This window comes from Poecile atricapillus, chromosome Z, assembly GCF_030490865.1.
Source record: "Poecile atricapillus isolate bPoeAtr1 chromosome Z, bPoeAtr1.hap1, whole genome shotgun sequence".
Lineage (NCBI taxonomy): Eukaryota > Metazoa > Chordata > Aves > Passeriformes > Paridae > Poecile > Poecile atricapillus.
This window is the reverse complement of record NC_081289.1, coordinates 98,060,971-98,166,980: the sequence shown is the minus strand read 5'-3', so window position 1 is coordinate 98,166,980 and position 106,010 is coordinate 98,060,971. Positions and strand designations below refer to the sequence as shown.

The window sequence follows — 106,010 nt, the reverse complement described above, 5'->3', positions numbered from 1 at the left end:
GTGCAAGTAGTCGGGGTGCAGCTGCAGTGGGAGCTGCACGTTGATCCCTGGATAGCAGGAGCAAGAACAGGCTAGGAACTGGCATTGACCCAGCGAAGGGTGCAGGACCCTGTGGCCCAGCCAGGTGAGCAGACACTGAGAAACACAACAGGAGCCAGTGACTCAGCTGGAAGACCCCAGACTTTCACACGCTTAGATAATGAGGGTACAAAAGCCCAGGGTTTGCTTTGCTCAGGGTCCCTCCTTGGACACACCAGCTTCAGCTGTTATTTTGTCACCAAATGATTAAACCATTGTAAGAATTCAGTATTCTGAGACTTTGTCTTGGGAAACCTGGGGTCCAGCCCATAAGGAAACCTAGTCTGACTGGGTGAGAGTGGGGTGTGTAGGGAGTCAAACAGGGCACCACTCAGCTCACTGGAGCCACCCACTGTGAAGTGACCTCCGTTCCAGCTCACGTGGTCTGAGTGTGCCTGCCAGAGCGATTCCTGGATGGTCAGACAGGAAATTTTGTTTAACAATTAGGTAAACTAAAAAGTATCTGATTCAAGGAAAATAATTGTATACATAGTAAGGAGAAGTTGCATGTAAGGAATGCAAATATTTTGAAAGTCTTGGTGAGGTCCTGGAGAGCAGTGGCTAGGAGACATGCTAACCACTGGTAGTTGGCGTGAAACAAGATCAGTGATGTTTTGTTTTTACCTGAAGAAAGCTTAGGCTAAGAGCAAACTGAGTTACTTGCTAGCTTTGCAAGTCTCAGGTGAGTGAAAATGGAAGTGCTTAGCTCTACTTGTAAAGAAAATGCCCCTGATGTCTCACCTGGATATTTGTGGGTTGGATTCCTGCACGTGGACCTGTGCTGACAGATCCTCCTGCCTACGTACACTGTCCAGCTGGAACTATCAGATCAGAAGAAATCAGTGGGAAGGACCCCAAGATCTAGCAAACAAAATACATTGAGTAGGTTTTTGGTTTATTTTTTTAACTAAATATGGAAATTCTGGCTTTGGCATACCTGCTGATTTCATTTAACTGATTTCACCAGAACAGTTAAGACTTCTCAGGACCTACTATTCTCTGCAGTGACACCTCTAAATAGCCTGTAATCTACAACATACAGTACTTCTGAGTTATTGCTCAAAATCTCTTCCAGGTTGGCCTGTTTTCTGTTCAGCATATATACCACATGGAGTAATTCACTTGCACTAAGTTCTTCTTTTAGAATTGTATTGGTTTTTAGAATATATTATTTGTTTTACAGAATGGTTAACATGGAAATGGACATTAATACATAATACTGTTTTCAAACCTTTGGCCAGAGAGTTTTGAGTTTGGCAGAACACAGTTAAGTTTGTAGTTTGGCTCTTGGCTCTTGAAGGTGGAAGCCCATGTTTCTACATGACACCACAGAACAGTAGATGACTCTGACAGTCTGAAAAGCCAGAAAAATTCTAAAACCTCTTAGAGTTTTTAATATTTCATTATTTGATAGAAGTTTTTATTTTAGTATATGTTTAATTAATAGTAATAAAAGCATTTCAAACATGTTCCTCTTTGTGGGATTAAGTCCTGTAATGCTTCTTTGGGTCACTTCCTTTAAAAAGAAAATTTTAAAATTTTGCTTTTATTGTTGTTGTTTCTAACAGAACAGACTTGCAAGGCCCATGTATATCACTAAGTTTTGAATCATGAATAAAACCCTCTATACCTAGTTACCAAAGCAATTGCTGCAAAATCTGATTGACCTAAAATCTCTTGACAAAAAGCAAACACTAGTGAAAATAACAGGTCAGCAACAGAAATGGGAAATCCATACATCAGGTCTGATTTTTCCCAGTGAATATCTGCAAGGTTTGTACTTTCTGTTCTGTAGGGAGTGAAGGCCATTGAGGTTGACAGTAGAAGGGAAGATTCTGTATCCCAAAAAGAGTGGCAGAAATGCTTCAGCCTCTACTGGTTCTTTGTAAGGACACAGAGACTATCACGGGATTGGAAGACAGGCTGTTCATTCAATGGTTTATGGCAATGCTGTCTGAATGTTATTGCTGGTGTTTCCACCATTTCCATTTGAGCATTTGAGTATTCTTCTCACTGTGGCTGAGTTTACAACAATGTGTCTTATTTAGCACATGACCAAAAATGTGTGGGTTTACCTTTCTTCCAAGACTGTCGGAAGATGGGAACTATGCTAGACCCACTGTTTGTAAGGAAGATGTTTACTGAAATGGCTTCTCAGGTTTAGGATCAGACTGCAAGGATATCCAACAGTTTTCTTGGACAATCATGCATTGTGCTAAATCAGGATTTAAAAAAAAATATTTTCTGTTTTTGCAGTGAAGATGGACACAAATAGGAATAACAGTGCCTTTCATGTTGCAGTCACATGCATCCTTGAGTGCTTTTAGGGTTTTTCATTAAATTATTAAACAACAGATGGGGAACTATATGTCAGTCCTTTGTCCGTTCTGTCTTAATGAAATCCATGTCCAAGAAGCTTAGTCTAACATCAGATTCCTTCTGGAGTGTTCTTTGAGTTTATTCACCAATGTCCTGGAAGTCCAGGGAGCACATCATATTTGTTCAATTCCTATCTGACTTCACTATTGTGTCTGTCAACATATTTCACTCTTTCTGATCCTATCAAGAAGTTACAAAAGCTTTGAATTCCCAAGAGATAGCTTTCAGCTTATTATAGCAAATAAAGCCCTAACATACAGCAGCAGACTTCAGTGTTGTAGCAATCTTCCATGCAGGCTCAGCTGATCATTGAAGTTGCAGCAATAACAGGATTGCTGCAATCACAGGATTGCTGCAATCAGTCTCAAACTGGGCTAGGATAGGTCTGACAGGGAGGCAATAAATTTGAGCTGTCAGCCTAGATGACCCAGAGCTTTGGAGCTGTCATCAAAAAGAAGTGTCTGCCTGCATGCTCTCTGTAGGATAATGAAAAGGCCTGATGAGATTTGCTCTGGAGTGCTGTCCCCATAAGCAGCACCTAAGGGTACATCATTTAACGTACTATGTTCTACAGAACAAATGAATTTATATATTCAAATGAGTTCACCACCCAGTAAAAGTGTTCCTGACTCCAGGAAGCCATCTGTGAATGAACTAAAGAACTGGTGAGATGGTAGCTTGCAGGTTATGGTCTACAGCTTGTCCTGAGTACAGGAAAATACGTTTGGTGGCTCATGAAGGAGTTCATGCTAAGATTTCAGTGCTAGTCATGACTGTTTCAAGCTGTTCAAATTGTCAGTGTGCAACAGAAATACTAGTCTAAAACAGAGTCTGAGAAGCTCACAGAAGACTTCTAAGTGAGGGCATACTGCATTGTCCCTCTTTAATTAGATGATTGTGCATCCTCTGAAGGGAATTCTGTGGTCGGCATATTTTAATAACTTGCTTGTGGTTTCAGCACTAGTTTGATTAATTGTCTTTCTTTAAATGAGTCTTCAGAAAATTGCAGTAACATTTATTAAACTTCGGTTTCAGCAGAAAACAAAGATTCGAGTTCTGCCATCTACTGGTTAAACGGGGTTTAGCGGAGGCTCGCTGTCACTCCTACCGGTGAGAGGGCATTGACTTGGGAGTTCAGATCCTCTACTTAATCCCGAGTAGAAACTCACACAAGTGTACTGTCATGGAATAGTACTGCTTTCTTGCAGAATAAAAGCTTTTGTTAGACTGTGCCACAGGTACTGAAGAAAAGGGACTTGAGGATGGGACTGTGTACCCAAAATGAAAGAATAAATTGTCTGAGACAAGTGAAACTTCACTGTCAGCACTGTGCCTTCAGCACCAGACTGCGTAATGCTTTTGGAGAATTTCTCCCAAAGTAGGTAATCTGTGATCAGTTTATAGTTATTGTATGGAGAATGAGAAAGAAAAACTGTTTTCACCGTAGAAGTGGAAGGATTGTTCTTGTCCCTTTCGAGAGTAATGATATAACTTGCAGCAAATACAGAAGCCTTTACTGACGACTAGTGTGTTTCCCTGCATAGCCAGAATGGTGTAGAGGACTTTAACCCAGACTAGATACCTGTGAATGCTCATCTGAAAATGACCCATATTCAAAATTTAAACTTTTGATGTATAGGCAATGTACAACACCCTTGCACACAGTAAGCCTGAACTTATGTTGTTCATATTCGTGTAGCAGTTGCACCAACACTCCCTAACTGAGCTCAGGACTCTGACAGAACATGTTACTCATCTGATACAACAGGATGAAGTGGAGAGTAAACTAATCCAGAAAGTTGGTAGGAGAAACAAACTCTGGAGCTCAAGAAATTTACCATCTAGCATGTGGCTAGTCTAAGATAGCTGTTTTCACTTTGTTGCTGTACCTGCCTAAAGAACTTGCACATGCAGTTACTAACCCTTATGTAAGAGACAGCTGTTTCCTACTACATGCTTGCTGCATGCCTTTGGTGACATAGCAGCCTTGGACATTCACTGTAGCACTACTCTTTCATTCCCTGTACTGCCTAGTAATTGCTTGTAGTTGCTGTGACATCTAGAACTATGTTAAAAACAACTGACACATTATAGAAAGCAATGGAAAACACACTTTTTGAAAAGAGGTACACATTTTATGCTGCCTATACATACACATTTTTCTCAAAGAGAATTAAAGATGCACAAAAGAGCAGTAGGAATACCATTGCTGTGCTCTAATGGTAGACTGTTTTTCTGTATTTTACTAATTTTACTTATTTTTACTTATTTGTAATTTTACTTATTGTTACTTACTGAACACGAGTGACTGTTCTAAACTACTTTTCAGTGAAAAATTGGATACTGCGTATTTTTCCCAAGATGTTTATAGTAGTACTTTGCTTTTGGATTCCTCAGTTTTCCCACAACAAATTAACATGCTGAATAAAATCAGCACTTGCAGTTTAAGACTATTCCACTTAGTTGTTTCAAAGGCTTCCTGAACAGATCATCAGGTCACCTATGATATGGCACAGTCAGGATGGATGTTTCCCTGACGTATTTTCCTGCCTCTGAGGGCTGAGAGCAATTCATCATGACAGATATACCCTGACTACTAGCCAAACAGAGAGCACAGAGCTAAATTACAACTCATGAAAGCTGTCTTTTTTGCCTGTTTGCAAGTAGTTCAATTCTTTGCACACAAACACAGAATAAAGGGATAACAGCAAAAAAGACAGAGGTTGGTGAGCTTTTTTACCCCATTTCTACACACAAAATCTAGATGCCAGGAGAGTGGGAAATCATCTACTACTTCTCTGTGTGCAAATAGTACCTCTATTGTTAATCTCTCTTCAGTGAACAGACTGCCTCATTTACCAGAGACCTTAATGAAAAGCTGTGATTGTGCCAAGGGAAAGCTACCCAGTGGAATCCCCTATGAAATGTTAACTTGAGTGTTACCAGGCCCTCAGTTCTTCATTTCCATCAGTGAAATCTTGCCACATAAATGTAAAACCTTACAAAAGAAAGGCCCTGTAAAATCATGGTTCAGGCCTTGTTACTTGTTACTAGCTAGCAACTAGCCTGATAAGTTCCCATGAAAGACATCTTGAGAATGAAAAGTTCGTCAACATAACAAACTGTTCTTGGGGAGAAAAACAAGTGCACCTGTAGTAATAAAGGATCTGTTCCATGGGAATCAGTAGAAAAAGCCTGTAAACACTGTTAGAGAGAAAAGTTTTGACTGACATGTACACTCATTACCAACCAGCGAATTGAGGTCCTAACCAACTGGAATTAAACACTGTGCCTTCTGATAACCATATAAATATAAGCTGTGTGCAACAAAGATTGGGCTATGATGGAGGAAGAAACAAGTGCCATTTTCCTTCTATAAATTCTCACTCACCTTTTTCATTCCTATTGCACTTCAACACTCCAGTGCTTAGAATTCCATGGTGTCAGTAGTCTGTGGTGGGAATCTGCATGATACATGACTATTCTGTCCTGTGACTAGCCTGTAGGTGGGTCCCTGGATTTGGATAGCTTTCAGCTTCTCTCCAGACCCATCACAGGTGCTGGAGGTGTTGGTGCCTGTTTCCATATTGTAATGCATAGGTGCAGGATTGCTGTTAACATAGTGGTAGGCCCATTTTTAAGCTGGATGCTCATTTCTTTTGGCTCATGGGGAATTTAAGAACATTCTTTGTGCAATAATAAGGGTCACATTTCCTTCCCTGGCTGACCCCCTGAAATGTCACAATGTTGCCTAAGTGATCGGCTGCCCTGCACGCCTTTAAAACTTCTATCAGTGTCTGCCTGCTGGTCCCGTTTGGTTATGTACAGAGCACACAAGCAAGTTTTTAATTGTTTTACTTGCAGCAGGGGTTGGAAAACTCAACTTCTTTCTGAAATCTTGAACTGAGTTACATATTGTAAAGTTTCATCTGTGTGACAAGGTGATAAAATAAGTCAAGAGTGCTGCTGGGAGAATGTGTAGGAATGCTGCTTTAATACCAAACTTGGATCTAAATTTAAGGTCACCCCTGTTCTGAGCTTCAGCGTCCTCTGCTATTCAACATTTTTCAATGAAGTAAACATCTACAAAACCAGTGCTTTCAGCACCATTCACATGAATTATCTTTCCTTTAATCAAACATGCACTGCACTCAACAGAATCCATTTTAGTTACAAGCTGTAATAGAACAGACGAAGGAAATGTGGTGGCAACCAGGGGTAGTAAATGGGGATTTATCACATAACTGACCAGTTTTTGTTTTTCACAGATGGAGATTCACTGCTGCCTCTCCTTCTGTTTTCCTTATTCTGGAATGCAGAAGCTCCAAGTCAGCACTTTCCTGGTCAGGGGGGGTTTACTTCTGTTCAGCTGTACCAGAGGAGAGCAGTGATCTGCTGGTGAGGGGCAGCTGGCTTTAGCACAGCATTCCCATTACAGCAGATGCACAAAACAACTGCTGAAGACTGTGCTGGGGCCAGCACCATAGAATGTCCCTTAGCACCAGCCCAGATGCTGCTCCAAGAAAATATGGGGAGCCCTGGAGGTGTAGGGCTACATGGAGGGCCAGGTACCTCTTCCTAGGGTGATACTGTGGAGGTTGAGGTCTGGCTGAGGTGCAGGACTCAGGTACAGAGCTTACAGGTGCAGAAGCTATGGGACAAGGCAGCGCACCACATAGCAACAGGGAGGATGAACAGGAAGGCAACAGGATCCCTTCAAGGAGGTGCCTGTGCAGAGGTAAGTGCTGGAGCCCTCTGCAGCAGTGATGGGTGCAGGACCCTGGCTGAGCGAACAGCAGTTTGGTTCAGGCATCACTGCCAGTCAGCCGTGCTGTACACACCCAGAACACTGTGCCAGGCCATTGACTTCTCAGGAACCAAGGTTCCTAGGCCACAACTTATCAGGACCTAACAGAACCATCCTGAGCAGGACTAGCCAAAACTAAAACTGCTGTGGTTGTACTGCACCAAGGCAGGTTAACTACAAATCAACCACATTACACTATAGACATCTGTAGCCCCACCTTGAGGCCATTGAGCTCTCCTGTACAGCAGTGGACTGTAGTTTTTAAATTACATTACTATTTAATTATCATTCAATAATTGTTTAATTATAATTTCATAATGAGTTAATCATCAACAAACCCCTGTAACTCCACAGTGATGTCTTATTTTAGGAATTTATCTGCAACAGCTGCTCAAGAGGTAGGACAGTTAAAAGGCTATGCAGGACTCTGTTGTAGGCTTGGATTAATAAGGTGGGAAGGTTGAGACTCCCAAGGTGGAAATGTTGGGAGCTTGTGACTCCAGGCAATAGGAGAATGACTCCTTTTGGTTATGTAGGTATGAACTGAAGGTACTCAGGTGCTATACTTTGAAAACAGATAAACAGAAACCACCTTGGTCAGGAAAGACATCGGAGTCCGCACAAGGACAGAGCAAGTCATGGTGGCTGGAGACTTTACTTTTGCTGATCTCTCTGTCTCAGAAAGTTTTTTGTTTGCGAAACCCCTGGGCCTTTGATCTGGGGTGCTTTTGTCAAGCCCTCAGACCATGACCTCCCATCATCCATGTGGGCACCAGTGACACAGCCAGAGGAGAATCTCATGCATGAGCACATCACTCTTGAGTCTGGCACACGTGGTATTTCGTATTGCTGGTGAAGGAGTAGATCTATCCTGTAGGCCAACAGGTTCTGTCAGGCATAAAAATAAATAATGTTACATATTTAACATATACACATATATTAAGAAATGGTGGTTTATATACTGGGTTTCTGATACATCACTAGAGTGTAGAATCAAAAATTACAATGTGGTTTTAACAAGACCTGGACATTTTCTTTTCAGAGTGCACAATTCTTAGTAAACCTTAACTATGATCTGTTATTCCATATGTGTCTGTTTCTGCATATTTTGCATCTCAGAATGCATTAATTAAGCTACTCTGTTAATAAGAATTGCTTTCATGTTCCCTAGGTCCAGAGACAAAACCAATGAATGACCAAAGAAGTTAAACTAGCAATCCTTTACAATAAATAAATAAATCAAACCCTACCTGGTTTTTTGGTTGATTGGTTGGCGTTTTTCTCAAAGAGAAGTGATTAACTCTGACCAAATCCCTTATGTACTTTGTCAGGAAGCTATTTGTTCTAAAACTTAAGAGCTGGAAATAAGCTATTAAATTTTAAAATTGGCATATTTGAAAATAACTTGCCTGTCATATCATCATATTTGCCAGCTGGCTGGGCCTAAATTTTCAGCCCCTTGCCTTTGCTATGTTGTTATAGTTTTCTTTATTTTCGGCTCTGATATGGCTTATTGTTTACTAAGTCTCAGTTTTGTTAGCAGAACTAGAGAAACTCCTGGGATAGTAAGAAGTGTAAATGCTAAAAGAAAATATGAAATCCATGGTTATGTCTGCTTGTGATAAATGTATCTACTTTTTTATTAAACACATACTAATGTTGACTATAATGATTTTGGTGAAATAAAGGTGTATTACTTGATGGGATTCCCGGAAGGCTTTTTTTCCCACAATAGATGGATGTATTTGAACTGAAGGATTTTCTTCTCTTTTATGTCTCTGTACCTATGTGAAAAGTGTGCATATATTTGATATATAAACATCAATATGTAATTTTGCTTAGATTATGAAGGCTAATGTGTTCCTAATTATAACCTTTATCTGAAAAAGTATAGTCTATTAATCTGGCTAAGCAAAGAAACAATTAAAAAGTTGAAAGACATACCATATCTTACTGCATAACTTGGACCCGACCCAGAATTTTCTCTTGGCTTTCCACAGCAGGGCTTTTGCTTCTCTGACTCAGGGGCAGCTTATGCTTTTAACTAACAAGTCAGCACTTGATTTATTTCTAGTGTGATTAGAACAGTTGTTTTAAAGATTTTTATTTTTTTTTAGGAAGTAGCTATAGAGCTATTATGAAGCAAAAAAAACAGAAAAGAAAAAAACCCCACCACAAGTACATGCTAGGTACATACCTTTTTTTTTTTTTTTTACTGTGGGCATAACAAATTGAATTTCTCTTTTGTTTTCCATTGCAAGACATGGAGTGCACCAACATGATCTAACAGTTTTGCTGTCTCTTCAGCTGTGAGATTTTGGGAAAAAAATAAAGATACCCTATTTAAATGAACATTAGGATTTACTTTTGATTCAGGTATCACCAACTTGGAGAGGTGAAAAAAACTGCACATGTGAAACCTCTCTTGCCTAAGAAGGTGATACTTCATAAGCCACTTCCTTTCATGAGCCAGAACAGCATTATCCCTCATTTTCCAAATATTGATGTGCTGGTTTAAACCAAATGAAACCAATTCCCCTGTAGCTCTTCTTCCCTTCTGGTTGCCAACAGGAGGGCACACTCAAAGTAACTCCTGTGTTTTAAATTCTTGCTTCTTAGAAGTCATAATTTATTTTAAACTTTCCTTTTCAGCCTCCACATACGGTTTATGTCATTCCTCTCTTCCAATTCCTTGTGGTAATGAAGGAAATCCAGAAAACAGAAGTCAACAATAAAGAAGATTCCAGTAATCTAGAAAGGCTTTTGCTTATGGCTCTATGGGATAGGTACCATTGGATTACACACTTTCACACTTCACCAACATGTAAAGAACACACTTTGTAGAAATAGAAATTTAACAAGATTATCTGGCATTTGGGAAGTTAATGACTCTGACTCCCATCCTGTGAGTGGATGGATGAAATTGTTTGTAGCTCTCTGAGAAACCAGGAAATAGGAAGGCCAGGACAGTCCAGTAAAAAATAGCACAGCTCCATCTGCTTTTCACCCACTACTTCCCTATTTGTACAGTCCTATTAAATCCTCTCTAGATCCCACCTGGACCTGACAGTTTTTTTGAAGCTTGCTTACAAATTAATTGCTTCATGAAAGAATTTAGTAACTGAATTTCATCATACTCTGTGTCAAGAAAGCTCTGGTGTGATTAACTGCATTCCTTAAAGGATAAAATCATTATGTGATATTGACACCACATCAAACTTATTTAATCTTGTACATAGATTTGGGATGATGTACCAGAACTTTCATTTCTCAGTTACATCAAAGGCTTTCTATCTGTCACATTATGTTTTCTCCCTAGATATAAAGAGTACAAGGAAGTTACAAAAGGTTCAGAAGGTCCAAGGTGCAAAGCTTGCTCCATTTACTGAATACACCTCCACCAAGACAAAAAACTTGTAAAAATGACAGTTTTCCAAAATGCCTGCCCTGGAGTTGCATAACTTGAGTTTAATGTGGTTATAGAATCCAAAGTGACACAAAAGGTTTATCAGGAAAAAAGAAGTATATTTTCTTTTCAGAGGCTTTAAATTTTTTTCCTAATCTTGTCTTACTAATCTTGTCAAAACAAAGACAACAGATGCTCAAAGAATTTTGTTTGTTTTCATCTGAGGCACTTCTTCATTAAAAAGATATGAAGGTATACCTAAGAAGTGGTAGTTTTATCCTGTTTGCTTCATCTTTCAGTTACCAGCCTGTCAAGCCACAACTCTGCATGAGAAAAAAAACCCACTTCTAATGAGTTATCACAACTGTGAATATGACAGCTCCACACAGGTGAAATGTGGATGGTTTGCCTTCAACTGCTGCCATACTCCGTGGCTGCTGGCAGTAGATATTTTAGCAAACTTGGCTGAAGACAACCATTGCATGTTTTAAGTTGTTTGGTTGTTTAGGTTGCATGGTTATACATGTTGCTTAGAGATAACATGGGAAGCTAAAGCACAAAAAGTTTAGTTCTTGTCCCTGTGTTGTAGCTTATAAATTTCTATCCGGAGAGTCAGTTGTTAAAAAATAGCCAAAATTTCACTTCATTTACATCTCAACTATAAAAACTACCATTCTACAGTCTTCTATCAAATAAACCCTGTAACACCTGCCCCAGTAAGTGATTCCGTAGTGTATGTAATTATTTGTTAATAATTATAACAATTAATTATATAATTAATAATTTATTTATTGCTATGTATTATTTATAATATATATAACAATTCATAAAATATATAAACAATATAATATTATATATAACATGTAAAGTACATAATATAATATATATTAATTATAATATATATGATATATTATATTATTAATTGAATAATTATTAATAAGAATTGAATTCATTTTCACCTTTTATAAAAAGATTAATTGATTACTTTCTCAGGCTTTTGAAACAATCAGATTCAGATATGATTATAAGGTAGTTTTCTAGATTGTAGGAAAGATTAGTTCACATGAGTTTCAGCTTTCCAAATCTTGGGCCTCTGACTCTTAAGAGGGGCAGAACTGTTAGATCAATACAAAAGAAACACATTTCAAGAGGACAGGCTATGTTGAAAAGAAAGGTAGAACAGGTTAATGGAACTTCACTTAACCTGCTCCTCTGCTTGACTGCTTTTAGGGTAAAGAGGTTTCTCCCCAAATCCAGTCTGAACACCTAGTTTGAAGTTCTGCCCTTTGTCTCTTGTCCTCATACTCCTGTAGAGGACCTTGGTCCATCTTCTTTAAAAACTCTGTGTCAGTACTATGGAGATGCTATGAGATCTTCTGGAAACTGTCTCTTCAGCACAAGATAAGTGCACCAATCCCTAACCACTCTCATGGTTCTCCACCAAATTTGCTCCAGCAGTTTGTCATGCATATCTTCCTTTATGGAGGTCAAAACTGAATACAACAGTCTAATATTGCAGTCCTAAGGAGATGGTAATAATCCCTTCTTTCAGCTGACTAGCCGTGCTTCTGGACAGCACGGGATGCTGTTGATCTTGTTGCCAGTGTGCACAGCTGGCTCCTTGAAAACCAAGACACTCAAGACCTTTTCTATGGTGCTATCCTGCTGTCTGTCTGTTCATTTGGAGGTCAAAGAAGGTGTGATCCCTGATAGACAATGCTGGCAACAACGGTTGAGGAGAAAGATGAGGTACTCAACAACTTTTGCCGTAGTCTTCAATGGTAACACGTGGTAGCCAGGCTGGGTCTGTCGTTCTGACCTGGGATGCCACAACTTTCCCAGAGAGAGCAGTCCCACAAAAGATGGCCTTCAGGGGGTCTACCAATCCCTGGCCACTGGGTAACCTCAGCAAGGGGCAGCCTGTGGCTGCAAGTGATTTCAGCTCAATGATTTCAGCTCTGCTTGCTAGGTTATCCTGGGCTGCTGATCTATCTATTTGATATCTATCAAATATAGAGAGACAGGAGCATTGTGTGGCAACTCCACAGAGACAGCCTTTATTGTCCAGCAGCTCTGCAAAGGATAGCAAGGGATGGCAGCTCCCTACTGAACTGGCCAGAAGCTGGGGTTTTTATGGGGGAAAGCTAGGGTGGTACCAGGGGGAAACCAATGGGCTACTAAAGATCAACACAGTCACCAAAGCATGGTGGGATAGCTCATCATAAGAGAGGATGGTCCCATCTAAGGGGTATCTCTCAAGGAGAGGGTTCAGATAAGCTTATGACAGCTCCCTCAGGGCACATTCCTCCAAGGAAAAGCCTTGGAAGGCTCATCTGCCTCCACAGTAGCTCTTCCTCCCCCACCTCTCAAGTGGATGAGCAGCAGGATGGGATGGGGGAGCAAAGTCTCTCTCACTCTGAGTAACAATCGGGTTCTTGGCCACCTGAAAAACCTGAACATGCTTAGAGTCTATGGGAGCCTATGAGATGCATCCTAGAGTCCTGAGGGAACCAGTTGATATAGCTGCCAAACCACTCTCCACGACATTTGAAAAGTCATGGCTGTCAGGTGAAGTCCCAGGTGACTGGAAAAGGGAAAACCTTGTATCTGTCTCTAAAGGGTAGAAAGGAGGACCCCTGGAACAACTGACCTGTGAGGATCACCGCTGTGCCTGGGAAGATCATGGAACAGATCCTGCTGGAAGCTGTGCTAAGGCACATGGAGGACAGGGATGTGACTTGGGACAGCCAGCATGGCTTTACCAAGGGCAAGTCCTGCCTGACCAACCTGCAGGCCTTCTGTGACGGAGTGACTCCACTAGTGGACAAGGGAAGGGTAGCAGATGTCATTTATCATGGTCCTCCACAACATCCTTCTCTCTACATTGGGGAGAAATTGATTTGATGGGTGAACTGTTACATGGATAAGAAATCAGTGGCATTCAGAGGGTACTGGTCAACAAATCTGAGTTCCAGTGGACATCAGTGATCAATGGTATCCATCAGGGGTCTGTATTGGAACCACTGTTATTTTATAGATGAAGTGCACCCCCATCAAATTTGCAGATGATCCCAAGCTGAGTGGTGCAGCTGGCATTCCTGAAGAGCAGGATGCCAACCAGAAGCACCTGTACAAGCTAGAGAAGAGGCCCAAGGGAATCTCATGAGGTTTAACAAGATCAAGTTCAAGGTGCTGCACCTGGGTCAGGACATCCCCCAGCATCATCAGCACAGGCTGGGCCTGAGCAGATGGAGAGCAGCCCTGTGAGAAGGCCCTGGGGGTGCTGCTGGGTGAGAGGCTGGACATGACCCAGCCAGGGGCACTCCCAGCCCAGAGAGCCAAACGTGTCCTGGGCTGCACCCAAAACAGCGTGGGCAGCAGGGGAGGGAGGGGATTCTGCCCCTCTGCTCTGGTGAGAGCCCACCTGGAACCCTGCATCCAGCTCTGGGGTCCCAGCACAGGAAGGACACAGAACTGCTGGAGTGAGTCCAGAGGAAGGACACCAAGAGGATTAGAGGGAGCATCTCTTCCACAAAGAAAGGTGGAAAGAATTGGGTTTATCCAGCCTGGAGAAGACAAGGCACCTCATTGTAGCCTTCCACTACCAGAGGGGAGCTTACAAGACAGCTGGAGAGGGACGTCTTAAAGTGCCTCCCCAAGGACTTTAAGAATAAAAAAAGGTGTGTGTTGGCAAAAAAAGGAGGAGAAGCTTCAAACTGAAAGGGATTAGATTTAGATTGTATATTATGAAAAAATTATACTCTGTGAGGGTGATAAGGCACTGGAAAAAGTCACCCAGAGATGCTGGGGGTGCCCCAGCCCTGGATGCATTCATGGTCAGGCTGGATGGGACTTTGAGCAAATTGATCTAATGAAAGGTGTTCCTGCACACGGCAGAAGAGTTAGATGATCTTTAAGGTTCCTTCCAACCCAAACCAACTCTTTGATTCTGTGATATGATTAATTTCTCCTGTCTGTCCAGGTCCTGTAGATGGCAGTGTAATGACTGCCTTCTCAGCTTTGTGTCATGTGTGAACTTGACATCACAGCACTGCTCTCTGTCACCTCATGATCTTCATAAACATGCTCAATCTCCCAGGAGAGACCTCTGTAATATTCCTCCCATTATGGGTGTCCAGGCAGAGTTCAAGTATGACCCATTAACCCCGACCTGCTGAGCTCAACCATTCAACCAGTTTTTTACTCATCTAATTGTCCACCCATGCGGAAACATAATGTTCTGCTTTGGATACAAGAATATTGTGGGACACCAAGTCATAAACCTTGCTGAAGTCAAGGTTATATTAGTGCTCTCTCCTACACAGATCTACACATCTGTCATGAAAAGCAATTAAGTAGGTCGGGCACCTCTGAACACTGTCAAATCTAATATTGGCTGTTCCTCTCTGTCTTCTTCCCCATGAGCCCAGAAATCTGTTCCAAGAGACCTTGTGCTAGGATTTTTAGGAAGACTAAGGCAAGGCTGAATTTGTGGACGATGGGAACTATCATTATGTGCTTTGGCTGATCAACTTCAGCAGCCACACATCTTCAAACAAAGGGGTTTCACGCTGCTTCCCTCTCCCCTATCCTCCTGCATATCTGGGACTTAATACAGCTCTGTAGTATCTTAGATAAGTTCTCGAAATCATGTTTGTAGAAGCAATTAGAAGTATTTCAAAGTTCACGTATGCAATTACTCACTCTTTCTCCCACCATAAAAAGTCATATTATACTTTGTTTGGTCTCTTAATTATTTCTACTGCTTTTCCTCCAGAAGGTCAAATCCTTCTGATCAAAACTACTTTCATATTCCCAACACAGAAAGGAGACATAAAGTAAGAGTAGTAGAAACTAGAAGACGCTAAGAAATTTTAGAACGTTATTGTTGGTCTACATTACAAGGATTTATTACACAAGGGGTTTATTACACCAGCTTATTCCACCCTTCACCAAAATACAGATAAATAGGAGCCAGGAAGAAAAATTTTAACTACCATTTCTTATTTCTCATTGTTTAATGGAGGTACATGGATGTTGTTTTGAACAGCCCAGTGGAGATTCTCAATACAAAGCTGAGATCAAGGACACAGGCAAGTTGAGATCCAGACAGCATACATCTACATACAGAAAATCCAAAGTGATAGCCTCCTTTCTTGTCCCATCCATAATATTTTAGCCAACCGAGTAAGTCAAATAAAAAGAGGTATTCCAGGGACTAGCAACATAGAAACATCCACGTGTGTAAACATTTTCCAAACTAGCAGCAAGAACGTTAAGTGAACAAAGGACAAAACCCCGCTGTGTTATAGAGGAGGGAGACTTGACAGAACCCCTTATCTCATGAAGTCAGAGATGTTGAGTGTAGAACTCAAAACCTATGGCAAATCATTTTCTTCTGGCAATGCATCATCACAAAACTTCCTGAGGTGGAGCTTTGTGCGCTCTAAAACGGTATGATGATGGGATAGCAAAACCTTGCAGATTAATGTCATGGCAAGAAACTGGAGGTCTTGCCTCTGAGTCCAGAGAAGGGCAACGAGGATGGCGAAGGGGCTGGAGCACAAGTCTTACGAGGAGAGGCCGAGGGAGCTGGGGTTGTTCAGCCTGGAGAAAAGGAGGCTCAGGGGTGACATTATCACTCTCGACAGCTCCCTGAGAGGACCTTGCAGCCACGAGGTGGGTGCGGGGGGAGTCTCTTCTCCGAGGCACAGGAGAGAGAACATATTCTCCAGCAGCGCCACGGGAGGTTTAGGATGGACGCTAGGAGGAGTTTCTCCACAGAACACACGGTCAGACACCGGGGCCGGGCAGGCGGCGGAGCCGGAGCCGCCAGAGCGGCCTCAGGACAGGCCGGGCGCGGCGCTGAGGGCGTGGCCGGCAGGGGGCAGCGCGCGCCTCCCGCCGCCTCCGCCGGGCACCGCCCCCGCCCGCCCCCGCCACCGCCCCGGGGCGGAAGCGCGGGCGGGCGAGCGGCGGCCGGCGCGGAGCGCGCGGAGGGGCGCCCGGCGGGAATGGCGGACGGGGCGCGCTCGCTGCGCGGCGGCGGCGGCGGCGGCGGCAGCCCGGCCTCCAGCCCGGTGCTGGGCGGGCGGGGCCGCGGCGCGGCAGGGGGGAGCAGCCCGCCGGGCCACGCGTTCCGCAGGGTGACCCTGACCAAACCCACCTTCTGCCACTACTGCACCGACTTCATCTGGGGGCTGGCCGGCTACCAGTGCGAGGGTAAGGGGCTGCCGGCGCGGCGGCGGCGGGACCTGCCGGGGACGCGTCCGGGGCGAGGTGGGAGGGGGCGGGAAAATTGCCTAAACCCATTGCTCATAAAAACTCTATTCATAATTAGTATCAACAAACTATAGTACTAAAATCTCATTTTAAAATCGAGCGTAAAATCGCAATACTAAAGCACAATGCTGAAATACAGTAATAAAAATAGTGCATTCCATCACAAAAAGAAGTGTCTAATGGTAGTAATCAAAATTCTAGTAATATTACAGTAATAACAGTCGTAAATTGCAAAAATCAAGTCTGAAAACAACAGCAGTGCTGAAAATTCTTCTATTGAAAATTGCAGGAATAAATTCTAATAATAATAGTTCCTAACAAAAATAATGTAAAACTGGAGATGTGTCACTGCTCGCTCCTGTGTGGTGACACCGGTATGTGCTGTGATCCAGCAGTGTCCCAGCCCATCCTGAGGCAGACACACTGTGAGCTGCCAAGCATGCCAGCAGCTCACCGTGTGTCCTCCCAGAGGACCCCTTACCTGCTGAAATGCCTGATCCCATGGAGAATCTGAGACCTGTGTGGAATTTGAACCTTTTAAACCTTGGCTCACACCAGGAAGGGGAGAAGAAGGTTTCCTTGCTGGCCTATGCGTCAGCTGAGGTTCTTGGAAGGGACAAAAATTATAACTTGTTCTGATGCAGCAAAATCCAGTGGTGTAATGGCAAAAAGAGTGGATCTCTGTGTCCCTTTTTAGAGGAAAACAAACACACCATCACCAACAACAAAAAACCCAAACAAAACAGCACAAAACATCAGCATATGCAGTCCAGCTGGCTTGGGTTGCAGCTCCCAGGCCAGGTCCAAAGAATCAGGTTGTACACGAGCCTCTTTGTTTGGGTGGGTGTCAAACAAGGCTGCAGGTGTAGAACAACTACCCTGCAATTCTTGAAATAGGTTCTGCCTGTTGCCATTGTCAGGGGTAAAGAGAGTGCAGGATTAAGTTAGGTGAAAGCCATGTTCCCATGTGGTGCAAAGCAGGTCTTGCAAAGATGGTTTTGTATTTGCTTGAAAGTTTTCTTAGAGAAGTGTCATTCTGTCTGTGTAGCATAATGTCACTACTTAACCAAATAAGCAAAAAAGATAATTTCTTTCATTGTGAAAATGCACAAAGCCAATCTTGTATGGTCTCTTCTATCACTGACTTAAAAAGTGGCAAATTTTTTGAGTCATAAGACTGGGCATTCAGGTGCCAGTTTGCCAGTTAAAGAACTGAGTAGTTTTGGTAATGCTAACAGGTAATGCTAGCAAAATGTGAAAGGACCAGGATGGTTCACTTTTTTTTTTCCCCCAATCAAATATAACATACTTAGATGTAGTGCGATGCTGCAAGTTGCATTTAGGATTTTTTCCTAGTTTTCCACTGCAGTTCTGGAACTGTACTTCCCCTTTGGCTTTTCCAGCAGAATTCTGGACAAGCATCCTTTGCACCGCTGCCTAATGACCATGTGCTGATGAGGTACTTCCAAGCTGCATGCTTAAAATACCTCTTTTAAAATTACATCTGAAATCTCCACCCTAAACAAGTCAATTTTGTGAGGGTTAAAAGTGAGGAAATGCTCTCATTAGCTCTAACATTCTCTGCTCAGAGTGTGCAGGGAAACTCTGTAATGGCACCCGGCACTTCAGTGTCTCCACTAGGTGAAGGATAAGAATTATTTTTTTGTTTGTTTGCTTGTTTGTTTTTGTTTGGTTTTTTGTCCTTTCGTCGGTTTTCAACCAGCTATGCTTAGAGTCATGTTTGTCTTTCCAAAAACTTACTGCTAAACAACAAATCTCAAAACCACCTGATTGGTCATTTGCTCATCTGTCTGTTGTTTTCAAATTCCAAGTTATTTAATAAATGCTAATATGATTTCTTAAACAGTATTTTAAGTACATTCCATGTAATAGTTAACTCCTTGTCATATTTTCCTTAACTACTGGAGTTTGATCATTGCACTTTAGAAAGTGGTAGAAGGAGTGCCAGGCTGTTAAAACAAAAAAGTAACCCACCCAGCAATTAGAGAAGGAAACACTTGCTGTACACTTGAAAAACATAGTAGATAATTGCTACCTCCTTTTTCTTCTCTGCAGAGAGTCTAAATTTGCAGGTGTAATTGCAGCTATCTTTGGACTCCATTTGATAAACCACCTACAGGCTTCAACATGAAGCCATCAAGGGGCCTTTTTCTAAGTGGATTTGCAGTGGTTGCTCTTCCAGATCTATAGATTCAGATGTTCAGTCTCCTGATGCTGTTTGTGTTGACGTTCCCTGAGGCTGGTTATTACCAAAAAAAAGCTTCCAGTCTTTGAAGGGAACCAAGCATGCTCATGGTGTGACTCCATCAGTTATTGAAAAGAAAGAAATTTTAAAAAAAAGAAACAAACTTAAAAAGCCCACCTCTTATCTGTCATTTGTTTGAGTAGTTGTATGGCCTAAATGGCCTGGATTTGTGTTTTAGTTGGGATTGACCTTTAGACGCTTGGAGAATGGCATCTTCTATGTGTGAATGATGAAGTTTGTGGAGTTTTTCCATAAACTTACCAACTACTCAGTAGATTGGCATGTATCTGTGTGGTTTACATAGCTCTGTAACAAAAGTACAAGAAAACAGAACGAATTCTCAAAACATTTCTGACAGTGGAGGCCAAGATGGTCCTTAGGTTTTCTCTGTGAATTCCAAAAAGTACACGGAAGAGGTGCTCTGATGCTTCCCATACAAGGCACAAAGTGTCCTGCGTCTAATCTGATTGTTTAAAAATAAGACACAGTTTCCCACTCCAGTTCAGGGCCACACCACTGGCCACCAGCACTTTGTATGGGATTGAAGGTACTCCAGGGGACAATTGCAGCTCTTTTGCTTAGATTAGCAAGGTAGTTTTACAAATGAAATTTTATAGGGAATGCGGTGGTCTTCCTATGTGGAATGGGTGTCCAGCTGGGTCTGAAGATGTCACAGAATATATTAAGTATCTGTGCACATATTTTTTGTGGTATCAGTCAACCAGGCTTGCATCTGCGGTTTGTTCACATGTCCTCCCTGCCCTGACAAATCTGTTTTCTGTAAACCTCTTGTAAAGAACTGTTTTTCTTACCACTTTGCTGTTTGTAGCTATGACTTCCTTTGATAAGTACACACTTATCAAAGTGTGTATGTGTGACAGAATAAGTGAATCTAGAGTTGTAGCATGAACACTGCTCTCTTATATTGCTCTTGCTTTCCTAAGCATGGTCATTTCAGGTTTGAGTGGGTTTAAATTTCCTCAGGCTTGGTAAAGAAGAAGTAGTATAAATGACTGAGGTTTCATGTATGTGTGCTTGCATCTTAAAAATGAAAAATACTAGATATAAGAAGTCTGTGTAAGAAGTGTAAAGAGAGCTCTTACTGGTAGTTCACAGAAAAACCAATTTCATACACTAAAAGGTAGCTAGCAGATATTTTATAATGGAGTTTGGAATTAGTTTTAGCGACCCATAAATAAATTTCTTTTCACTGTGCTTTTGTTTTACATAAAAGAAAAAAAAAATGTTGGAAGCATTGTGGATCTGTACATTTTGGAGGCTACAAATATTTCCAGTTCTATAAAGCTTTCTAATGTAAAGTAATTTGGGTTTATTTTAGCCAAAGATAAAATACAGGGGATTTAAGTAATAAGCAAGTTTGATTGGAAATTTAGAATCGTTTAACCATTTTAGGTTTGTTTAATCTATATATTTCATTACCATATTTATGGGAAACTGTATTCATGGACTTCTTGATATGTATTTGAGCAGATAGGGCACCTGTCTTGATATGAAGGCTCTAAGTCAGTATTTTGGGAAACAACATCTTTGTTGTCTGTTTTTGGTTTCAGGGGGAGGAATTGAGGGGTTTTTGGAGGGGTTTAAATTTATTTTTTTTTTTGTCTTCTGAGCAGAACCTCCAAACTTATTCCAAGATGTATAAAGCTTTGTTTCTCTTAATCTGATTTAGATGTTGGCTGAAAACACCACAGCTTTTCCAGAATAAAATGTAAACGGTGGATCTGAGTTATATTTATGCCATAAATCTCAGATTTGGCAAGACAGTCAGAAAGCTGCTGTGATTTATACGGGCATGTCCCAGATAAGGACAAGCCATGCTGTTCCTTGTTGATTTAGGAGAGCCTGGAGATGTTCCGACAGCATTTGCATCAGTCTTCAGATGCATATTTTGGACAGATTTTCTATGCAGTATGTTAAATTTAAAGGCTGTTCTAAGAAAATAGAGTCAGAGATAAGGGAGGTGTGTTAAAGCTGGGAGTTTGTTGAGATATGGAAGTAGTAGCAGGGAATAAGGGGACAAGAGGCAATCTCCTTGGATTCCCATAATTTCTTTTTCTGTTGTTGAGACAGACATGTGAAACATCCTTGACCCTACAGGTCTCATTCAGATCTGTTTTGAAGGAAGTGAGTGATATATGAGATTCCCCCAAGAGCCTTAATGCTTACAGTTCAAAAGGAAAAACATATTCTTCCTTCTCGTGATGAGCTTCGCTTGCTTTTGGTGCATTTTGAACTAAAAATAAAAGCTGCAAGAAGGTAAAACCACAACACAATATTTCTTCTAGCCTCCAATCAGTTTGCATTTCCAAGACTTTTCTGCCTTTATTCTTCAGTGGTTTTCTTGTCTGTGGTGGGGCCATTCTGTGCAACAATAAGATGTTTGGTGCTGAGATATTTGAGTGAATGTGACTTTGCTGCATTTAAAACTTAGATGGAGCAAACAAGGACTGTCAAAAAAGGAAAAAATCCCCCCCCCCCCCCCCCAAAAAATTCCAGAAAATAAAACCTTACAGAGAAACTTGGCTCAGCTCCGCTGATATACATGTTGAGAAAAATGTTTGGAGCATTGACTGACACATTGAAAAATGCAATTTACTGGTCTGGCTTTGAAGGATAATTCATTTTGTACTGAAGAGAATTCATGCTTTTCTTTTCCCTGCCTCCTTCTGACAGTGCCTCAGAGGAAAATATCGCTGTCACCATCAGTGATGCAGAGAAAAGGACAGGGTGCTTTGTGAGAATGCAAACAGCTTTTGTAGCTGGAAGCTATAGTTTGTGTTGATAGCATTAGCCCAAATTTCAGTTCAGAAATTCAATTAAGTAGTAAATAACTTACTGCAGAAAAGTGCTAAAGCCTGTAATCCAATACCAAGCCTTGCACAGCACTTTCATATATCATCTGTGTTACTACCTCAGTCTGACTCGTTGAGCAGTGACAAAAGCACTAAGGAAGGTGCTCATCAACCCATCATGGTGTGAAGTGTCTGTGGCTGGTGCTCTGCAGGTTCTCTTTCTAGATGATCATTTATCAAATGTGCCTTAGACATAATATGTTCAGGTGTTTCTCAGCCATCTTTGAGAGCAGTACGCAGGGCTTCTTTTAATCTTGCACAAAATTTTTCAGGCTTCCTCTGGTAAGTTTCCCACAGACCATAGCTCTTGCAGTCCTGTGATAAGGGTGTAAAAAAGATTTTTTTCTTTCTTGCAGTTGTGTGGGAGATAAATGCCTGGCTAGCTATTTCTTTGTAGTAAACAAAGGACAGTAAACTCTAAGGCTTTCCCTATAAAACTGGGCCTTTTAACAGCATTTTGTTTAAAATTAGTGCAGCATTTCAGTCAGAAGTGACCTCAGTACTTAATGGGTAGAGAAGCACCTGCCCGTTTAGATTTTAAGTGATGTGCATTTATGTGCATTTGCTGGGTGCTAATGCAGTTCCTGCTTCAGGTTTGCTTTCTTTTTGGAAACCAATACATTTTGATAATACTTCCCCTTGCTCTAGAGATGGCATGCATTCCTTCCTTATAGATGTGGAAATCTGTATTGGTGGTTTGCAGTGCACATCTCTGTGTGATTACTCAGTCCTCCGTCAGTTTAGTGCTCAGCAATTTTTTTCTGGTGGTGATGTTAGTTGTATTTTGATGTTTCCCTGACAACGTTAGTTAATATCCTGGGTTTTGCATGGGAAATAACCCCATTAAGCAATCACTTTCCATTGACAATTGCTTTACTGCAGGGACCAGGCTAAGTTCAATGGGCATTAATTTGTAAGCTGTAATTCTAACTCAAGGTGGGGCCTCTTACATTTACTGCCAGGGGGAATGGCTGAAAAGTTTTCATTCTCCCCTGGTCAGTTTGTAACAAGTATTTCTGTTAATTCCACCCACCACACCACCCATGGTGCCTTCGCCGGTCTGTTTGCTCCTTTTTTGATTACATGCTATTTATAACTTGTCTATAATATTGCTTTGCTTCTTAGTATTCCATAGAAAGCCAGTTCTCTTCCTGATTTTGCAGCACCCTTCTCAGGTGGCAGCTCAGAATTTTCATTGAACCATGCTGTCCCTGGATGACCTTTACTTTTTCATTATGTCACTTGTTTCTTGCAGAGGTGTTTCTGACTCTCAATTTCATTAGCTCAATCTGACTTCCTTCTGGAATACTTGTTGCTCCATTAGATCCACCCTGAGCTGGCTCTTGAAAGTACCTTTGGTGAAACTGCTTTTGCAAGACTTACAGAAATCAGGTGACTAAGTTACTTGAATATGTTTAATTTGACTCAGCTCCAGTGGGGAAAGAGCGGATTGTGTGTATGGTATATAACATATACCATATGTATATATGTTTAATCCTTTCTAAAGGATTAAACAATACATGCTGATCAGCTCCTGTTCTTTTTGTGTTTTTCCTCTCCAGCATTTTTATTTAATGGTAACTTTCAGTTTGCTAGAAGTCTGTTAGAAACACTCCTAAGCAGAGAGCAAAACCTAATGTGTGTATACCACAGTGTGTGTGATAATGAACACATTGAAGCACAGTTTTTACTCTACTAAGTGTGCTACTTCTTCCCTGTTGTTGCCTACTATTGTCTCAGTTGTGGAAGTTTCTTATTCAGTAGAGTCCAGTCAACCCCTCATTTCACTTCCTGTTCTCATTTAAGTATATTTTATTTGCTTGGCTCTGGAAGAATGGGGGTGAGAGAGTGTGTATATTCATACATCTATATTCACGTATATTTATGTGACTTTGTTTTTTTCTTTCCTGTTTAAAATTGAGTATCAGTGATTTCCTTGGAAATATGTTTAGGATTATTAATATGATGTGCTGGTATCACCTGCTTGGCTTCTTTTAAAATACCAGTTGTATGATAAAATTGTCATGGCACTTACTATTGTAAAAATAACATTAAGATCTAAAACAGTTAACAGAATAAACAGTGCTGTATTTGACCACTATTTAGTCCATCCCTGGAACTTTTACATACACAATACTGCTAGAAACATTCTGAATATTTACCTAAACAGATTTTCTCGTAAGAGATTATTGAATTATTGTATAATTTGAACTTCAGGGGTTAAAATACGAGCATTGTATTGTTCTGCAGGGTAGTATTAGGTTATGGTAGGTAGGTAATACCACATCTAGTTTAAGTGTAAGAATGCACAGAAAAAATCTCAGTTCCTCATTGCTTTTCTTTCTGCTTGGCAGATTGTGTCACTTTTAGTGTCTTGGTTTGTCATGCTGTAATTCAGGAAATAAGTCTTTCCTTTTTGTGCAGTACTTTCTCTGCAGAGTGTGAAAATGCTAACTGGTACACCTTGTTAACCAGTGAACATAAGAAGTCATCCACTAGCCAGTTCCTTAAGTGGTTCAAGCAAAAATACTTCCTCAGTGCTGAAACCATTATGTTGGGATCTCTGTCTGACATCATCATAAATACAAAGAAGTTGGTAAGATTTCTCTAAGCATGAAGATGGCATGGGGGAAGGCTCTGAACATAAAGTGAAAAACTGATCATGTTTGCGACTGTGGATGCTTTCTTTCAGAATAAAAAAGGCTTTTTGTGATATGGCAGATTTTTAGAATCTAGTTAGGATAGCAGAGTGAGTGTAAATCATTGCACATACAAATTTGCATAGGAAACTGATTAGGACTAGTAGTCCTGGAATGTATCTGCTATAAAAAGAATCCCTTAGAATATAAAACAAATGTGTGGGTTGAGCAACAACCTAGGGGAAACTGCTTTTTCACGTTCAGCCTCTTCTCAAAACAGTATTGATAGAGAGTACTGGAAAAGCTGATTTTAAAAATTTTGGGTATTCACAAATATTCACACAACTTTCAAGACACTTTTGCAAATTGTTGCCCAGATTTTGGGTGGATGCTGTGGGATGTTCTGGTGGCATGGTACAGCACTGAAACAGTTGTGCCTGGCAGGTGTGCACGTGAGCTGTGAGCATGCTGTCTGTCCTCACTGCTGACAGTTGTCATTGGTAGTAATAGCAGGCCTTCCAACGAGGAGTCACAATCCCTTTGTCCTAGGAGGGGCTGAAAATGGTGTTACTGTAGCTTGCAATGATGTTGGATGCTCCAACTCTCTGGATGCTGGGTGGACTTAATTCTTTAAACCGAAGATGCTGACTGAGAAACCAAACGCGTGATCCAAGATGAGGAGGTATGAAAGAAGAGATACAGCCTTAAACAAAAAGAATTTAAAAGATTCCTGTTTCAATTTCTGTGCAATTTCTGAAATCAAGTACAGACTAATATACTCATATTTTCTCATGTGAAGAAGTTAACTAACAGCAGCTGGGACTATTAGGCCTTGGTTGCCAAATCCTTTTTTTTAAAATGAGCTAAAGCAGAAGGTTAAAATACTATCATGTTACAAATAATCTTCAAAACAGCCAAATATCATTGTGTCCATTTTGGTTTTGACCTCTGTTATTCTGTTCCTATTATATTTTCTTTGCTCCTGTTTGGCAAATGCCTAGAGATTTCTTGATGCTATTATATTTTTCATTCAAGCACTTTTTCTTCAGGTGAACCAAATACATTGTTTAAAAGTAAATCTGTAAGATAATGGAGGTATATTATATTTCTTTGGTTTTGCTTTCTGACTTTTACTTTTGCTCAGTGTAACTTTTTTCTTAAATATGATGTCCTGGGAAACTTTAGGAACCTTTCAGTATGTGTTGATAATTCATGTGCATAAATTAATAGCTGATTATGCTACATAGTAAATTAAGATCAAGAGCTACAAGAATTTTGTCTGATAAATTGAAAAGGCCACACCATACAACACTAAACTGAGGTGAATATATGAGCCTTGATATAATTTGGTCCCTCTTTGGGAAATATTTATAGCTTTTCAGGGGTAGATTTTGAATTTTAGTGTTTATGAACAGAGTTATTTTATCTTGGAAGTTCTGGTGTACTCACCAGTGGTATATCTAACTTCCACTGCAGGCTTCGGATCTCCAGATAGATCTCCTATGAATTTTGAATGATTTTAGACATTTGAAAGAAACTGTTGCTTTAATTCAGGATAACTATAGTCTTTGATCTCATCAATGACTCAGGCCTAAATGGTGGAACTAAAATCTTCACACTTTCTTAAAAGGAATCTTTCCAAAATGCTTAAAGTGTATAAGATTAAGAATCAGGATTTTAAAAAAAAAACAACATGGAGATCAGCACTTTCAGTTTGCTTTTTGGAAATAGTGCTTTGTGAGTGTTTTGTTTTCCTGATTCACCACTGTGTGAATCGTTTGCCTTTCGTTTCCTGACCCTGTCAATAGCTTTGTAGTAACCACACAGGGGAAAATACTGAATGTAGTTACCCAGTTGGCACAGGATTCTGTTTCTTTGCTTTTCGCTTTTTCTTCCCCTCTATTCTTTCTCGGTCTGAGTTTTTTTCACTTCAGTCCTATAGTTTTATGTACTTCTAAGTGTGATGCAACTTGGAAATTAAGCCCTATAGGAATGACAAGTAAAGGTTACCACAGCAGCTCTAGCGTATCTTGTTTTTTTCCTTGTTTTGTGTTGCTAGGAAATGTTGAGATACCTTAGATAATCCAGAGATTACCCAAATTAAAAATGGAAGAAAATTTATTATGGGGTTAGGTAGATCAATAATGAGACCAATGTTTTGATTTTATCCAGATTTTCTTGAAAAATTGTAACTGTGCTGTGGAGATATGTGGGTGTTACTGTAGCTAAGCTTAGCAGTGATTTTTCTTCTAGTATCTTCAGGATTTTGTGTTATATATTTATGTTCTGTGTTCAGTTTTTAAGAGGCAGAAAAGGGATTGCAAACCTCCTGTCTGGTTATATCACTGAATGGAAAAGACTGGGTTTATGTGAAATACTGCCTGGCTCTCCTTGGTCCAGTCAACATCTTAAGTGCATTTTGGAGGGAATTCTCAGTTTCCTCCACTGCTAAGAGCACAGAGCCAGCTCACTAAGTCCCTGTGTGCATGGATACATGTGGGATTTATTCTGTGTGTCACTGGTGATATGCCACATAGGTGTAGAACTAGTGTATCTTACAGCTGGTCTGTAGCCGGTACTGTTGAGAATGTCTCCAAGTCTTTGGGTATGGTGAGTGTCCAGGCAACTGTGTCAATATCACATTTTGCTGCCAGAATTCCATCACAGTTTATGAAGTCCTACTCTGCATTATGTTCAGCTAAGATCCACCCTGTTTAAGTGTAACTCAAATTCTTCTTTTTCAAAGCTGGAAGATGTGCTACTGTTATTTTCCTTTTATGTGTGTGGAGGCATTTCGGTGTAGGTATGTCTGATGTAGCAGAAGAGTTGACAGGACTGTTTTTTCATAGGAGACATCTGTATTGTTATTGAGGAGGATGATACTGACATGGCAGTGCGTGGATTTATTTGTGCTGTACTGGATAATGAGTGATAGTGGTGCAGGAGGCCACATGTGTGAGGGCTGGAACCTTGCAGTGTTCATGCAGGGTGCCTAGGCATGATCACCTCATGAAGTCAGCAAATGTAAGGGCAAGGTGCTGCAACTGGTTAGGGGCAATCCCAGACATGAGTACAGACTGGGAGAAATCAACTGACTGCATCCTTGTGGTGAGGGACTTGAGTTGTCATGGTTGAAAAGCTGGGCTCAAGCTGGTGATGCCAGAACCAAGCCCATCCTGGACTGCACCCAAAGCAGTGTGGCCAGCAGGTCAAGGTAGGTGATTCTGTTCCTTCACTCTGCCCCTGTGGGACTCCACCTGGAACACTGCATCCAGCTTGGGATCCTCACAAGAAAGACATGGACCTCTTAAGGTGTGTCCAGAGGAAGGTCATGGAGATGATTGCAGGGATGGAGTGCCTCTGCAATAAAGACAGACTGAGAGCTCATGTTGTTCAGGCTGGAGAACAGAAAGCTTTCAGTAGCTTAAGAGGAGGTTATTAAAAGGAAGAAGAAGGACTTTTTATATGGGCAGATAGTGACAGGAGGAGAGACAGTGATTTTAAACTGAGATCATCTTTAGATTTGATGTTAGGAAGAATTTCTTTGCCCAGAGGCTGGAAGACGTGGCCCAGAGAAACTGTGAATGCCTCATTCCTGAAGATGTTCCAGGCCAGGTTAAATGGTTTGCTGAGCAACCTGGTGTGGCAAATGGCAGGATGAGTTGAAACTACGTGATCTTCAAAGTCCCTTTCAGCACTAACCATTCTATGATTCTGCAATGAAGTTTTTGTTGCAAGAATGCTTGCAGTAAATGTAAAATTATTTTAGTGCATTTTCCTTTAAATTGAGGGCTGGGTCAGTTTTCCTTGTAATTTTCTGTTCTGAATGCTGTAAGCTATAGCTCTTTGTTGTGACCAGTAGCTGTAAGTCAGCTGGACAGTGCTGATAAACAATTGACAAAGTTTCCCTTTGTAAGGCATCACTCTGAAAACAGTGACTTGAAGAAACAGCTGCAGGGAGGTAAGCATTTATGACTGGTCTGCATGCTCTGCAGTAGGTGGTTCTGTAGCTGGATTTTCCTTGTTCTTCTGGTTTTAACCATTTCATGTTTCTCTGCCCCTCCTGTCCAATTTCATTTACACATGCTGTCAAGCTGGAGCATCTCTGCTCCAGCCCCCGGGGTTCAGTTGATTTCATGGGCAGTCTGCAGCAAAAGGCATAAGAGGCGCCAACTTAAGACAGAGCCCGGAGAAATTTCTGATTTCTAAATGGTCTTCAAGAGGCTTTTAGTAGTATTTGATACTTGATTTTCTTACCGCCATGGCATCTTGCGGAAGCTATGAGTTGTGTGTCATTGGAGAACCTTCTTTGAAGGTTTTTAGGATCTATAGCCTTTCACTGCGTGTGCAGGGAGTGATCAGAAGTTTTTCTGTCAGCCTTCAGACTGGCTTGGCCCCTTCTAGCTGTGTGAAGGCTGCAGTCTGGAAAACCTAGGAAAAAGGCACAACTGTGTTACATGGTCTTGCATCTGGCTTGTGCGAGCAACCTTCGTCCTTTCATCCGTACAAAAGAGCTGCTTGACTGCTTAATTGTTTGCCCTCAGACAGATTTCTGTGGTTCAGAGACAATTTCTTTTTGGACTTCTGCCTTCAGCATCCTCGAAGACGGCTGATAGCCCGTATGATTGGGACCCTGCTGGGAGAAGAGTCACAGCCAGTCATCTATTGCTGTTACATTGTTGGTGGCAAAAACTGTGTCCCTCTCGGATCCCTGTGCAACTTCACATTGTTAGTGGGAGGCCTCTTCCTGTGAAGGATCTCTTTTTTTGGAATTGTCAGGAGATGAGTTGCTGAATTCCCTGATGTTGTAGCCCTCATGGGGACTTTTTTTTTTCCATTAGTGGACCAGTGCCTTGTCCTATGTCACTGTCCTGTCTTTGGCCTAATCTTCAAGAAAAGAGAAGGTGTTTGTGCTTTCTGGGTGTGAGCGCAAGCTTGAAACTAGTCATCTTCCATCTCTCTGAAGAAGAAAACACTCTTAATATTGTGGACCTGTTCAGTAACTAAAACTGCTTGCCTCTGAAATTCTCTGTTCACCCTAATTACGGTGGCAGGAAGTCTGACTCAGCTGTCTTTCAAGAGGAAAAAAAGTAAAGTCTATGCAGAACTCACCTTTCTCACAAAGTTTCACTGAACAGAATCACAGAATAGTTTGGGTTGGAAGTGCCTTTAAGGATTGTCTAGCCCAACACCCTGCTCCCACACATCCTGTGCAATAAGCAGGGACATTCTCAACTTGATCAGATTGCTCAAAGCCGTCTTCTTGACCTTGAATGTTCCCAGGGATGGGGCATATACCAACTCTCTGGACAACCTGTGCCAGTGTTTCACCATCCCTATCATACCAAATTCCTTCCTTATATCCAGTTCAAATCAACCCTCTTGTAGTTTAAAAGTATTACTTCTTGTCCTATTCCAATGGGCTTCCTGTCTTCCTTGTATGCCCCATTTAAGTATTAAAAAGCTGCACTAAGGTCTCCCTGTAGCCTTCACTCTCCAGGCTGAACAATCTCAAGTCTGCTCCGGCCTGATAATTTCTGTGGCCCTTCTGTAAAACCTGTTCAAATGTATCCATTATTTCTGTGCTGAGGATCTCATAGCTGGGTGGAATGTTCTAGGCAGTGTCTCATGAGATCAGAATAAAGGTGCAGAATCACCTCCTTGGACCTGCTGGCCATGCTTTCTTAGCTTTTCATCCACCAAGATCCCCAAGTGCTTCTCAGCAGGGCTGCTCTCTTTCTGTTCACACCTCAACCTGTATTCAGCTGGGCTGTATCCTTACTGGCCATACTGTACAGAGTGGAAAGAGCAGCAGAGTAAGTGGAGTGGATAGACCCCTCTTCTGTGTATAGACACAGATAGGGTGTCTAGATTTTCTGATGGCTGTGGTTATCACTTACAAAAGCCTCTTGACTAGCTGCTTTTGCTGCTGTGGTATAACTTCTCTGTGTGATTATTTTCTCCTAGGAGTGCAAAGGCTTGGTGGGACTGAGCACGCAGCATAGGTGCCTTTGTCTCCAACTGTTGGTGCTCTGGTTTTTCCTGCTTAGCAGGATCTAGGAAACTTGCACTGGGTAGAGTCAGGAGATGGGAGGACAGAGAGAGTTCTGTTTTGGCAGGTGGAGTTTCTTTAGTTCATTTGCCAGTATTCGTTTTACAGTACCAGGAGGATGGAGAAACAAGACATCTTGTTGTAGGTTTCAGAATATTTACAGCCTAAGGGATGAGAGAGTGAGAAGTGCTTAGGTAGCCCAGGTGCTTTGTGAGGCTGCTACAATTCAAGCAAACTTACTATAACCAAATGATTGACCATTCATCACTGAATTTATCTGACTGTTTTCTTAAGCGTGTAAGTAGCTTTTCTAAGTAGCTTGTCCTGTTTGCACTTGTCTTTTTTGTTGTTTTCTATCAGCATATCTGAAATACAAATGAATAGGAATTCAGATGTGCTGCCTTGAAGTTACAGAGCTCAGATGCTACAAAAACATTTATTTGGAGTATCTGTACCTATAAAGAGAAAGTGTTCTCATGCAGATCATTCTGGAAATATAGTGCAAGGCAACTCACATTGTCTGGAGGCAAACTGCATTTTTATCAGACTGGGTATATGCTGGTACCTCCACTTAAAGCAGAAGCAGGTATGACTGGTTAGTTGACAAGACCAGGGAATCCTGAGAGAAAAGAGCTGTCAAATACAAGTGATGTATAAGGATACTCAGTAGGTATCTGGAAAACCTTAACAGGGTTTTCATTTCCTTTGGATTTTCTGAGGAAGAGTATTTACAGTGTGGTTTCATTGAACTTAAAGACAAGCAAAATCCTGAAGTTTCTCACCACAGAGAGAAAGAACAGTCTTTTTAATGCTTGACTGCTTAAAGATTTCAGAGATTTTTCCATTCCTCTCTCACCATTGTTTGAAATGTTCTGGGAAGACCAAAGCTTTTAGTGACAGCTTTCCTGGTGACATTTAGCAAGCATTGCACAACAGACTTCTAAACTTAAACTAGGCTGTGTTTTTGTCTGAAGGAGCACACCAATATTGCATACAGGTCTTTGCATGTTTCTGCTGAATTGGGAAATAAGCTGGTGAAGTCCCAGCATTCCTTTAAGTGAATAGTCACAGTATTCAGACTGGCCTGTGGTCACAGTTGTAAACGAAAAAGCTAAATGCGTCTGTGTTGGCAAGCTGCTACAATGGAAAAGTAGCTCAAAGCTGTGTAACAAATGTAAAAGTTGAGTCCCACAAACTTCCAGTAAAATGAAAGTGTTGCTTTTAAGTTACTCATGAAAATAGTGACTTCTCCACTAGCTTGAATGATCCTGTCTCGATAAGCAGTCTGGTAAGTGTTTTTGATATGATTTAAGAACACTGTGATAGAAAAAATAAAAGTATTTTTCTCCAGTCTGTAACTAATTAGCCTGTGGGCATTTTCTGAAACCTATTGTCTTTTTACTGTCAATGGACCTCTTCAGTGAACGCAAAGACAGTCCTGCTGAACAAAATAAGCCTGCTTGCACACCAAGGACAACTTCAGAAAGGAGTGATAAAGCCCCTGAAAGAGAGAGGCAGATTAAACCTGTATTTTGGCTTCTGTTGTGTCAGGCATATGCTATGGAAGAGCAGGCAGAGCAGAGGAAATAACCTACTTAGTTTTGACCAAAATAAAACTTTGTTTTGAAAGCATTAGATTGACTTCGGCTGAATTGTCTTGGTGCTGATATGCCCTTTAAGTCCCACTGATTCATTGTTTGGAAAGTAGAGGCTGTTATTGTTGTCTTGCATAACAGCTTTGAAGCTTTGGTTTACTCCCTGGCATTGCTAGATTTCTTGTTTGTTTTCCTCTGTCCGTCTACAAGCACTTGTCCTTCCTCCTTCTGTCTTTTAGGCATGCTGCAGTAGCTGTGCCTCCTGCAGTGGCCATCTTAGCCTTTGTGTGCATGGGGGACTTATTATTAACTAATCTGGGCAGGCTGATTCTTCCATGTTCAGCACCTGTGTACCCATCTTCCTTACCCCTGCACTCGCCAACAGCTTCTTTATGTAAGCCAGTGCTGCAATTTCATGACTACGAGTCCTGGCAGAGCCAAGGTGGAAGCTATGACATCTCTGTGAACACTGGCAAACAAATTGGGAATTTTGAAAGCCCTTCTAGGTTCTGGAGTAAAGCAGTTTGGTTTGGTGATCCACCAGAAGGCAAAGGATTCTACTGTTTTTTCAGGGTAACCCTGGGGATCTTAGCTGGACTTGAACAAGTATTTACATCTTCTTCCTGAATAAGAGGGACAATAAAAGAACATCTTGTTTTCTCATATGCTAGCAGTGATTGACAGTGCTTTTAAAAAAAGCTGTTTTTTTCAGTTGCTGAGCACTATCTTGTTTTGTTTGAGGTTTTGTTTTTTCAGTGAGGGGAGGGGTGAGAATAGTTACTTGAAAGACTATAGTGTAGGCAAATTCAAATACTTCCTCTTGTTCTAGATTGTTGAATGCCTTATATAAGTTGGTGACATAAGGAACAAAGATTTGTATAACTGCATCTGTTAAAGAGAAATATTTATATTGCTAGAAGTACTAATGACTGTCTATTCAAAGCACTAAGCTTTACAGAAAGCCTGGTAATGTTTTAAGGTCTTAGTTTTACCCTTAATTAAGTATTTCATTGTGATAAAAACAAGACGTATGCTACATGATCAAATTTATAATCTGGTATAAATGGACTTGAAGTTAAAAATCTTTGGCTTTGGTAAATTGTTATGCTTTAGCAAACTAAAAGTAGTTGTGCTGTTTTTTGGCATGTGAGAATCTGACCCTAACTCTTCAGACTGTGTAGTCAGATGTAGTTGTAGTGCGCTCTTAACAGTAATGCCCTCTTTACTGGAGCTACTGAAAATGAAAATTACTGGAAGTATTGAAAAGGAATTTAATAGTTTCTGCTGGAATGAATTACTCCTCTGGAGTAAATGGTAGGAGCCATTATTCTCTCTGTAGTACCTGTTGCATTTAAAGCATAGCCATGCTTGCTATAAAGCACAAGGCATGAAACTGCACTGCACATTCTTCTGCCCTGAGGAAACTGCTGCCAGACTTAATTTGTTGCAGAGGTTGCTGCTCTGTTGCACTAGGCAAGTGTGGTAAGGTAAAAAATGCCTATGCTATAACCTTCCCAAGGGGTCCACTGAATCCCAACAGTTCTTTGGGAAACAAAAACTAAATCCTGCTCTTGGTGCTTGTCACTCTGGAGTTTGCAGCCGTGACACAGTTGGCTCTTGGAACTATCCTAGCAATGCAGGATCTGGCCAAAGCTACCACAAGGTACATGTCCTTTTGCCACCTGTAGGAAGCTGGACTTCTCGTGTGCAGCTTCTGGACTTCTCGTGTACCCTTTTGCGGCAATTAGAGTTTGGGGCAGTTGTGGCTTGCTGCAGTCTCATTATAGCTAAGTCTGGAAATGTGTGGTGGGAAGTGTTAAGGGGCATGGTCCTGTCTTTTCAGAGACCTGTCAGTCTTTGATTAGCAGAAAATGCTGCTTCTTGCAGCTGCTGGGACTTGTTCAGATGAAAAAATAAGGATGTGACTACAGATGAGTTTCATTTGATGTGTGAAATACAGTAAAAGATTGAAGGTTGTCATGTGAAAAAGGAGGATAGAGATCCCTGAAGTGTAGAAGTTTACTTGTGACTACAGAGACACACTTCAAAGTAGGAGTTAAGTTACACTTTAGATACCTGATGCGGACTTTGTCTATGTTTCTCCATCCTTTGCTTCGTATTTTTTTTAAAATAACCTTTTTAAGATGATGTATTTAGATAATCTGTAACACTTGCAGACACCTGTTGTTGAAAAAAAAACCCACATTTTTCAATATTTAATCTGGTAAAAACTTTATTTCATCCTATAAAATATTAATGTGCTTAGGAAGATATAAACAACATTCCCCTGGCCACCCAAGTCTAGTGCCAGAGTCAGTTGGTAACCATAACCACAGCCTTTTCTTAGCCATGCTTTTCTGAGCATCTTAGTAGAAGACAGATATAAACAAAGATATCATACATGGAACTGAAGTTGGCATTCACAGTGTGTGAAATGCTAAAACAAAAACACACTGACTGCGTTTCTGGGTCTGGGTGTCCGATAAAAGTGATAGAGGGAAGCAATGAACTCAGCCAAGGCTGCACATGGATTTGTGGCAGTGCGGGGGATTGTGTTACACAACTCTTCCATTAGCAGTCCACAACCTCCTCTACAAAGGCCAGTAGTGAGTTGAGAGCTCACGCTGACACCAGCTGCTGAGGATTACAAGAGCGTATTTCAGTCTATCATTTTATTGCTTGGGGTGGTTGAATGTAGAGTGGTGGTTATGAAGGGGAGGAAAAGCTCTCTTACAAGCTGCTGAGTCTTTAGTCCGCTTTTACAGATTGGCAGGAAAGGATCCTGGAGCTGTAATGGTGTATCCAGGGAAATATGTGCCCGTCATGTGATTGCCAAAAAAAGGCAACTTGACAGCTAGGCATTATTAGGAAAAGACTGAGGAGGAGTAGCACAAAAGCCACCTATGTGCCACAGTATGAAATCAGCGAGCTGGTTCTTTCTGTGCATTGGCTAAGCTGCTGTTGAGTCTATTGGCGTCTGATGCAGCATTAGACCTTGAACATGACATTTTCCTTTCTCTATTTTATTTTAGTCCCATTGTAATTCTTTCATGTAATCTATGTACATTTATAGGGCTTTTTATAGAGGACTGTAGAGATTTTCCGTTTATGTAATACTCCTACATATATCAGGCCATCCGTTCTAGTAAACTTTCCAAGACAGGGACTTCTTCCAAGTCTTGCATTTAACAAGATGCCTCAGAGAATTACTGCACTTTATTTAGTTGTATTTATATTCACATTTATAAGCTGGGTAGGTTCTTCAATGCATTGCACTTAAATTTTTCCAGAAATGAAAAATATATTGTGCTCTGATATCTGGAAAAAAAGAATTCTGAGTTTCTAAGCCGTTTGAGACTGATTTAATGTTTTATTTCAAAAACAAGAATAAGCCCTTCAGTCAACTAGGTGATTCAGAAATCTGTAACCTTTGTTAAAAGATTAGAAGAAACTTGGCAGGCACTTCCTGGGAGTTGGTGGAAGCGAGCAGAATGCAAGCAAGTTACGGCAGTCACGAATAGTGCCAAGCGAAATAAAATTATTATTTGCCAAGTTGTCCAGGCAATACTGAGGAGCTGTGGTACTGTCACTTTGTGAGAACGTGACAGGTTCCCTTGTGGTGGCTCTGTGACAGGCTGTGCCAGTTGGCCAAAGCAGTATGTTGTGTCCTGTGAGTTACTGGAGTTTGCTGTGTGCCAGCGTGCACAGGGAGCGCTCGGCTGCAGGAACTCCGCTCTATCCTCCTGTGCAGCAGCTGTCTATTTTTGGGAGTCCTGGATGTAACTGGTGGCCATGATAATGTTGGTGGCTCCGCTGTGAGTGGCACAGTACCAGCTGCAAAACCCAAGCGTGGTGGCACCCTGCAGTGAGGATGGCGGATTGTTGCAAGAAGCAGATTGTATGACTGCTTGTAGTACTGGAGCATAAAAACCTCAGGCACAGGGGCAGGGGGTGACTGGCAGGAAAACAACCCAGACAACGGAGGGTTGGAGAAAGAACTGCAAGTCACTTTGCAGGTGCTTTTGTTAAGCTCAAAACGGGTGCTCTCTCTGAGTAGATCCACACTAAGTCTTGTTTTGAACTGATCACCCTTCCAGGACAGTATCAAATAAATTTTGTTCTTGTGGTGATACTCCTTTACCTTCTGTGGAGAGCAGTTTGATAGTTCTACTTATAAATATGTTTATCAAATGCAAACTTAGACTTCAGTGTTCAAGATAAAAGAAAAAAATTAAATTAAACCTAACATGTTAAAATACAAATATTAATTTCATGCCAAAACTGAATTATGGTGAGTATTTTACCAAAGAGGAAACGTAAGTAATTTTTGACACCATCTAGACATTTTCTCAGGGCTGAGTCGTCTTTTCAAAAGAGGGAGAAGATTATGTGTTATATCTGATATTTCGTGAGCAATTCTCACCCAGCCACCATTTGCATGGGACACCAATACATAGCTAGAGTCCCTACAGGGCATAATTCACTGGTTTCTTCTTCCTGCTTTTGGATTCTGCTTTGAAGCCTGTCTTGAGGACAGAGAGAAAAATGTTTGTGTGGAAAAAGTGTGACATATTGGAGGGTATAAATAGACATCCTTTTTCTAGGAAGTGCTACACATATTATGAATTACAGTGATTCCCAGCTTTTATGTCCTGCCTTGCTGGGGAGGCCTGGAGAAAGATTTCTGTTTCTTTTCAAGTGTATGTTGGAGAGCTTCTGGCTGTACGTACCGTGAGTTGCCATATGTACACATGACCTTTATCTTTGTTAAAACACCAAGTCAAACAGAATGTGGTAGGAAAAGTGGCTTGGAAGTGATGGGCAGAGCCTGCTGTAAAGACAGATAACGTGCTCCATGTGGACAGGGAGCAGCACTGTGATGCCCAGTGGCCAAATGGCTTCTTGTTGAGCATTAGCAATACCTAATTTTTCACAAAAAAGGAGTAATTTATTATTGAATAGCAGAAAGCCTCAAGGTAAACTTGTCAAATATGGTTGGTGCTGTATGTCTGTCCAGTGGCTTGGAGAGACTACATAAAGCCCCCTAAACTTTTAAGCAAATGTTTTGTACAGTGTCTGAAAGCTGCAACTGAAATTGCTTTCTTTTTACTTAGACAACCCATAGATGTGTCTGCTTGTAGCTCATCACTGAGTTTGTATGGATGAGGAAATCTTCATCCTTTAAAGAGATCAGCCTGTCCTCTTCCTTTAAATGCTTTTTCCTTAGAATTTTGCATTTCGTCTACTGAGACTTCACAGAGAGTGTCTTCTGGCTTGTTTTTCTTAATGAAATGTCATCCCTTAAAATCCACAAACCCTCTCCTAAGTCAGAACTTAAGACTTAAGCCTCTCTGAGACTATTGATATGAATGTTGGATTTTGCCACCTCTCCCCTTTCCTTCCTGCCCCCATCAGTAATACTGTTAATGCTTCAGTTTGCTGCCATTTTAGGTTTATTTCTTTCTGTGTGGAATGTGCAAAATAAAAACAAAATGGTGACTTGTAGGAGTAATTTCATCCCCAGGAATGTGACAAGCAGAGGAGGAGTTGTGTGAGTAGCTCCTGAAAAACGTGTGAAAATCTTTCGCTGAAAATGTTACCTTCCGTGTTTGGGCATTGCTTATCTCCTACTGTTTGTCTCCTGATATTCCTTACTTTGATTATTTGCAAATGCTTCGATTTTCTGGCTGACATTTCAGGAAAAGAATTCTTTTCTGTGTTGTCTTCTGTATGCACTCAAACAATTAAAACTTTTATGTACCTTCCTATTTTGCTCCTTGTCTGAAACATTCATCCACTGTCTTTTCTGGGAGAGGAGATGCATCTTTCCTCTGCCTGGACGATGACTTTGCTTTCTTTGGTCTCCTCTGCGCTGATAGGCTGTGTGCTCCTCCCCACCATAGAGATCACCTCCAAATCTGTTAAGCAACTACATTTGCAGCTGCAAGAATCCACTTTATCACCCTTTCTTTGACTGTTTCCTTCCCTAATCTGCCCTATTTGTTTGGAAACAGTCATAAATCTTAGAGGTGCATGTAACATTTCATAGCACACAGCAGAAGATTCAGTTCTGCTCCTTCCCACTTTATTTCATCAGTGCAGTAATCATTCCAGGTTCAGCTATGGATGACAACACATTTGAACAAAATGGCTTAGAGTGCTTCCTTTTCTGACTTACAGATTAATGAAAAAGAAAACTTGCCTACTGCTCATATTAAGATGAGTGCTGAAAGGAAAGGTGGCATCCTTTTTGTGCTACCAAAAGGAAAACTTACTTTGCATGGGCTAGCAATAAGCCATTTAGAGAAGTGGACCTGGATTTTAATGCTTCAGTTGGCATGGAAGAAGCAGTGTTGTGATTAAAATTAAAAGTCAATGAGCTGGAGAAAGGGGTGCTTTTGGTGGCACTAGTGCATACGGTCAGTGGCAACAATGGACTGCAGATGGGAAGTTTGAAGCACTTGGGATGTTGTCAGATACTTGGGAAATTTAGGAAGTGATACACTGTGCTTATGAAAAGCAGGGACGGGAAAACCCCCTGTGTACAGCAACAGCCACTGCTGGCAAGTGATCTTTGGCACTGGGAGAGGTCTGAGCTTCCACTCAAGAGGTCAGGACCTGAGCACCTGTACAAGGCTTCAAGCTTGAACTGGTGGAGAGTAATTCTGAAAGAAGGAGAACTCTAAATCCATAGCTGCATGGCTTATTAGTTCCTAATTAATCAGAAGTGGTGGGAATGAAATAAAGAATCCCTACAGCTTAATGTAATGCAAATTCATGGTAAGAAGCTGTGAAAAGTATCCCCTCCATGAGAAATGATTTTTTAAAACACTGTCATGCTTTAAAGCATGCTTTGTAGAGCTTAGATGGAATTATAAACCTCTAATAAAAGAAATAGTAACTCTAGACTTTCAAAGCTGCCTATAATTGGCAACCTTGAATTTTGTCTCCTTTGTCCATTACACTCAGCTTGTAACAGTACTTTGTCTTTTCACATTTATGTCACATGCACTAGCTTGTAGAATAATTCACTTGCAAACATGTCGTTCTGCTTTAGCTATAGAAAAGAGCTGTTTTGGACTGTTTGAAACTTTTTTTGAAACGTAAGAACTCACTTTGATGCTCATGGAGAGAGTTTGGGAGGACATGACTTGCAGTAGGCTTGTACTGTTCTGGGATAAGCTCTCCTTTCTTTTCCATTCCCAGCATCTTTATAGTACTTGGAGTTCATGTACTGCTCAGGGTGTGACAGTTGTGTACATTCTCAAACCTAGGGGATAGCAAACATGTTTAAAAAGATGTATTCCTAATTGTATTTGACTCCATTTTTTGTTTTGTTTGTTTGTGTTTCTTAAAATCCCTTGCTTGTGAGGAGTTGCTCACAGTTCTTGTTGTATTTCCACAGTTTGCAACTTCATGTCTCATGAAAAGTGCCTCAAGAATATCAAGATACCATGCTCATGTATTGCTCCCAGCCTTGTAAGGGTGAGTAAAGAGACACCGGCTTGTCTCTTTCTTGGGGTAACACCACATATTTATCACTAATGAACATGATGCTGTATAGCAGTAGTTTTTTTCATATCATAATGCAAAAATTGTATTAGTCATCACTGAAGCTTTTATAGCTGCTCACAGGCAAAGCCACACTTCCTTTGAAAAGTCTGCTATCAGCAGCTGTAGGTAGCCTGTCTTTGAAGACCAGTTATTTGCATTCTTTATATGTTACCAGATGTTCTTACTGTGTGTCATTACCTGGAAGTCTTGCAATGTTGGAGGGAATGACTGATGAAAGCTGCACCATGTGTCATAAAGATGAACTGTATATATCACAAATTTTTTTACAGCTATTACATATTAAGCTTCTGTGCCTAGTGAAGGAGCTGTGTTTGTCTTCTGTTGATTGCTGCATCTTAGGAATCTTTGTGTTTATTGTGTCTAGAGAATAAAATTGTTGCATTGTAAGTATAGGATTTGAAAGGCAAAAAAAGAGGGCAGGACTTAAATTCATTATAGTTGTTCAAAATTGATTTTGGTAAGTAACAAAGTACTTGCTTTCGGATGGCTTGTGACCTCCCCACAAGACTTCATGTGTAAGAGGTTGATTCAAAGGGTGTGAAACATGAATCAACATTACAGAAGATAACAGGAAGCAACTAAGGTATTAAGAAGCTAAACTGAAGAGAAGCAGTGTGTAATCCATTTGGCAAAGGATGACACAAGAGAAATGAAAGGGGGGAAGGACTTGAGAAATTTGCTAGAGAAGTAGTAAAACGCTACAAATACCTTAAGGAGCCATAGGCAAAAGTTGAATGAGACATGGCTGTGAAATCAGTCATGTTCATTACAGATCTTGCTGACTCAAAGCACATTTATGGCAGTCTGTTGTGTAGACCTATGAAGCTGATTCCCTTCTTCGTGTTGTAAACCATTTTACAAGTTTGTTTTCATTGTGGAAGCATTTGTAGGGGGTAAGATGAAGTTTGAAAACAATTTTTGTTACAGGGATTGGAGAGATAGAAATTACCCATTTGTTTTTCTTCAATATGCTTTATCTAGGTGATAAAGCTGCTACTTTTTCTCTTTTTTTTTGCTTTTCCTCTTTCCTTACATTCCTTTAATCTTGAGGGGCTTCAAAAAGGCATCTGATACATAAAAATTTTCCAGTGAAACAGTAAACACCACTGCTGTAAATCTTAGAACCTATGGTAAAGGGACATGCAGGTAATGAGAAATGCTTTTACTAAGAATTAGCATCTTCTGCTGTTTCAATATGCTCACAGTCATTGTAGCAAAAGGAATTGTGAACCAGATGATATAGGTATCCAAGGGCCTTTAGGGAGATGGCAAAAAACTAACTGGAAAACAGTAATTTAATTCAGAATGTGGGTGTTGTAAACATTTATGACTGCTTCTTTTGTGGATTTGCTCTAAATTTAATTCATTGTTCAAAACAGTATTTGTTCTTTTGCTTTTATATGGTAAAAATCCTCCATTTAAACTTACTAATGTTCCCATTTGCATCAGTTGTAGACGTCAGTGTAGTTTTTTCTCTCTTGTCAGTCCCTGTAATCTGTCTGCCCCAAAACATAATTTTTATCTTGTGATTTATCTGTAAACAATAAACACAAATTGTACTGCACAGTGAGGATAGTTATTTGATGGTGGTGTCAGTGTTTGAAACTGTTTGCAGTTCAGCGTTGCTGTGTTTAACTGCAAAGAGTTTTCTGTGTTTTCTGTCCTGAGTTGTAATGATTTTATTTTGAAAACTCTGGATTGTACTGTTCGTTCTGGACAGTTGTGTCCTCCTTGACGTGGTCATCCAAGTTGCATTAATCCTGATCAGCTGTACAAGTGAAGTCTGCCATATGGGAGATGTCATTTTGCATGCAGGCCCTGTCAAAGTAAATACCAGACTTGGCATTTGCGTAAAAAATATAACAGAGTGAAAAACAAATGGCAGCCATTTATACAATTTGTGGAAAGTTTATTTTCTTAATCTCTCCTTTCAGATTATTTATTTATCAAAAGGTCTGACGTAGGAGGGAACACTGGCAGGATTTTTTTCTGATAGTTCTTTCAGCTATGTCAATATTCAGTGTATTACAGAAATGAGACTTTTTTATTTTACTTGTCTGGGTTTCATCTAGAGGAGATGGCAATTGCTAAAGCTCATCAGAATGTGTGTCTTTTGATACTAAGTCAACCCATCAGAGAATAATTTTTCAGCAGATGTTTGGTGGAAACTTTTATTCCTGACAGTAGGATTTCCTTCCCAGGGTCAAGTAAAAGCCTACAGAGTCACAAGCATGCCACAACTGCATCCAGCCTCAGAACATTCTTGATTAATTCATTCTTAAGGCTGACCTATCAATTTTTTTCTCTGTTGTAAATCACTACCACCTGCATTTAGTATTGGATCCAGGTCATGATGTTTCTAAACAAGCCTTCATGGATCAGTCTTCTGAAAAGTTTGCAGGGCATACCGTTTGTTCCAATGGTAAGGTCTCAGCAACTTTTTCAAATTTAAACTCTCTATTTCCTACATAAGTATTCACCTTCTTTGCAGTGCATGTTTTTAAAAAAAAAAAGGGAGGAAGGGAGGACAAAAAATAATCCACACCCAAACACTAACACAAAACAAAATAACAGTAAAAACAAAACCTTTTTGGGGGTGAAATGTGAAGTTTTGTTTTCCATTTTTAGGTTGGAATTGAAGCTGTATTACAGCTTCTTAGAAGTCTGTATATTTTCTATATAGCTGTTCTTGGAAAACTAAATTGAAATGAGACCACATGAAGAATACTTTAGTGATGTTCAGCATTTGCTATGCTTATTTTGTACTTGTTGCTGTGTTGGTGCCTTTCTCTAATGGTTTCTAAACATTTTCATTTTAATAAGGTTTTAAAGTCTGCTCACAGGACTTTGTTGTGTGCTGTTCTTAAACAAGGTTGTGTAGAATGGAAAAATGCTAGTTTAGGTTATCAGCTTCTGAATCTTTTTTGTGCTAAAAATAAAACTTTCCTTTGTAAAGAAAGCTGCTGCATTCATGGGCTGGGGTAAGGAATGGGAAGGCTGTAGTGCTTGCAGGGGTCTCTGCTCTTGTCCTTGTCTGCTGACCTGAGTTTCTCCCTCTGGTTGCTGGATTCAGCTGTGTGGAGTGTGTTTATTTGGGTCAGTGGCGACAATCTGAAAGTAGAAGATCTTTCTGGGAGGGCCCATAGCAATGGGATGAGGGGTAATGGTTTTAAACTAAAAGGGGATGCATTCTGAGTAGAATTTTACAGTAAGGGTGGCGAAATACTTTCACATGTTGCTCAGAGAAGTGGTAGATGCCCCATCCCTGGAAGTCCTCAAGACTAGGTTGGACAGGGCTCTGAGCAACCTGATCTAGTTGAAGATGTCCCTGCTCACTCATGGGAGTTCAGACCAGATGACCTTTAAAGGTTCATTTCCGTTCTCTGACTCCGTGATTTTACCAGGGCCTTTGCTGGGTCACACTGACCATCTTCTGTCAAGAAGGTCTCTCTCCAGTTCTCCAGCTCTTGACCCATGCTTATGTTGCTTCAGCAAAGCAGTTGCTTGGAGACAATCACATGGCATATATTTGGAATCCAAATGAGGGTCAAAACTGCTTGCTGGTAATCTTGGCACTGCACTGAAGTTTTCTCCCTTTTCTCCCTGAAGTGGAACCTCAGTTTAAGGGAAGGAAGGGCTAGCTCCTCCAAGTTCGTAAGCTCAGGAGAGTTTATTATGCTCTCTTGAAACTTGATCTGAATACCCAGATTAGCTCTGCAGCTGTATCAGTGACCCTTCAGTTTAAGAAGCATTATGGGACGTCACTGTGTTTGTTTTAATTCTTAATTTTTGTCTTGATAAAAGGACATGGACATTGATTTCCTCTGTAGCAATAAAAGCAAGGAGTGACTTTTGTATATAATTTTTTCTTTACAGTGCAAAAATTACTAGGCCAAGCAACTCTTAATTGCAGTGGAAAGCTTTTACACAACTATTACTTTTGAGTAGAAGCATCATATAATTCTGGTTTGAAATAGTATGGTATGTATTATGCACTGCACAGGGTCCTTGAGACCTTGAAGCATATGAGGCCAAATGTCCTGTCACAGGGATCTGTAGGATGAGGAAAAATGATCCTGAATATAGTGAGATAGCATATAGATGTGTGCATCATTCCCTTGCATTAGCCCCAATTAAAATTTTGATAATTAAGTATTTGATTTTGTCTCCTCTGACCTATTATATGTTGAGACACCATTTCACTTTGTATTCTTACTTCATTTCAGAACTGCCATATGGAATGCATACTTATATTCCCTTTAAACACCAGCCAATAAATCAAGTGCTTAGAGCAAGAATGTCAGTTTGGACACAGGTGACAAGTAGTTGATATGCATTATCCCTAAAAAATGAAAGAAATGGAGGGCATTTCAGAGCACACAGTGTATTCAAGTTGCAGAAATATTTTGCTACTATATAAGAGGTTTCATACAAATCAAAGTGTTATCTGGGATTACTGAGTAATAAGGAAGTAATTGAAAAGATGTCAGTAAGGGCAAAAATTGAATGACAAAGTTGTTAGCTTCTCTCAGAGAGAGAATAGTCTAGGCCTGGACAGAACAGTCATGGGGTGTAGCAAGGTGTGTTCACCATATCTACCTCCCTAGAGCAGAGGTTTATGGTGTTGGAGTGAGCATTAGAAACTTTAGGTAGGGAAGTGCTTCTACACTTAAACATCCATACATGTTTTTATTTCAGAAACACCATTTTAATTTTTATCAGCATATTTGTTTTGGCCTTATGTTGAGAGCAGTCTTTGACATTGCCCCATGTGACTGCCCTTATGGGTGTAAAGATGGTTGCTTCTAGGATGCTTTTGCTTATCCTTAAAATGCAAGTGTTTTTGATTTGCAAGCTAGTGATCTTAAGTTAAATACCTTTTCCTCAACCTTTGGAGGCTGTTGTTGAGAGTCTTAGTTCTTTCTCTGTACCTTTTCCTACTTGAAAGCTGTTCAGCCCCACACTATTTAAAGTCCTGTCACTCTGGTTTCTTAGTCTCTCCAGTATTTTTTACAGAGTCATGCCAAGTGCAAGTCACCCTGCTGTGATGGAAAAGGAGATGCATTGGCAAAATATCTAGACATAGGCCTAGGAAAAGTTTTTAGTAGGTAGTTCCTTTTTAAGACTGCCCAAGACAGCAGCTGTCACACTGGCATTTGGTGTATCTATATTTCTCTCATTGCCCTTTACACCTGGAAGTCTTTTCCTCATGATTCAAGATGAAGCTTTCTTCTGCCAGAGATGGTAGAAATGGAGCTGCTGCTGGGTGAAAAACAGGCCTTCCTAGAGCTGTATTTTTCCCCCTGCTGAAGCATCCTGAAGGCTGCAGACCAGTAAGGCAGCCTGGCCTGACGATCAGAGGGTCTGGAGGGTAGATGGGCCACTCCGCACAAAGTACATCCACCTTAGTGGAAGAGTACTTGAATTTATGATATACTGTTGGTCACATGCTTTATATCCTGTGACATTTGAGGATGAGGAACAATTTTAAAAGGCACTATCAAAAGAAAGCAAGTCTATCCTTTGTTTTTCTTCAAAAGTGTGGATTTTAAAAGGATTTTACTGCCATTCTTTTTGGTTACTGCAGAGCTGTTGTGCACTTCCACAGATTGCACGGAAGGAGTTAGAATCTAAGTGTTGGGTTTCTATAGGATCAAATTTTATTACAGGCTGATAGGAACATTTACAAATATGTATTACATTCTCTAATGCCTTGCATTCCTTAACAGATGGCAGGAAATAGAGCAGGAACTAGGAGTATCTTGTCCCTGGGTGCAGAGTCATCCTGGAGATCATGCTGAAGTGTTACCATTATACTTTTCGTTGATATGCTTCTGATCAATATTTTAAGGGCACTTAGATGTCATTTAATGATATTACTAGAAGAAATTTTCTGTATTTTTCTGTGGAAATCGATTTTGTGGTTTTCATAAGGTAATTTAGGTAGATGGATTGGAAAAGCAGTTTTAAACTCTCATAAATTATTAACATATTCTGTTAGTCACCTTAAGCTTCTGTAGTTTGCTGTACTTGCAGAGGTGGATATAAACTAGGCAATAACATGTTCTGTATTCTTTCATAATGTCTCACTGGCTTTCTAGCCTGAGTTTTAACTATTTTTTATTAATATATATATTAGGTGTTTGGAACTTGTTCAGCAACCAAAATGTGTTGGAAGAAACATTATGTAATTGATGTGTTCGTTACGTTGTATTTGCTCTTTTATCTTTTCTCTTTTTCCATCTTACTCCCACCCATTTTCCATTATATCCATATATATTATATGCTTTTATATCAATCATCTTCCAAAGCATGTTAGGAAGACCACTCAGGATAAACAAAGTTTCTTTGGCCTGATTTGTAAGAAAGAATTTAAAGAAACTTTTTTTTCCCTTTTCCCCTTCTCCACCCTGCCTTAACATTTAAATCAGCGAGTTGTTCCCTTCTCTTTGCCAATGACTTGAGACTTCAGACAATTGTCACCATGGTCTGAACAGCTGAAGAATTTAGGCTTGTTCTCCTTCCAGATAACTACAGTCAGCCCCTGAGTAAGTTCACCTTCTGTCAAAGCCCTTTCTCACAATTTTTTCCCAAAATAAACACTGTTTTTCACATGTTTTTTTCAGCAGGACCTCCCTGCGACAATAATGAACAACCTGCATTTCTAAGCTAGGCTTAAGATAAAATAGCCAGACTTATGGCCAGAAGAAGAGTTCCCTGTGTTTCAAATAGGGGTTAAATGCTCGTGCTGCATGTCCTAAGCAGTTTGTTCACCACCTCAGAGCTAAATGTGTCTGATTCCAGGGGGAATTCTTCTCCCTTGGGTGGCTGTATGGTGCTTGAGGCTGTGGTAGGAGTAGGGCACTTAAAGATGACACTAGAAACCTGAAGACAGGTTGGGAACTGCAGAAAAAGATTTCTTCTTGCCTGAAGAAATCCCACTAGGGCTTTCCAGTACTCCTCACAGTTGCAGTGTCTGTGTCGGGTTGTGCTCACACAGCCGTTTCTTACCAACTTTCTGCACATGAATTCATTGTGCAGAATGAATTTTGCGCAAGTGGCCTTCTCCCAGCAAACTTGTTTTTTTGGAGCAGCTAGAGTGAGAAGACAGCTCTGGCACTTTATCTCCACAATAACTGAGCCCAGGTAATTTGTGTGTCACTGTACAGAGAGGTTTGTTTCTTCTCTTGAAGAAGTAGCAGGGTGGGCAGGGATTAGGAGCCTTAAATATAACCTGGGATAGTTTGATTAAAGCTTATTAGGCTTTCCAGGATAATTTCCACCCCCCCACCAAGGATATATATTTTTGTAAACATGTATTATATGACTAGATTATTCTGATTTTTTTTAAAAAAAATATGTAGGGCAGCTATGAACTTCATGTCAGAGATGGAGAACTGCAGAGAATGAAATTTCAGTTTGGGCTGGTGGGAGTAGGATATGGACCCAAAAAGAGTGCTTTAGCTGTATTTTTAAATCCCCAGCTTGTACGCAATGTTAAAACTTCAAGCTTTTGGAGGCAATGCTGTTATATATCCTACTGGAGATACTGATATGAAGTTTGTGGGTTGCCTGTCAGCCCAGCTTGGTGGGGAGCCTGTGATCTGAATGGGCAGTTTCCTGGTCAGTCAGGGACCAAGGATTCCTCTGGACAATACGGTCTGCTGGGGCAGTAAGCTGGTGACTCTATTTCAGTGGTCAGCTGCTGTGTACTATGCTATTCATGTTTGGTAATGCAAGCATATTTCATACCACTCTGTCCTCTTTTGTCTCCCAAAGCTTAATTCTGAGGAGCTCTGGAGGAACCACATGTTGCGCATTTGGGGGTTACAGATTTTTTTTTTATTAAACTTCCAGCATTTTTTTATCCTTGTGTTGCATCCCACAAAACTTTATCTCACTTCTTTTGTTGTTCATGCTTGAATTAATGATTGTTTGATGTAACTGTCCCCATACTTTCTGAGGCAGAAAATTCTTATGGGAATTGAATTTCTATAACTGGAAGCAACTCCGTGGGTCATCAAGTTCTGTGTTCACAGTGTGTGTCAGATTTGCTGCTAATAGTTCTCAGGAAAGCCTCAATATACAAGGAGAAAAATTCAAATCCTGATGAATAACCTTCAAGGATTTTTTACCAGTGTATCTGAGAGGAAAAAGTGCTATCTGTGATTACATATATCTGAAGTCACTACTTCCAAAGTTTTACTGGGAATGATTAATTTAATTTGAAACCTAAGTAATAATTTGTCAGCTTTTACCAGAAGTACAACCACAACATAAATTTGATGTGTTCATTAGACCAAGAAGGGTATGTGAAATGCATAATACCTAAATAATAAATACCTAAATAATGGCAAACTTTTATGGAATACTTTTGGATTCTAGGACTTGAAACATGCAGTTATATTCCTTCCTTCTAATGCAAATGTCACTTTAGCACAGCTGTGCATCTTGTAGGAGGAGCAGCCTCTAGAACAGGTATGAAGCTTAAGTGTGTTTCTTATTCTTTACTTTGCTTCTTTTCATTTGTTGTTCCTTTGGTACTAACACTTCCCATCTTCATTATTAATCACTAACCAAGAGGAAAACAATTTAAGCTAAGCAAATAAGAAACACATTTGCCAAAACTGTTGGTACAGACAGCTCTTGCAAGAGAAAGTCATCGTGTATAATTTTCAACCTACAGTCAAGAGAAACCTTGGTCTGGAGGTACCTCAGGAGCTCGATCTCTGCACCATTCCATTTGAAGCTTTGGATAAAGCAGGGGGAACCAGCCATTCCCTTTGTCCTGATCAGCCAGTGCCCAGGCTGTATTTGGAGAGGAAGTGAAAGGCATGTGGAGAGCACTGAACTGTGGCAGCACTGAGATGTTAAAAGTTGTCTTGTGTATGTCTTTAGGATATTTTGTTCACCTGTGCAGTAATTATTCTTGAATTGTCCTTGATTCAATAAAAAATGCTTAGCAGATAAACTGCAGTTACAGGTAGGTCCCAAAGGAAGCCTTTGGATTCAAGTTGCTGTGAATCTTCAAGAAGCTAATCAGCACTTAAAAATATATACAATACATATTAATTCCCAAAAATTTAAAAACCAGGTATATTAAAGTATTTAAAATATTTACATTAATATATTTAAAATATACTTCTAAGTATGATTATTTTTTAAAGGATGCTTCATCTGTCCATTTATTCTTGTGCTTAGTCAAGTTTACATTGTATATACTGCCCTGTTGTTGCAAGATAAAGCAGCTTCTATGAATTTTAACTGACACTTTGAAAGTTGAAATTGATGATATCTTATGCCTTCTTTGCTGGCAGGTTCCAGTTGCACACTGTTTTGGGCCTCCAGGACATTACAAAAGGAAGTTTTGCACTGTGTGCAGGAAGTCCCTAGAGTCACCTGCCTTTCGATGTGAAGGTAACTTAAACCCTACTTGTAGGGCCATCTGTGTGTCACCCAGTAACCTACAGTTTCACTGCATGCCTCGAGTGCTTGACAGATTTTTGGTTTGTTTACTATCCATTCATTGGTCATGGGAAGGTGTACTTCAAACTAAAGAATAACAAACCAATCACCTTGGAGAAAGTGCAAACTTTGTCAAACCTGTATGCTTTGTTCATCTTTCCTCCAATTTGCTTTGAGCAAGTCTGTGGTGGTGTGCAATGTATCCCTGCCTGAGATGGGCAAAGAATGAGGAGCAATTATGGTGAAAGAAAGACTCGTCCTGTTGCGGTAATTTATTTCTGTTTCCAGGGGAAACATTTGATTCAGAGAATCATCAGGTATTCATATTTCTAGAAAAGAATGTAGAATTTCCTGTGTTACTAGTCTCAGATGTCTGTTACTTGTAATGAGGATAAGGTACCTTCAATGGAAAGATATTTGAAAATATTATTTGTCAAAATAGTACTGCTCTGAGTGTTTTGACATGGATTCTCTGAAAAAACAGTAATTAAAGAAATCACTCAAATACCAGTGATTTTTTATTTGAGATACATGTTGGCATGAGTACCTGACTGATTTTGATGTAGGACAGCTCTTCAATTCTCCCTTGACCTAAATGTCTATTGATTGTTCAGTTGAGTTGTGAGGTTAAATAGAATTTACTGTTTTATAGGAATATTACATCTGAACTGTTTAAAAAAAAAAAAGTCTGATGAATGAAGAACCAATTCTTCAAGGAATTTTGTTGCTTCCAAAATTTATGCTAAAATAAGTTTTGCTAAAGATAATATTTTACTGAATATGGTTTTTCTATGTGTAGGGGAAGCAATCCTCTTTGATCAGGGCATTTTAGACTTAGAATGGTGCAGTATTTCTGTTCCTGCTTTTGTCTGTTGAGTTGCATAATGGAGGCGAAATGTTCTGAGTAGTGGGAATATGTCACTTAGTATAGTCACCATGTGACCAGGAAGGTTTGGTAGGACCAAACATTTGGTAGGACCAATCATTTTCTACTGATCTAGGAAATAAGACTCAGAAGCTATGTGCTGTGAGATAGACATAAAAATTTGAAAATAAAATAATTACCACTAGTTATGCCCTCTTAACTATTGCAAATAGCTTGAGTTTAGTGATCCAATTTAGTTGAAGCTTTCTAAATTTTTCTCTCTTACTCTCTTAATTCTACTGCATTTGCATTGTATCCATTTGCTGTGGTTTAACCCCAGCCTGCAGCCAAGCACCGCACACAGCCACTCAGTCCCTGTCCCACCAGTGGGATCAGGGAGAGAACCGGAAGGGTAAAACCTAGAGAACTCATGGGTTGAGATAAAGACAGCATAAGGTGCAAAGCAAAACCCACCCACACACAAAGCAGAGAAAAACAAAGTCATTCCCTGCTTCCCATGAGCAGGCAGGTGTTTCACATCTCCAGGATAGCAGGGCCCCCTCACGCCTCACAGTGACTTGGGAAGACAAGTCCATCAATCCAAATATCCCCTCCTTCCTCCTTCCTGCTTCTTGCACGCAGCTTGAAATAGTGAGCAGGATGTCAGATGGTCTGGAATATTCCTTTGGCCAGTTTGGGTCACCTGCCCTGGCTGTTACTTCTGTCAACCTCCCCCAACTTCCTCCCCAGCGTGGCAGTACAAAAAGTAGAAAATGTCTTGGCTCTGTTTAAGCCCTGCTCAAGAATAACTAAAATATCCCTGTATTATCAATCCTGTGTACAACACAAACCCAAAACACAGCTCCGTTCTAGCCACGGTGAAGAAAATTAACTGTACCCCAGCCAAAACCATCACACAAGTGTAAAGGAATATTTTTTTCAGATATTTCTATTTAAGTGTTTGTGAACATGAAATACATGAAATTACATGTAGTAATTAGGTATTACAGATGCACAGAATTTTTTTTATGCTTCATTGAAGGTTCTGAATTGTTTTCCTCTCATGGCTTTGACAGTTTTACTATTTTGGGTAGTGTGACTTGTTTGGTAGCCCTTTTTCTGAATACTAGTAAGTCTACAACTTGTTTGCTAATTTTTTTAAATGTATTTTAAAAAGGGGGGAAGCTGAAGTTTATAAAGTGCACGGGATTCTGCCTTTTTTCTTCAAAAATGCTTGTGGAATTTGTTTAAGAAGTCTAATGTTTTAAGCTGTAGAACTTTGGTATCTGGGTGGAGATATTGAACTTTCTTCCGATTTTTTAAATTTATTTATAATAGTTTAATACTTAGTTCAATACCACAAATCTAGTCTTGTTTATGGTGTTCATGTCTGGTACTAAATTTAAGAACTTTTCCTGGACTCTCTACCATAATTAAGATAAAAAAGAGGGTTAGGATGGGAAATTATGTCAATCATTTTCTAAACAAATTATTGACATAATTAAATGTACTTGTAAAATAATTTAAATCATTTGTTTTGCACTGTTTATATCCTAAAATAGAATAAACTTTCTTGAAAGGAAATAAAAGGTTTCACACACATAAATGCTGTCAGGGACCTGTTCTCAGAAATGAGGATGTATGTGTATTAATCCATGGTGAAATAAATACATATTTCATTGGTAAAAATGACAATAGATTGACTCCAAATTCTGCTGACAGTTACTGATTGCTTTGGATAGCTATTTTTACTACCAGATTTCACTGGTGTCAGTTGAACCTGGACTCATGATGGTGAGAGTTGCTCTTCCTTTTATTTCCAAGAAAAAGGGGATGAAAAGTAAATAAAATAAATTGGAATAATCCAAACATTTTTTTGGTGCTGAAGTTTCTTATTAAGCAAGCAGCAGCAGATTTACTGGAGAATGAGGCAGTTAACATTTTAAGGCTTTTCTCTCAAGTTCATGTGTCTGAAATTAATCAGGTTGGGTTTTTTGGCAATCATAAGTAACTTTCATAACTAGCTTGAAACAGAAGATCATTATTCTGTTATGAGTTAAATAATTATGCAGCTCATGGAATGGCTGATAAAGATGATCATTCTTTTTGTAGGACCTCTAATTTGATCTTAACATTCAAAAATATCCTCTTTCCTACACTGGGTTAGTCATCTTAAGGGATTAACTCCTGTGACACTCCTGCCATTTATGTGAACCGATTCTGAGCTAGGTTTGGTGCTAGAAGCAGCAGATGTGAATTAAAGCAAGGGTAAAACACATTCTGTGTTCTCACAAAGTATAGCAAGGGGCTGTGCATGCCTGTGTTGGCAAAATTAACAAAAAAACCCCCAATGCTTCTTTAAATTCCTTGAAGCTGTAAATTCGTTTATGGGCACTTTTCACATTAGCAAGAGTATGACTCAAAGCATCTAGTTTGCCTATTTAGTTGAATTGCCAGAACTGCAAAATATTCCTGTTATGTCTGTTAACAGGGAGACATGTGAGTGGAGGATTCTACAATGTGACTGTGCCACAGCTGAGAGAAGTTCTTGAGTGCAGTAAAGACATTCAGCATGGGGAGCTGTGTGTGTGTTTGTGGTTGACTTAGTCATGAGTCTTTACTTTGGTGTGATGGTAGATTATGTCTTCTGTGAGGTTAGAATAACACAATGTTAATTCTGCTCTGGAAGAGTCCAAAGAGATTTCAAATTGGGTATTATTTTCTATGTAAATTAATAAGGTTGTTTTCAAGATACTTTCAGATAATGTGCTAACATGTGCAGTTACTACCTTCCAATCTTCAGGTTACAGTTCTCATATTTTTATTATATGCTTGGAGAAATAACCTGTTTGACCAGAACTGAAAAAGTATTTGAAAAATTTGATGCTTGTCTCATGCTTTCATTTACTTGATGAAAAGTCAGATGCCTTCCCAGAGCAATACAAGTATTTACAAAACAGCTACAGAAGGATCTTTTTCATCCATCTCTGTCTCTGAGGGCCACAGAGAACCCTCCTAACACTTGACATGATAAAGCTGGGTAGTGAGATCTATTAGTTATTGGCTGGGAGGTGGGGGGGGGGGTGGTTGTAACTCATCCCTTGTAGGGATGAAACTGCAGCTTCTTTTCTTTCATGTCTGGTATTTCAAGTCAGCTTTTAAATAATGAAGGTATTTTAAAACCAAAACTTGCCTAAAGTTTTACGTGCTTCACTAAAACTTCTTCCACCTACAGTACCTACAATATCTGGGAAGGCAGTGTTAACCTTACTTAGGAGAGTGCTCTGGGAAAATGGTTTCCTTTTTTTTTGACAATGAAGTAGTGATTTACCTTATATAAGGTGATTGACTCAAAGTAACCTTCAGGCACAGGTATGTTGGAGTAAGCAGCAGTTCCTGTGAAACTGAGACAAAACTGAGCAGTTCTACACATTTAACTTGATGAAATTGGAAGAAATATGACAAGTGCTGCTTGTGAGCAAAATTAGCTTAGCCTTTCCTGTTTATTTGGTTGCATCTTTTTAACACGGAGGAAGTGGGGGAACACACAAAACAATGCTGGTAAATGTCTTTATTGTCTATCTTTGCTGAATGTAAAGAGCACGGAGAGTGTGAAAAGGGTAGTGGAGGACTATTGAAGGGAGGGAGGAAGGAGATGCAGAAAAACCCTGGGATTTCCAGCCTAAAGAAGTTTTCTTGTTTTTGTGCTTTTAGTTTGTGAGCTACATGTGCACACAGACTGTATCCTGTTTGCTTGCAGTGACTGCCGGCAGTGTCACCAGGATGGGCACCTGGACCATGTAAGTGCAGATGCCTCTGCAGGGGAAGGTGGTTGTGCATTTTGTGATCTAGAGAAGGAGCCATCTTGGTCTTGAGTTTCACGTGCTACCAGTTATCAAAGCTGGTTGCTTTTTGGCAGACAAAGGACATACATGACTTCAGAATATACTACAAAGAGTGAGATGAATTTAAATGCTGATATATTCATGATGCTTTTGAACTCTTACTGAAAAGCCTGTGGAATATGTGCAACCTCCAAATTAAGAATTTAAAAAAAAAATAATCAAGCATCCTATATAAAAGTTTGCTTTGTAAAAGCTGGCTTGGAACTCTTTTTTTTTTTTTTTTTTTTTTTTTTCTGTATGTTGAGCTGTTGGCTGCCTTGTATCCCTGGCAAACATTCTCTTATCCTCATGCTTCCTGCAGTCTGACTAAGGCAAGACTGCCTATTTTCTTATCTTCTCACAGTACAGTAGATACAGAATACTGATATCATAGGATGTTTTTTAAAAGGATTTTGTTTTAGTGGGCTGTGAAAGAAAACCACTGTAATAAATTTTTTGGTAGTTTGATAAATTTTCTTCTTTTAGTAAAATGTAAGATTGTTAAAAATTCATATTTATCTTAAGAAAAACTTAATGCCCTAGTCTCTGTTGGTATTTTCTTAGAGCTATTTGAATTAAATAAAAAGTTGTATTGAAGATGCATCTGTATCTGATTCATGTAATGCTAAGTCATGATGTGTTCCCTCAGGATACTTACCACCATCACTGGAGGGAGGGAAACCTTTCTTCAGGTGCTCGTTGCGAAATTTGCAAAAAAACCTGTGGATCTTCTGAGGTGCTCTCTGGCATGAGATGTGAATGGTGTGGCATCATGGTATGTTGTGCTGCTGCATGTATTTGTGGGAACCACATAGATGTGGGCATGTGCTTCTTTGAACAATTGATATAAACATAATTTATTCACACACTGTGTAAATATATATTTTGTATACACTTTGTAAATACACTTTATCTTATTGAAAAATATATATAGTTATGTGTTAGGTGGGAAATTTGATTTTTTAAATCCTCCTCATAGTCACTTTAATGAGCAACTCCTAATGTCACAGTGAAACTTTGTGTAAATCCAGTGGAATTTAACTGGGCCTAATCAATTATAGATCTGTGGTTAGAAGCCTGCAGTCACTTTCTGTGTGAAATCAAAATTTCTTTCAGATCGTGAATTCTGCAAGGTTAAAGACTTATCATTCTAATATGTTTTCTCTTATTTCAGTATAGAATAGGTCTTAACCTGTGTGGTTGGGGTTTTTTTAAGCTGTCAATATCAGTTTCTGTGTTTTTCCATTCATATGACACGTGTTTATTTCCTGTGCAAGCTGATGGTACCCTTCAATAATTCTTCTGGAAACCACAGCTTTTCACACACTGACAAACAGTGTGCAGTGCAGATAACAATTAGTCCATCCACTTAATGCCACCTCATATTACAATATGATGGAAGTGAAAGTAGTACCAGATGAGGTGCACCTTTTCCATTTCCCCCATAGAGTGGAAGACCAGAGACTTTAAAATTCTCCATAATTCTTCATACATTTAAAAATGTAGCTGCATAAAAACCTTTTGCTTTTAATAGAAGAGGTTTGTGATCCTTCCAAGTTTCATGACATATAAAGACTCCCCATTATTGGCAATACAAAACCCAAATTAAACAAATAAAAATATGGGGTGAAAAATGAGCCATTATTTAATGATTGTGATTACAAAAGGTCTGTATAATCCCTAACCTCAGTTACACTATTTCAGTCATATTTTGTTAGAAATAAATTTACTTTCTATGTGTATCACAAGTTCTTAACTGATGCTGTTGTTTATAGGCTCATGCTGCTTGCTATGTAATTGTCACACCAGAATGTACCTTTGGAAGATTAAGGAATATGATTCTTCCTCCAAGTTGTGTTCAATTGTTTTCTCGCAACTTCAGCAAGTTGCATTGTTTTCGAATATCGGAAAATCTGCAAACAGAATCAGGTAAAAATTTCAAAGTTGAATGCAACTAGTTGATGAGCATATTTAACCTAATGTCATAATTCAATTAAGTATATCATTGCTAATTTTTACAGGGTTTTGTGGCAATGCTATAATTTCTTGCTATTTCTGGGACAGGTTAGGGATTTTTTTAATAGACACAGTGCAAAATGCAGGAACTTCTGTTTACTGGTGCTAGGCAATTTGTACACTATTCTTGAAACAAAGAAAGTGAAAATCTAAAATCAGAAAATTTGTGGTGTTAGTGTTATCATTGCTGGAAACACTTCCTTCTTATATCATGTGTACAGATACTTTTATTTGTCTCTTGGATTAAGCTCCTGTCCTTTTGAAGATTCCTGTGCTGAGGCATTATCGTGTGTCTAGGCAGGGTAATGTTCTGCTGCCATCTAGAGTGAATGTTTGTTTAACAGCTGTTTAGGAAGAAAAATTTTTTTTTTAACCTGAGGTACACCAAAGTATTTTTTAATTTACATTTTGATTATTATGCACCTGTAAAACCTTTCTTTTGGTGCTTGAATGGAATAGGAAAGGAAATGAAAGGTAGCAAAACACAGCTCATGAAAGTTAAATATTTGCAACTGCTCATTTCTCAACCTGGCAGATTGCTCTTGAACTTTCTGCTCTAAAGTCATGTTTGGTTTTGGTGAGGAGAGCTGATCATGAGCAAGACCCCTGTGTTCTGTGTGCAGAAGCTGTAGCAGTAGTCCTGCTACTGCATGAACTGCGTGATCCAAGGTCCACATAACCCAGACACACTCTAGTGACCTGTCAAAGGAGGTCTTAGGTTGCTTTTGTGGGTTGGGTTTTTTTCAGTGAGTGTGTTTTCTTTTTCAGTGAATTTGCTTGCTAGTGGTCAAAGATGTAGTATAGCACCCACTTGAAAATCATGGAGTGCCTAATGCTTCCAACAAAAGTACAGAAGAAAAGTTACAAAAGAACTAATCAAAATAAAGAGTGGATGAGCTTGATTTTGCTGCAAGGCTCACCGTGAACTTTGATTCAGGTCTATTGTTAGGTATTTCACAAGTGTCCAAAGGGTTTAATTGAAGATAAAGTTGTATTATTATAACTAAGAGAAGTTAATCACAAACCTTTAAAACAGAGTCTTTGGTTTGACTTTTCTGATGTTAACTATGTTTTTCTCTTCAACAGTGGTGTGTTCTTTAAATATGTCAGACTTTCTCTTTTTTTATTTTTAAATTAACTCTTAATTAAAATTAAACATAGAGTACTTTAAGTGAAAGAATCCAAGGTTTTAGCTGCACCTTCTAGTTTCTTCCTTCAATATTTTAAGAGATTAAAGAAAATATTTTCTATTTCAGGACTTACTCTGCACGCTAAGTGTGTTAGTTCATGTTACACATAGTTGAGCTTTTTAAAGAATGCCTTTTTTGCATTTCTTTAATGGAAAATTTTGTCTGGTGCTTTGAATTGAGAGAATGCAGCCATTAGCTTGTGGTCAGAAGTAGATACATATGAATGGAGAAATATTCACTAACTTAATTTGGACCATTTCCAGTGCTTTATTGTGACATGAAGGGGGAAAAAAAAATCGAATAAAACTCACCTAGTTTGGAAAGCCAGAATACATTTTCATAGTCCTTAGCCTGCATGTCACAGAGGTATAATATAGCAACAACCTGAAAAATCTGATTTCTAATGCAGGTTCTCTTTTCTGTGGCCTATGAGAATTTCTGCCCCTTGGTCTCGGCTCCTCATCATCCAATTGGCAGCATCCTCCCAGGATGGGAGGCTGCTGATACCCAGGGGAGTAGGGGCCAAGCCATGGGGATCCTCCCCTTTCCTTCTTTGCACATCTGTGCAATTGACATCTTTCTTTTTTTCACACATCTGTGGCTCTGCACAAGGCATGGTGAGTAATATTTGTGGTGCAGCACCTGCCTTGTACTCCACTGTGCATAAAGTGTTTTGTTCTGTGTTACCATAGCTGACAGTGCCTTTTAGCACCTTGGTTTAGCACCTACATGCTGAATGTTCAGGTGCTAGTCTGGTGTCTCCACATGTCTTCTTTTACACCATCCACCACGGCCTGTTGAGCCTTGCTTCAAGACCTGTTGCTGGATGTTTGCCAATCTCAGTCGTCTGCTGAAGATCAGGTGTCTTCAGGTCACCGCCAAAAGCACCAGATACCATCGCTGTATGCTCTTTTTCTTTGCTCAAATTCTTCCTCAAAGACAAAGCCAAGAATTGTCGTGAGCTAATTTTCACATCAGCCTCTGCTGAGGAAACTCAGTGCTCTAGCCTTTTAGTCCTTCTTGTTACCCATGTTCACAGAACAGACCTTCATTTTCTAACAAAACCCCACTAGCTCCTGGCGTGTGCTGAAAGTTACCAAGATGTGTTGTGACTCCAGCAGCTCCCTGATACTCTCTTAGGATGTATTTGATGCCCCTCTGACAACAAAGCAACTCAGGATGACTGCCCCAGGAGCTGCTGCTGCTTTTCCAAGGGAAAGGTATAGACTCTGGATGGCAGATCTTGTTAAAGATTGTGTGCATGTTAGGGATCTCTTAGGGGAGCAAAGAACTCCTTTGTTGGAAGATAATTAGCACTTCTGTGTGATGGCAGGCTCAGTAAGAAGTCCTCCTGGCATGGCATGCATGGAGGGTGCTCCTCTGTTGCCACAGCTGACAAAGGACATGGCTCATAAGATTGTGGAAAGACCAGTCTGAGGTACCAAAGAAGTGTTGGCAGTTCCTGGATGGGTTGACTGCTGCAGGCATAGCTCTTCCCAAGCTGGTGCTTGGGAAGTGCCAGATGACTTGTCCCATGCAGTGAAGGAGCACAGCCATCATCATGGACCTACTGGGGACCATTTGTCCGAAGTGGCTTTTGCCACAGTGTAAATGCTAAGCTTCGTCACCAATGTTCAGCAAACATCTCTGTGCTGAAGGAGACTTCTTTTAAACTCTTGAGGTACCAGGACATGCAATGGTAGAGCAGTGTGGAGCCCCTTCCTCCAAATAACAAATTTCAAAGAAGTCATTGAACTTCACTGGAATGGTTTCAAGATGCTATTGGTGTAGATTTCCCTACTATTCAGACTGAAGGAGAGAGTGTAATAAAAGAAGTCAGCTTCTTTTCATCCAAACGGAGAAAGAAGAGGGTTGGGACCACTCAGGAGCGGTCATTTCCTATAGTTGTATTTACCACTTCATTTTTTTTTAAAAAAAACTTAATTATCTGGAGTGAAATTTAAGAAGGCATTCAGCTTTCTCTTATTTCAGGTTGTTTCAAGACCATACTGTCTAAATTTCCCTCCAGTTTGAAACTTGATGTTTGTCTGTCAGCTATAACAGGGAAAATATCTCAACACTCTTCATTATTTTACAAGCCAGAACTCAGAAGCGTTACTGTTGGTCTTTCTTGTAGACACTTGAAGCATTACCCAAATATTCAATGAGTTACCTGGTGTCAAGTTTAGGACTACTGCCTAGTACCCTTCTCGACATGCAATGATTCCACTTCTTGGAAGGTGTACTCTTGCTTTAGGATTTTTACTTCCTCAGTACCTCTTTTGCTCTGAGGATTTGCCTTTACTTGTTCTATTTTGTATTTTCTTTCTTGTTTTGTGCTTTGATTTTTTGCTTTCTCCCTCAGTGGCAAAGCGTAGTTTTTACAAAAACTTATATTTTTGGGAGCTTTGCCTGCATCCCAATCAAGACTGGGATTTTCAGTGGGTGTGAGTGTGAATACCATTATTTGATGAGTGCTTGCATTGCACTCTACAGCTACCCTCAAAGCAGGAAAATTGATCATGTTTGGATTTGCGCTGGTCTTGTATGGCCCCGAGTGTCAGGAATGAGATCACAGTGAGGATCTTCTTCACAGAAGCAACTGCAAAATGTTCACAGCATTTATTTTAATCTTTTTTTAATATGTATGGTTTTGCAAGGGTGCATTATTTTCTGACACGTTAACTTCTAGCTTTAGTGAGAGTGATGAGCCTAATGTCAAAGTCCTCTTCTGGAGAGCAGCAATTTCTTTCTCTTTGGGTGTCAATAACTTTGTTTTTCAGTTGTGGAAATTACTTCTATAACACCATTATTTCTGACTGGAAGGCTGAATTGATTTGGTAATTTAAAACTTAATGGAGACCATCTTCTGTGACAGTCAAACATCATGACTTCAGAAAAGAATGAAATGCAGTAGTTGCAATACTAAAACTAGTAGTGTAAGGATCTTATGTATGCCTTCACTGTAGCTACATGACAATGCAGATTTGGTTTTTTTAATGCTGTTTTAAATGCTGATAAATTATTATCATAAAATAGGTAAAAAAGAAAGTGTGCTTTTCTGACTGGTTCCTTTTGTGTAAGCTTGTTTGATGGAAACTGTTCTTAAATGACAAACACCTTCTCCCCTCTATTCAAGTTAACAAAAATCCTTTCTTAAAATGTCTCTCCTTTTACAGATGAGGATGATGATGTTGATGGGTCAACACAAGGGTCAACAAAAGATATCCAAATTTCAACCGATTCAAGTAAGCAAAATTTTAGTAAGGGATGAATGGTCACCCATTTCTTTATTCATATAATAATCTTTATTCATATAATCTTAAATTGTATTGCCTTATGACAAAATATTAAATTGTTATTTTTCCAATGTTAGGTTTTAATTTTAGGTCCAGAGTTTTGGTCCAACACATTTATCCAGGGCCTTACAAATATGTCCTTGGTATTTTCCATTGGTAGGTTGGCATAAGTGGCAATCTGTTCATTACCTCGACAAACAGGTTATTTCTCTCAACTCAATAGTTGAAGAAAAAACCATGGTGTTAATAACCCATAGATAAGCAACAAATTTAAAGGGCAGACAGCAATGTCTTTTCAGAGCATTTTGCTTCCAAGTTCGCTGGATCCAAATTTTGCTGAGGACGTCAGGTGAATGTGGTTTGGTTTTTGACTTGGGCATGTTGCAGTAAGCAGGATTGAGCTGGACTGGCTGCTTTTTATGTAGTTAAATTTTTAAGGTTTGTAATAACCAAATTCTTGCTTTTTAGAAGATGAGGTAAAACTTCAATTTAAGAGCTTCCCACCCCTATATCCATATTAATAAGTAGAACAACATGGTACATGCTACCTAATGTAGCTGCATGGATTGTTGTGAAAAAGGACATTTCAAATCAATAAATACTAATTTATTTATAAATCTTGAAGTTCTTGCAAAATTAAGAGGCTAATTGTGCAAATGCTATTTGGAATTTTAAAAAATTCAACTCAATAAGTAGTTAAATCAGGTATAGAAGAGATCTCAAGCATCCTCTTCTTTCACTTTCTTAGTTCCTGAATGACTAAGTTATGATCCACCGCCATACTTCCTTATTGTGGGAAAACACTCCAACTGCAGTTTATCTAAACAACTTTCATTTTTCAAGTGTTATAAGTGACTTACGTGGTTGAGTGTGAAGACTTCTACATTTCAACAATTAAGCCTATTTCCCGTATGACTATCAAAAAGAGAAAACTATGTTTCCAGATATTTCAACATGATTTATTGGAAACATTAGTAGATGCCAGTTCAGCTTTAGTTTAGCCTTCCCAAAAGAAGAAAAAAGATATGAAAATTCAGTATACAAACTTAAATATGTCATTTGTTCAGGCCATCTCTTGAGAAAGCAGCAGTAGATGCTGTGTTTTCAAGGATCATGTAAAGTATCATGAGCTGTGTTTTAAAAAGAACAGTGGCATAAAAAATTGCTTTCTTGTAGTGCATTTTCACAAAACATAGGACAGTGTAGAGCCCAGTAACTTCACTGTGAGTTAGAAAGCTCAGCTAAAAATACACTCACAAAGAGAGGTAGAAGCAGCATTGTCTGATAAGATAGACTGTGGTGATGCAGTCCAGGGCATGGTCATGCAGTACCAACCAGCAACTTCTTTAAATGTGACCAGTTCCCTTTGTCTCCTTATCCTTCTGTTTTCCTACACTAGTTCTTCCCCAAACCACTTTGATCTCTTGCTTTGATTCCTCTCCTAAAGTTCCCCTAACAACATTTGCACCATCCCGGAATGCTTTCCACATGTGTCTCATATATATCCCTGCAAGCTGAGTGACCTCCTTGGTCGCTGAGGTGTCTTGCAGAGCTTTCCCTATGGACTCCTCTGGTGTGTGCCACCCCCAGACCATGGGATTGATGACCTTGTGTCAGCTCAGGACGTGGCTGCTCTGATAACCTACCTGGTCAAGTTATTGAGGTTCACCTGCCAGCTGTTGTGCTGTTGTATGTCTCTGTGTGTGGGGAGGCATGAGCTACTGAATTTAACATGACAGTGACACGGTTGCAGGGGGCTGTACTACCTTCACCTGTCTATGTATAACACCATTTGTATAACATGGGTCAAGAAGGTGATGCTCACTGCTTCTGTGTGTTGAGTCAATAGATCTGCCATGTCTTTTGGGATGTTACCATGCTCTCTCTCTAGAGTGTCTGAACTCAATTGCATTCCAGAATATTTAGCTTTTCTTAATTCCTGCTCTCTATGTTTTAGGGGTACGTATTTCTAAAAACAATGAAAACAAGTCAGAACAAATTGAATAATATTGATGTGGAAAGACACATTTTTTCCACAGGAGATAGAAAAGAATACCAAGTCTGTAGTTTAGTATTAGAAGATTTCAATTAGTAGCCTACATTCATCTTTTTACTTTGCTATTGTAATGGGCTTGTTGAGTGAAATGTAAAATTAGAAGATCCCAAGTCTTAATATTGGTAGCTTAAATGTGTTAAATCAACCACTGGATTTAGCCTACCAAGATATGGAAACCAAAAGCATAAAATGAACATAAAAACAACCATACAGTTTTTGAGTTGATAGATTTAACAGACATACAGGTGGGTTTGGCAAAGGACTCTCCCTGCCCTGTGAGAACCTCTCAGAGCTCACTGGCTGCAAGTGAACAGTCTGATTAAGCATGTGTCCATCTTCTGCAGGACAAAATTCAGCCATCAATGAAAACCCATTCTGGAGGAGGTTTTAGAGGAATGTGTCTATCAGAGAAATGGGGGCTGCAGTGCTGTCAGCAAACAGATGTTTCACAGCATGTCCTTCCTCAGCCTCTGTTTTGCCTTGCTCTGGGTACTGTTGATTTGCCGAGTAAGAGATAAAATGGTTTTGCATTAGATAGACCCAAGTCATTGGCTTAGAGTTTGCTTATGTCTTGTCTCAAACCTGCTGACAGTGCAGAGGAGACCTCCACTGTAATTCTGCAAGCAGGAACAAACTGTTTTCCAGAAGAGGCAAGGACAGCATATGGGGAGGGATTTGTCCCCTAAAGATACTTAAGAAAATGTTAAGCTTTCATAAAAAGGGCCATTGTGTTCTTCTGTAATTGTTTACAGATAACTCAACATGTCACATGTTCCTCAGCAGATGTTTGGAAAGGCTCTAAAAACTAAGAGAATAAGGGTTAAGAAGTGGCTACCAGAATGTTAATACAGACTTGTGCTTCAAAATTGTTTTGAAACTAGGGGAGTTTGAGCTGCTCGAGAAAACAAGTTCAGAGAAAGCACACACCTGTGAGTGGCTCTCCTGGAAGAGAAAGAGCTAGAGAAAGAAAGAAGGAAGGGTGGGAGAAAGGAATCTGGGATTCTGAAAGGCTCTCTTCAAGGGCAATAAAAATAAAAATTTGTAATTCTTACATACATTAAAGCCATGTTGTAGGTTATGAATCTTAATACTGAAATAAACGAAAATTTGGTAGTCCCAACTGTTGCAATGTGAAGTAGAGTAGAGAATGTAATATGAAGTAGAGAAGGAGAACATAAAGCATGTAAATAACACAAGTTGTTTGGGGAAGAGTGGTTCTTGGTAAGCTATGTTGCTATAATTTAGTGTTTTAAGAGTAATTTTCACAAATACACTCTGTATAGGTCTCTAGCTTTCTTAAATAACAAAACGATTCAGGACCGCATAATTTTCCTATCTCAGTCACAAGCCACATGTTAGTCTTTTCAGACGCTGTGTCCTGTCTGTGGGGATTTGGAAGTCAAAGGGAACATGAACTTTGAACTCGTCCAATGCTGTTTTATTATTTTCCCAAGAAATCTTGGTATCTTAGCCACTGAAATCAAATTCCATGCTTTGGTAAATTATGCCTGGAGTTACCCTTTTGTAGTTACTTTCCCCTTAGAAAGGGTAAGCATGAACAACAGGTTATTTTCAGCTCAGTATCGCATAGTAAGAAAAAAACGATGTGTTTTTCAGGAGAAAAGTCCCGATACTGTGTACTCTGATCCAACAGGAAAAGATAAAAGACATTTAGTAGTGAAGTGCCAGTATTACAAAACAGTCAGTAACTCCTTTAAGTACCACAATTTGATAAGTGCATCTGTTGCATATTAGCAAGTGGTTATATATATATATATATATGTACATACTAGGTAGGGGTATGTAGACTTCACTTCTGTAACTGGATCATTTTCTAATATTTAAAAATTGGAACGGGTGGAAGGAAGAGCTTTACCAAACTTCAGAAGTGGTTATAGTTGAGCTTCTTGCCAAGGCTAGTTAGACAAATCAGATTGGCATAAGACACCCCTTAACTTACATGTGCTGGATGTGCTCTTGACTCAGTGGAGAAATGTATTTCTGGATGACTAATTGCAGTATGTAGATGTTTGTTCTTTTGTTCATGTGCTTCCTGAAGCTCACGTGCAAGCAAGCCATTTTTCACTAAGTTGCAGTAAAAGTGTCCCCTTTGAGGAGCACGGTGACAAAGTTAAATGTGATTTTTCACTGATAAAGTTGAAGAGGTTTTTTTATGTGATGGATACCAGATTAGCAGCATTATGTTTATTTATCTAAGAAATATGCTTGAGCTTAGGACATTACTACTGGTCCATAGATCTAAACTTATTCTTGTAAACCAGTTTATTTTGAGAATCAGTCCAACTGTTCTTTAACTGTTCTTAAGACATGGAGAGCTCATAAAAAATTCTCTAGTTACGATTGCTAGGGATTCTCTTAGACCAGCTAGTATCTCGTAAGAGCAGACTACAAAGGCACTTCAAATGAAAACAAGTACTAGAACTTGAATGAATGTTTTTATTCTCAGATGGTAGTCTTCTTTCTGGATTGCTAGAGAAAACAGCAGAGATTTTGATAGCGTTACAAAAGTTCATACTCAGAACATCAGCTGTGCTGTCAGAAACCAGTGTTCATTTATTTTCTCAAGTTGTGTTAGCTCTAAAGAAGGTCACCCAGGACATAGTGTGTCTTTTGGTTAACATTTGTCTATGCTATAGTTACCATGGAGATCACTCTGACAGAAATCTGTGTTTAAAAGAATTCCACTCCTTCTGGCATAGATCCAGCAGAATTTAAAGGAGTAGGTCACTTTCCAATGCACACTATGGCCTCAATGCAATGGTTGCCGCGTTTCAAGGGTACTTTAGAAGCAAGAGTTGATGATATTTGTATCTTCCTTATACTGTGACTAAAAAGAAATTGACAACAGACACAACCACTATAATAACTGGAAAACTGAAAATCCATGGTGATACTGCTTTTCATATCAACCGAAAGAATTTAAAAGTCACAATGTATCATACTAGGCTGGGTGTGGCTCTGAGCAACCTGATCTAGTGAAAGATGTCCCTGTTAGAATTCTTGTACTCCATGATCCTTGAAGGCCACTTCCAACCCAAACTATTTTATAATTCTATGATTTTATTTATTCTGTTTCTGTCTGTTTTGCTTTGTACATGCATCTGTTATACAGGCATCTCTCCAAAGATTCACAGCATGGCTGAGGCTGGAGGCAGTGTGGAGGTTATCTAAGACAGCCTTCTGTTCAAGCAAAGTGACTGAGAGAAGTTTGTCATGTTCAGTAAGGTTTTGATTATCATAACAGAATCATAGAATGGTTTGAGTTAGAAGGGACCTCAAAGATTATCTGGTCCCAACCCCTCAGACATGGGAAGGCACACCTTCCACTAGACCATTCAACATAGCCAATTTTGTCCCAGGAGAGACTGGGATGACTTTGGAGTAGGATGGGAGGCTATACTGGGGACTGCTTTGCTGTGCAATGAGATCTTCATGTTACGTAATGAGAACGTCCTTGCGCACACATTGTGCCATGACCAGTGGGATTGATAAAGAAGAAATACCCTTTAAAAGTGGACAAGTTTACACTGAAAAAGAAGTCCAAATGTAGCTGTCACATCGCAGAATAAGGAGAAATAAAGATCATGAGCATTAAGGTACCATGATTTTTCTTTGAGGAAGAATCAGTCTCCTTTTTAAATGACTGCTTTCACGTGTAAGTACTAGATAATCCTTTAGTTCTGTGGTGTTGGCTTTTGACTGAAGTTGCAGTACATACAGTGAAGCAGAAATAGGTGGATTAAACACAACATTAGTTTGAGGTGGTTCAAGAGAATTAGCACTGAAGTGTCATTGCTAGGTTATTATACACTGTGGTCCTTCCTCATAATCTGCCACTGCAGCATTGAGATGCCCAGTGATGCACATTTCTGCCTGGATTCTTGCTTGCTTTTTATCAGTCATCATCAGGTTCGGTGGTTTTGTTCCTCCAGTTCCAGTTATCCTTTTTAATCCTTCTATGGTAAATAGCAATTTGCTAGTGTGTTTCATTGAACCTAAATGCTGATATTATTTGAGAGCAAAAATACTCTTAGTATTTATTTTGTACTACAAAGTATTTCCAAGCTGTAAGGGAAGCATAGAAGTCGGCTCCAGCATTTAACATATCTTCATTACAATGTGTGTTAACAGACTGCTTGATTAACCAGAATTGGCAGTGCTTTGGGAGCTGTTCTAAAGGGGGTGGCACTTTGTCTTGGTCTTCAAGTTGTTCAACCTGTCAGTAATAAATACAGTCTTGAATGCTGAAGATGAAGAAGCAATAATATACACCGTCTGGTTATAACAGTTTTATCAAAAGCCAGGATAAAACTGTGATTACTCATCCCTCTTGCACAAACAGTAACAAAACAAAATTTTAAATATTCAGCCTCAAAGCTTGTCCTATGACAAGGAATGTTCCCATGAAGAAACATTTCAGTTTCATTGAAAGCAGGTTTTTAGTAGTTATTTTATACCCTTCCTATTCAGGTCGCTTTCAGATTCAAGGTGTTTGTTAATGAAATACAATTGTTTCCATTCAGGTAAACAAACACTCAAGATATTTGATGGGAATGATGCAGTGAAACGCAATCAATTTCGACTAATTTCAGTTCCAAGGATTGCAAAAAATGAAGAAGTTGTGGTAAGATACACAGTAAGGGTCAGTTTTCCAGTGTGATACATATTGTTTCATATTACAATAGCAGAAAGATAATTTTTAGAAATATAACTCAACAAAAATCTTTGAATGGGCTATATTACAATGTAATTTGACTTCTTCATGTAGTGCTCTTTTTTAGGCCATCTGAGGAAATAGTAGTGTACATATCTGTAGCGTAATAGCAACCACAGTGTCACATTTTAAGCAGTCATTCTGCTTCCTGGTGTTACTCTGAAGCCTGATTTTACTGATACAAACAATACGGAATAACCAGCTCCTTACATCTTGCTCTTTTCCTGTAGTAGTGGTTTGATATTTATCCTGGACAGCCACCAGTATTGCACTTGAGTTAATCATCTTTAAACACTTAAGCTTGTTATACTTCTCTCCACCCCTTGGCTGTGAAAATAATCAATTACTGATCACATACTGGCCACTCCCTAGCTTTTCCAGTGCTCCATCTGGGATGGGAAAATTACTTAGTACTAAATCAAGTATGCTGTACATATCTTTGTTTACTGGGCTAGGCAGAGACCCCATGCTGTGAGAGCTAAATCCCAGAGGGGGGAATAGGGTGGTTTGCAATAGAATTGTGCAGGTCTCAGAGTCATAACAGACTTGGCAAAGAAGTCTGAAGAATGTATTACATCAGAATTCTGACAATATAAAGCTAAAGATCATTAGGATTTTTATCTTGATGCTGTGTTCAAAAAAAACAGGGGTTTGCAAAGGGTTTTTAGTGTTCTGCATGTCAAAGATCTTTAAGAAAAACCTATGTACAGGACTGAAAACACTTTTATTTAGGAGTGCTACTTGCCTTTCAAGCACATTTTACCAGGCTGGTGCTTTTAATAACAGAGAAGAGAAATACAAGTTCTTATAAATGATCTGTATTGACTGCAGTGTCTGTGTTAGCACAGGTGCTGCAGGCATGGGCCCCTTATGGATGTAAAATTCCTGTCTGCATCTTGCAAGGACAGCCCTTCCCTTTCCTCATCCCGGGTGTGTGATTTCAGGGCAGATTTGTGTCTGAGATGCTCATTAATTTTTAGCATCCCTTAGTGTGAGAAGACTGAGTAGGCAGAGTTGGGTTCAATCAAGTGTAATTTACCATTTTCCTTGTGAAGTAAATTTTACATGCATGAGTGTAGACTTATTGCACCCAAAATTTTACATTTGGTCTTAAAATTGCCAAAAATACTTGCCAAAAATACTGTGGATTGTGTTCAAATACATTGATATCTCAAATTTTCTTCTTTCATCTTTGCTGAAATTTGTTTTCAAAACTTCACTCTTTGAATTTTTTTTTTTTTGCCATTGCTATGTATCCACTGCTCTGAGGTTAGAACATGCATTAAAGGTTCATTTCATAAATCAGTTATTTATAGTGTCTATGGCTGTATAGGTATTAATTGTATATTTTCAAGTAAAAGTTAATTTATCTTGCTGTGTTTTAGGAGGCTGCTTTGAGGGCGTACTACATAAATGATGACCAGCAGGAGTATGAGCTTCAGACCTTTACGCAGCAGGTGCTGCTCTCTGATGATGTTATCAACAGGAATGATGCTGCAGAGGACAGCAACTTGGGCTCAGTATTCCGAGAATCTGTTCCTGAAGCTTGGATCATTAGAGCCAAACCAAAGGATGAGGAAGTGATCAGAATTTATCCTGCCTGGCTCAAGTGAGTATTTTCCTTCTTGATCACAAGGTTATCCTGCTTGACTGCATTTGTCCTCTGTAGTCTAGCCCTGTTTGCTTTATTTATTGAAGCTGCAGAACTCTTAACAGAGTGTAGTTTCTTTTTCTGTATTTCAGGATTCTTCTGTTCATTTTTCTGAATAGGTAGTATGCATAACGTTCATTTCTATGCCTGGATACTCTTGGGTTTCTTTACATGCTTGGAACATACAGTGCAACTTGTGCAGTTCTCTTATCATGTGTTTGGTTAGAAAGATGCAACTTTACATTAACTACATCTGTAAAAAAAAATGATGGCGTACACATCACTTGAAAAATTGATGGATTTTTTCAAAGAAATGTGAAGTAAAAAAAACTACAGTGCAGCTTTCCATGTGAGATGAGGAGGGAAAAAAAACCCCAAAAAACAATGTGATGCAATTTACCACTGAGACAGTATGAATTTTAAGCATATTTAATAGTAGAAACAAAATGGTCTGGATTTACTAATTTCTGAAGACCTGTGGGATGAAATTTAGCCATGTGTTCATTTTGCTGTTACAGCTGCGTTGACAAATTTTGGAAAAGACTTGCAGGTTATCTTTGTGATTAGGAAGAAGCTAATTGGTAGTGCTACAGTTGTAATTAGCAGTTCCTTGACTTGTCTGTGGCACTCATCTGCCGTGAGCCTCAGGGAACAACTTTCTTCAACTAATGCAAATATGTTTGAGAAAATTCTATACTTGTTTTAAAAAGGTACACACAGGATAGGTCCTCAAATAAGTATTTTTCTCCTTAGGGTGGGAATGGCATATGTTTCTCTACGAGTAAATAAGGATAGCACTGTGCAGACTGTGATCAAAGAAGTGCTCCCATTACTTGGAAGGCAGGTAAGTGAAAGATCCTAAGCACATCCATATACCACCTGAGTGACCCTGAAAGTATATATTTTTCTCTTCAGAAAAAATATAGTCCCTTAATTTACAGTTAATGTAAATGTTGTTAGCATTTGGTAGATGATCTTTTGTGACCAGAATGCTGCTCAAAGCCCAACACCATCTTCAGGGTAGGTAGGCCTGTACTGTATGGTACCATGAGTATTCCTGGGTCTAGCAGATTTACCTGCATGAACACCATGATTCTTGGGGTGCAGCATATTTTTACTGGTTGTTTATGTCTTGAAATATTTAAAACACACTTACTATGTAGCTGCTCTTCTAATTTCACCTTGTTGGGAAGTTGGCACTGTTAGGATGATCATGCTTGTCTCCTAATTCTTTATGCTGCTCCAAAGGAAATTGTAAAATCACAGAATATCTCAAGTTGGGAAGGACCCATAAATGTCACTGAGTCCAGCTTCCTGCTTCTTGCAGGGTTACCTGAAAGTGAAGTGTATGACTAACAGCATTGTCCAGACACTTCCTGAACTCTCACAAACTTGCTGCCATGAACACTTTCCTAGGGATCCTGTTCCTGTGACCAGCAGTGCTTTCAGTGAAGAACCTTTTCCTAACATCTAATTTGAACTCCCCTTAGTGCAGCTTCATTCTCTTTTCCTTGGCTCCTATCACGAGTCACCAGAGAGAGGAGATTGGCACCTCTCCCTTCACTGCCTGCCTTAAGGAAACTGTTGACCATGATAAGGTCACCCTTAAGCCTCCTCTTCTCCAGAGTGAAAAAACCAAGTGACCTCAGAAGTCCTTCCATGTCTTGACCTTGAGACTTCCTCATCTTGGTCACTCTGCTCTGGACACATTCAGATGAGTTGATGTCCATCTCTCATTGTGGCACCCCAATCTACCCCCAGCACTCAAGGTGAGGGGGCACCCAGTGCAGAGCAGAGCAGGACAATCCCCTCCCTTGCCTGGCTGTGATGCTGTGCCTGATACACCCCAGGACACAGGTGGCACTTCTGGCTGCCAAGGCTCTGCTGACTTGTGTTCAGCTTGCTATTGACCCAGTCTACAAGATCTTTTTCCACAGGGCTGCTCTCCAGCTAATCCAGGATTACCCCATCCCAGGTTAAGAATCTGGCAGTAGTTCTTGTTAAAAGTTTTATATGGTTGGTGATTGCCCAGTTTTCTAGCATGTCCACATTGCTCCATAAAGATCCCCTGCATCTGAGGATGTCCACAGTTCCTCCTAGCTTAGTGTCATCCGGAAACTCACAATGCATTTGATTTCTTCATCCAGACAATTAATAAAAACATTCAAAAGCACTGCAGAAATTCTTTTCCTACGGTGGCAAGCAGCATCTCTGTAGCTCCCAAGGGCTGCAAGGAAGGACTTGAAACAGCAACCAAGTTCTTTACTGTCTGCATTGCTTCCCACCTCACTGAAAAATTCTAGCTAAATCATGTAATCTTGTAGGTGCAAATGCTTTGCTTGGAAGATAATCTCTTTTCAGTCTACCTGACCTTCTTAGGGTTGGTGCCAAAACAGCATGACTTTTAGGAAACACTTTGGTAGACTTTGCTAGCATGCCAAGCCGTAGGCAGGCCCAACCTCAGCAGTATAGCGACATAAAGACGTAGTGTGCACATGTCAGCGCCTGGGGCTTGTGAGCACACCAGCAAATCAGCACAGTTCCACTGCCCCAGGCACAGCCATGCTTACAGAGGGTGACTGCTGCCCTTAGTGGTTATTTACAGGTACATAGGAACATGCATGTGACTAGCTCTCTGCAGTAAGTCATCGTCTTTGATCAGTCTAGGTGTATGCAGCTGTGTAAAGCATGGAGCTTGTTTTGGCTACAGCATACTTTCAGGATTTGTTGTCAGTCTGTTTCCTCAAGTGCTGTGGACTTTTTAACAAAAATAGGAACAGCCATGTCCGAAGTTTTGTCTCATCTGAAAAAAGCAAGTGTCTAACAGGATAGTTGGAAATTCTATTAGGGAAAGATCTTCACGTCTCTGTATTTGGACAGCTAGCTATATGCTGTAAGAGACTTAATTCTTTGGCTCAATTGCAATTTCTCCAATATTGCAATTGCAATATATTCTCCAATAGTAATGATAATTTTTAAATGCTCTACTTGTTTCTCTGTATAAGCATGCACATACAGGAAATCCCTTTATAATATTCAGAATTTGCCTGTGCTCCAAGTTGCTTTCACCAAGTATCAGGCAGTTGAGGCTCTTAACACCCCTGTTCATGACATGTAAAGCAAGATCATTTGTCCCTTGAGTCTCAGGGCCAAAATTTAAGACCCTTCCTCAGTCCTGAATGTCGTATGTTTGCAGGGTTTCAGTCATTGTTGTGGATGGTTCAGCTCTTGGCTGTGCCAGCTGTTCTGGTCCAGCTGCAAGGGAATTGAGTGGCCCCTGGCAGTAGCTTGGAGAAGACTGTGGCACAGCTGAAGAGGGTTTTGTTCCATCAGTGCCTGGAGTCTCCCAAGAGATGGGGAATGGTCAGCCTGCTTTTGCCAAGCTGGTTCCTGGGCCATCTTCTCCAAGAGCAGGCTCATTCCCAGTCCTGCATGCTTTCTCTAGAAGGACACTCAGGAAATACTCCAGATGAGCTGCTCATCACTGAAGTAGGAATGGTATTAACCATGCTGTACAGGGGTCCCCTCACAGTGTGGCTGTGAAAATGCCAATGTTTTTAGGAGCATGGGAATGTGATGCCATGAGTGTGTGAAATGAAGATTATTCTTGTCTTGGAAGGAGTTGGTTGGAGGAAAAACACCATGGTTGATTTAAAAATATTTAATATTCCATGCTCTGTTATACACTCTATACAGGATATAACACACAATAGTGTAAACATCTGGCAAAATTATATTGGTCAGAAGCTGAATTTACATGCTATATCTTTTGGCAGACAGAGTGCCTCCAGAATTTCAAACTGGTGGAAGTGCTTATGGGCAGTAAGCAAGGTAAGTGAAGAAGCATTGGCCAAAACCACATCTGATCTCGTGGCTTTTTTTCCCCCTTTCTAACAGTCACAGTTCATTTTCTACAATAAAAAACACAAATGAAACTTCATGATGATGCTGAAATACTTAATCAGAAGTATTGCTGATTCTTTTCAGTCTTGTGTGTCCTGTGGGAATAAGGTTCCCCTTCTTTATTACATAAAAACTCATTTGTGGTTTCTGGTGGGTATTGACACTTTTGCCCTGTTTTGGGGGGCTATGTTTAACTGATATAATTTTCTTAATTGGAGTTATTTATTAAAGATTAATTCTAAAGTTCAAATGGCTCCGTTCCTCTGTCTTCTGCCCTCCTGACACAGCCCCTAAAGAAGTGTAAGTCTGAGTCCTAAGACAGTCCAAGTAATATGTTTGTGTGTTAGGAAGAACAGAAATCTGCAGTCCTAGCATTGCTCAAGTGTTTTGTGATCCTGCAGGAGCTGGGCTGGTGCTGTCCAAGTTGACATCCCTTTGTGCTTCAGTATTTGCAAGGATGCATGGAGAAATAAATAAAGACATAGAAGTAATGCTAATGCTCTGACCACAGTTGAATAAATATCTTTGTAGTTCAAATACTGTCTTGATGCTTTGCCTTATCTGTGAGCATTATTGGGAGGTTGTTTTATAAGGTTTTTGTAGCTTTGTGAATGTCATAACCTTGGTTGTTTTCTAGTGCTCTGTTGTAAAGCATCATTTGCAACCTTACATTTACTGGAAGTTGTTAGACTTATTCTAATATTTTGATAAAACACAGAAGTTGGTTATTATTGTACTTGTTAGGAAATACAGTTTTAAAGTCCTCTGTCAAACTGTTAGATTATGACCAAAGTACTGCTTGTCTTTTGAGTGGGTTCAGGCTGTTTCTGCCTTTTTTTAAAGGAGGGTGTTGTTTAAGAACTGTGGAAAAAGTCAGACTGTTCCAAGCACCTATGCGTTTTTATTGTTGGATAAGAAGTAGCTCAGATCTGCATGGTCCTCTATGAGAAAATTAGTTGTATGCAGAGCTGTACTTATCCCCTAATTTTTCTTGTTACTGTTTTTGTGTAATTGAGCCTGATAATAATGTACATGCTTTCTAACATGATTAATGTTCTTTCCCTCTCCAGTTCAGCGCATGGTCTTGGACAATCAGGAACTGATTCTTAACAGACTCAAGGACATAAGAAAGGTAAATCTGAAAAATAAACTTTTGGGTTTTGTCTTTTTTTTTTTTTTTCCTATCAAGTATGGAGTCTCCTTTCTTACAGAAAAAGTGAGTTACTGGTTACCCCCTAAGCAGGCTCAAGGGTAGAGAAGCCAAGTGCTTGAACTGAAGTTTGTTTCTGTTTCTGATATTCTCTAAGCATAGAGGACGTGATTACTAATGTCATGTCATTTATTTTACTTTATTTTGGTAGACTTCAATACGTCAGATGAATCAAACAAGATTTTACATTGTGGAAAACAGTAAATCCATTGTACAAGTAAATTTATTTGTTGGTGGCCTTCCACCCCAGCTTTCCCCTGAAGAATACACAAATATTCTCAAGGAAGAATTAGCTATCAAAAGTAAGTAAACAGGTACATTTTCAAACAATTTTTGTACAGAACAAAATGTAGAAGCATAAATTTCTCATTTTTCTTATAATTTTAACTTTTTCTGACCTGATTTTAAAAAATTATTCTGCCTTTTACCCTCATGTGGGCTTTTTAAATAATTTTAGCATGCTCACAGTTACAGGAGAGATGTGACAGCTGATTATTTACAGAATAATTGTTACATTGCTCTAGTTATATATGACTACACCTTGTTTTTTGTTTGTTTATGTGAAAAGGCATCTCTTTTTAGAAGAATTATACATACCTTAAACCATGCACAGAATATCCCTTGCCTTTTTTAACTTCTGACACTTTTTGCCTGGGCTGTTCTCCAGGTTAGTCATGAGCTCTGTGCCCCATCATGGAGAAGTGTGAGCAGTGTGTTCACACATATACGGAAAAACACTCAGGGAAAAGAATTTATTTTTCTTTTTCAAAGAAGTACAATTGAATTTTCGTAATACTCCTTCAACCAATACTTTGTATAAGCATTGTCAGGAATGTGTCATGCTTTTTGTTGTAGGAAACAAGGCATTTTTTCCCGATCTTTTATGTCACTTCAAGAGGAATTAAACTTGAAATGCCAGAAATAATTCTTAGTCACCTTTTATGAAAATCAGTTTAGATTTTCTTACTTGCAAAGTAAACATGAGAGGGAAAGTGTTAGCTGGAGGTTCTCCCTGTATTTGTATAACTTTTAATATTTATTTATGTTATATTTATGTAACTTTTTAAAATACTTTAAATATTTACTCTAAATGTACCCAAGATTTTATGTGTTTATATTTTTACCCTTTGCAGCAAATGTAGTATCTGTGAGTCATGTTTATCAAGCACAAGGTAAGCATTAAAATTTTTAGTCTTGCAAACAATGTCTATGTTCAAAACTGCAGCTTACTACTAGAGGCTGGAAGCTCAGAGTATGTTAGTCTTACTGCATAAGCAAAAAGCCCTTCAGGTAAAATGTAACACATGTATTTATGAAGAGCAGAGGATTAGTGTTACCTTATTAAAAAAAGTTAAAAGGTTGGCTTCATGCCTTGTGTACCAGAAGGCAGTAATATTTAATCAAAAAAATGAGTTTTGAAGTTGCACTTCAGCTGAATAATCTAACACCACAGAACTGTTAAAAATCCTTCAAGTGTTCTCTCTGCATGATTTTGAGAATACTAAAATTTGGTGCTGCTTTTGGACTCAGTGGGATTGTTTCATAGTCACTGATTCCTAGCAGTGTTAAGAGCTAGAGTTCAATGGCTGAAAGTTGAAGAAAATAAATGTATTCATCCTTTGAGTTGTTTCTTTGCTTTTGCTGTATGAATTTTATTTCAGCCAAGTCGGAGAAGCCATGAGGCTTCTGTCAGCTGGAGCAGCAGTGGCTCTGGGCATCTTTAGTGCAGTGGTCAGGTGGAGATCTGCATTTGGTAAAAATTTCAAGTGTGGAATTTTCTCTTCTGTATGTTTAGGTGTCTGTAGTCAAGGTGTTTCACATCCTTTGGCAGGCTTAACTTCCACGTCTGCTAAATGGGTCTTTCTATAGCATGGTTTTGAAGACTGATGTGTGCTTCCTTTCTGTTATTTGCTGTCTCCACATGACTAATTGGTACTGATTGATTTTGATCTTTTCAAAGGAAAAGCTGTAAAGCTTTCAGATACACCTTCTCCTTTCCATATTTGCCAGTGACGAGTACTTGGTTTTGTGATACTCATCCCTTGTCAAAGCATCATTAAACCAAATTTACGTGCATGTGTTTTTCACATGTTTCTGCTTGTATGTGATTTTTATTGCCACTTTCTTCTTATGTTTGTATTTTTGTGGTTCTCATAACTTCCTAACTCTCCCTTTTTGTCACAGCCAGGTTATGTTACCATCCTACATCTTGTATACTCTTCATTATGCATTTTTGTTTTATCCTGCCTTGTTTTCCTCCTCATCAAACACCCTACTTTACACTAACTTGTCAGTGTTTATGTTGTCTTTTCTCTTTTGTCTTCCCTTCTTCCCCAACTGCTCCATTCAGAACCTAAGCCAACATAAAGATCTAAACTTGATTATCAGCCCAAAAATTTGCTTGCAGTAATTCTTACTGAGATATTGTTAATGAACAGAACTCAGATTGTTAATAATGGGATACAAAATGAAACCTGATACCTCTGTCACTTTTACATGATGAGAACAGAATGTTAGTCATGATAAAGAGTATGCAAATAGGCCCTACCCCTGAAGCTCAAAGGAAAACTTTAAATATGCATTAGTTCAGTGCTACAGTTCTTGTCTTCAAATTGCTTTGCTTTAATAAAAATATGAGGTGTTTTTGAGGGTAGGAAGGAAGGTTTAGAAACAGAACAACACAATTCAACTGATAACAAACAAATGCAGAATAAGTTTTGCTGAATAATGTCTTCAGTAAACTGAGTAAACTTTTGCTGTAATATGAGACCTATTTTCTAATAATAAAAATAGGAAATATAAAAAGTAGTTCTGATGCCTCTTTACAGGTGCTGTTGTACTCCAAATTTCATGTTTTTCTGAAGCTGAAAGAATATATATGCTAGTTAAAGATACTGTTGTCAATGACAAGCCTCTGAATGCTGTGGTGATTCCTGCAGTTATGGTAAGAGACAGGTTTGAATTAAAAAATGTCTTTAAAAGAAAAAAGCAATTGCCTTAAAACTCTTTCTGCTAGAACTAAGTGAAAATATGTTTTGTTCAAAGAGGCCATGCTATAAGTAGTGTGATGAAAAAAAAATACTTCAGAGCCTGTACTTCATGTGTATGATATATTCAGTGAGTTAAATAGTTTGTCCTGTTACTGTTCAATTGTCAATCAATTTTGCTTTCTTTTTGTTTCTTTTAATGATCAAAACATTAAGTGATGTTTCAGTTTCAGCTGGTATGTCTTAAAATGCTTACAAAACTTCGTTATGGGAGTTAAATGTGAGGTAAAATACTTCTGCTTATTTTCACAGTGACATTATCTTCATTTCACCCATTCTGTAGCAGAGGCAGTTTGACCTTGTTTACCCCTTGAGGATTTCAGAGCACAGTCTTCTGAAAGACTTAGCACAAGAGTCCTTTCACAGATTCAGCCTTGATTCTGATTTATTCTTGTTACTAATCACTTTCATATGAATCAGATTGTTTAGTAACAGGTTTCATGTTAATAAAGTAGAGTCAACGTGATAAGAAGAAAATTATTAACTGAGTGAAGTGATATTTTTATCCAGGATTATGTAGGTTTTGTCCAAAAAAGAGTGTTGCCGTAGTTACTTTCTGCTGAGGTGTTGTGCACCCTGCAGTTGCTGTATTTCTGGAACTGCATTAAGGCAAGCAAGGTGAGAGTCCTGGATGGACTTCTTGGAACATCACAGAAAGTCAAAAAATTACATTATTAGTGGGAATTATGAAACAGCTTTATATAGGAGGGTATCAAATTCAATGGCCATAGCTGATTGTTCACATACCTGCTTTCACTGTTTTAAAATGAATCCTATGCTGGTCAAGGCTTTCTGAAGGCAAAATTGTGTTTTTTATATGAGTAGATAATAGTGGTAGTGCTCCCATGCAACTGGCAAAAATCAAAAACCCCCTCCTAAAAACCTGGGTGTCTTGTTCTTATGTGTGCACTGGAACTATATTTTGTGAAATCCTTAGAAATCTAGACTCCCTTGTCCAAACTAGGTTTCAGAGTGCTTGTTATGAGAAACACAAAGCATGGATACTTGTTTTTGGTGTTTTTTAGGCAAATGCATTATGAGCCTGTATTTGCTGTCTGTGGTGTGAAGTTGAACATCCTCCACTCTGTTGATTACATAGGTCTGCTTTTCTGACTCTGAATATGTTTGAAGATAACTTCTTGATGCCAGAAAAATGTAGATATTGCTCTTATCTGATGCAAGATATTTTTTAGAAATTCCACTTCAGGGGACTGCTAGGGATTAATTTCTAATATGTAAGCAAGAGAGAGGGGCTGTACACGGGCAAAAGCATTGTGTTTGCATTTCTGCATGTGTTGTTTCTATTTGGTCATCTCACTGAAAGGAGCCAAGAGTTAATTTAAATCATACGTCAAGTGTTGTTTTTTGTATGATTGTCCACCCAGCTTATGCCATTCACTAATTACCATTAGACTAATGGTTGCTTATTGTCTTCACTTTGGGCAGCAGTTGGACTAGATGACCTCCTGCGGTACTTTCCAACCCAGGCTATCTTTATAGCCTATGATAATATTAGTCTTTGTTTATATGTGTGATGATTTAAATACAGTACCAGGAAATACACAGGAACTGACACAATACTAAATTTATACCATGTTTGACATTTCTTTTTTGAGTGAAATTAAGAAATTGGGAATGAAGGGTTAGTGATTTTTCTAAATCACCAATTAAATTTAAGAAAAAGGCAACCAACAAAAAAACAGAAAACCAAAATAGTCCTTCTCTAAAAATGGGTAACAGCACAGAAGTATTGGTGGTTAGCAGGTTGCTAGTATTTTTCTGAGGTGAAATTTGCTTACTCTGTGTCTGATATAGTCTGGCATGTTCAGATCTACCCAAAGCAATTCACCCTCTTATTACCATTAGTGAGAAGACTGATCACAGCTCAGCTGTTGCATAAGCTGTTTGTTAGAAAGTCAAGCAGTTAGTGTTATCAGATGTGTTGATCTATTCCGCTGTTTCAGTGCGTTAGGAATTTAATCAAACACTTCTTCATTTCACAGTATTCAAATAAATGAAAATACTCTCTTCACTGGAGTGTGAAAAAAAAAAACCAACCTGCAGTATTTTATAAAGCTGTTTAGCTGCTGTGTGTAAGGAACTTTGGGGACAGTTTGGTCTCACTGTTTGGTATCAAATCAAGGTGAGAGACCATGCAGGACAAAATCGTTCAGTTCAGAACTAATTTAACAGAACTTGTTTTGCAGCACTGGCAAGCAAGGAAGTCAGCAGACAGTTGTATGTGACCAATACCAGCACAGGTTTTGGTGGCTTTATCACTAATGCCTTTTACTAGTGGAGTGCCCTCTGATACGCTTTGTTTAGGTGCGTTAAGAATAGCAGGAAAATATGTAGAAAGTTCCCAAACAGATGAAACTTTCCATTTCATTCATTCTACTAAATCCTCACACAAATATTTACATCTTAAAAGCATAATAGTTAAATGAGTGTTTTAGCCAAAACATAAGTGATTACTTTTCACCCTTCTGAAAGGGTTGTCACCTTTCTCACCCTTTGCTGGAAGGGTTTTCAAGCACTGGCATGGACTGCCCCAGGAAGTGGTGGGGTCACCAATCTCTGGGGGTGTTCAAAAAGTGACTGGACAAGGCACTTAGTGCTGTGGTCTAGTCAACAACGTGGTATTCAGTCAGAGGTTGGAATTGATGATGTTACAGGTCTTTTTGCAACTTTTATGATTGTGTGATTCTTCCATTTATGTAATATGCCAAAAAATAAAGAAAAGGCTTAGGGGTTGACCCAGCAGGTGCTCCCATAGTGTTCTGACACCTTGCACATAATTTCTCATCAGATAATAAGTCTTTGCTGGCCAGGGTGGAGAAAATTTTGTGCTTGGGGCATTGTGAATCCTTGTACATGGAAGATGCTGCTGGCAGCCATTTGCAAATGTTGAATTGTACTTGTCAGAGATATCTGCAGTTTCTGGAGACAGCCCACCACCTGGCAAAATGTGCTGTGGTTGTCACAGTGGTAGGCTGGTGGCACAGAACGCCTTGTTCTGCTTTGTTGGGAGGTGTCAATACACAGTACAGTCAATGGAAAGGGGATTAGCATGGATAATAAACATCTTTCCCCAGTTTAAAGCTGTGTTGTGCTACTCCTGACAAATTAGGCAATTCACGGTGACTGTCAGAGTGTCTAAATTACACAGCCTCCTTCAGCTGTCTCGAAGAAAGGAGCAATAAATTCCATCCTGAATGCCAGCCAACACAAAACCCTTCTGCAGGTTTCACTCCTCAAGCACAGCACTGAAGCCAGGGCTAAAGGAGGAGGGCAGTCCTCAGGCTGTGAGTCACACACTCTTCTGCCCAATAACAAACTCACTCATCTGTCCCCAGTGGGGCTGTATCAAGGACCTTTTTTAAGTGGTGCAGCATAAGGGTGCTACCCTTGTGGTCGTCTGTAATTGTAATCAAGAGTGTGCTCTTGAGGATGCGCAGCAGCAGCCCTGCTCTACTATACAAGCTGTCATGAGTTTTTAATCCTTACCAAAAAATTGGGTTTTTAGAAGCTGGCCTTTATCTGGGGATTTAGCAGTGTTTCTTACCTCCTTCAAGCTCAATGAAGAGTTGTGATGGGAAGTAAGTTCACTGTAAGGACAAGCACTTTCTTGAATACTTCTTATTCTGAATAGCTGCATCTAAATGCATATAGTTAGGAATTTACATTGGAAGATACCTTAACATAGGTGGGCTTGAGCAGTAGTTTAGTTTATACCACATACAAATTTTTAGTAGCTCCAGGCATTTGCTGTAGCTGCTTGGGAATCTTAGTAGCATTCAGGGTATATATTTACCTGGCTTGGGGGTTTTTAGGTACAGTATTGACATTCGACAAAAAATACAGTTGGCACTTTACAGTAGCAACTATAAATATGTATTTGCAACAATTTATGTTACTTGGGTAAGATCTCAGACAACTTTACAAAACACAGCTGGTTTTTTGAATGCCTTAGAGTGTACTATGTCTCAGAAATAGTTGTGATTCCCTTAAGTTGCTTTTGAATGATTTCAGTTACTTGGTTTTAAATCCAGTGCATTAGAACGTGCCTGTAAAAGCAAGTAATATAAAACATGTGTTCAGCATGTCACTTCTAAATGTCCCTATTTTTAGAAACTGATTTCCTGAAGAAGAGAAGATAATCAAATGTTCTTATTACATTCAAGTAAGAGATTTGTTAGACTTCAGTGTTGGGCTGGTTTCTTTTCTCCTATTCCTTTTTGAAAAAGTTTTGTTTACTTTGAACTCCAGAACTTCATATTTTTTCTTTTTATTATCCTGTTAACACCCTTTTTTAAACTCCACAAGTTTCCAGGCATTATACCAAGCCTGAGGTTTCAGGTTGCCAGTATTGTTCAGAAAATTGAAATGACTGGAGATTAAATTTTGGTATTTAAAAAGCTCTGAAGAGGAAGAAATGGGAAATGGACAGGAGAGAGGGTAGGGCAGAGTAAAAGCTAGACAAAGCGTGCTGGAAGGGAACAGTGTGCTCTGTTACCCCATGGGACATGATGTTTCCTTTAAGAGCTGCTCTGCCTTCTGTTGCTGGTGGGATTTAATCCCATACAGCACTAGCAGCTGGGCAGAGTGGCTGGAAAGCATTCCAGCACAAAAGGACCTGGGGATGCTGGTCAACATCTGGCTGAACCTGTGCCAGGAGTGTGCCCAGGTGGCCAAGAAGGATGGCATTCTGGCCTGCATCAACAGTAGTGTGGTCAGCGGGACCAAGGCAGGGACTGCCCTGTACTCAGCACTGGTGAGGCCATACCCAGAGCTGTGTCCAGTTCTGGGCTACTCACTCTGAGAAGAACATTGATGTGCTGGAGCATGTTCAGAGAAGGGAACAAGGATCACGGAAGGACCAGAAAACATGTCTTATGAGAACTGGCTGAGGGAGCTGGGGTTGTTTAGTCTCCAGAGGAGGAGGCTCAGGGTGACCCCATGGCTCTCTACGACTCCTGAAAAGAGGGGGTAGTGTTGTGGGGGTCTGTCTCTCCTGTCCTGCCTGCAGTGAGAGGACAAGAGGAAATAGCCTTAGTCCGAGACACGGGACATTCAGATTAGATATTAGAAAAAAAAGTATCACTGGCAAGGGGGTCAGGTATTAGAAAAGGCTGCCCAGGGAAGTCACCACTCCTTGCAGGTGCTTAAAAGGTATCTGGATCTAGTGCTGGTGATGTAGTTGAGTGGTTTAGGCATTAACAGTGGCAGTGCTGGGTGGATGGTTGGGCTTGATGATCCTAAAGTTGTCTTCCAATCTTGATGATTTTGTGATTATCAGAGGGCTATTCTAAGTGGGATATGACAAATGATGATGGAGCAACAAGATGGCCTTAACTTCTGAAAACACCAGAGCTCTGCTTATTCTTCTGTTAATGCTTGGAATGGCTCAGGGGGATGAAATCTTGTCTCTTTGAGAAGTGTGGATCCTTGAGTTGTTGACTTAATACTCAAGAAATCCTTTTTGTGACAGTGGCATGCAATTATGTTCCTTTGCTGCCTACAAATGTTCTTTCCATGCACTCAACAGAAATTAATAAATTATCCTTGTTATGTGTTGGGCATGCTTTGAGTAATTGCTTCCCTCTTTTCAATAATGCCTGAATGTAGAGGCCAAAGATGTTTTGACTTCAGTTGTCAGTTTAGCATGAAGGTAGTTCCTTTGGAGAGAGCTGTCTGCACAGCTTTCAGCCTCTTTATTATCAGCCTACTTGTTTTGTCTGCAGTGGAACCTTTCCAGAAAAATAAAACTGAGGTTATTTTGTCTGTTTGTCCCTCAAAACAGCCCTTGTTTGGCTCATTTATTTTTCTAGAAAACAAAGATATATTTTTAAACTGAATGTCTTGTAGAATCTGAAGGATGAGAAAAGAAGGGGCAGTGTGTGCCTGCTTCACCAGCCTTTATACCTGCTTAGTGTTCCTTTTCTCAATGTGTTTTCTCTTTATCAAGAGACAAATCACACTGGATGGCAGAGAGCATTTCTCATGCAGGCAGTGTTAGAGGAGAAGGAAGAAGGATTTTTATGTGTTTGTCAGCATCTTGACACATCTGGCAGGGTGTGACTTGCAGAGGATTAGCACCCAGCTCTTCTAAGAACAGAAAATTAGAGGAAATCTCTCAAGTACTGTGAAGACCCAAAGAATCATTTGCTTCTGAGTGCCTAAATCAGCTCACAGATCTGGTGTATCTGAATGTCAGACTCCATTTTGCATCCCCACAAATGTAACTGGTTAATTTGACCCGATTCCTCTGTTGTTCACCTCATCACTTACAGGCAGCAGCTGAAAGGCTCTCTGGGTGCTGCCTCCTCCCGTCTGTAGTTGTTGGTATCTCTCCACATGCTTGCACGCTGTGGTCATGCTGCTGCCTCACCGACCCCTGAATCATTCTTGTCTAAATTGACTTATATTTAGCACTGTTGTTCTGTTCCCTGAATCCATCCGGTCAGCTGCGTGACAAATTGCTGTTCCCTGAATGCTGTCCAATTTGTAAATAAGAATTACCACAACTTAGGGACTATGGCAAACATTTCTGTTCAGAAGTGAAGTTGTTGAAACGTCCAATGGACTTTCCTGGCATGTACCTGCACCCCAGCCTTGTGGCAGGATGGATAAAAGGTGTGCTGGTGTTCTCTAATCTTTCTAGAACTGCTTACAAATCATTTTACAGAACTATTTACAGGCAGACAGGCTGGGTGAAAACTAGTCCCAAGGTGCGTCTGTTGGCTGTAAGTTTTGATCTCCAGTGAGGTTGCAGATATTGTTCCCATGGAGTGCCCCAGGAAATCTCACCTCTGCCATGTCCAATGGCCTCCTTTGCAGTTTCTGGAGGCTTTGAGCAGCAGCTTCAGTAGGTTGCAAGATACTGGCAGCCCTGAGCAAATCCTCATAATGAAAAAGCTTCACTTACATTTTTTTAAAAGAAGCTTTCAGCTTCTAATTTCATAGGAAGAGGTATGCCACTGTCTGCCCCAAACATTATTTTAAATTCTTTATCCTTGTAAATTGATGTGCATTCTAAGACAACCACAGAAGTAAAGATTTTTCAGTTGGTTTGGGGAGAAGTTCTCACTTTCCAAGGAAACCAGTTTTAATCATACAGAACTCTTATCCCTCACACTGTTCCTTGGCCTAGACTGTTTACTGAAAATGTGTAGGAAGGGCTAATTAAAACTACTTTGTTTCTAATGTTAGGCTCAAATGTGTGCTTGTAGTGGGTTAAGGAGCCTTCAATTCCTAGGGGAGCAAAATCAGCAGCTAACCTGTCTATTGGCTGGACATTGAATCTTTTTATTTTTAGAATCTGGATTTTTTTAGTAGGCATCAAGGAAGCATCAGGTAATATTTCTGAGATGCAGTAATGATTTTCCTGCCTTTTCATGGCATTGACTAATCCTTTTTATTGTTTTGTTTCAGGCTTCCAAGATACCACAGAATTGTTGCCCACTTCTTGTATTTGTGAATCCAAAAAGTGGTGGTCTCAAAGGTCGGGATCTGCTGTACAGTTTTAGAAAGCTGTTAAACCCACATCAAGTCTTTGAACTTACCAATGGGGGCCCACTGCCTGGGTAAGTCATCATGTTTTCATTTTATTTTCTTTAATTTACATTGTTCTATTATTCTCTAAAAGGGTAGACTAGATTCACTTATTTTGAAGATCTAAATTGCTTCTCTTCTGTGCCTGAAGACCAGGGCAGTGGATCATTTCTCTCTGACTGTTCTTACTGTGACAACATATTTGTGGAGTTCTCTAAAGAAAAGTAAATAGAGTAGTTCCTGATGTATATACTTCTGTCAAATCTAGCAGAGTCTGGCCCTGGGAAAGTCATATGCACTTTACAGTAGCACATACTTAATAATTATTAAAAATGAATAGATTTTATATTTGAATGGAGATGGAAAGAGAAATGTCACATTTCCTGATGAGGGTGGTTTTTTGCTTTTATTCCTTCTGATGTTTCATGGGAACTACCAGGAAACTATAATAAAATTTTCTATTTTGACTCTTGAAACTTGGCCACAGTTAGTTGCAGAATTAACAGGGTCTGCCTGATCACAGCTGCAACATTTCTACAAGGAACAGAACATAATGTGCTTGTAGGAAGACAGGAGCTGATGGCTTGATTTAATGAGCCCCACTTTGTTACAGCTTTACAAAACTGAAAGCGATGGTTGTAGCCTATTCCTTTTCCCTTCGCTACTGCTTTAAAAAAAAAACGGTCACGACAAGATTTTGAGATCAAAAGCTTTTTGGGAAAAATGCAGCTTATGTAGGAGATAAACAAGCTACACAAACTAATTTTTCTGTCAGAACTGTATAATTCTGTTGTCCTTTTAATGCATTTCAAGCTGCAGCTTAAGTAACCAGTTCATTTTGTTTTGGCTTTGGAATCTTTCTGTAGCTTTATGGCAAAATACTCCCACTTGTTCAGTGTTTCTTGTGCAATGGGAAATAACAATTCTTTTGCATAATATATTGGTATGTAGGATGAAGAGCCACAAAAGGTAAGCATCACCAGGAAAACAGTACTGTGAAGAAGAAAATGTACTGTGATTCCTATGACTAAGTACAAAAACACCAGCAATAATCAACATCTCCTCTAGGATTTAGAAAGTTACAGATGTTCACATCAAAATTATGACTAGTTAGGTCTCTGTGCCCTTGCAAAAGGAAGTGGTTAACCATTTAGTTCTGTCTGTGAAAAATCATAGAGGAATATGGTTTTCACTCTTTTTAAAATCATCTTTATCTACAACTTCATGTTTTTCTATTCACTTCGTTGAATTTGATCCAGAAACTGACGGTAAAGGGGCATGGGCAGAAATCCAATAATACTGTGTTATTTTAAATAGCATATTGGAACTTCGCATTTCCTATATTCCATTGTTAACTTTTCTTTTCCCCTGTGCTTTGCTTCACAATGGAGGTTTCACACATTTTCCAAAGTCCCCTCCTTCCGAGTGCTGGTGTGTGGAGGTGACGGCACCGTTGGCTGGGTCCTTGGTGCACTCGAGGAGATCAGGCACAAGCTGGTGTGCTCAGAGCCCTCAGTTGCCATCTTACCTTTAGGAACAGGTGAGAATCACAGCAAGAACCACTCTTCTGCTGAGAACAGAAACCCTCTGGAAAGTTTTATCTTTATCTGTCTGACAGAGTACTCAGTTTTGCAGCTGACGTGCTGTGAGATTCAATTCTGGCTAGTGCTGGAGAGTAAGTCACTGTATCAGCTTTTCAAGGAAATGTCAGTCGTGCTTTCAGAAAAACACCATCAGGGAAAACAAGCAGCAGGAGTGTTGATGTGTGTGGGTCAGTGGGAAGGATTTGGGAGGGCAAAATATCCTCCTCCTGACAATTGCAGGTGCATCAGCCATTGCTGTAAGACTCAGTTCAACTCAGTTGCACCCCAGTGTCTCAACTCCATAACAAGCTTTTCCACCACTTTTTGTGGAAACGCTCCTGTGTGTCTGTATGCAGTGGTAAGCACATGTGCAGACACAACAGAGCTTAGATTTATTTTTCTTTCTGCTAGATAATTCTTCCTTCCAAACAAACTAATTCTGTGACTTGATTGGAGGCACTGTAGTGCAGTGTGATTTGTAAAACAGGGCTGATGCGCTGCTTATGAAACACAGTCATGTTTTGGTGTTCTTCACTGTTGCCCAGGTAATGATTTGGGGAGGGTCTTGCGCTGGGGAGCTGGCTACAGTGGGGAGGACCCATACTCCATTTTGGTTTCTGTGGATGAGGCGGATGATGTTCTCATGGATCGCTGGACTATCCTTTTGGATGCAGAAGAGCCAGCTGAAGGTGCAGAAAATGGCATTGCGGAACCTGAGCCTCCCAAGGTGAGCTGAGAGCCATTTGGGTGTGATTCTTGGGAACTGTTGTTCTACTGAAAATCACAAAGAGGATGGGTATTAATGTAGTTTAATTTTTTCTTCTCATTTGTCTTTGTGCTTGGGCCTTACTGAGCTGTTTCCTAGTTAATACAGCATGCGTCTGGACCTAGTGTTTTGGTTTTGGCAGGGCTAGTGGACTGCAGAGCACGTTTTGTAGCAGTTTAGCAAAAAGCATCTGATAGAGGATTAATGAAAAGATTCACATGGCAATGACATTCCTATTTGCTTCAGCTGGGAAAGAAGTCATTTCTCAAATAAGAAAAGGCTTTGGAAGGAATTCCGAAACACTTTCCAAAACCACGTGTAAACTGGAGTGTCAACTAAAAAGCACTCCCTTCCCCAAAAGGTACTCTCATCTTTCCTTTCACAGTTTAAGAAATTACTAGGAGTTGCTAGCATATACAGGAAGTAAATCCTTCCATCATCTTACTACTACTCTGTGTCTGTATACATGCCATTTGTTATTTGCATTTTTTTTTGAATGAAAGTCATTGTCACTTGGTTCATATGAGTTTGTTTCTGTTTAGGAAAATAAAAATTTTGTAGATGTTGGTGTTGATTGTGGATGATGATTTTGGAGCTGTATGTGAATCCTGGTTCCGTCTCTTTTCAGATTAACAGAAGAGCATGGACAAGGGGCTTGCAAAAAAAGTAGGAAATCATAACAATGGTAGCAATTGTCCAATATTTTAGTCTTGTCACTGAAAAATCGTAGGTATTATGAGTCAGTTGGAGGATTTAAGATGCTCAGGTTCCAGCTATTTTTTCACTTGGAGATGGGGGCTTTTTTTTCCCATGGTGCCTAAGGTGAAGGATGGGAGAGTAAGGCCTAGGATAAAAGAGCTATGGAATGAACTGGCATGCAAAGGAAGATTTAATGGAAGAAATAGTTGAAATCTGTAGAAACTTGAGACTGGCATATAGGGAGCTAGTTAAAACTGAGTAGGTTAAGTTCTTCATTCATCTAGTGTAAGCTGGTCACATTCCAAAATAAGTAAGAGTGTCTTCCCAATGATGTAATATAAATCCATGGTTGATGCCAAAAATAATAGTGGCATTAGTGTTCATCAGCTTGTGAAGTTATTGCATGGAATTGCTTTGAGAGGTTGATTTGGTTTTATTTCTGCATTTGTTTTTATTTCTGCCTTATTATGCTTGTTACTTTTAATTAAGATTAAATTTTGTATTTTCTGATACTTTGGAAGTAATGGCTATGCATGTCAACAGTTGTTCATGCAGCTTTAATTTTAGTGCAGTGTTTCTGGAAAATGTTTTCCAGAATCTGTCAAGATGCAAGTGACTTGGAAGAATCATCTGCAAGGCTTGCTTTTGTTGAAAAACCTTGGAACTTCTTCATTTTTCATTTAAAAATGAAAGCAGGAAACGATACCTTTTTTTTTTCCTTTTGGTCAGATTGTACAGATGAACAATTACTGTGGTCTTGGCATTGATGCAGAGTTGAGCTTGGACTTCCATCATGCTAGAGAAGAAGAACCAGGGAAATTTAATAGCAGGTAATCCTGGGGAAACCAGGTGTTAAAGGTCAATTCTGTGGTATTGTATTACCTCCAATTTACACTACAACTGATAATCTTAAATGCTACAGGTATCCAGTAATATTTATTGCTTTTGGCAGAGCTGGGACAAGGAGGAATTAAGCTAACCAGGAAGTCATAGACTGTGTTTTGTTGGTTTGGGTTTTGTTTGGGGTTTTTTCCCTCTACCAAGAGAGAGCACCAAAGCAGTTTTTGGAAGCCATGCCATTGTTATTCAGTATTCTTAGTTCACCAATAAGTGCATTGTTGAGTTCAGTGAAATTTTGAGAGTGAAAATATCTCCTGCTCAAAGCCTTTCACAAGAGTGAGGGCAGTGCTGCTACATAAGCAATAAGCACTGTTCGGAAGTGTTCAGAACTTCTTCTGTACCTTTTCCAGTTTTGCCTAGTGCTATTGCAACACTTGCACGCTATAAAAAACTCTCTGTATCTCAAGTGAGAATGTTATTAAAAACGTGTTGACAGAGACCTTCCTTCTCTCTGGCATGCACATCAACCAATAATGGGACTTTTTCTTCTTCCCATAATTACTGAAGTTGGTGAGCGAAAGAAATCACATCAGTAATGATGTGGTTTACTAATCAAATCAGTAATTCTTTGTAGAAACTGTTTTTGTTTGCTTCCCCTATGTTTGTGATTAAACACCTTCTAAATTGTCTCCTGGTTGCCAGTTACAGCCAGTTACAACTATGCAGTGTTCAAACTGTAACTATTAAAAATATTCTCTGACCACTTATGAGCACAATGATGGGTAATCCGACCTATTTTGTAGTGTTCTGTGTATTGTTACAGGCATTGCTCATGGTGCTTTCCTTAAAAACTAATACAATTGTTATTGTAAATATAGGTGGTTCCTGGTACCTAAGTTACTATTAGGCACTGGTTTGTATTTTCAATGCACTTGCCTGAAAGCATCACAGGTAGTAAAATCAGGCAAGAAGTTTGTGTGTAGCAGTGTCCGTTCTAGTAGTTGAAACTTTTCTATATGGACTTGTGCAGTTAATATAATGTACAAGTTATGTTCATTCTTACTTCAAAATATAGTCCATGTTTACAAAGCTGTGGTGCTTCAAAAGATGCATCCTCTTCTTATTGCCAATGCATTTAAGGGGTACATTTTGATAGCTATTGCCCTGTGTGCTTTTCATCCCTGTCACTTCCCAGTGTGCAGCTTCCATAGTGCAGTGGACAATGTCTTGGTATCATTCTTGCAGGGTGACTTGAAAGACTTGTGGGAAAGAAGAGTTGTTTTTTTTTTCCAAATCTGAAAGGCTATATACTTCTGAGAAGGAAACATTAAATAATTAATTGATACTGAGGAACATTTCTGCAGAAGCCAAAAGTTTGTGCTAACAGTGGTTGACACATGATATTTACCTTTGACTGCCTGTGAAAATGACTGCTAAAATAGTTGAGTTTATGGTTCCTGATGATAAGCAAGTGCACACTCTTGTCAGTAATATTAGCCTTTTTTTTTTTTTTTAATTATTTCTAGTAAATTAACTAAAAATGGTGTCTACTTAATGCAAGATGCAGCAGTTCCTGGCAGGTGAACTGACTGCTCTTGAGTGCAGAGCAAGAAGTTTCGGGTTGTGGCAACATAAATTGCAGGTAGTACTTGGAAGGAATATGCTTTTCTGAAGCAAGACATTAAAATGATAAATGTACCAAAAGCTGTGTGCTCTCTGGCCTCACTCAGTAGAGTCTCTTTGCATGCTCTGGACTGCTTACATTTAGCTAGCAGCTCAAAATGTAGTGATAACATCCCTGCAGGTATTCAATGCTGATCTTGCATTGCGGGGCAGATAAAAATAGTGCATATTGTGACAGTGATGGTCTTTGCATTGATGAGGGCCAAACTATATGAGTTTTTTTTCACAGTGTAAAATTCTTTGATGATAGGGCATCTGCCTTCATTCACAGAATCACGGAGTGGGTCAGGTTGGAAGAGATTAGAGTGGGTCTTCTGGTCCAACCTCCCTACTCAAACAGCACCATCTTGGAGCACTTGGCACGGGATTGCATTCCAGATGGCTCTTGAATATCTCCAGCGAGGCAGACTCCACACCCTCTCTGGACAATCTGTTCCAGTGCTCAGTTACCCACACAGTAAAGAAATTCTTCCTCATGTTCAGGTTGAACTTCTGTGCATCACTTTCTGCTCATTGCCTCTTGTACTTACGTGCTGCCTGGCTCCATCCTCTTGACACTTGTCCCTTCAGATACTTAGATAAGGTTTCCTCTCTTCTTGAGGCTGAAGAGGCCCAACTCCTTCGGCCTTTCCTGGTTAAAGAGATGCTCCAGTACCTTAATCATCTTTGTTGCCCTCTACTGGACCAGGAGCTCCATGTCTCTCCTTGTACTGAGGAACCCAGAATGGGACACAAACTGAAGATGTACCTCACTGTGACTGAGCAGAGGGATCAGCTCCCTCGACCTGCAGGTGATGCTTTTCCTAATGCACCCAGGACCCCCAGGTCCTTCTTTGCAGAGCTGCTTTAGATCAGGTTGCTTCCATCCTGTGCTGGTTCATGGGATTATTCCTTCCTTGATGCAGGACTCTCCATTTGCTCTTTGCTGAGTTTCAGATAGTTTCTCTCTGCCCATCTCTCCAGACTCTCTGGTCTCTCTGGGCGGCTGCAGAGCTGTCTGGGGTATCAGCCATTCCTCCCAGCTTTGTGTTGCCAGTGAACTTGCTGAGGAGGCATCTGGCTCTTCATCCAAGTCATTCCCATGAGATCCTGGAGCAGTTTTTAGGATTACATACTACAGAAGAGACTACATCTTGTTTGTACCATCCAGAATGGCAGGAGATTGCTGTGGCTAGCTGTTTCCTAAATGCAAGGTTTTGTCGTTCTAATTGGGAACGGCAGGAAGAACGACACGGACTCTCAAGGGAGTCAGAACAGGAGAGAATCTCTAGTTTATTGCTACAGCCATGTTATATAGACTAGTTCCTGGAAAGTACAGAAAGGAAACTCTTACTGGTTAGTAAAGTGCTACATTACCATCATTGGTCAGTGGGGTTCACCACCCCCTGACTTTCTCCTGCAAGGAAAACACGGGAACAGACAAACAGCACCTGCAGGCTGTTTTCTGTCTTTGAGGATTGTTTTGAATCCTCCCATGAATTTCCCAGGCTAGCTTCTCAGGCAGGGCTGGCAGGCCATGGGGCCTGCAGCTTGCTCCAAAGCTAGCCTCCATAAGGTTTGGGAGAATAAATAAAGTGCGCAATTTAAGGCAAGTTCAGGCTTATTTTACAGAGATATACAACTGTTCTACAGTTAGGGCACTGTGAAATATTCTTTTAGTTTCTGAAGACTTCCTTCTTTATGCAACAAAAATTAATACTTTTTGGGGATATTGCAAGTATTGTGTTTCCTACTGATATTCCAGTATTTTTCAGTTGTATCCAAATTAGACAAAACTTGTCTTAACATAGACACATCCTGCATGGAGCAGAAGTGTATGTTAAATGGTGTTACATGAGGTACCTTTAATTTGCAACTATATTCAACTGTTAGGACATAGGACTAATCATTCCCAATGTAATAATTTAAGATGACTGAAAAATCTCTGTCTGAAGACTTGGCTGTAACCTGCCCTGGTTGTCTTTCCCACTTTATGGTATTTAGACATAATGCTAGAGAGATCTCGCAGAGTTGAATTCCAATGACACCCATGTACTAGTAGGGTCAAATAATAGAAATTCATGCTTTTTGTTTTAAGGTTGCCCTAAAGGCCATGTATCTAAAGGCTTCCATTATAGAAGAAAGTGGTCTGTGTGTTTAACTATCTTTTGTTTATATTGTTCTTAAAATATTTTGCCATTTCTAGAGATGCCATAAAAATCTTCCTCATCTTTTTTATTCTAAAATTAGAGATGCTAGAGCTCTGTCACGAGTTGAGATTACTAAACCTGTTTTAAATTTCTGCAGCTAAGTATATGTCAAATTAATTAGGAATGTGTAAAGCAAAGATTTTCAAATGTTTTTTTGCCATAAGTATTATAGCATTGCATGAGAAAACAATTTAAAATGGGTCATGACGACCTCTAACGCTTAATCAAAAATGTAATCTTCCAGCCCAGGAGTTTACATTTCAAAGAGGCATTGTATTCAGGCAATGCTTCAAGAAGGGACAATTTTTCTCTAATAAAATTTCACAATCTGCACATGCCTCAACAGCAGAATCATCTCTTAAGTAAAGGTATGTAAAGCAGTAGTTCATGGTTTATGCTTTGTTTCTGCCGTAAAGTTAGAAGAATTTGAAATAGGTTTTAATTGAAAAACTCTTTAAAAATACCTGCTAGAGGGCAATAGTGGTATACATACAGGGAAGAATGCTACACCTGGCCTTACCTTTTAGTTACAAGATGCTTGCCTGCTCCTAGGTTTCACAACAAGGGAGTTTACGTGAAAGTTGGGCTGCAGAAGATAAGTCACACTAGAAACCTTCACAAGGACATAAAGCTGCAAGTGGACCAGCACGAGGTGGAATTACCAAGTATAGAAGGACTCATTTTTATTAATATACCCAGGTAAAAAGAAAAGGAAGGATCCCTTGTGGATGCATGCTGGACTGTGCGTGTAGAATTGTGACTTGGTATTTGAGGCTCAAATGTCAAGTGGTTAGGTATCAGGATCAAAGGCACTCGACCTGCACTCTTTTCTGACATGCTAGGGACTCGGTACCTAAGTAGTTCCTGCTGTGAAGGACAGACGGATTTCAACTGGAGTGTGTGATGCCACCTGGGTAGCCGTGGAAGACCACAGTTCAGATACTTTTACAGGCCTGTGAGTGCTTCCTTGACACCTGCAGGGAGCTAGAGTAACTGTTGTGGAAGCTAAATCCACAGGAGATCTGGCTTCCTTAGATATGATGCTAATAGAGGTATCTTTTTTGTTTGCACAAAACCAGTAGGTAATTAGCCCTGCCACACTATTATTTTTTCAACTGCCATCTTGTCTTAAACAACCTTTATCTCTCTGCATTTTGGTCTGAAATGTTTTATTAAAAACGTTACTTTTACATGTACTTACATGTGCACATACATTACACATGTACACACACATACACAAATACACATTGCACATGAGAGCTGTGGAGAACAAAAGATCCCAATTAAGTGATGAGTAGCTCATGTGCCAAAACAATAAGCAAGTGATTTGGGTGGGAAGGGTCAGTACTGGACAAAAAGCAGCATGGTTTAAATTGTCAGAAGCATTTCAGAGGACTGAAGTGCATGAATATTTGCTAACTACAAGTGCTTTTGGCCAGGTACAAGAATGAAATCTTGATAATTGTTTTAGCTTTAGTTTCTCTTCAGTAAGTTCCGTGAATATTGTCAAGTCCAGTAAGAGCTATGTTAAGTTCTTTCGTCTTGAAAATTAAGGATTAGTTTAGCTGTAACCTGTATTTCCCAGCAAACTAAAACTCTACAGAGTTACCTTCTTCCTATTTACACTTTTTCTTTTCAATGGAAACTATTTACTTCACTCCTTTTATGACTAAAAGATCTGATAAAAATTCTTCCAGATTTTAGAAAAACAGTTCCTGCTTTTACAATGCAGGAAAACTGCTCCCTCCAGCTCATGGAGGAGCAGAGTGTGTAGCTTTTGAAGCCTGAGGAACCAGCCACCCTTAGCAGGGCATTAGGGAGCTTGCCTTGGGGCAGACCACAGGCCCACAGGTGGTCACTGGTGTGCTCTCCACACAGCTGGGGCTCTGGAGCCGACCTCTGGGGGTCTGAGAGTGACAACCGCTTTGAGAAACCGCGCATCGATGACGGTCTACTGGAAGTGGTTGGTGTGACTGGCGTCGTTCACATGGTGAGTTGGCATCCCAGTAAGCACAGGAGAAACATACATTTTATGGGACAGGCTTATTTCTTAACAAACACTTCATTGCAAGTGCATGGTCCTAAAAATTAAGAGAACTTGTTAAAAATCCATGGGGAAATGCTTCATGACTTAACTAGACTTTGAACCAAGTAGAGAAACATAGATGTGTACTATATATATGTAATGATATACATATAGATAGATAGATACAGATATTAAATACAAATATTATGATGGAATGCACTAGCTTTCTCATAACAGGTATCATGGTGCCCAAATGGTTCAAGGCATGAAAGCAAGATTTTATTCTAATATTACAAAAACATGCACCCTCCATCTAGTGTATTTGTAAAAAGTCTTGTCATACCTCATCACAATTGTCATGGAGATTCCATCAAGACAGGTTGCTTTATAATTATGTGCCACAGACTTTCCAACACCTGTCACTGAGAATTTGATACTTGCTGCTCTTGATTTGAATGCTACATCAGGCAGGTGGTATGCCGTTCTGCAAAGAATATTATGACTCAAGCAACTATTTTTTAATTCTTTCATGTATTACATATTTTTGTAATGCTCTGCTATTAGTAACACAGTCCTGTGGGATGGTAGGTTATTTTTGTCTTCGTATCTTGCCACTATTTAAAAAAAAGTGCTGCTGAAAAAGTGTATGTAGTCAGGTAGCTAGAGATAACTAATCCATAAAACCACCAAAATTGGAAAGGTGGGTGCTTAAATTTTGTGGAGCTCAATCATTGCTGTTGGTCAACTTTATTTTGTAATTTTCATATTCTAAAATACACTAAAGAGTTGTTTTGGTAGACATCCTTAAATCTTTTGTGAAAGTAGAAGCAGCTTTGGAGTATAAAAGTTAACAAACCTGTGCTTTGTGTTTGTGATATTAAGGTTTTTACTCCCATGTTTGGTTTCTTCACACATTCCCCAAGACTACGTGTAGCAGCTAAGTTCACTTTGCTTCAGTTCTACAGTTAACTCTAAAAGTTAACTCAGGTGTTAAGTTGTAGTTGAGTATGTCTATAACAAGTTCAGTGTGTGCATTATGTATCTCTGTAGCTCTATGGAGCTGAGTTTGGAAAAACTCTCTCTGATTAATAAACTGCTTTTAGACTTTGGAATTTTACATGTGCTGAAGTATGTGTGTATAATTAGGTGTTTTTAGAAGTATTTACTTCTACATTTTGGAGGGGGAAGTCAAAGCAAACAAGACCTCTGTGAGTGTATGCTCCCTGGCCAACCTTTGTGTACAAACAGCTTTGCTTTGGCAGTTGTTTTGCCTCCTGCAGTCTTCAGGAGTATCCAAGTTCTCCTTCCTAGACTAGCTGAAATAATTAATGCTGGGGCAGTAAAGGCATCCTAGTTTTGCCTAAGCAGTTATTTTAGCTAAAACTTAAAATGTCAGGTGAGAATAAAATAATACCCACCTAGTTTAATTGCAGCTAGTATTTGTACTTCTTGTTAGTTGGAGTGACTGATATCCTGGCTTTTCTTCCCTAACAGGGTCAAGTCCAAGGTGGTTTTCGATCAGGAATCCGCATAGCCCAAGGCTCATATTTCCGTGTAACACTTCTAAAGCCAATTCCAGTTCAAGTTGATGGAGAGCCCTGGATTCAGGCCCCTGGCCAGATTATAATTTCTGCTGCAGGACCAAAGGTACTGAGTCTAGGTTTCTCTTAGCAGTTTGACTTTGTTCCAGCACTGGATGTTATTGTATTATCTTGTTTGCCTGTGTTCTGATGCTTAATCATAAAGAAGCTGTTTAGCACTGTGTGGTAACTGACATAGCAATTTCTAAAGAGGATGGTTTGAAGGCTCTCTCCAGTGGCTCAGAGGAGGCTCATGTTTAAAAAAATTGTCCCTGAGCCTAGTGACTCAATTTTCCCTGTGTATTGGGATCTTCAGGCAGTGTTGCTTTTCTTGAAGCAGGGCAGTTAAAAAGGCCACAGTAGTAGTGCAGTGTGCAAGGTAGGAATCAGTCTGCTGGAGAAGGGAAGGTCTGTCAGACAGTAGTACCAAAAGAGAAAAATTAATAAAAGAGAAGCAGGGTCCGTGAAAGAGAGACTTGAGTAATCAGCGTCTGTTTTTTCTCGATTATCTCAATGTGTACATAAAAGACAGCATCAGCTCCCTAAGAATTTAACTTCTCTATTGACTTTGAAATTTTGAAATAAACGTTTTGCAGTGGGTGACTGTGGTGCGCATTTGCTGGCTGCCTTAAGGATGCTTTTTCAACTCACAGACATTTGCTGCTATAGGCGAGTTCAGAGGATATGTAGCTGTACTGGGAGGGCGACCAGAATAATTGCCCTTGCTAACAAGAAGTGAGTGAAAGAGAGGGTCATACCTCAAAGTTTCAGAATATGTTAAAACTTCATTCTTTTAATGAGAAGAAGTGGGAAAGAAATGGAAAAAGAGAGAGCAAACCTAATTTGTCCTTTAGTGAGAAATATTTCTTCCTCTTGTAGCAGGTTACTGACTAGTTATCTCTATATATGGGTATATATATATATGTGAGTGTACAGGAATATATATGCACACACATACATATACATAACATATATATGTTTGTCCAAAAAAAAGCAGTAAATCCTATAGCTTTACAAGGATAGGTGCACCACATGTTTGTGTATTTAAATGTTTTTCCTTTGCAGTTCAGCTTTTTACTTGGTTATTAGGTAATTGCCTTAGATCAGCTTATTGATGACTACAGATATTTTAATACTCACCCTCTTTTAAATTTTTCAATTTTAGGTCCATATGTTGAAAAAATCCAAGCAGAAGCAGAAAAAAACTGGAAGCCTGAAAGAGATGAAAGTGGATAGCCTGTCAGTCTCTGAAGGAGGACGCTAAGAGGAGACCTGTGTTCATGCCTATGGTAGATACCACCCTGGTCCCGTAAAACCGAGTGCAGACAAGTCATGAAGAGTGTTGCCTATGAGCGTGCCTTTCATTACATTTTGGTAGTACTGGGTTCTTCTTTGTCTTTCAAGGATAGTACCTCATTGTCACAAATAACTATTATGCATCACTTGTCTCGTCTGAAATGTTTACTTGGGGTTGCTTTTCTGTAAGCTGTTTCCCAGCCAAATAGAGATTCCAAGATGCTGAGATTTCTGCATTTCTCTTCACGAAAAATCCTTCCCTCCTCCCAGTTCATCCTAAAAGAAAATCATTCCATATATAATTTTTAATTGTTCAATAACTCAAAATGTTTTTCTTTGAATTAATGCTCACAATAGCATCCTAACCAAAAAACGGCAGTAACATGAGCTGCTGAGAACTCCTTAGATTAGTCCAGCTAACAGCTGAAACAGTACAAGTGTAAAAATTAAAAACACAAAACACAGGAGAGATTATTTCTGTTTAAAGGATCCCAGTGCAGTGGGAAGAGAGAAAGTGCTAGAACAGTTGAATCAAAATTCTTCAGAGTATTTACTTCAACAGTATTTGGACAGCATGAATGAAGGAGAAACAGCCTGTAGAGCAATTTTTCAACTGTAGCTTAGTTTCTCATTATTGAGCCAAAGCCTGTTTTAAAAGGCATTTGAATTTTATCAGCTACAACTCTCAAAATAAAAAAGAATACCCAAGGCAGTAGTATGTTATGCCAATTCTTTTCTATCACTGAAACCAATACCTTTGACACCAGACTTTTTTGTCTTGACTTTACTGGTGTTGTTTCATTTTCATTAATTTGGACTGTTATACAACAGCAAGCTCAAGAATCATCGTTAATTAGGTTAAAAGAAGTACCACTTAGTGTTCAATTAAGTAAATTAGCACAGTCATACGTTAGAGCTGAACTGATATACAGCATAGCTTAGCTGAGGAGCCTTAGCAGCTATTGAAGCCTGTAGTGTGCATTATGTAGCATTACTAGATGCTTTAGGCTTCAAATTACTGGGAATGGGAGAGGCATCATGAAAATTCACTTACCTCGCCAGGCTTCTCAAGTCTTTGTGGGAGTTATTAGGCATGGGTCCAGGGACAGAGTGACTGTCTTTTCTCACTTGGATGAATGTGTGCTCTGCAGAGGCTCTTTCTCCATCAGTTCCTGTGAGGCCAAGACCACTTCTTTGTGTTTACCCATCTGTGGAAGGTGTGGAGATCCAGTACTTTTGCAGTTTAGTGCTGGAGACCGGTGCAGCTGTGCTGGTCCTGCCATACACTCTCTGTATCTGCTATGGATAGCTGTAGTCATGGTCGTCACTCACAGCTCTGCTGTCTCATCTCACTGTGGTTCCCCAGGGAATGAACCTTTTCCTTTCGGTCACCATCATACACAAAGGGCTCTGTGAGCTACTTGTGGGCAGGAGGTGGGACCTGCAAGGTTTTGCCACTTGTATGCATCTGTTGCTTGGAGCTGCTTAAGCCACGTTGGCTAGAGCCCACTTAGCCATATGGTGGGCTTATTTGTCCTCTGTTGCACAGTAATAACTATTTCAGTTGTGGGTGGCATGAATTCATCACTTGAGTGTCAACAAGAGGAGCATTCCTCTTGCCAGTGTATCTAGAAAAACATCTCTAGCTGCTTCAGGGGACTTAAGTGTAACTCTGAAATACGCAAAAGCTGTTTTGTGATGGAGCCAGTTATGTGCTGAGGCATTTCTTGCTGGGTCTTGTTGATGAGTCTGTACTCTCAGCACTTTGCCAGCTTCAGCAAGAGCTGATCATTACATGTGCTTTCTACTTTCCAGTCATGGTGCAACGAGGGTCTGAATGTCATCTATAGCAACAGAATGATGCAGCTAAAGCTATAAAGAGATACAAAATAGCTATAGAAAAATGGCAGATGCCTAAAGCTTCTCCTTTCAATCTAGTGATGCCTTCTCCGTTTTCTGGTACAGATGCAGTTGGAGGAATGACTTCTGTTTTCAGTGAAACCTTTTCTTAATTGTTTAAATTCTTAATTTAAATTTGGGGATGTTCTTCAGGTCCCACAGTGTGGACTACAACTTAATTTTTATTCAAAATGCAAACTGGATTCATGCTGTGAAGGAAATAGTTTGGATAGTACAGAGCTAAAAGCCTTATCTTTCTGATCATTAAACACAGGGTTGTCTTCTTTAGAACCTGGGCATGAGGGGTCTGTCTCTTCTAGCATCCTGGTTCCGGCTTTACAAGTAGGGAATATGAAGTGTTGTATTTTAGGATGTGCACTCTCTGAATGAAGTTCACAAATTAGAGAGGAGATCTGGAATAGGCTGCTGCTTCATAATTGTCCAGAAAGACAAAGAAACTGCTTTGTATCCTTGGGGCAGCAGAAAGAATGCATGGTCTACTTTCCAGTTGCTGACTCAGTAGTGGAAGCTGGGCTTTTTGTTACAGAAAACCTGCATAAATTTTAAGATTGCTGGTACTGACTGTCTTCTGCAGCCCAAATAAATAACCCTGTCTTACTGATTTTCCAGACATACATAATCCTGCAGCATGTAGCTGACACTGTTTCAAGTTCTTGGCTTGTTAAAGGACCTGACTGTCTCTCCTTTTGCTCTGTATCTGTTATCTGAAATAACATTAAATTCATAGGTCAGAGTATTTTAATCAGAGGGCCCCTTGCTGTGGCATATTCTTCCTGAAGATTTCCCATCCCTGGAACTCTGTACAAGCCTGTTTTGGGATAGCATCATGGTAGCAATGTGACGCTGAAGTATGAGTGTAATCTCTTACCAGCTTCCAGAGGGGGTGCTGGCAGAGGACAAGGAGGCTTTGAGTTTTGTTTTTCTTCCCCTTTTTTTTCCAGAAACCAACTGCCATATATTTGAGCAGATGAGTGCCACACTGAAATGAAAACATAGCTTAAGAAAAACACACTTAGTATGTAAGTCCTCTGTGCGTGAAAAGATGAAGCTTAATGTGTTTTGATGACAAAACAGATTCCACTTGAGGTAGGAAACCCTCTGGAAAACTTTTAAAAGGAGAAACTCACTCATTAACTCCACTGTTAAGATGTTCTAGTTTCAGGTTCTGTAAAGGCCATTATATCAAGAATATATGTATGTGTGTGTGTATTCTTTTTCTCACATTTTCATTGCATATGGTGTCTGAGAAGGCCTAATATTTTCTTGCATGGCCTGCATGAAGGGAGAGGATAAGACAATTCTTTGCAGTTAATACAAAACATTTGGACTTAGCCTTTCCACTGAACATAATAATTATTTATGTGACAGTGGGCAGATAGATGTTTCTCCATAATGACTGTTTTGAGTAGTATTGTGTGAGAACCTAGTGGTCACATGGCCAAGTACTTCAAGTAATGCAGTAACCGAAGTGTTGGGGAAGAGGTTCTTTCAAGACAGGAGTTAAGTAACAGCAGGCACACAGGACCAGGAACTGTAACTGTGGACAGGGAAGAGATGCAGACTCTTTACTATCCTGAGCACACTCCTTCATCCTCTCTCCACTGCCTTTTTATCTTGCTTATAAACCTTGGCAGGCACAAATAGCACAACCAGCATCTCTCCTGCTGAGGTACACTCTCCTGACCTTTTACTAGTGTCCTACTTAGGCATTACCAGCACTGGGGAGAGAAAGGTCCTGAAAACTCTGGTTCCTTTCAAATACCCCAATGTTGCAGACTACTGCAGGTGGTCAGTTGGTTAAAATCTATTTTGATGAGTAAATGCATTACCTCTCCCTTGAATTAGCAGAACCAAAATTCAGAAGCTCATCCCTGAGATACGGGTGCTACTCTAGAAAATTTGCTGCTTTTTTTCCCCATGGCTTTACCCTTGATTTGTACAGTTTAAATTGCTGGTGTTTTCACTGCATCGATTTTTAGGTGAAATGATTATTTTGCCAAAAGCCTTTTGTTTATATATGTGTACATATGTACGTGCACATACATGTGTGTACATACATGTGCACACACTCTTTAAGAATACGCCTTATTGTATTTCCTTCCACAGTGCCTAGTTATACAGCTTTTGCCCTGTTACAGCATTCTGATAGCACTCACTTCTGGATCTTTCTCTCACTGGTTTTGGACATGAGGCAGGACTTGCACTTTCCAACAAGACATGATGGCAATATCGTGAAAGCACAACTGTGTTTAGAGTACAGTGTCTGCATTTATGCAGTTTGAGCTCTGCTTGCTGTTTCTAGATTTTAGTCCAGTATCTGTGTGCCTAAAACCAATGGCAATCGCTATTGTAGCATTTTAAAAACTAGGAAGAAGCTGTCACTGCAAGACTTAACTAAGGAACAAAACTAAATTAACTGTTACAGAAAATTGTTTAAAGTCTTCACAGTTGCCCTCTTACAAATATTGTATGGATTTCATTTCTTTAAAGAGCAAATAATGTACTTGATTTGAAAATCAGCTGTTTTGAATTGCTCAGCATTTGTACATGCATGTGATTCTGTAGCAGTCTGTTGGCATATAAATATCATTATCAAATGAAACCTCTTTTTGTGGGACGAGAAGGTAAGAGGAGCTGTTATGACACTTAAAAAGGGCTTACGTTAAAGACACAGATTTGGTTACATATGTATTTAATAATGTACCAACTGTAGGTATGCTCTGTCTTGCATAGTCCATATTCCATATTCCAGCACCAGTATTGGGGGCTCATTGGAGTTGTGCACTGGCAGAAGATACTCTTTCAGTCTGCACCCCATAAGTCTTTCTTACCATTTTAAGAGTGACTGTACATCTTCCTCTTTCTGCCAGGCTGTCCTTTGGGCCTAGCTCTGTACCAAAACTGGTAATGAAGGTATGAGCATGTGCTGGTGAATGTGTGTGGAGAGTGGGGAAATGGAGTTCCTGCTCTGAATTTGTTTGGCTTAGATTATGCTTTAATTTCTACTTTAGCCATCTAACAGCTGTGCAGCAAATATTTGGCAACTACTGAATTGCCTTGGATTCACCAGTGACAATGTTGCCTCATTTTCAGGCTTTGATCTTATATGTGTCAGAATATGTGTAACTTCATTATACTTTTTGCACTTAACAGAAAATACAGGTTAGGCTTAGGGTATGGCAAAATTGCAATGTTTGTACTTTTTTTGTAAATATGGGGATGATTCTACAGATACAAAAATGCACTTTCAGATAACAATGAGAACAAGTTTGTAGAATACAATTGTTTAGGAGTTTCTCTGGCTGCAGTGTTCCTGATCCCCATCCATGTCTAACACTGTGTTCTCCTTGAAAGCCTGCTTGGGGATAGAGATGGCTTCTCACATTGCAGAATGTATTTATAGCTGACTGACTGAAAGTTCGTGTATGTTTTTGAGCAAATTTGCTGCTATTCTAAGTTTTAGGTTTTACTAGACTGCTTCTGTAATGCATAAAATAATGTTCAAGTTTTATTTATAATGTCAACATTTACTGATTTGACAGTTGCAGGAGACATCCAGCCCAAAGCCTTCATTCCTTTTGCTATTTAATGATTTTGTTTTGTTGTTGTTATTTTTTTTTTAGCAGTATAGGCATTGTATGTGTGGAGTGCAGTGAAATGAATGCAAATTACTAACCATTACCTGCAGTTAGAGTGGCATTTTCAATGTTTACAGGACAGTGACTATTGATTGTAAACCCATACATGTCCACTGAAACAGTGCACTCTTTGTATGTTTTGGAAGCATTGTTTCTGCTTACCATAGTAACTAATGGAATAGTTGCCTTCTGGTTTTAGAGTCCTGCTTACGTTGCTTTGGAGAGATTTCAGTGTGGGTTATGGCTTTTCTGCCATGGACTCACAGGACAGAATTTGTACTGATACAAGTGTGTTACATGGAGCATGTTTTCTGAAAGAGTGACTTTATTTTTTGTGAAGATAATTTATGAGAAGGTTTTATAGCAGATCAGTGCTGAAAAAGTTGAAGTCTTGAAATAACATTTGTAGACATTAAAGATCTATCCCAAAGCGCAGTATTTTTTAATAGGGCAGTGTTACTGATGTAGTTATCCCTCTGAGCTCTCCTGGCAGCATAGCCATTTAGCATGTCACTCTGCACTGGTCAAGTGTGTTATTTAGGGGACAACCTGATTTCAGAAGATATGGCTTAATTTATATTGTGCATATCCCCTATTACACCTCTGGCAGCAACTCCCAATATAAACATCAACCATACAAGGCAGAGTTTCTTCCCCATAGAGATCACTTCAGGTTGAAGAGCAGAGAGCCTGCCCTTGTGTTTGACTGCAGAAAGGTTATAAGTCTGGTGACTGTCTGGCACTTAGAGTACTCTCTCTCACCATCACAGAGTGTGCCACACAAGCTCTTTTGCTTTCTGAAGGCAGGCAGGCACAAATCAAGAGTGCCTGAGTCAGATTGTTAACACCTTGTCTCACCATGGCATCCATTTCTTAGTGCTGCTTATCTTTCCAAATTGGGTAGCAAGAGGTGCTTGAAGTATTACTGAGTATTTATTGTGTAATTTTGGGTGCTTATAAAGCCTTCACTGCTATTTTAAAGCAAAATTTGGGGATCTGTAGCATAGCAATAGCTGTATAACTCTAGCATTCCAAACATGCCCAAAGCAAGTTATCCTTGTGATAGTTTAGTTAGCAATGGTGTAGCTAGCAGCAATCAGTATCTTGAAGCTACAAGTTCTGAATATTGGAAGACTACATCTCTGCTTTGAATGCAAAGCATTAGTGTTTATAATTCACTATAGATTTCAGCATCTCTCCTACTTACAAATGACTGATAACATCTTAATTCTTCTCAAACTATAACGTAAGTATTGCTTAAATAACTGTCTTTCACCTCTGGTTATTTAAATCATCCAATTTACACAGTTGTATGAATGCTGTTTTATTATTAAGATACTCTTAAGATGTCTCATGGCATTTCTTGTGAATGTTCTGATACTTCAGTAATAAATAATCCTGACCCAATAAACTAATGTAATCTGACAAGTTATTGTCTAGTGCTTATTCTTTATGCACCTGCCTAATTCTCAGAAGAAAAAAAAAAGCCTAAGTATAAGCATTAAAATGGTTAAAAATGGTTTCCACACCTGTGCCTCAAACCAGTAATGCATTGTCACACATTTACTTGTGGATTGGTCTCAAAAACTAGCTTTTAATGATGTAAATTGTTTCTCAATGTCTGCCTTGCAAATGAGACATGTCACTATATTGTGGTAACTTGTCTTCAAACAGCATACCTAGTGTACTAACAGATTTTTTAAAAAGTAATTTATAAAAGATCGAGTTTTCTCTTATATTTAAACTTCTGTTCATCCTTGGGTTCTGTTCTTAATACAATTCTGTGTATATTTTGCAATACGTGTTTTTGTGTTTGACTGTACATTTTGCACCAAAATGAAATACTGTATTCTAAGTATTATTTACAAGTTCCAGAGATCTGTAACTAGAATTTGCTGTGAAAAATACAACATCTCTTCTACCCTGGATGCTTGTGGAGTAGTTATGCTTTAAAAATAGTGGAATACACTTCTGCAGAAGCAAAAATATCTTATCTCAGCTGAGCACTGCTTTTATAGGAATTCTGTAGCCTTGCTGTTTGAGATTGGGTCATGCCTTTTGAAAGGGTGTCTGTGTTCTAACTGTGTGATTTCACATGTTTTCATTTGTGAGACGACATCCAAGTTTGACCTCTGTAACATTCAAGCACCTCTAGAACCCTTATTTCTGTGGATAGCACTGTAATTGGTAAAGTATTTCTGTGATAGCACCATCACAGTGTGTTAAGCATTTCTGGTGTTTTGAGTTACTTTAATGATGATCCAGATTTTCCAAGGTATTTTTGTACACTTCCTTGCCCTGTTTTCACAGAAACACATGACCTGGTGTTTTCAGGCTGTGGGTAAGCACATACCCTTGTGCTTGGCTCAGGTGAGCAGTGGTGGATCTGGCCTGCACAACTCAAAGGCCGGACCTCATTTACCTTGGCTGGGAGGGACTCAGCTGGAACAAGTAGAAGGGCTGTCAGTGAGCCAGGCCCAGGTGGAAACTGTCCCACTGTGGGTGGACATCTCACCCCTCCTGGCAGTTAAGGTCTGCCTTTCATGGCTGGGGGGGACTCCTCCGCTTGGGATGTCCCTGCTGCACTAACCTTGCCTCTGGCAGTGAGCAATTGGTGTTCTCCCTGCTCTGTTCAACAACTGCAGAACTGAGGAGGCCTTGGTTCTGTCCCAACACCTCTGGACAAACCTTACTGTTCCTTGCTGGACTCCAAATCAACAAGCTCTGAAGCAGCTACTATTATATTTAAAAAACATACATGAAAAAACTCGGTTAGGGGCTACAGTTCTGGCATAAGAGGGGAAGCAGACAAAACACTGACCTTCATACAGAGGTAAGAAGGAAAAAACAAACCACAAAACATCCAAACCTGAAATTGATTTTACCCTTGCCTTCCTCTGGGCTGAGAGAACAGCAAGAGAAGTACACAACTGCCAGCAGTACCCCCCTGCCCATACAAGGTT

The 106,010-nt window shown here is 39.7% G+C and overlaps 1 protein-coding gene across 1 annotated transcript; it reads left to right on the top strand.

The window, feature by feature from the left end:
* The first annotated feature begins 16,426 nt into the window (after positions 1-16,426).
* Positions 16,427-104,973, top strand: DGKQ (diacylglycerol kinase theta). Its single transcript, XM_058825878.1, has 23 exons — positions 16,427-16,892; positions 39,783-39,862; positions 49,270-49,369; positions 53,997-54,082; positions 54,816-54,941; positions 55,942-56,095; positions 60,552-60,620; positions 67,272-67,372; positions 68,848-69,071; positions 69,867-69,957; positions 72,890-72,944; positions 74,087-74,148; positions 74,378-74,528; positions 75,360-75,398; positions 77,055-77,170; positions 84,708-84,859; positions 86,219-86,367; positions 86,956-87,137; positions 88,605-88,705; positions 93,140-93,286; positions 94,466-94,577; positions 96,108-96,260; positions 97,359-104,973. The coding sequence occupies exons 1-23, from the start codon at positions 16,427-16,429 to the stop codon at positions 97,455-97,457; spliced, it is 3,015 nt and encodes a 1,004-aa protein (XP_058681861.1). The 3' UTR covers positions 97,458-104,973.
* The last annotated feature ends 1,037 nt before the right edge of the window (positions 104,974-106,010 follow it).

Excerpts from the sequence above, each read along its gene's own strand:
- DGKQ (XM_058825878.1), top strand. The coding sequence starts at position 16,427 with ATGGACGCTAGGAGGAGTTTCTCCACAGAACACACGGTCAGACACCGG. Across the intron at positions 74,529-75,359 it reads GGAAGAATTAGCTATCAAAA|CAAATGTAGTATCTGTGAGT; the intron begins GTAAGTAAACAG and ends TACCCTTTGCAG. Across the intron at positions 87,138-88,604 it reads CGGAACCTGAGCCTCCCAAG|ATTGTACAGATGAACAATTA; the intron begins GTGAGCTGAGAG and ends CCTTTTGGTCAG.